Source organism: Heterocephalus glaber, unplaced genomic scaffold (genome assembly GCF_053883595.1).
Source record: "Heterocephalus glaber isolate CG9 unplaced genomic scaffold, H.glaber_assembly_v1.0 deba00000347, whole genome shotgun sequence".
NCBI classification, from domain to species: domain Eukaryota; kingdom Metazoa; phylum Chordata; class Mammalia; order Rodentia; family Bathyergidae; genus Heterocephalus; species Heterocephalus glaber.
In genome coordinates, this window is record NW_028258143.1 from 51039170 (window position 1) to 51183348 (window position 144179).

Sequence of the window (144179 nt, forward strand, 5' to 3'; positions counted from 1 at the left end):
AGCTTTGCCATTTGGAGTTGTGCTTCATTCCCTCCCTAAGTACCTTCCCAATCCATGAGACTGTGGACTCTAAGAGGTTTTTACTCTCAAAGGCAATTTATTGCTGCTACCTTTTTGTTTTTTCTCCACTTGACCAAAGTTAGATTTGCCTAAAAAGAATCAGTTACTCTTAAAGAGAAATTCCTATGGTTTAGAATTTCTTTCATCTCTTTGACTTGATACATCTAGGATTTTGTTTGGGGTGTGTGTGTGTGTGTGTGTGTGTGTGTGTGTGTGTGTTTTGGTATTTGAGTTTTATGTGTGTATGTGGTTTAATTTTGCCTTGTTTTGTTTATTTTTCCTAAATGACTTGGCCGAACAATGCTTGGGTCGAATAGAGCTGGGTGTGTGGCATCCTGAGCACGGTCAGGCAGTAACATTTTTACAAGCTGCCCTTTCTGTACAGACACCATGGGTTTGGACTTGGGAGAAAAATATATACTCACATGCTTGCACGTGCATGACTGTATACACAGGCAAAACTAATTCAAATATTAAAACAACACACTGAGAAAGATATTTTTACAAACCCAGCAGACTAAAAGAGCCACATCGGTATCGCATGAAGAATTCTCTTAAAAGTTAATCAAAGATATTTATGCATTTATATAAGTATAAGAGGAAATTATAAACCGTTATGAAAAGCATTACTAGGGACCGAACTCAGGACTTTGTGCTTTTGAGGCAGGCACTGTGCCACTGAGCTAAACCCTGGGCCCAAGCATTAATATCTTAATGCTACTCCGAACAAGTTTTAAGATTCTCCTTATATTAGGCAATATCCTACATGCTTTACATCAAGACATCCACTTGATCCTTTTGAAACAAGTTAGGAACTATTTTTATCTTGTTTACAGATGAGAACAATGAGCCACAGAGAGGTTATGTGACTCACCCAGGGTTTCACAGCCAAAATAATGGAAAAGGCGCAGCTAGACAATTCACATAAGATAAAGCACAATCTCATATGGAAAAATATTCAAGGCTGCCAGTAATCAAAGAAATGCAAATTAAAACACTAAGTATCATTTCATAGTACACCTTTGGGGAGGTTTAAACTGTTACTCTCAGATATGGTAGCAACAACATCTATCATATGTGAACGTTTATAGTATTTTGCTAATACTTATAAATAATGGTAAAGAGGCTCTTTTAACTCAGTGACCACACTCCTAGAAATGTATTCTTTAAGAGTTATTTAAAAGGACCCACATGATAAAAAATTTGCTACTGTGTTTTATGTTATCAAACACTGAAAGCAATCCAAAGTTCCAAGCATAAGGAATGGGTAAGTAAACATGGTACATCAGTGAAATACAGACCATGTAACTATTGAAACTAGTATTATGACTAATAATGATTATATAAAAAAGTTATAATGTTAAGTCAAGTAGGCCAAATATAAAATATTACCTGATCTATGATTGTAACTATGTAACATATACATATATATACACATATGTTCAAGTACTAGAATGGAACATAAGATGAAAACTTGAGATGTCAGATGGCATAATGCTAAGTCCATTTCTTCCCTACTTTTAATTATCTTTATTTTTGTTTTTTTCCATAAGATGGCAAAATCAGGAGTTGGGAAAAAATAGAAAATGCTGTTTCTGCTTTTTGGTAATCCATAATTTCGCTGAGAATTCATAGAATCACTGACTTTTAGAGCTCAAACAAACTATTAGACTCTTGGTGCAATGTCCCGATTTTACAGATAAATATTCTGAGGCAGAAACAGATTGACTTCCTCAAAGACACATATTTAATTAGGAGCCAAAACTTACAACTCCAACAATGACTCTCAATCATTTAGGGTATATTTCCTGCAGAGGAATTAGGTTGTTAGGACCTATCTTGAAATATACCATATTGATAAAAATGATTATATTCCCTTATCCTACTTTTTTATCTGCTGTATCAACTACCATCTTTCCCCACCCAAAATAAGCTTTATGCCAGAACAAGAACCCTGTCCAATTCTTGACAATATACTACACATCATGCATATTTTTGGCATTTCAAGAAATGTCAAAATATTTATAAAGAAGATGAATATTTCAATAACAATGGGAAAGCTGTTAGTCATTTTCCAGTGATGGAAACAGCAGGAATTCAATTAAGATTTGATATATTGATTAAACTGAATTTCACCTTCAAATTTTTTAATAAAGGTTTTCTAACACCAACTGACTAAAAACTCAATTTCAACTTCTTAAAAACTAGTTACAGGGGTAGAAATGAAGAATATGAGTTAATCTATACATGTTTACACAGCTTTGCAGAGAGAGAGCCTCCTCTACCCACCTGTGACCACAGAAAGAAAAGCATGTCTTCAGGAGAAGTAAGTTCTGTGTAGTAGATGAGGCTCTCTACTCTTCAATTCACTTAGATCATGGCAGATTCTGGTTGGGCTCTCCGGAAGGACTCATAAAAATGAAAAAAATGTGGGAAGAGGCTAAAGAAATTGTGGAAGTTGCAGATTGGCAGAAATACCAAAGTTGCTTCAAGTTGGGGGTGGGTCATGGCAACCAAGCTGATTTATAAGGGGTCTGGAAACGCATTATGTGCTTACTCCTGGGATTCCAACATGCCTGGGCAGGTGGCTTCAGCCCAGTGAGTCTCTGGGCGCATCGACCAAACAGCACCAGCAGGCAAAGTGCTAGTGGTGGCTGCTTCCCCCAGTGCCTGGCCTGTGCCTGGCCTTTGCAGCAGCAGCGCTGGCTTTGGGCACTGGGCAGGAGCATGACTTTCTTACTGGGCTTGGTGAGAGGGCCAGGGCACCACTGAGTGGAGGTTAAGAAGGCTGCTGAGATCCCCTAGGGTTAAGTGAATTGAAAAGAAAAGAAAAATAAGAACTAAAGAGGAAGACTCTTAGGGGAGAAATGGCTTCTACGTGGAAACTGTACTTTCACATTACTAGTTACATATTTAGGTTAAGACCTACTCAGATTTCATAATCTCACTCTGCTTCTCACAACTGTAAGCCAGTTCATAATCCACAGCATTGTTACATTTTCCTTTAAGTCACAACTCCGTGGGTCTCAACCCCGACTCAACCTCAAAATCCTCCACAGAATAACAAACACGAATGCCTAGCCCCATCACCCTAGACAGATGAATTCAGTACAACTTAGGCACCTGTAGGTTTCATAAGTTTCCTTTGTGCTTCTATAAACAACCAAAGTAGAGACCCATTGCTCCAAACGGTGCAGTTAGAGGGTTTTTAGAGCAATTTTAATCTAAATATAAACAGGAGTTATCTGGGGGATCTTATTAAAGTGAAGAACCCGATTTGTTAGGTCCAGTTGGGCCTGAGATGTTGAATTGCTAACAACTTATCCTGTAATGCTGATGCTACAGTCTTCAAACCAATTTTGTTTGTTGGTTTGAGACAGGGTCTCACTATGTAGTTCAAGATGGCCTTGAACTCACTATGTAGCTCAGACTGGCCTTGAACTCATGGTGATCTTCTTGCCTCAGCCTCATGAGTACTAGGATTACCATTAATCCTTTTTTTTTTTTTTTTTTGGCAACAGTGGCTGACCTCAAACTTGTGTGATCTTCCTGCCTCTGCTTTCCAAGTGCTAGAATTACAGACATGTGCCACCATGCCCAGCTTTAATCATTTTGATTGAAGTTTTGTATCTGGTATAAGGGTCCAGCTTCATTCTTTTGCACATGGATATCCAGTTTCCCAATAACCTTTACTGAAAAGATTGTCCTTCCATTGTTGAATGGTTTAGACACTTAACAAAATTAATTGACTATATATGCAAAGATTTATTTCTGGACTCTACAAGGGCTAGCTTTTGAATTTATGTGAGAATCAGGTGAAACTGTGTCAGCAGGTGAGTCAGATCAAGTCCTATGCTTGGATGATCATGTAGGTCAGTGGTGGTGAATCTATGGCACATGTGCCAAAGCTGGCTGTTGGTTATCACTGAAAGCTCTAAAAGGTTGGTCATCACTGATTAGGGGAAGGTAGTGGGGTAAGACTTTGAAGCAACCTGTGGCCTCCTGGGAGTGATCTTGCAGATCTCTTCAATGTAGCCCAGGTTTCATCTCAGTTGTAACAAGTTGGACAGACTGTCCTGACAGTGAAGAGTCCTGCAGGATACTGTGAATGAAAGCCCTAAGTTCCATAGCAGGAGATGACCTGCATGAAGTTATGGGGACCACTATCAAAAGTGACCTGGGATGCTATAGAGTAGGTGGTACAGGAGCTAAACCTTGAGGACTTGTTTCACATGCTTTGTTTGGCTTTTTCTGAGCAGCACCTGATTAAATTTCTTCTTGGAGGGCCCTTAAAAGGGTCTCAAAAAGAAGATACTTGATATGATGGGGTTGGCTAAACTACTGTGGTCAAATGCTAGTAGCCTGATGGAGCCAAAGATTTAAGTAGGAGGTGCTTACCATATCTTGGACAAATGAGCATCCATCCTGAACTGTAGGCATCTACAGAGCAGGGTCAAGTCACATGCATTTCTCCCTTCTGTGTCTAGCAGTTTCTGGCACATGGTAGATGCTTATTAAATGTTTACTGACTTGAATTGAACACAAACCAAGGAAACAGAAATTACTTTCTGAAATAAGAAAACTCAACTGTTTCCAGTTAGGAAGTTTTTATGGCTAATTTAAATTATTTATACTATAGGAAGAGACCATTTCTCCTCTGCTCAAAGGAGACAAAGACTGGATCACTGTTATGGTTTATATCTGGATGTGCCCGCAAAGCCTTGTGGCTTTTGGGAGGTGATAGGATCATGGGGGTGTGATACTCATGAGTGGATTAGTCTACTAATGAGTTTATAACTAGATGTGATTTGGGGAGGTGAAACTCGGTTGGAGGAGGCAGGTCACTGGGGTTGTGGCCTGGCAGGGTCTATCTACCTCCCTCCTCAACTGCTCTCTGCTTCCTGCAAGCCTCCTTTGCCAGACCCCTCTGCCATGCTACCCTGGCTTGGAGTCAGCCAACTGTAGGCGAAACCTCTACAAACTGTGAGATAAAACAAATGTTTCCTCTTTTAAGCTGTAGGTGTGGGTTACTGTGTCCCAGTGACAAGAAAGTGAGACAATCACCACCTGTATTAGTCAGGGTTCACCAGAGAGATAGACACTACACACACACACAGACACACACACACACACACACACAAAGGTTGTGGTTTTTTTGGTACCGGGGATTGAATTCAGGACCTTGCGCTTTCGAGGCAGGCAGTGGAACCACTGAGCTAAATCCCTGGCCCTACACAGGGTTTTATTAGGAAACTGGGTATCCTAGCTCTAGGAGACAGAGAATTGGCCTCTCTCTGGCCATTGTTCTGTCTGAGCCCCCAGCCATGGATGATGCCCGTCCACACTGAAGGCCAATCTGTTCAGCTTACTCCACCAACAATATATCATTCTCCTCTGCCGTAGACCTACCAAAGGACAAGGCTTCACCAGTTTTCTAGGTACCTTTCACCCAGTCGAGCTGCAACCTAAAATTAACCACCCTACCATCCTTGGTACAAAATAATTAACAGTGAAACAAATTTCAGTTGTTAAATACCCATATTCTCCAGGATCATGCCTAGCACTTGATGTGCTTTATATTTTAATTCTTGCAACAATCCATGGGTAAGCATTATTTCATTTTATAACTGAAGACCTTGAGGCTTAGAGATACTAAATGTCTTAAGGTCACACAACCATCAGTTCTGATGCTAGACTTTCTCTCTAAAATGGAATCCATGTTTCTTCTCTGATAACTCTTGGTTTACCTGTTTCCACTTGGGGGCCATTATTCTCATCTTCAGGCATACTTTCCTTTTAGGGTAAACAAAAACATTTTCTTCAGCCTCTAATCATGACCCAAACTATTAATAATCTTTATCTGTTTCTGGTCTTTTCCCAAGTTCTCCATGGTCCCTGAGTTTGGCATCAACTCAACATTTAAAGACTTGTTCAGTGAAATACATACCCCTTCCTACCTGTATACACACACACACACACACACACACACACACACACACACACACACACATTTTTACTTCAACAAAATAAAACCATCTCCCTTTCCATTTTGAGTCAGCACAGAAACTATTTTGCACCATTCTCATATTCACAAAAAGTCAAAATTTTAAAAAGGGGAACAAGCAACCAACACCTGCAGCAAATATTTTCTAGGTCAAGAGCTGAAGCCCTGGCACTGTAGACCTCAAGGTGAGAAGAGGTCAGTAGGCAAAGCAGGACAAGTACCAAGATCCAACAGATCTTGATGTTTAGTCTAACCTCTGTAGTTAGAGCAAAGCAGCTTAAATTGTGGGTGTGTTCTGGTCAATGAATTGTCATTGACTAGGTAGGGACAGAAAGGACAAGTAATTTTATACCTGTTGAATCTAATTAAAATTTTGGGGCTTGTACATCATCTATCTTTATTTTTTGCTATTTAACCCTTCATTCCCCTAGGACAGAGCCTGGTGTTTCACGGGTACTCACTGGTGACAAGACAGTAATAGGGAGAGATTGTTGCGTGCCCCCGTGTGGGGGGGGGGGCGGCAGCAGTGGTAGTCAAGAGACCAGGAAGTAAAATGGCAGGGACTAGAGGATGTCTTTGTTTTAAAATTTTTTCTAGTTACTCATCTTTACAAAAAAAAAAAGTCTGTGACAGACTGGATAATGAAACAAAAAGCAATAACTGGTTGGTCCTTCACCTCAGATAGTTCGACAAAAACTGGTCTAGAGCCAACTACTCATTTAGAATCGGAGAGGAAATGGTGCTGGGCAGAGTTGTTAAGACTTCCTGGCTGTTTATTTAGCAGCCTAGTAAAGATGTAAGTGTAGTAGGGCTCCCAGAATAAGTCACTGGTTATAACTTTGGAAATTCATTGTTTGTAGTTCCCAGTACTCTAATCATGTACTGTGTCAGCCCATACCCTGCCAATTCCATTCATCATTAAGGCAAATGTTTATAGCCCAGATGAGCTGCCACAGACTTACACATAAATGCTTAAGAACCACTGATAGTGTATCTCTCCGAGCAGACTATTCAGCCAGTGACAAAGGAAAAAGAGTCTACTCCATCTTGTGCTATGTGAGCCATGCTGTACTTTGCACTTATGAAAGGTTTAGGTAAATCCCATGCCTGTTGTTTCTTGCCATATATAGGAACAACAACTGATACAAGACTCCATAGTTTTGCCCTCCTCATTTCTGGGAGATTGGATTGACTTATCTAATATGTGAATGTGGGAGATAAAACAGCCCTTCACTCTGTCTCATAGAGGACAGTGCTCTGTAATAGGCTTCACATGAGGTTGACTGGCTATGGATCCTGCTTCTGGGGTCCTATATTAGGAAGGCAACTGTTTCCATGTACCCCAAATTATTTTTTCCAGCATCAGCTTCATTAGTAATTGAGCTGACATTTTATTCTTCATCTGTTGACATCCTAGTGTCTCTTTGGTTTAAAACTTGAGCAGGGAACAGGGATATTATTTTCTGGGCTTCTCTTAAACCTAATCAGATGATGGTGATTCCACATGATAGTCTTGTCTAGTGGGCTATTTTGGTCTTACCATCGGTTTTATTCCCTTACAGTAGGACAGAAAACCTTGAAACGCTTGATGACTCCATTATACCTGATACCTAATATGTTCCCTTCTGCAAAGCAGGAACCAGACTTCCCTCCTTCACACTGGGAAGTGAGGATGACCTTGCTTGGCCAGTAAGTCCTTCGTCCCATATCTCTCTGAGTACATTTCTCCTAAAGCTGGGTTCCATCTTTCCGAGTTTATGACAGATCAATAAACTCATGCCTGTGACACATCATGATGGAAAACAAACACAAAATACAAGGGCTCTGGAATCAGAGGAAGAATCAGATAAAGGCGAGCCTTGGTTCTTCTAAGTATCAAGAACAAAATGTCCTATTAGTCATGTCTGTGGTAGATATGTCCTTCAGATAAGCAGAAAAAAGTCCATGGACTCTGTAGCTTTCCTATTTCCATGCCTCAGCAAGGGCTCTTTCTTAGGCTCTTCGTTCAAGCTCAGGTAGGGGCCATTTAAGCTTATGATTCTCTGAGACTTAGTTATAAGTCACTCTTGCTACAATCTTCCCTGGACTTGCATTTTTCTTTGGGCCACTGGGGCAGTATCTGGCTAATCTGACTGTGAATACTACCTACTCTTCATAAGGCAGTTTGGTGCTCACTTCTGCTGGTAGCCTGTCCTAGTAGGGACTGGCTGTGCCTGACTGAACTTCAGAGGAAGGACTGGCCCTTGATTCCTTGTCACCTGGGCAATATGGCATGCTTCTTCAATTGGGTCTGGTCTATGCTAAGATCTTTTTCTATATCCCCTTGAATATGCTATTTTATTGCCCATATTACTGTATATTACAGATTAAGTCTTTAAGATAATACCTACCTTAGATGTAGTAAAATCTCTGATTTATTGATATTTTCTACTTTCATTTCTTTATCATTCAACTTTCCTAGCCCAAACATCTTTTAATGTAAAACAAAAAACATACATTAATATATAAAAGTATGGACTCTAGCCTTTTTCTTTTTGGAAAGTTACTGACCTCATGACAAACTCATGAATAAATTCCCCAAAGTAGGATAAACCAACAGTAATTTATATTCACATGTAAACATAATTATAGTATATAGTTGCATAACTAGAATCAATGTAAATGTGTCAAAGAAAAGGAAGCATAAAGATTTTTTAAAAACTGATATGAAATAAGAAAATAGTCAACCATGTTTTTACCAAGGATTCATTAACTCAATAGTCTTGGGACCCAGAAAGTGAGGTAACCCAAGCCAAATGTTTCTGATGTTACAGTTCCTCCTGTACTGGGCCAGGCAACTGGCAACAGAACTGGAGTAGAGGTAAGCCCTGCATGTGTTAAGCAGCCTGCCAAACAGTACAGGAAGTAGTTCTTTATTCCTGAGAATTTCCTTGAGCACATGATCAGTGTTGGTGTGCATTTGGAGGAGAAACCACCCTATTAAAATGTATATGTTTAGGTGTGTGTGTTAATTACTGGGGATTGAACCTAGGACTTTGCACATGTGAGGCAAACACTAGCATTCAGACACACCCCAGTCCTTTTAAAATTTTTATTTAGAGACAGGGTTTCTGCTCAGTAGCTCTAGTTGGCTTTGAAATTATGATCCTTTGTCATCATGGCTTTAGATGTCTTTAGAAAGCTATGGGCTGAGGGATAACTGAGTGATAGAGTACTTGCGTAGTGAACATGAGGCCCTGGGTTTGATCTGTACTGAGGTAAGGGAGAGAGTCAAAGCTGTATCCTATAAATATGTACAACTGCTGTGTGTCAGAAATACACACACACACACACACACACACACACATACACATATATATTTTAAGTCAAAGCGAAATTACTATACATCAAAGCTTTGAGGAATGGGAAAAAATGATGAGGAAAATGCCCACTTGCTCACCCAGAGAAAGAGCAGAACCTAATCCCATTTCAGCCTGGGGCTGCTGGGCATCCCACTTCTTCCACTCTGGGTAGCAAACAAATCCCCAAGTTGCTGCTGAGCCAAACTTTAAAGGCCAGTCAGAAAATGAGCAGCACTCCCGAATGGGAAAGCCTAGATCAATGTTTTTTTCTAAAGTAAACAAAAGATCTGCAAAAGTATTTCCTTGCACTATTTGGCAAGAGAAAGAAGCACCTGGAGAGTGAGTTAGGAAGGGAAAGCATATAAGAAATGGAGTAAAACAAGGATGATTATAATGAAGCTTTGTCTCACTAATCTCCAGAGCCCAAGTGTTCTATTAGGAAACAAAGCTGCAAATGAAGAGACACTCAGAGAGACTGGTTGATTAAGAATACATTCATGGGAGGGATGTGTGGATAAATACTTTTCTGGATCTTGAATTTTATCTTTCATTTGGCTTTAAAAAAACCCTTTTAAAATATCTTCTAGAAAGTCAATGTGGAATATGTGCATTAAAATAAACGAAGGCTGGGGAAGAAGTATGAGCAATGAGGGAAGCAATTATCCACGGAGGCAGAAATTCCTTCTTTGCTTCAGTGCAGCATGTGACGCTGGCAATTTCAGCCATTTTCTTTCAGGTGATTGGCAGTGTGAGTTCTGAATGCTGTTTGGGGGGGGGGGCACTGTCTCTGCTCACCTGAGGGAGCGGGGCACAACTGAAGATGTATGGGGAGGGATCATTCTATTGAGCAGGGCAGCCTCTGGAGGAAGACATGGTCCTCTTGGGAGGCAGCAGCCAAGGGAAATGAGGCAGCAATTGCATGGTGTTGCCTATGCTCAGTACACAGCATTAAAAAAAAAAAAATTAAAACTCACTAATGCAATTGACTCAACAATGTCTCATCATTAATTTTTAGGAAGTCATAGTTTTAGTGCCTTTTCCCAATAAAAAGCCTTAAAACTCAGAGGATGACTGACACCTTCCCAATGTTTTTTGAAACAAGTAACACTTGATATTTGAAGGTTAACTGAGGAAAAAAATTAATTTGAGCCTTTTCTGCAGTGAAATAGGAAGTGTCACTAAAAGGAGCAATGGGTTGAGAACACTGCTAGAGAATTTTTAGAAGCATAACAAAATTCCTATTTTTCCTGGACTACAAACCTCATCAGCCCAAGTAAGAGAAATAGTGCTTGGGGCTGGCAGGAGGCAATCAATGGCTCGTTTTATTTGGTAGGTAACATCTGATAAAAAAGCATTTTTTCCCCCACTGCAGCTCAGGCTCTACTTAGTGCCTGCCTGCTGGAGAAAATCAAAGTTAAAGACGCAAAGCCCTGGGATGCCAAGGACACAGTTACCTGGACAGTATTTGTGACTACTTGAAATCAACATGCTCCTGAAATATTGATTCCCGCCCCCCCCTTTATGTAATGTTAAGGGTTATTTATTCATTCACCTGCTTCTAGCTGTTCCTTACTAAAGGTTAAGTGGTTGTGAAATCACAGGCACTGGAGAATCAAAAGCTGTTATTTTAAGCTCTTAGCCAAGTAGTGGTACCTTGGAGCTTGCCTCTGACAAGCTTCACTGGCAGCTGAGGGTGGGCTGTCTTTGACCATCTGGAGGTTTTAATGTGCTCCATCCATCTCAGGCCAACCTGACTTGCCAGAGTTAGGGTCACTGTGCTCTCAGACTCTGGAAGATGAACTCAAGGGAGCTGTGCTCTGAGCCCCCTGGGCCCCCTGCAGGTACATTTGCTTTTTCTGTTCAATGCTATTTTTCTTACCTTCTGTAGGCTCTCACTTGCAGAACTATTATTACTTGCTTGTTACTGCTGACTCATACTCATCGGAAAAAATAATTTTGTCTTCAACACCTCTTCCCTGTCATTTAAGGCATATGTTAATGAAAGACAAATTTTGGCATCTACTCTCTGTAGCTCTGAGGCCACGATATAGATTCATGAAGATGCAACTGTTATTTTACTTCTATTTATATTTATAACTACACCAAAGACATCTTGCAGGTACCTTTGTGCCTCTCAAATCCCAAACCATATTCCAAGAAATGCTCAACATTTCATGCTTGAATTGGCATTAATGTGGCATTAATGCACATACAATGTTTTAAATAAAGATGTTTTCACTCAGGTTTTATTACTGACACCTCCCGACTTCACGTATTTTAAATGATGATAGAACCGAATCCTTTTGAGGACAGTGTAAGGGCTCTCCCCTCACCTTCCAGTGTAGAATGGCCTTTTCTGTGAGGAGTATACAAGCGATGAGTGCTCTGCTAGGAGGGCTGCCAAGTCCAAAGGCGAAGCCTGGGGGGAGGGGGAGGGCAAGAGCAGCACTGAGCATATGCAGAATGCTGAAAAGAACTGATTGAAAGCATTTAGCTTTGTCATTCCTCTCAGTTCCTTTTCCTTCCCTTCTTTTCCAATTTTTAACTGTAGACAAGGGCAACCTACTTATTTCATAAAATGATCTAGAATGAGCCGTGACCTTGAAGGTTGTCTGACCCAAACCCTCATCCGTTGCAATAGCTGTCTGCTTCATTCAGGAGCTCTTTCTTCTCCAACACCTTCCCCAGCAGCACCTGAGCCTATCACTTCCAAGTGCAGTGATGTGAGTAGAGGTTTGGGAATCAGACAATTCTGAGTCCTCATTTTGGCTCTACCACTCAATAGCTCTGACTTCCTGGGCAAGTGACCTAACACCTCAGAATCCAGTCTGATCTGGTAAATGGCTGCATGGCAGCTTGAGGATTAAATGAAGTACAGTGTACAATATAACCAAGACTAAGCACTCACAGACAAGTGGAAAGTTGCTAAGCAGATCAGTAGGAACTAGGACCCATGACTTCCTGTCTGACTCTTAGGCAATACTTTTTCCATAACATCACTCTCATTCTCACAATGTCTCATAAAACCATTGAAAAAGTATTGTTGAGTACTGTGTCTGCTACCTTGTAGATTGTGAATGCTGTTATTAATAACAATACCTCACATATATATTTCGTGCTCTAGAATTTACAATGCACTTTCACAAGTGGGGAAAATAGCTCCAACAACATGCAGTCTACTGATGACTAACAGAGGCAAGAGGGAGGAGCTGCAGCTTTGAAAGAGGTCTATTAACTATGCAAATGTGAAGTTCTCTGCACTTGTGAGGAGCATAATAAACATCAGAACCAATTAGAAGTAACAATGCATGATATATTCAGGTTTCAGAACTCTGATGAGTTGGAAAGCCATAGGAATATAGCATAGAAGGTTTAGGGCAAGATTTTAACTTACCTGAAGTTTACCAATCCAGATGGTTCAGACAGCTTTATGTTTTGCTCTCACAAAGGCAGCTATCTGCAGATGGGTGAATTTTCATGTACAAACTAGAGTACAGCAATGATTTAGAATTACATAATGGTAGAAATCAAGATGTGTTCACAATTTGGAGACAAAGCATATGGAACTGAAACAAGCAAAGCAAGTAAGTTCTCAGAAGTCAGTGTTAACTGGATGTTTCAATGCAGACAAATGTGACATACTAAATGTAAAACTTATAATAATAGAAACTGTTATCTCGACATTCTCACAACTTTCTGAAGCAGTTAGTTCTTCATGTGAGAATTTTTACATTTGGACAATGCTCAAAAGTTAATTTTTAGAAATAGAGAAAAAAATGGAGGTGTATTTTAACATATTTCATTGTTTCCATAATGTTAGAAGATGAAAGAAAATTTTCTGTTAGAAAATGGTCTTGCTGAAATTCAGCTCCCTCATATGATGATGACGACGATGACGACGATGATGATGTGGTGTATGTGTGTGTGACTGAGGACTGAACCCAGGATGTTCTCCCTGAGGTACATGCTCAGTTCTTTTTCCATTGTTTTATTTTGAGACAGGGTCTCCACTAAGTTGCTAAATTGCCCAGGTTAGGCTTGAACTTGCAGTTCTCTTGCCTCAGTCTCCCAGAGTGCTGGGATTACAGTTGTATGCCATCACACCTAGCTAGAAGAAGAATTTCTAAATATCAGACTCTGCCTAACCAAATGATCTAGCTTTATAAATTGGAGGGGGAAATTAGAATTGCACGCAGTTATCAAATATTTTAAGTTAATGCCCAAACATACATTTGCAACACTGCATAATTTCTTAATATTGACATAAATTCTTAATATTCCAGATAGGCCCCTTTCCATTCTCCACACAACCTATGCCTTTTTTGGTTGTTGCTGTTGTTGTTCGGCAGCAGACGCTAAGGATGAGGTTGACACAGGTAGGGCAGGAGACAGAAGGACTGACTGGACAAGAGGATGTGGGAAAAGGAAGGCCCTACTGTACAGCCATGTAGAATAGGAGGTCTACGCTGGACAGAGCCCAAGGCAGCTCAGTTTGTGTCTCACAGTCCAAATTTGGTTGATGTATTTTTGAAGCTTCTAAAGGTTAACTCACATGCTGTAATATAGTATGGAAAGACATGAAGCTGAATTTTACTGTGCCAGTCAAGAGGCTGGCTTGAATCTCCTATTTAGAACTGAGAGAGACAGTACAATTTACATGTGTGAGAATGTGAGAATAATTTTACCTTCTGTTGTTTTTAAAACCACCTTGGGCCATGATTTTTAAGTGGAGACACAAGAAGATCTGCTGGGGTTCCCATAGCAACATTAACTTATCTAAACTGCCCTTGTTGTATGCAATACTTTCATAACGAGTTTGGCTTTTAAATGCACAGTTTAATTATGAAATAAAACTAAGTTAAGCATCTCAAGCAAATTTTGACTTTTACATTTACTGATGTATGCATATTTAAATAGAAACCTTGATAACGGTATTTCTAAGGACTTGCCACCAAGGCAAGTTTATGCAAAATCTTTCTGTGGTCTTCCTTGCTACTGACTCTGATCTTACTCCATTCCATTCTGCAGACAACTCTTCAACAAATCCTCCAAGTACATTCATGAATGTACTTACCATGGTAAGGATGAAACAGAAACCAACCAACCTCAGATGGCTCCAGGTGAAACTAGAAGTCAATATACCTACTACTGTCAGCTGTTAACAAGCTGACTCTCCCTGTCCATGTCTTTTCTGCTATTCCTCATCATAACCTTATCATTAACATCCCATTCCACACAGACTCATCGTCTCACAATATTCTGAGAACAGAAGGTCAAGGGCTAGCCTGCAGCCTACCTCCTTCCAGAAGCCTGATTCTTCCCTATTCTTTTTTCACAGCTGCTCTCTCTCTTTAGAACTATGACTATTGTTATCATCACTGTACAATGTTTTGATGGAGAAAAAGCAGCCTTCCTCCTCCTCTTTTCTGCTAACAGTGACTTGATTTTCCTCTGAGGAACCTTCTTCAACCCATCCTGTCTGGTGACACCATCAATTAAGCTTCCCTGCCTCAACCTGTCAAGTGACGAACCCACGACTTAAGTTGGATTGATTACATCCCTCCAGAAAACTGAATTTCAAGTGATTCAAAAAGGAGAAACAGTTGAAATTAAATTATTCCATTGGTGGTCCTTTCAAGAAAGTTCCCCTTTTTTCCAGAATTCTGTGACTCACAATCAAAGTCCACTAATTAGTAAGTTCCCCATTTGAGTATTTATTCATATGTTATTTTATGTCATGATTTTATGGCTTGCCAGTTTAACTCTACTTATGCTCACTGAAGACAGGACTGGGTCTTCACTGATTGTATTATTCCATGTAATTCAGCACAATGTAAGTACTCGGGAGATTTTGGATAATGAAAGACCAACCTTAGAAACTCCATTTTTTAAAAAAACAAACTGCAGTTTGTAAGCCAAAATATGTCCTTATTGAAGTAATGCAATGGTGTAAGTCAATTTCTAATTGCTACAGGAATTTTCTTGAGTATGACGGTTGTCCTAAAGAGAACTTACAGTTTAAATATCTAATAATAGCCTGAAAGTAATGCTAGCATGGGCCATACTTCCCTAATTTTAGGAAAGAAACTAAAAGTGTATTTCAGATATTAATCCCTGAAATAAAGAAACACATGTTTTGGGGAAAACAGACAAAAAACAATACACTTCAATCTTGGGCTTGTAACTTTCCCTAGAAACAAGGCCTACTGCCTCTCTGCTGTTAGGTGACAATGGCGGAGAGTTCAACTGTTTGTGAAATGCTTTAAAGAAGATGATAAATGTGTATATAAATAAAGATTTTTTTCTACTTCTAAAATGTAGTAGGCTATGGTTTCTCAAAAGTATGTCATTTATATCAGTAATCTAATTGAATGCTTATAAAATTCAAAGAACAAACAAGATGTTTAGATGTAATAAACCCACACAAGCTTGCACATATCAACTTTTGAAGATACAATAAAATGGTACACTTGTTCAGATCAACTTACATGCACTTAAAATGCACAAAGAGCTCACCCAAGATACAATACCAAGAAATACAAATTCTCTTTTCTTCTCATTGTCTTTTGAGAAACAAAAGATTTTCAGGAATCTTTAAAGGGCAGAGTCCTCTGGTTTTATGTCTTAGCATGGTACATATTTCAGTCATGAGAAAGGAGTGGAAAATAGCAATTTGGAACTATTTTGAGTCCAGTGCGATGGTTTTTGGAATTTTCCTTGAACCCACACTCGATGCATTTTCACTTGCTTTTTCCTATTAACCTGTAAGCGACGATCAACCAGATTTTGCTTTTCATCTAATCCGGCCTTGCAGAACATACGGTGGACTTCCCCTTTGAGACAAAAATGGCAGTCAAAGACAGGACATGTGACTGAGGGTGGGGGAGGTAAGGAGCAATGGAATACTGATGGAATGATTAAACATGCAAATTTCATTTATACAAAGAAACAATGCCTAACGCAACTGGGTGAAGGAAACCTCTGAAACCAAGTGTGTTTCTCTCAGACACAAACGTATACCAAGCATAAACAGGCCAACACAGCAGGCATTAGGCAGCTATGCAAAAACTACTGGCCTTTTAAAAGATGCCTCTTTTTTGAGTTTTTGCTGGTTTATGGAGACCCCAAATGGTACATTATAAAAGTGGAAATCTTTGAATGCAGGATTCATTTGGTATTGTCAGAAATACTTTTTTGAAAATGAGAAATTGACTAGAGATAAGTAATTTTCTGTACAGTTAGACGATTCCCTCATTTGGCTATGTTATATTATCAATTTTTTTGTCTAGCAACATCTCCAAAATTTTATTCTGTACTTTCACATGAGTATGAGAGTGGGACAAGTGACTCTTTAAAGCAGTTTTAACTGGAAAAAGATTAAAAGCCAAGAAGGCCATTTTCAAATTTTTATGTAGATTACAAGCACCAAAGTATGAAGACATTTGATGTTTAATCAACTGCTGAAGTCTCATTTTTATAGCTTTTGAGTTTCTCTTCACAAATACTAACCAAAGAGAGTTTTCACAGCTAATGATATCCTTTTATAGATTAGCATACCTTTCGTAAAGAAATATGCTCGGGTACCATCTCCTCGAACATAAAAATTTTCAGATAAACAATGCCCTAAAAAATAATAAGTGAAAAAAACCTTGGTATTCCTTAACAAACAATAAAAATCCAAGCAACTTGACATGAAATATAAACAAGGCATTCTTTAAACACATGAAAATAACCCCAAAGTGAATATACTATTACCCTTTTTGAAACGAAGCTGAGTGTTATCATATCTTCCATAGTCCCGAAAGAGCAGCATTCCCCCGGGCTTCAGCAACTTAGACAGTCGGTTGACAACACCTTGCATCCTTTGAAAACAAAGTAAGATAGCTTCTTTGTGGAGATCTTGTTTGATAGGGCAGATTGAACCTTCTTGGGACACAATAGAAAAGGCTCAATAAGGCCAAAGAAATCTAAACCATAAATGGAAGGGCAACAAAAACAAAAATATTTTGTAAAGAAGGAAAAAAAAAGACATCAACTTGCTAAATGACGACGTTCAGAAGGTTTAGCGTTTCAGGAAATCACCCAAATGATAGGCCTGGGCACTTAACAGAGTTTGAAGTATGGCATCAAAAGCTGAACTACAAAAACGATGTTTCTTGATATTTACAGCAAACCACCATGGTGCTGAGGGAGACTTAAAATAAATGAAGGTGCTTCATGTTCCTTGCAAAACAAAAACTATGTCAGAGGTACCCAAAATGGTACATATCAAATTGGGGATCATCCTTCCTCCAAATTAGCTCATTCTCCCTCTGATTTGTTTAGTTCAAAGATACCCTTATTCACCTCAGGAAGAAGAGATGACTTTTTTCTTCCTCCGTCCTCTCCATGTGGACATCAAATTTTATGTCCTCTCTCTTCTTTTTTTCCTTTTATGCCATCTTTGATATTGTCTCGCTCTTGTGTTTCCCACTGGTACTTTCTTAGTACAAATCCCTAGCTCCCGAGGCCCAGAAACAGAATTGCTTTCCAGCATTCTTTGTTATTCTTCCGCCAGTTCTTCTGGCATATTACCAATGAGTTATTCTGCTTAAAATGATGGTTTTGTCAAATCACCTCCTTGCTCAAAAACTTTCATGACTTCAATCCATAGAGCAAAATTTTATTTAATAGATTTCTTAAGATTACTCCTGACACCACTAAATCCTTCCAATGTCTTTTTCTCTACTTCTCATCCTAAATACCTTTTCTAGCCCAACTGTTAAGTGCTTGGGTCTGGGTAGCCTATGTCTTTGCTTACAGGTTTCCTCTCAAAGAATCTTTTCCCCTGACTTTCTTCCTATTTAAATTTTATTCACATATCAATTCCCAGCTCAATACCAGGAAGCCTTTACTTTCTTCCTTTTACCATTTATTCTTACTTATATGGCTTGCCGTCAAATACAACCTCTTAGAACGGTCTTTGATTTGGTATTTTTGATTACAAGTTCATGGCCTTGTGTGATTAAGGGCCAGAGTAGCAAAGATGTAGTTCTCATATCAATGCTGAGTGACTGGCATTAGCTGCCTACAGAGCTTTAATGAGGAGGGCGCTCGAAGCTCTTTGGGAATGACAGAGTACAAAATTGATTATCAATGTCTGCCACAAGCAGAGAACTGTAAACGGCAGTTCGTGCACTAAGTCCGTGATCTCTTTGTTTTATCCAACCTACTTAAAGCTGCTGACCTTTTCTTATTTTGAAAACCAGGAGTTTAAATTAGATAATGTGTAAATTCCTTCCAATTAAAACACTATTTGGTGGAATAGTGGGGTGGAAGCCATATTATGTCACATTATGAAGGAAGTACAGATAGTGAGAAAATGAAAGCAAAAAAGAAATATGGCAGAGATAGTATGAGTATGTAAAAGGTTCTTTTTGAAAACTGGGACATAAATAAAAGGGAAAAGGGAAAGTATTTTATCCTTGTTTATTACAGATTATAGTCACACTGCTTATATCCTTAGGCTTTGGCAATAAAGAAAACCATATTTAAACCTTAAAATCATTACTTTCAGGACAAATTTTATGTACAGAGCAACATCTCTGTAATTATAAGCTAAACACAAATGAAACCAAAATACAGAAAAATAAAGAGCCAAGTACTTCAAAATGTAGCCAGCTCCCTCTCCAAGTCCCTTCCTCCAACTATCCTTTAATGTCTGGATTTGTGGACAAAGGAAAGGTGCAGGGAGCCGCTTTTCTTGATTGTTCCTGTCCTGTTTCAGAACATAGTTCCAGAGCTGGTAACTGAGACCTGCAGGGTGGACTGGGCTGGGGACAAGGTGGGCAAGATAAGGCTAAAGCTCCTTTTCTTTCTTCTTGGCTGACTGTGCTGTCCTCACCTACCTCTGGATGGAGGCAGATGAAGGGAGAAAGAAGAGATTTTAAAAAGGAGTATTTGTTGACTGTCTACGTTTGGATTTACAGTAAGTACTTTATACTTTATTTCAATGAGAAGAACAGTTAGCTTTTCTTTTATAGCCTCCTACATCTTATTGCCATGTAGGCCGGAACTCCCACAGTCAGGGTCTAAATTCCTTGCCAATTATTTGAATCTAGATTTTCCAAGCTGCCAAAAAGCTACTTTTCTAGAACTTTCCTGGGGGGCAATCCACTACTATAGTCCTAAATGATCCTATAGACACTGCCTTGCCTTTTTACTTATTGTTGGCTGCCTTCTACTCATTCATTTTAATTTAATTTGTTTATTTATTTAGAGATGGGATCTCACTAAGTTGCTCAAGCTGTTCTCAAATTCCTGGGCTCTAGTGATTCTCTTGCCTCCGCCTCCTGAGAGGCTTGAACTACAGGTGCATGACACCACACTCATTATCATTCACCTTATTTTTAGATTATTTCCACATAAGTAAGAAAGTGGTATTAACATGATAAATCTGAATTTATTTCATAATAAACAGAATGAAATACTGTATTATAAAAGCAATCTTCCTAAGACATCTGTTTCCCCTTCTCTTTAACATTCAATTTAAATCATGAGAAAATACGTTATCTAAATTAATTTCAAATAGCCTTTTTGCAGTCTTATTTAGAATTTGTACATTTCCTGTTATGGGTGCCAAATAGGAAATCTTGTTCTTTATCCACCTACACCATCCTTTTAACTATTCATATAAGGAAACAAAATACAAATAGATTAATAGATTAGCAGAAAAGAAACTGAGAGGAAAAAGTAGTTTCATGGTACCTGATATGTTACAAATATAAACTTGTTTTGGATTTATTTGGAAACCTAACGTTCTCCACAGCAAAATGCTAATCTCTGAATAGGATGTAAAAAGAAGGGTCTTGATGACTTCATAATTGCAAAGGAAGAAACACATGGTAACTTAGCTTCTGTGGGAAAGGGTCACACTCAAAAATAAATTATTGATCCAGGTCTGAATCCCCTACAGGGGATTATGAAAACTCAATTTTAAGAAACTTTGTAAAAGCACATACTGACACCATACACAGGCTTTAATACAGAGAAGGTGGCAATATTTTGAGGACGATGACCACTTTAATAGCTTTTAACCACTTTAACATCTGTTTGTTTCCTCTCTAAAGAAAAGCTGCCTTTATAGTTTTTTGTTTGTTTGCTGGTACTGGGAATTGAACTCAGGGCCTTATGTTTGCCAGGCAGGCGCTGTACTGCTGAGCTACACCCCTGGCTGCCTTTACAGTTTTAAAACATTGTGCAAACTTAAATTTTTAAGTCACAAATATTTAGGGGGGTTGGAGGTGTAGCTCAGTGGTACAGTACTTGTCTAGCATGCACAAGGCCCTGGATTTATTCCTTAACACACAAACACACACACACACACACACACACACACACACATCCCATATATATTTTCTGCCAAAAAATGTATACATCAGCAAAACAAAAGCTTGTATAAATATTTTAATACTAAATTTATTAAGACATCCTGAGATTAATACAAGTTACATTTGGCCTCTGCAATTACAAGAGATGCTCAAAGTGGTGGCCATTAGCTTTCAGACATTTATTAGTAAAGCGAACTGCTGTACTACTGTACATTTTTTTGGTGGACTCTGTATACAAGTGATGGCACTAGGCCCACCTTAGATCATAAAGGCACAAGGATAATCTGGTAAATTGCTATAACCCCTAATTTCTTACTGGGCTTCTCTAAAACAAAAATTTTAAAACCCATCAAAACAGACCTATGTGATGTTGAACAGATCCATAGCCCACCTTCATGAACATTCGGGAAGATGCTAAATCAAAGATGTTTGTTTCTGATCACCAAGTACAATTTCCCTCTTGGGAGTCTATTAGGCTGCTATGAATTTGTAATTTTCTTGAAGCACTGTCACTTTTAATAGGTATGTGTCTATGCTCACTTCATTCTGACAGTGACAGAAAGCTCGCTAATGAAGTAGTTTGACCAGTTTCTTTCTTAAAGTCTGAAGAAAAGAAAAACTGCATTTAAAAGGCTGCATATTATACATAATGTAGTTCACTAAATAATAAATTCAAGAATTGTCATTTTTACTTTGATAGCTCTAAAAACCACTACTGATAAAGGAGCTTCACTCATCTGCTTTGCCCTTTCATCTTCATTTACCTGTCAGGATGAATAGAAGAGAGCACAAAGACGAGGAGAACGACATCCAGGATCCCGTCTGGGAAAGGGTATGGTGAACTATCATCACACACATCGTGAACAAAGGCAGAACACTGGGCGGCTCTGTAGGACGATTGTGACTGTCATTATCAAGGAACACAAAGCCAAAAAAAGGAGTTAGCCGAATTCCCAGATTTTTTAACATAAAAAGGTCAAATTTTTTACTTTTCCTCCCAAGAGCCTGTCCTCTAAATCTAAATGTACTTTATTTCCAGTTCATTATTCTTTAGCTTCATTCAGGCTGCCGTAAAAATGAAGTCTAACACTTAGACCCGGTGACAAATATTCTTTACAGTCCCCGTGCAGACTGAGAAGCTGAGTAGGGTAGCTGTGCAAGTCAGAGGCGGGGCCACTGCCTACCCTGCCTGGTTTCAGAGCTGCTGCCGCAGTCCTTGATTCTCCCACTGCTTTCTTCACATCACCTTTGCTTCAAAATACAAATGCCTTACGCTACATAATCAAAATGGTTGCACAACTATGCAAATATATTAAATGAGATGGTATGTGAACTGTTTCAATAAGGCTATAATTTCAAAAATTGCATTAAAGTAACAACACACAATTTATCTACAGAAACATCAGAAGAAAATATATCAACACATTAACATTGATTCACCCTAAGAAGTGTGATTACAGGCCTATTTTTCTTTCTCTTTAGGCTTTTTATTATTTTGAAAAATATATGCAATGAATCACTCTTATTATCAGAAATTAAAATTGTACTTAATTTTTAAAAAGTTTTACTTAATTTATGTATTTACCATACATTTTCCATTTGCTAAAATTGTCTTTTCTGGCAATGCTCACGAGCATTCAAGATTTGTGCAACAAATCCAGGTTTTGCACTGTTTTCCTTATAGTCTAAAACATTTTAAATTTGCATCAAATGTTTTCCCAGATTATTTTTCTGCAGTACTGGGGACTGAACCCAAGGCCTTCACACTGACCTACACCTCCAGCGCTTATGTATTTTTTGAGAAAGGGAACAGCTAAGCCACCAAGTTGCCCAGTGTGGGGCTCAAAGTTGAGATCCTCCTGACTCAGCCTCTCAGAGTGCCAGGATTGCAAGTTGGACACTACCACGCACAGCTTCCCAGATTTGTTTTGTTTTTTGAGATAGGGTCTCGCTACAGAGTCCAGGCTAGCCTTGAATTTACTATGTAGCCCAGGCTGGCCTCAAACTTGTGGTGATCTTCCTGCCTTCAGCCTCCTAAGTGCCTCAGATTTTCTTATTTTGGAAATTTTAATTTAGGGCCGGGGATTTATCTCAGTGGTGCTGCCACCTGCCTCGCAAGCACAAGGTCCCAAGTTCGATCCCCGGTACCAAAAAAAAATTTTTAATTTAATGAGTGTTTACCATGTTCAGACAATGTGTAAGGCTTTAGAGATCCAAATATGAATAAGATCTTCTTATAGGACTTAATTAAAAATTTAATTTTGGGGGGTGGGAGTTTTTTACCCATCTAAAAATCCTAATTTTAACTTAAACAAGCTGTTTGGAGCAAGGGTACCCATGGGCAGGTGTAGAGTCTGAATTTTGTATGTAAGTACCTTCCTCTTCATCCCTGTACAGTGCTGGCCTTTCTAGGTTTACTAATCCCTCGAGAACACTAATATCCAAAACAACTGCTGTTGTTTTAGTGCATCAGTTGCTGCTGATATTCTTAGAAATTGTAAAAGTTCAGTTAAAAATGGCTACCAATAACATTCGATCCAGAAATATTTCAAAATAATCAGTTTAAAAGCAAATGAATTATTTTCATACAGATTCTCTTGAAAGGAAATATGAGGCATACCTTTATAAGCTCCACAGCTCCAGAGGCAAAATCACAACAATAAAGAAAGGATTCTGGAATGTTCCTGTGAAAATGGAAGAAAGATTTAAATCTAGAGTTCAGACTTGTTCAAATTAGAGAAAAAAGGGAACTGTAGATATGAGTTGTTGGTAAGAATTTCTTTGGTAGAATTTTGGACACTGCCTTCTTTTGAGCATTGTTTCCTGGGCTGGTGCATGTGTACTCTTCTGAACCAGTGCTTGTCTCCATCACTTCCTAATTATAGGTGACTCCAGCCCTAATTTTAAGGCCCTCCTTTACTTGGTCCTTTCTGCCTTGTATCACATCACACTCCCACGAGAGAGATCTCCAAGGCCATCCTTCCTCACTACTCCATTGGCCTCCTTTCTTAGAAAGGATCTCTGCCTCCCCCAAGCTGTCCTGCAGCCCTCTTAGCCTAACTAAACTCTACTCTTCTCCGAGGACTCTCTGATCCCTGTGTTCCTTCATTCCTCTTTCTTTCTGTCCAACTCATTTGGTTCTTACGCCTTTCACAGAGGCTCTGCTGCTCTGGTAGGGAAGACACACACACTTACACACTTATGAGGGATCACTATGTTTGTGGTCTAGGCTGGACTTGAACGCCTGAGCTCAAGGAATCCTCCTGTCTTAACCTCCCAAATATCTGGCACTATAGGCATGGACCACTGCACCCAGCCCACATATATTTTTTTATTAGAATACAAAGTAGTAAATAAAATTGTCTAATAAATAGTAAGAGTACAGAACAAATAGATCTGTTTTGGAAACCTGGATTTGACTTTTATTAACTCTGTGAATTTGACTTAACTTCTCTAAGACTCAGTTGCTTTATTTACAATATGTACCTAAATTCAATTTTGTTTTGCAGGGGAGTGTTTATTCATATGAAAATCTTAACTAATTTTAATTAGTTTCTTCCAAAATTAAACATGCTTTGTTTGGTCTTTACTTGGAATTTGGTAACAGTGCTGGTCCCTGGTTATTCATGGGCAGGCACATGCTTTCAGTTCTGTGGTCCGTGTCTTTCCTGATCATTCTCTGTATGCTGCTATCAAGTAACCCTATCATGTCGCACAGAATCATGTCTGAATCACACAAAACGTTCAGGAGTTTAAGTATGGTCCTGGTAGTTTAAGTATGGTCCTGACTCTTGTGGATTTTATGGTCACCTTGAGAACATGCTTAGTTTTATACAACTTTTATAAGGGTGTGGAGAAGGACAGCACCCTAAAAGGTAAGTCCTCAAAGTTTTGAAGGGGAAGATGGGACTGCCAAGTGAGGGGAAGAAGCATAAGGGATTAGAGGTGAGAGTCACGAGCCAGCAGTGAGAAGCAGAGCTGACTCTGAGAGGTCACAGTGGTATGTGGCAGGACATACAGCAGGCCTTGAGGCACAAAATTAGGACCTCTAATTTGAGTCAAGAGGCATTTCAAGCAATGTGGACTTCTAAATAAATATCCAATATAAACACAAATATGATTTAACAAAATCTCACCTAGGATTTTAAAGGCAACTCATTGATGAATACTATGTTCACATATACTTCATTCATTCTGTGGCCAGAGGGACTTGCATTCGATTTAAGACCTGTCTAAACAAGTTACAGTATGAATAGGACTTAGATATGAAAAATTAACCATTAAAAACTTGGACTGCTTGATCTTTTTTCATCAGTCTCATTAAAACCAGTACTTTATACCCCTGCTGTTTCCCATGGTCCACATATAACTGTGACTTGTAATTTGCTGAGTGGCCACATGTGTTTGAAATGTTCTCACTTACCACTCAGGTGTGCAGAGCATTACGTGCATAATGGCTAAGGACAGGGCTCTGCAAACAGACTGCTGAAGGTTTGATTCCTGGCTCTACCATTTAGTTGTGTGACTGAGAGAAAATTACTCTCTCTTGTACTTCTGTTTCCTTGTTTTTAAAATACAGAAATACATAGCACCTAAGGTGGTTGTTAGGACTGAATGAATTCACATAGTAAAGTTTCTAGAAAGTTGCCTGACTCACAGTAAGCACTCAATAAATGTTAGTTCATTTTTATAACTTACTATTCCTATTGAAGGAGATCTGCCTCTGCCTTCCAGCAACTTAAAAACTTACATGTCCTCTAAAAGCCCTGTATGTAACTCAGAATGCTTTTATGGACCCTGCTACATGTAGCTCATTATAAAAAGTTTGCAGTTTACCTCTGGGTAGTTACTGAATACAAACCAGACCATGAGCAGTCTAATAAGGAAAGCATGTGCCATGTTCCATGTGTCCTGCCAGGGTGGCAGAATGACCTCTGAGACAGAGTTCCCACTGCATCAGCAGACCACGTTGAAGTCTTATGACCACCCAATGACTTTCCAGAGCCTTTCTGTAAAATCAGCTGACTGCCTTGGCCCTTTTCCCAGCAAACAGGTGTAAATACCACTACTACCACCACACCACCAAACACTCTCCTGGCAGGGGGTTTGAGAATTAAATGATCCTTGGAGAATGATCTGACCTCTCCATTCCAGAGGCCTAATTATGGTAAAATATTCTGAAAATGTAAAAATATTAATGTTATACTCTCCAAAAGCAATAAAACATAATTTCTTGAGTGGGAAAAAGTCTATTTCTCCATTTGTAAGGCCAATCACTGGTTGCTTTTTAAAGTGAATTAATTATCTTAGGCTATTGGTCTCCTATGATTTCTAAAACATGACAAAAAAAGACACAAGTCAAGAAGAAAGTCAGAAGTGAGAAGCCAAGAGCTTACATTATTAGTTGGAGGGAGAAGTAGAGAAGGAAAAATACAACTAACAAGTGAGCAATCAGAGATTAAACAGCCAATGCAGTTTGATCTGTAACTATCTATGTTATACTGGTCAGCAACCTGGAAAATCAGATTAGGATAAAATATGCTCTCTGCCTCAATGAATATAAGAAGTGGCAAAGAATAAAGAAATGACATGCTAAACAATACCTTGAGATTAGTCACAAAGTAACATGTAACAATTGCCAATGTAGGTATGCATGTATACTAGAAGTTCATTTATCACTGGGGTGAAGGAACCTGGCTATGTGGTATAAGGGAACAGAAAATTTTAGCTCAGAAACTGGGAAAGGGAAAATGAAGATAAAAAACATCGAAAAAGAAAGGCCATTCAGAACTGTAAACCTCATCTGGGCCTGGATACTTTAATTGGTTATTAGAAAATATTACAGAATCATTGCTTGTTACGTTAGGTTTATAAAAGTATCGGAGGATGTTCTGATATTCTGGAGATGATTCCTGTATAATCAAAGATAAAGTGTCACGATGCTGACATTATGTCAAAAAATTGTTGACTCAAGGTGGAGGGCTTATGGAAACTTTTTTTTTTTTCTTTAGACAGGATCTCGCTATGTAGTTCAGACTGTCCTTAAACTCACTATGTAGCCCAGGCTGACCTTGAACTTGTGGTGATTCTCCTGCCTCAGCCTCACAAGTGCTGGGATTACAGGCATGAGCCACCATGCCCAGAAATTTATGGAAATTTATTATTCTATCTTTGTTTTTTCAAATGCATTTACATGAAAAACTTAAAAGATCACATAATTACATTAAAAATTTGCAAAGAGAATGAAAATTCCATCAGTGGCTAGGTTAGGGTAAGGAGAATAATGGGTAATTTTCCCACCACCCCTTTCCTCCAGTGGAAGTGTTCTGCAATGTGCTCATGCTGATTTTATAATGGAAAAATGATGTGAAAGCTATCGTGTAAACTTACAAAAAGAAAAGAATCTGACCTATCAGCATAGGTAAAAGTTGTTTGGAGAGTTTTGTGAGGTGTGTCATTTTCATCATGGAAATTCTAAAACACAGAGGTGAGATGGTGAACAGGAAGTGCCTATCAGGAAAACATCACTTACTTCAACTCTTTTGAGTCTTAGGGTTAATTTCTGCCAATTCTAAACAATTTCAAGCCTAGATACAATGATCTGACACTCAAAGGTCTGTTTTGTTTGTTTTTTTTGAAACAGGGTCTCCCTATGTAGTTCAGGCTGGCCTTGAATTCACTATGGAGCCTAGGCCAGCCTGGGACTGTCAGGCAGCCTCCTGCCTCAGCCTCTCAAGTGGTGGGATTATAGGTGGGTACCACCTTGCCCAGAGGCAAAGGTCTTATACTAGGTGCTACTCCAGAAATGATGACAAAATAAAATGAGGATTAAGATGTAAGCCTTAAACTCAGTTTTCCATGTGTAAAATGATATGTAAGTATGCAGGAGGAACAAACAGCCTCTGAAATTGGGCAACTCACAGCTTAATGAAAGGATGAAATCTCTTATTCTTTTACCCTTAAACACAACCTTAAAAAAGTACTTGAATCTCAAGGTGGGTAACCCATGGCTGTGAAGCACTATCTTCACATGAAATTAGCACTCAGACTGAGATGCTTCTTTTGAAATGTGCTTTAGTCATTGTTTATATGGGAATTAAAAACCCTACTGGCATATACATGATAACGCATTTCCAAAATTTCTCAACATCCCTTCAATATGTACAACTATGTAGGAGACAACACTGAAACTTACTGCAAGGTGTTCAAAATTGGAAAAACACTATTTCCAGCACCACAGCCAACCTAAAACCAAGAGATTAAACAAATATCATGAATGCATTAAATTTTCCTCACAATGTCAAATTTTCTATTTTAAAAAAACCACCTTACTGTATCTCTAGGTATGGTAGAGCTTTCTAATTCAAAAGCAATGAGATGGGCCAGGGATTTAGCTTAGCAGTTCCACTGCCTGCCTCACAAGCACAAGGTCCCGAGTTCAATCCCCAGTGCCAAAAAAAAAAAAAAAAAGCAATGAGATAAATCACAAGAATAACACTGCAAGATCTGACTATGGAAACATTTAAAATTTGTACACACCAAAACTCCAAATAAACCAAATTAAAAAGTGTCCAACACACTGGGAAAAAATATTTGTGATAAATATGATAAAGGGTAGGAGTCAATTAAAAACAACAAGCAAAGGAAAAAAATGGACAGAATTACAAAAGAAGTACAAATGGCTCCTAAATATTCGAGAATGATGGGACCTATTTAGTAATCAAAGAAATGCAAATTAAAACAAGGTTCAATATTTTTCTAACAAAGTGGAAAACTCTAAAATACTTTAAGAATTTTCCAACCAATAAGAGTATGATGCAACAGAAATATACACACATATATTGGCACAACTTCCTAGAAAGCAATTTGGCAATGTTTTAAGGGTATTAAAATTTTTCATAAATTATAAACTAATAAATATAACCTGACAATAAAAGAAAATGCAGCTATACTCAAAGGTATTCGTGGCTGAAAACTTGGAAACAATTCAAATGCCCAGTAGTATGGAAATAGATCATGAAATTATAGTATTCCAGTATGGTAAAATATTTTACAGTCATTTACAGGGAATTTTTAAAGAGAGGGAAAATTACCTATGATATGTTAAAAAGAAAGAAAATCCCCAAATAAATCTACAATATAAATACAATATAAACAAAAGGAGAAAAAAGTAAAATGTTAACAGTGGTTAAATCCTTTGTGGAATTGTGGATAATTTCTCATATCTGCTTTTTTGTAAATTCCTTGTAAGCAACATACATTAGCTTTGTAACCAGAAAGACAGAGTTTAGTTTCAAAAATAGAAAACCAAGTTCTCTATATTAGATTATAGCAAATTAATTATATATCTCACTTATTGCTATTTCACCTAAAAAGTGATAATAACAGAGAGAGTAAAAATTTAGACCAAAACTTCATCAGTACTCAAAACTGTCCTCAAGGTAGAAATGAAAAGAGGCAAATTAAAAGAAAAAGAGCAACAAAATGAAAGCCATAAAGTTAAAACTTGGCCTGATTAAAGATCCAAGACCCTTAAATATTATTTATGTGTAAAAATATACTGTGCATATATACTTAATCAGATTTGATCATTTTTTACCTAAGCAATGGACCATTAGCAAAATAAAGTGGAATATAGACTAAATTTTTGTTGCTTCCTGCCTTCGTTCCTTGGGTACAGTACCTCTAGTATTCTGAAAGTGGCATCGCTCCCAGGAAACAGTTCAGTCTTGGGGGGTCCTTTTCTGTCCTCTTCAGAGTCTAGGCTGGGACGATCAGATTCTCTTTTGCTTTGATCATCTGATGAACCAGAACTTTTCTCATAATAGTTTTTTTCTTCTGGCATTTTTGAGAAACAGTTTGCAGCATCAGTTTCTACAAGATCCCATAATGGTTCTCCCATCTTCTCTTCGGTTTCTTTATCAACGGGAAGAATTTCAGGAAATTCCCTCAACAACCAATTACGATTCTTGAAAAACTTACTCTTATGAATCTTGTAAAATGTGTCCCAGTATTTACTAGCTTCACTTTCATATTTAACTAAAATAAAGAGAAAAAAATTATTTTACTATGAATTCTATTTACTATTAGATACTATTTTGATAACTAAATTTAATTATTTTAAATGTATTAATACATTATCAACAATTATATTTAATATTAACTTCATTATTATTATAGTAATTTAAAAATTTTTATTTATCTGATAAAAGGTTCAAACTACAAAGGTTTAATTTCCTTGAAAATGTCTCTGTTGCTGGAAGTTGTAGTACATGCCTGTAATCTCAACACTTATGGGAGGCTGAGGCATGAGGATCACTGCAAGTTCCAGGCCCGCCTAGGCTGCATAGTAAGTTCAAGGCCAGCCTGGACTACCCTGTCTCAAAAAAAAAAGTGTCTATGTGTGGGATGTGTAGTCCTATCACCATAAATCTGCCTTTATCTTATAGATTGGCCAATCAATTTTTGTGAGGAATATAATCACTGTGAACAACTTTCTACAGTTTAAATCTTGGAATCTTAGCAGTTACATTTTCCTCAATAATTTGTGTGGCTTTTTATTATCTCACAGAAAGTATACCTCTTTTTTTAAGTCTCTGCAAATACAGTTGAGATATGACAAATGTGCAAACTGCTGATCAGGAAGGAAATTGCAGAATTAGAAATGACAATTTTAGAGCTAGAAGATTCACTGAAAATAGTCTACTTCAAATCCCTTGTTTTACATTTGAGGAACCTGAACCCATTTGTTTCTGGATCTAGAGCCCCAATCACAATGGAACCAGATGATGTCTCCTGACTCTTGAAGCACTGGGGTCACAAAACTATTCTTCCCCAACTTCCAAAGGCGTTTCTTACTACTGATTTCTCCTAATATGAAACCTTAAAGAGAATTACTGATGCTTTCTTAAAACAGTCAAGCACTTTGTGATGTCATCTCTGGGCCAAGGCCAGGGTTAGGTTATTTGTCTCAAAGCTTCAGTCAGTTCTCAGCCTTCTGCCTCTTCCTATCTGTACTTTACAATAATAAAATAATTCACTCTCCTTCATTCATCCAATATTCATTGACTCCTATTATGTAAAAGGCTAATCCCTAGACCTAATCTATGGATCAAGAATTACTTTCACTCAGGGCAGGGGATTTAGCTCAGTGGTTCTGGCGCCTGCCTCGCAAGCTCAAGGGCCGGAGTTCGATGCCTGGTACCAAAAAAAAATTACTTTCACTCAGTGTAGACCCATGGCATTTTAAAGTACTTTAAAGAATGCAAAAGCTTTCTAATGGATATACAATAATTTCCAAGATTTAGCGTTGGAATGGGGAAGGGAAGTATAGAACAGCATATATATTATGAAACTTTTCGTTAAGGAGGAGAGGAGGAAAAAATAGGAGCGTGTACACATAGAAACACTTACGTATGTGTGTGTATAACCACATTGTAGAAAACACCTCTTACAGGACAATCTCCTAATTAGTAACACCGCCTCTCAGGAGGGGGATGGAACAGCTGGGGACCACAGTTTGAAGGAGTGTTGTTGTTTTGGTTTTTTTTTTGGTACCGGGGATCGAACTTGGGTCCTTGCACTTGCGCAGCAGGCGGCGAAACCACTGAGCTAAATCCCCGGCCCATGAAGGAATGTTTTCATTTGAACTATGATCCATGTGAATGTACTACCTTTTCCAAGACTAAATTAAACCAAAAACAAAAAGGACTCATTTCTTTGAAAATTTTACAGACGCCTCTACCCTCAGAACAAGCAGTTGCCTGCAATCACGTTCATCTTTGTTATAGAGCCCTGTCCTGAAGCCCTTATAGCTTTCCCTTCCTTCTTCCCATTTTCATCCTTATAGCCTTGTACCATAGATCTCCATCCACGTAGCCAGAAGACCTTCTTCCCATCAAAGCTGAACTGTATCTGGCAGCAGGTCTGCTATAAAGACAGAAACGCCCATCTGTATTTAAAGTCTGAGAAATGAAAGTGGGTATATATAAGAAAAGAATTATGTGATGTTAAGTCCAAAACATGTTCTGTACTAATAGAAGGAAGTCTATTCCTGGTTTACTTAAAAATGTATATTTATTTTGAAAATAGTTCTACCTTTACTTTTAATAATTTTATTATACCATATATTAAAAAAAAAACAACATTCTGAAATTAGGACAACATCTGAAATCAGGAGAAATCAGAAAGCTGCCAAATTCTCTAAGGGCCTTCTTGAACAGTCTTTTCTTCCTTTACGTTAAAACTTCTCTTTGTAACTCACTCCAGGCAGGTAAAAGATTTTAGGCCTAATAAAAAGTAGCCAGAAGACCTACATTTAAAGCTAAGAAGACCTAATGCAGTCAAATCTTTAATATTTGGGTTTCTAACAGTAAGGTGCTTGTGAAGTGAATTTGAGCCTAATAACTAGTAAGTAGAATTTAATACTATACCTGATTAATTTGTGGGTATAGTCCCTTAACAATTAATCAAGGGTGCTGTAGGGACTGCAAGGGAGTAACATGCTTTTTAAAATGTGCATAGCAGCTCTACACATAAAAGAAAAAAGTGGCCAGGTGTGGTGGCACACACCTGCAATCCCTGCACTCAGGCGGTTGAGCCAGGAGGATTATAAAGAGTTCAAGGGCAGCCTGGGCTACACAGTGAGTTCAAGACCAGCCTGAACTACTTAGTGAGACCCTGTCTCAAGATACCAAAAAAAAAAAAGAAGGAAAAAAGTAGCAAATAACTCAAATCCCCAAAGACATGAAAATGAGCAAGCAAACTATGCACGCTGAAACAAGTAAACATATATCAATTTAAAAATAAAGGGTAATATTAAGAGAAAACATTCACACAACATTAAAGACACTAATGACACCTCTAACATTTCTACTCCTTTATAAAAATCACAGAAAATCTGGAGGAATGGTAACAAATAATGATTATTTGGTAGTTCTTTCCTGTCTCTACACAAAAATAAAGAATCTTGGCTGAATTCTTCATCTTGCCTACAGAATTTCCTTACTTGATGAGGAGATTGAATTAGAATTATCTCTACAGTCTGTCTAAGCTCTAAAAATTCTATGCATTTTCCTATTATACCCCATGAGTCTGTAGAGTCAAACAATATCAGTTCTGCAAACTATACAATCTTGGGTCAGATTTCTGTTTTAAACATGAGCCCATACTACTGTTCTGACTTTCATAATTTATAAAGAAAGTTAATCTATAGTGATGTAACTGCAATCTGGATCAGATAACAAATATATCAAGCATCTAAATTCAGCTCTAGATAATGCAACCTTTATTGAACAAGGACTTGATTACTTTTAGATGACAATAGTCAAGTTATGCTAATATATACTTTCAAGCCATTTTCAAGTAATTCTCATTCAAAAATGAAGAGGAAAAAAAAAAATCAAACAATTACATAATATGCCAACACCAGCAGCAATAAAAATAATAACAACAATAACATATTGAATATTTATTATGGGTTAAGCATTATGTCAAATGCTTGACTTGGATTTTTTTTTCCCATTCAATGTTACTAATATCACTCAGAAAATGTTACTTCAATTTACAGACAAAAAAAATTCAAGGTGAGAAAGGTTAACGCTTTCCCCAAAGTCACCCTGTTAGAAAGAACAGAATCAGAACCTAGACCAAGTCTGTCACACTCTAAAGTCTGTGCTCTCAACCATTTCACGACACCATTTTCCTACACAAGGTCAACATGAACCCCCACCACAATCTCTCTGAAAGTAACTTATTTTTCTGATTCTTACTTTCCTCTCAGTTATAAAGCATCAAGGTGAAATTGAAACCTCAATGTGACTTATAGTCAGTGTAAGTAAATTGTAAAACTAATGCTGATTGGAGTTAACTTTCATTAGAATAGTTCAGAAACACAGAATTAATTAAATCCTGTTCTTTGAATCATATAAAACATAAACCATTCAAGATTATGTGATGAAATTATGATGTGTGATAGAATTAAAATGCTCTATAAGACAGATGAGCTCGTGGGTCAAAAATGAAACAGAGAAGGAGCTGCACCAATGGGCTAGAATGTGTGTGGCCTTTTAAAGCGGTGGTTTCACCAGTATCTCCAATCAATGCTGGCCATTTCACAGATCCCAGTACTGTGTGACAGCTTCTGAGGCCCCACAGAAGCTTAATTAAACTCATAATGATGAGCAGGAAACAACAAACACCCTCAGTGTGTGATTTAATGTCCTGAACTGCATGAATATCTGTGATCACAGGGGATATGGAGGAATTACTCCCTGCCCTGGAGTGAAAAAAAAGAGTCCCAACCTGTTGTCAACTCACTACAAGTTCAGGTCAATAATGATTAAAAAGGTATAGTATGGAAGAATCTGCACTGTCTTGATCTTGTCTGACTGCCTAACAGGTATATGAATCATTAATTTTTCTTAGAGGAATTTTTTTTCCTTCCAAAGTTGCCAATTCAGAAACAACTGCTCTATGCCAATGGCAGTAAAAGGGATGTAGTGATCTGTTTAACCATAGCCAGATGAAGCAACTTCTCAATTATTCACTTATTAAATTTAATAATGCTGAGAGAAAGGAACATGGCACACTAACTCTACTTAAATATTCATAATTCACTCTGAATCACCCTGAGTATCATAACTAAAAAAGTGAATTAAACCATTTATGTATCTGGCATATATGATATAATTATGAATTAGGAAAATTTATTCTAAGTTGCCATGTAACAAAAAGCAATTTGAAGTTATTTTTGCACATCAATTACGCAAATACCTGAGCTTTCAAAGTTGGAAATTTCCACGTCACTGATGAAGTTCACTGTCTAATAAAAGAAAACTCTTAAAATTACAACATTAAAAGTATATTGCTAAAGCATTGCATGAACATTAAAGCAGCCAAAGCTATCTTATAAATGAGTACCCTGTATTTATCAGTACAAAATTTTAATCTATTTTTTTCCACATAGAACGTTCTCCTAAGTGGTAAGACATTCATTCACAAGGTAAAGTACAGTGAGACTTATTATTTTGCTTGACATAGATAACTTACCTTAGGTAGGCTGTTATTTACAAGGATATTTTTAAATGGAAATAGCTCCTTTTGTTGTTAAGTTTTTAAAAACCATTACATTTGCTATACAACTGGCTGAGATACAACACACTGGAGATCTTTTTAGGGAATTATAAAATATAATCATGTTAACTCAGAAACTGCCAAATGTATCTTTCTCATTTCTGAATTAACCTGCTTTTAAAAGAAATATGAGCTATAATAAAATTGAAAAGTAATTATGAAAAGGAAATGTGAAATTAAAAATCATTAATCTGGGCAATCTAATTGAAAGAAATATTGCCAACGAGAGCCTGGATGCTATACATTTTAATCACAGAAATGAGATGTCAGCCCTGCTGCAGCAAAAGACTTAGTTGTGATGTGTAAGTTCTCATTTTCAGATTCTGAGAGTGTTTCCTAACTTGGTTCTCATCAATAGCTAAGACAACAGGTAAATAATGGGAGAGGAGAGTGACAAGAGAGAGAGAGCTACGAAGAGACCAAAAGCAACGTGTTGGAGTTGGCTGGCACAGGAGAGCAACCTGTATTTCCTCCCAGTGACATTAATGGAGATAAGGTCAATGAACATTGCACCTGCTATATAATGATCTGCATATGGAATACTTTGTGATGAGAGAAAGGACTCTCCTAGCTAAGAAAAGATGGTGGTTAACAGAGTGCTGGCAGAAGAGCCAGGTCAAGACCTCCTTTGGGTTCTCACAAGGAGTAGAAGCAGAGCTTTTAAATGACCTATTTACCTTGACTCCTATTCATCAGAAGCCTCACCCTGGGCTTCTGCAGACTGGTAAGTCTACAATCCTTGCAGAAACTGTACTGAGTGGCTCTCATTGTAACGTCCTGTCCCTTAACACAGTTCTTCAGAACACAAATTTTCTTCCTTTGCCACCCTGCTGGCAACCTTGTTTTAAGTGCGACAAAGTGGTCACTTCATAGTGTGTTCCCCCTCCTGCAGTGGCCCTCTGACACACATGAAGTCCACTGTACTGAGTAGTGTTACAGGGATACAGAGGGGCTCCAGCAGAAACCTCTGCCTCTCTGAGTCATTTTGAAATGGAATCTTTTGTTCTGTGTCTTTACAGCAGCCAGAAATGTTCCTCAGAAAAAGACTGGACTTACTAGTAAGCAAATCAAATGCCTCAGAGTGATACCATCAGCCCTCTCCTGCTTGCCTTTCCTGCTTTTATAGACAGGCCAGTCACCACCTTTCTATTTTGGTCACACTATGGTTCTGTGGGAACTGTCATTTTCTTTTTCTGCGGTTTCCGAGGCCCTAAAATAACCTTCTCATTAGCTTCACTCAAGTTCATTGTTAACATAAATAGGATAAAATAGGCAGTCACGTACAGAGCACTTTCAGAGAACATTATCAGCTCTGCTCATCTACAAGTATTTATGCTCTGAACAGAAATATTCAAAAGAGGGTGAAAAAAATCCCTGGTTTTTCATATTATTAGGAAATACACTGTCTATAATTTTAACTTCCTGGAAATGAATTAAAATGACTGATAACTTTTAATTCAGTTCAGGCTTGACTTTCTTTGTCACATCCAGGTGGCCACTAGCAGAAGCTTGAGTAATGTGGAAAATATGTCTGTGCAGCTGCTGGCAAAGAAGCAAAGTTACACTTCCTCAGAAACTGTGTGACAGAGTTCTTGCAAAGGAATGCAATGTTGGCTGATTTGTAGGCAGTACTGCCACTGGTATGCAACCTCAAATCCAACCCTAACACTTGCTGGCCTTTTCCACTCTGGGATTGCATGGCCGGAGCCTGTAAAAACAGAAAGGTCCCACTGTGGAGCAGGTGCCCTTCTCCCCTGTCCATCCCCCAGGACACACTAATGCTTAGGCTGAGGAAGGAGAACCGAGTCTAAGGAACTTCGATGCTCGAGGATTATGAGGTTATCAAGATAACAGAGCGTGGGTCAGCACTGCTCCCTTCACTAGGTAAGGGCCACTAATGAGGGTTTTCTTACTAGTTCAGGCTTCCCTAATGTCTCTGCTTCAAACTTCAGTCTCCATTGTAAGCTAATATCACTAGAAAAACAGTGAACTACTAGTGCATTAGTCATTTTCACTTTGCTTGGCTTACACAGAGGAATGCAAACATTTTTCCCTGGGGAGTTTTAGGATAGTTGATCAATGTAGGAATAAATATGTAAACAAATACCAGTAAGTATTTTAGTTTCTGTGAGACCATAGAGTCTGTTGCAACTGCTCAATTCTGTGTTCCAATAAAACTTTATTTATAAAAACAGACACCAGAGGGTGGGGGATTTAGCTCAGTGGTTCCTCAGCCTGCCTTGCAAGTGCAAGGTCCCGAGTTTGATCCCTGGTACCAAACAAACAAACAAACAAACAAAAAACAAACAAAAAAAACAGGAAGCAGGCTAGATCTCGCCATAGGCTCTAGTTTACTGGCTTGTTTTACTCACAGGTTACAGTGATGTTGCTATAAGGATAACAGAAAAAAGATAATGAACAGTACAAAGGTATTGCGGCAATCTAATCCATGGCATTAAAAGCTGGAATAGAGGTTTTTTTATGAGGTGTGAGGGGTTTGAGGAGTGCTGTAATCAGAAATGAGCATAACGAAGCTCCTAGGTTATTACTGGTAATATTCTGTTTCTCAATGTGGGTGCTATTCACACAGATGTATTCAATTTGTGAAAATTCACTGAACTTTGTTAGGATTCATTTTTGAATTGTATAAATTTGTCTACTTGGTCCTTCAATAAATTAATTTTTAAAAATAAAGAAAAAGAAACAGTATGTTCTGAACATGAAGTTGTTTTAAGAAAAGTAAAGTGAGGGCTGAGGATTTAGCTCAGTGGTTCCGCTGCCTGCCTTGCAAGCACAAGGATCCGAGTTCAATCCCTGGTACCAAAAAAAAAAAAGAAAAGTAAAGTGGTAAATCTCATATAGGAGCTAGCACAGTGCCTTTGGGTTCCTACATATGTACAGAGAAGGACATGGGCTTCTTTCTCTCATTTCTTTTTTTTTAGGGGATGTATGTATGTTTTTTTTATATTGCAGCAAAAACACATACTATAAAATTTAACATTTTAAGCATTTTTAAGCTTATAGTTCAGTAGTGTTTTCACATAGTTGTGAGACAGCTCCAGAATGCTTCCATCTTGACAAACTGTAACTTGAAACCCACTAAATAACTCCTTCTCCCCCTGCCCCTTAGTCCTTGGCAACCACTGTTCTACTGTTTCTGTGAATTTCACTACATTAGGTATCATATAAGTGGTATCACACAGTAGTATTTGTTCTGTGATTGCCTTATTTCACTTAGCATGATGTCCTCATCTATGTTGTAATATGTGACAGGACTTTTTTCCTTTTTAAGTGGGAATAATATTCCATTTTATGTATATACCACATGCTGTTTATCCATTAATCCAGTGATGGACATTTAGATTGCTTCTGTTGCTTATCATGAATAGTGCTGTTATGAACATGGAAATGTAAATATCTCTTTGCAATCTTGCTTTCAACTTTTTGGATATAACACAGAAGTGAATTGCTAGATCACACTGAAGTTCTAATTTTAATTTTTTGAGGAATCTCTGTACTGTTTTCCACAGTGGGCACACCAATTTAAAATCTCAGCAAGAGTACACAAGGGCTTACTCCTATGTCTCTACATCCTTGTCATTTTCTGGTTTTCTGACAGTAGCACAGGCCAATTTTTTCAAAACAATGTTGGCAAGGGCTTACCTGAATCAAAGTATAAATAAAAGGTCTCTAAGAAAAGTGCTTTCAATCCTTATTAAAACTTTATCCTAAAAGACTAGCGACATTTTATATGACTTTATCTTCTTCATTCAAAGTTTATAAGTTTGCTCAAAGTTTCTAGCAAGTGAAATACACAATAGCATTCTGAAAGCAGTATAGCAAGAGGAAAATTTTAAAGTTACATTTTCGTATCTTGCTTAAAATGCTGCCCATATGTGTATCTCCCAGAATAAGCAATATGACTACTAAAAGACCAATTATAGGGTGAATACATAATTTATTTCATTAATTTTGGTTCCACTATACTAGAAGAACTGGGAATTCGACCAAAGGGAATGAGTGGATTGATTGGCTTAGTCAGAAGTTAAGAACTCTCAAAAGCAATGAGACAGAAGAAAAGGTGATGAGGGTGTGACTTGAACCAGCAGAAGATAAAATAGAGAAGCTGGGCTCCACGAGGCCCTATCATCGGCTACCTTGCTCTTCCTGAATGACTCGCACAGCTGAGTTTTCCTCTACTTTTTTTCTGGCAGCTGCTTCTTCTTCTTTAGACCACTGCATGTGATCCCTGTTAAAAAAATAAATAAAAAGATTATAAAGCATGCCTTATAACTGAAGGCAAAAAAAAGATGGCTAGGGACTCTCTTTCATCCTAGATTAGACAAATGCAAGTGATACAAACCAATGGCATGTTAAGTGAATAGTTTTGTGTCATATGTAACTTCTACAGTTCTTCGGTTGAACTCCGGTTGTGTTGCAAGCCCCACCTACCTTTGGGAACGGCTGCTGAAGTAACATCCCCAGAATACTCTGAGGCATGATTATCTGGGAGCTGGTATGGTTTGCCATTTTTTACTCTACAGCTAAATTTATTTGCCTTTTAATTAATTTACAAACAAGGCATTCTTTAACAATATTTTAATGCTCCTTTTATAAAACTTGCATTCTAATACTCCACTGTCAGAGACATGAAAGTTTTCAAATATTTTGTATTTACCCTGCAATTTTAATTTTTAAAGTATCTTTAGATTTGTTATTAGCTACTTTAATTTCTGAAAAGAGATTCGCTTATGTTTAAATGATAGAGTACATACAGAAGGATGACTTTTCTACAATGTGGCTCTTTCTATAAGTATTTTTAGTTTTAGAATTTATCCTTCCTATATGAGAATATACTACTCTGTGTTGCAACAATGTCTTTATTGTTGTCTAGCATACATGAGCCTTATCATTGAAAAAAATCCGTATCACTAAAAAAAAGATCTCCTTAGGATGGAGGCAACAATCTATATACAAAAAAGGTGATTTTCATTTTGGTTTTGTTTTTACAAGGTTTCCATTGCCTTTTTTGTACACATGAGTAAAACAACATCCTGAATTTTCTGAATTTCCATTTTTTGAAACAAAAAAATCCCGAACCCCCTACATTCAAGTTCCATAAAGCCTACTGGTAACTATTAGAAAACATCTTAACACAGTTATCATATGACATTTGTAGTCACGTGATGTATCAGTCATATGACTGATGAGACTAGATAAGATAAAAAATTTTTGGATTTTCATGTCAGTCATCATTACGGTTACTGACCAATATTAAACAAGCAGGGCCTGGGATTTAGCTCAGTGGTGCTGCACCTGCCTTGCAAGTTCGAGGTCCTGAGTTCGATCCCCCATACCCAAAAAAAAAAAAATTAACCAAGCAGTTGGCATGATCATAATTACTACCATTGACTATTTATTACATGTCAGACATTGTGCTAAACACATTTCATACAGTTTTCTTTTTTTTGGTACCGGGGATCAAACTTGGGTCCTTCCACTTGCGCAGCAGGTGGCGAAACATACATTTTTCTTTTATTTAATCCTTTCAGAAATCTTGTGAAGATGTTCCAGTCATGCTTATTTTGCATATGAGGAAACAGAAGTTTAGTAATTCACTCAAGGTCCTATAGTTGAAGGTGGCAGAGCAGAATTCAAACCCAAATTTATCTCATCAGAATCCATCTCATCAGTCACTAGTCTATTATTATCTAGCAACACAGTGGGGTAGAGATGTAAGACTTACTCCTTGCCCATCCAAGGCATATGTTCTTCTAATGCAGGCAGATAAACAGAAAGTAAATGATAAAACAGTGCACATGCACTGTTAGAACCTGACGAGTGGGACTGTTGCCAATTAACACTTGGGCTCAGGTTGGGGAAAGGTGGTGGGGCAATTACTGTTGTCCTTAAGAGACTGGCAATTAGGACAGCGTATACAGGAAACAATGAAGAAGTCTATTTTGATTGGTTCTCTTGGGGAACTGCAGATGAGGCTGGGATTTGGGTAACAGTCAGATTTCAGAGGATTTTAAATAGCTTAAAAGAGATGACAAAGCAAGGAGGGACTAGAGGGAGATGGATTAGAATGTTGTGGTAGTCTGGGAGTAATGAGTCACAGGACTAAGGTGGTGGTAATAGAAAGCAGAAAGGAACAGTTGGGGGAGACACTGAAAAAAATTGTAGTTATGACTTGGAGATAACTAGATATTGGAAAAGAAAGTGAGAGCTGCCAATGAGTCCCAAGGTTTTATCACTGAGCATAGAGGAAAGTGGGGTAGCAATGACAGAATAAGGAGCTGCTTTGGGTGGAATGATGAGAACTTCGGTTCTATTTTAAGTTATGTTTATGCAATCAAATGTAAGAGGGTATATTCCAGTGACCTAGTTACATAATACACTACTGAAAGGTGAGGAACTATTTTCATTTTTAAAGGATTAAGATTGGTACACTGGCTCTCCAGGAAAAGCAAATGGAGAATGTAAAAATCAGAGTTCAACAGATAAAAATCTAACCAGTAGTATTTTTTAAAAACTGCAATCACTTAGAACCCAAATAATCATTAAGCAGCTTTGTCACTTGCTTTAATGAATTAAATTAGAATAAATTTTTGTTTTGACTTACTTTAATATATGTAAGTAAAACCATATGAACTGGGGCTGGCAACTACATATTGTGTATGTACATGACAGAAAATCAGGGAAACAATGAGAGTATATGTGGTCTTCAGCTTTAAACATTTCTTTTAAATTGTTAGTTTAACTTATCACTTCCTAAGGATTTAATAGATTTGGTTATTTCTTAAATTGCCCTGACTTCCTTAAACAATTTGTTACTTCATTTTCCTAACTGTGAAGTGAAGGAAATATTACACCCTAAGCTCCTGCAGAACAGATTTTCCCACTGTACAGTTACAGAATCCCCACAGAAACCTATAAAATGTTCCTCCTATATTTATGGGAACTTCCTACAGACCGGCTGTTTTATGGCAATTCTTTACATTAGAAGAGTCTGATTCATATAAACTGAAACCCCACCGCCAGCAGTAAGAATTATTCAAGTTTTTAATAATAAATATAACAATAGAATTTAAGCACAGAGGCAACTAACTAATAAGCAAACTGAAAATAATCAGATATTTAACAACAACAAAAACCAAAGGAAAAAATAGTTCACACTGTTGGGCCTATGAATTGCACTTCTTGGAATCTATTGTGAAAAAGTAACTCAAAGGAATAATGAAGTTCTGTACCGAAAAATATTTGTACAAAGATAATCATTAGTACACTAAATATAAAAACAGAAAATTGGAAATAAACTCAGTGATGGGGAATGAAAACATCATAGTAACTCAAAGGAATATTATGGAGCCATTTAAAGTAGTAAATATGACTACTATGTAGCAATGTGAAAAAGTATTTATGAAATAACATGGTTATACACATGTACAACTCACAAGGAATGTAAACAGTATGTATTATACTCGTGTACTAATAAACTAAAATAAAAAAAAAATAACATGAGGTTAAAAAAGCAGATTACCAAAATGTATATGTATTATAATTACAATTGTTTGAAATTATTATATACATTGAATAAAGGCTCTAAATGGTGAAATAATTATTAAAATAGGATTAAAAGAGAACTGTCTTGGATGTGAGGGCGGTCTGGCTGTGACGTCTGTCACCCCATTGATCGCCAGGGTTGATACGGCTGATCTAGCTGGCGAGGCGGGTGTCCCCTCCCTCCCTCCCGGTTCCATGTGCGTCCCTCCCGAAGCTGCGCCCTCGGTCGAAGAGGACGACCACCCCCAGTAGAGGACCGTTTCCTCGGTCAAGGGTATACGAGTAGCTGCGCTCCCCTGCTAGAACCTCCAAACAAGCTCTCAATAGAGAGCTGGCTTAAAATTACCTTAACATTGTAAAGATCCTTCAACTAGAGATAATTTTTAAAATAAATTTTATTTTATCCCATTCCCCCAGCAAGCCTCCTCCCCTCTCTATGTGTAAAAGCTTTGTTTCCATTTTTACCTTGTTTTCACTTTTTTCTTGTCCCTCCTCCCTTCTTTCCCTTCCCATTTAGAGATCATTTTTTTAAAAATTTATTTATATAAAACTGTACTTTAAGTCATGTAACAGTGCTCATTAAAACTTATCCTTCCTGAGGGAAAACCCAGAAACCCCTGGTTTGTTTTTTTGTTGTTGTTTTGGTGGTACTGGAAATTGAACCCAGAGCCTTCACACTGAGCTACAACCCTGGGCCTTTTTTAATTTTTCATTTTGAGACAGGCTCTCACTAAGTCACTGAGTTGCCCAGGCTGGGCTCAAAATTGTAATCCTCCAGCCTCAACTTCCCAGGGTGTTAAGTTTACAGGTGCAGGCCATCACAACTAGCTGCAGCAATCCCTTTTTATTTTTTGGACAAATTTATTACTGCAATTTATTATATCCTACTTGAAAAAAATGTATGGTCCTCCTGGTCTTCAGTAGGGGGGCATTTATCGCAGTGTATTTTATTTATGATGAATGTTGAAAAATTACTATCAAAAATGTCTTAGCAGTATGAGCATAAAAAGCAAGTTTTATATGGTAAAACACCTAATGTGTATGCACATAATAATGATGCTCAATATCAAAGAAAAACAGACAATATATGTACTTGATATAACTAGCAAGCATTTTGGGACACATGAAGATATCTTTTTAGGACATGAAAATCTTAACATCTGTTGATCTACAAGTTGTTTGAAAACAACCTAAAACACATATACAGCAACCTTTTAAAATATACATCATAATAAGAAAAAAAATAATCTATCTTTCATTACAAAGAAAAGGGAGAATATACAGTAAGAATACATATAGAATCCATCTGGAATTATTCAACAATAATACAAAACAATATACAAGAATTTATTTTAGTACCCCATCACCCATTAGTAAATAGAACATAATAAAACAAAAATCCCAAGAAATAAGAATAAAAAAATATTCATGGAGCACTCAACCAACTGGCAAATGAAGAATATATTTTAATTCGCCCATGGATCCAAAATGGTACAAAACATATCATTGCATAATTTGATTAAAAGATGCAATTAAATTCCCACACTACTGCTCACATCAAAATACAGAATTAAGTCAGCTCAAAATTTCTTCTTTTATTTTTTTTGGTACCGGGGATTGGATTCTGGACCTTGTGCTTACGAAGCAGGCAGTGGCACCACTGAGCTACATCCCTGGCTCTCAAAATTTATTCTTAATAGTAAACCGTACAGGGCCGGGGATGTAGCTCAGTGGCACCACACCTGTTTGGCAAGTGCAAGGTCCTAAATTCGATTCCTGGTACCAAAAAAAAAGACAGTAAACCATACAAATACATAATCCAGAGGTCAACTTTAAGAGTGAGTTCCTCATGAAAACACTATTCTATACTTTAGGATACTTCATTCTTGTAGTGAATTTTTTTAGGGAATTCTGAAGAAATAATTCAAATTGAGTTTTCGTATTACTTGTACAGATTTTCACTACATGAAGAATTTTCACAGAATTCTGAAAATATACTTGAGTATGCTGTATATTTACAGAGATTTGATGCAATATACATATTGCATGTAGTCCAAATGCAGATTTGTGAACATCCCATCTATTCTTGGTTTCACACTATACTGTGTTCTTTGTAAGCATAAATGAAACCAAAATGACTAGAGTTGTTCCCATGAAATATATATTAATAAAAGCCACCTGCACTATTCAGTTCAGGTTAGCACACAAGGTCATGTAGAAACAAAGGTTTCCCACACTCTGTTCTTATGCTTACTCTCAATGTCAGTTCTTTCATGCTTTCTGAGGTTTTGTGGCATCATGGAATGCTTTCTCTTAGTGCTTCTTTAACAGAATTACTCCCAGGGGCAGTTCTTGCATGTATTTTAAGGTAATTGGAAGTATTGAAGAGTTTACCACATTGCTTACATACACAGGGCTTCTATCCTATGTGAATTCTTGGATGGATTGAGTATGCTGGGGAAAATGAAACTTTTCCTACATTGCTTATATATGTTCAGATACTTTTCACTGACTTCTTTCATGTAATGATAGCTGTTTACGGATATTCCATATTGCTCAGAAACAGAAATTCTGTCTACTGTGAGTCCTCTCATGTCAATGTGAGTCACATCATACATTCAGTTATTGTGCAGTGTCATTTTTTATGTTTGAGGTGATTCTTGACATGACTGAAGGCATTTTCACATTGTTCACATACACAAGTTTTCTTCTCAGTGGGACTTCCTTCATGTTTATCCCTGTGTCCTAAATGTTTTCCCACACTGAATATACATACATAGGATTCCTATCCAGTATGAATTTTTTACTGTCTGTGAAATGAACTCATTTCATTGAAAGTTTTCCCACATTGTTTACATACATAGGGTCTCTCTCCACTGAGTTCTTTCATGATTTTTACAAATACTGTGTCTACTGAATGTTTTTCCATATTGCTTCCCATAGGGTTTCTCCCCAGTGTGAGTTTTTCTATGTACTTGAAAACTATGTGTGGTGAAAACGTTGCTTACATACACTGGTTTTCTGTGAGTTTTCATGTATTTGATAATGTCCATGCACAATGAATGCTTTCCCACATTGCTTACACACATAGGGTTTCTTCCCAGTGAGTTCTTTTATGTACATTAAGAGAACTGTTATATGCGAAAGCTTTCCCACATAGCTTACAAACATAGGGTTTCTCCCCAGTGTGAGTTCTTTCATGTCTTTTGCAGTGAATGTGTGTGCCAAAAGTTTTCCCACATTGCTTACATACATAGGGTTTCTCCCCACTGTGAATTCTTTCATGTGTTTTGCAGTAACTGTGTCTACCAAAAGCTTTCCCACATTGCTTACATACATAGGGTTTCTCCCCAGTGTGAATTCTTTCATGTGTTTTCCAGTTACTCTGTCTGCTAAAAGTTTTCCCACACTGCTTACATACATAGGGTTTCTCCCCAGTGTGAACTCTTTCATGTATTTGACAACTACCACGTGTCATAAAAGCTTTCCCACATTGTTTACATACATAAGGTTTCTCCCCAGTGTGAGTTCTTTCATGTATTTTACATTGATTGTGTGTAATAAATGTTTTCCCACATTGCTTACATACATAGGGTTTCTCCCCAGTGTGAATTCTTTCATGCATTTGACAATTAAATTGTGTGCTAAAAGCTTTCCCACACTGCTTACACACATAGGGTTTCTCACCACGGTGAATTCTTTCATGCATTTGACAATCAGCGTGTCTGCTAAAAGCTTTCCCACATTGCTTACACACATAGGGTTTCTCTCCAGTGTGAGTTCTCTGATGTCTATGAAGTGAACGGTTTGTACTGAAGGCTTTCCCACATTGTTTACATACATAGTGTTTCTCTTCAGTGTGAGTTCTTTGATGTCTACAAAATGAAGTGGTATTGGTGAAGGTTCTGCCACACTGTATACATTTAAAAGGTTTTCCTCCACTGTGAGCACTTTCCTGTATTTGAATGTAGTGCTGAGAATTATAAGCTTTTCCACATGGTGTGCCTACATAGGAATTCACTGCACTCTGATTTCTTTCATGGATTTGAACATAATTGTGTGTACTGAAGGCTTTTACATCTTGCTTACATACAAGGGGCTTGTCCGCTATGTGAGTTCCTTCACTGCAATCAGGGTAGGCTTTCCCACGTTGCTTCTGTTCATAGAGTTTCTCTCCAGGGTTTGTACTTGCCTGCTTCTGAAAGGACTGGAGATCATTGCAGGTTTTCCCATGTTCTTTACATGTAGAAAGGCTCTCTTCAAATCCCAGACACTCAGATAACTTGAGTGCAGTGTGAGCTATGATGGGCCCACTAAGTGATGAATCACCAATCAGGGCCTGGCTGCAAGCAAGGTTTTCAGTTTGTTTAGTACCAAGTGGCTTCATGTTCACATTAGGACCTGGAGTGCACAAAAACATGACTCCATGTTTAAGCCACAATTTTAATTGACAGCATTTCTCTACCTCTTTACTTCTCGAATTGCTCCTCCAACATCTGAACTCATCTTCATTTTGCCCGTCATCCCAGTTTCTTTCTATAGCAGTCACATTCTTAAAGGTTTCCCACATCACATCTCTGTGGAGCTGCTTCTGGGATGGATCCAGCAAAGCCCACTCTTCCACAGTGAAGTTCACAGCCACATCCTCAAAGGTCACTGTCTCCATTTCGTGGCTTGAAGGTGTTCCAGGGTCCTTCCCATGCAGCTCGCAGGATGTAAAAGTCCTAAAGTAAGATGGTTTAGCCAGCTGGGGTGATTACCACAAATGTACTCTGGATCGGGACTTTGGTGCCAGGACACAGGAAGTTGCAGCAATCCTTATAATAAAAAAGGAAATTATGTTTTCTTAGAAAAAGAAAAAAAGTACAAAAGAGAGAATTGAATAGAAAATGCAAAATATACCAAACACTTTTCATAAAAGTTTGAATTTAAAAAAAAGTATACTCAAAAATAAAAGAATTTTTGAGTAAGACAAATATTTACAATATGACTGGCAGACTCAATCTTACAGTTTTGTAGCAGTCATCACGCCTATGAACTCAGTTCACATACATATTTACATGTATCTATATCTCTCTCTCCTTTATATCTATAGTGCAAATGAATCATGACTCATTAACCTTAAGTTCATAGAAATGGCAGTCTGAATAACTGTGGGTTGGGTTTGGTTTGGAAAAGTTAAAACACTCACACATACAATTGTTTAGCTTGAGTTCTAAAGTTTTTGAAAATGCCACCTATAGAAAATTCTGCTAAATGTGGGGTTGCTTCATATTCTAATCAGATGTAATCAAACCACCCAGAGTAAATATATGGATAGACTGTCTTCCTGTCTTTATTATTTACTGTGTATGTAAAAATCTCACTATAGAACTTCACTCATTTATTCATTTTTGTGATACTGGGCCTCATGCATGCTATGCAAGTGCTCTACCACTGAGCTACATACTCAGCCCAGAATACAATTTGAAAATAAATTTGACAAATATATTAGGTAGCTAGGGAATTAAAAATAAAGCATTTATTCTTAGGTTAAAGAGAGTTTATTAGTTTCAGCATAAAATTACATACTATATTTCAATAATTCTTAATTCTGTAAGTCATTTATTACATATTTATATATTAGATACACATATGTATTTTTCTATATAGCCATAAAATCATCATCATAATTATGATTTAAAACTGCTGTACATGATTTGATTTTGGCCACAATGGAGTATGTGACTAGCCTCCTACTATATACAAATTATAAAATGATATAAATATAGAAGTAACTGTTTTTAAGCATTGGACAATACTTTTGATAGGGCATGATTATGCTCCTTAAGGGAAGAGAAACATAAAAGGTGAGTCCCCACAGCCGCCAGATCATTCTGTCCAGGGACAAATTTCTAGATAGCAGTGCAGAGAAGTGGGACCCAAGCAGAGTGGTTATCCACTGAATGGCAGTTTCATGAGTGGGAAGGCAGAGGTCAGAGTTCACAGTTGCTGAGGTGGGGAGGTTTGTGCAGCAGAACACTGAAGAGGGTGCTGGACAGAGGGTGGGGTCCCTGAAGGCTGCAGGAGAGCTCCTCCCAGGGCTGATAGCTGGCTGCTCATCCACAGGGTGAGATTCCAGAGAACCTAGTGGAGCGATTCTGGGGATGAGAGTGGAGGAAAGAGACCTAACTAGAGATAGGCAGTAAGTGCTTGGAGCCACTGGAGTTCCAGTTACACCACAGAGGATCGATCCCTCCGAGTGCCTCAGGTATTCAGTTAAAACCCTAGAAATAGTATGCCACAGGAAAAAGAACCACATTAGATTCAGCACAGTATCAAAACAGTCCCACCCTCATAATACCTAAAATTAACACTGACTCAAGCAAGATCTGCCAGTAAATGAACCACTTGTCAGAAAAAAACTCAACATATTTTTTTCTTTGCTTTGCTTTTTTTTTTTGGTACCGGGGATTGAACTTGGGTCCTTGCGCTTGCAAGACAGGCGGCATAACCACTGAGCTAAATCCCCAGCCCTTTTCTTTTTATTTTAAAAAATATCTTTAAAGTAAAATAATCCAGACTCTACATAAGATATAATTCATAATATCCACCGTAGAGTAAAAAATTATTAGGCATGAATCAAGAGAAAAGGCAGTCAATAAATATAGACTTTGGAAAAACCAAATACCGGAATTAGTATACAAGGACTTTAAAAGCAGTGGAAATTGAGACCCTAATTCAAAATACTAAGCTGGGCATGGTGGTACATGCCTGAAATCCCAGCACTCAGGAGGCTGTGGCAGAAGGATTGCCTCAAGTTCAAGGCCCAGTTGGGCTACACAGTGAGTTCAAGGCCAGCTTGAACTGCATAGTGAGACCCTGTCTCAAAAAAAACCAACCAACCAACCAAACAAAAAACAAAATAATAATTAAAAAAAGAAGAAGGGCTGGGGATATTGCTCAGTATGAAGGCCCTAGGTTCAATCCCCACTAGTGAAAAAAAATGTCCAATGATTTAAAGGGAAAAAAAGAGACAGAATAAATGAATATATGGGGGAAATGTCAGCAAAGAAATGGAAGCCCCCCCTTTTTTTTTAAGAAAAGGAAATTCTGCAATGAGCCCAATATAATATCTGGGAAAAAAATTCATTGGGTAGATTTAACAGTTAATGAATACTGCAGGAAAGTGTCAGTAAACTTAAAGACATGTATAGAAGATATTCAAAATGAAGAAAAGAGAAAAAAAGTTAGCCCTGTGGGATAACACTGCTACAGTTTGGGTTCATGTGTTGGAGGCTTGGTCTTCAGTGTGGCAGCATTGGGAGGTGGTGGGCCCTTGTGGGAGGTCCTCAGGTCACTGCCCTCAGAAGGGCTTAAGGCAGTTCTTAGGGGCCCCGAGTTCTGAGAGTGGGCCTGACCTGACCCATCTCTGGCCGTGTGATATCTCCCTCTCCGCACACTCCTTTCATTGCTATGAGGCCAAGCTGAGGCCAGGACCATGCCCTTGAGCCTCCAGAACTGTGAGCTAAATGAACTTCTTTTCTTTACAGTTACCCAGCCTCAGATATTTCATTATAGTAATAAAATATGGACTACTACAAATATCAATTTGTCTAGAAAGCACATACACTGAAGCTCCTGGAAAAGGAAAGAGGGAGGGAAAAAGAGAGGAAGGGATGAGGGGAGGAAAAAGGGAGGAAGGGGGGAGGGGAAAATATGGACGAGAATGGATAAGAAAAAACAGGAAGAAGTACTGGCTACAATTTTTCCAATTTCACTGATAAAGCAATAAAAGTTAATTTTATAAAGGACTGACCTTTGGCTGCAGGTGTACTTCAGGGGTACAGCATTTGCCTAGCATGATCAAGACTCAAGACTGTAAAAACAATTAACTAATTAATTGAAAAAATACATAAAATATCAATTCTTGGAGACACATTTTTTACATATTCTACATTACAAAATGATTCTGCTTCATACTGACATATGATAATTGATGAGGAAAAGTACTCATGTGATATGAATTGTGAACTAAACTTCTTGCTATTTTTACTTGAAAGAATAACTGTAGATAAAACTATAGTGATTCAGACTTGGGTATTTGGCATATTATTTTCTCAAAAGTAAACAAAATGAGCCTATCACTTCAAGAAAATCAAATGACAGTATTTGTTGCCAAAGCTATATCTGGAGCTTTCAAGCAAAAATTAGAATTTTGGAAAACCTATGTCTACCACCGTGATTTTGATAAGCTTCCTGATACTTACAGATTTTTCCTAATGAGCCTGATGGTGATATTAACAAATGTGATTTTTAAATATTGTATAATGAAATGTGTCAACATTTGGAAGATCTATATAAAACTGAGAACCAATCTTTCTCAAACTACCCATGTATGATGTTCTGAAATGATGCACGGGTAAAGGATACATCCATAGTTCAAGGTATACTAATGGATTATAACAGAATATGAAAAGCTCTTTCATATGGTTTCCTAGTCCATATTGCAACCAAGAAACTGTGACTACTGAGATTTAACGTAATATCAAGAGAAAAAAATTCCACAATAATCTGAAAAGGCTTCTCTCCTTTATAAGCACATCTGTGTTAGGCCAAATTTCCTTCATATAATTCAACCTAAAAAAAATTACAAAAATTGAATGCAGAAGCAAATATGAGAATCCAGCTTTATCCATTAAGTCAGACGTTAAAGAGACCTGCAAACACTCAAAATAATGCCACTCTTTGTTCTGCATTTTTGGGAACATACAGATATTTTCATTAAAATATGTTGTTTAAAATATAATAGGCTAGGGGCTAGGGATTTAGCTCAGTGGTTCCACTGCCTGCCCTGCAAGTGCAAGGACCGGAGTTCGATCCCCAGTATCAAAAAAAAAAAAAAAAAAAAAGAGGCTTATTGTTTTAATGTCTCAGTTTTAATTTCTAATATGGAAAACATCAATAGGCATAATCCATAAAAATAAAAGGTTTTGGGGGCCCCTCAATGATTTAAGGTGTAAAGCGGTCCTGAGACCAAAATGTTTCAAACTACTGCCCTAGAAAAATCTCTAAAAACTACTGCAGAGATGTACAGCTAAACAGTAAAGAAAATATAATATTTAAAAAGTATTCAATTTATCTAAAAGAATGCAGGTAAAAGGAACAGAGGGAAAACAAGAGGAGAGAGAGCAGAGAAGAGGAGAGGAGAGGAGAGAGAGAGGAGAGAGAGGAGAGAGGAGAGGAGAGCAGAGGGGAGGGCAGGTGAGGGGAGGGGAAGGGAGAAACAATTTAGGTGTCATCCTGAAATTTTCTCCTTTTTTCCTCCTTCCCACCTATCGCTCTCTCTCCTTCCCTTTCTTGCATTAATAGATCTAAAAATGTACCTTGTAGAGTTTTAATCTGTATTTCTTTTACTGTTTTACATATTTCCTCTATGGTCACATGTACTCTCTCGGTTCAATTTTCTATCTGTCCATTGCCTATTTATCAATATAGCAAAAAGCTTCAAAGCTTTTTCTACCAATATAATAAATAGTCTATATATTTAATCTTAATGTATGGCAGTGGAAAATCATTAAAAAATCTCTCTCTGCTTTTGTATTAGTCAAATAAGAGTAATATTAAAACAGTGTACAAACTAAGTATTCTGAAATTATAATTATCCTATTTCATCAAATCTAAAATGCCATTATTTTCTGTACCAGTAAGAGAGAAAAAAAATTCCACTTATAATTACAATTTTAAGATACTATCAATTGTAAGAAGTGTCACAATTCCAGAGATTTTAATTGGTAAATAAATGTGAGTCTTGGAATGGATGGAATATAACTGTTACATCATGTAGCTAATAACTGGACTAATTTCCAGTCAATCTCCTTTTCTCCTTTTCTCCTAGTGTATTTCTAACTCCTGGCTACCTAATTCTCTGTTTTGGCCATAACGAATATTTCAGCTGATTACTGTTACTAGTAAATTAGTTTTTTACTTAGGAATTAATAACAAAAGACACAAACACAGAAAGAACCGATGCCTTCCTACATTTGGATTCAATGGAATGGCTGTCACAGCTGCCAAAGAAACCAATGGCCATTTCCCTTGTTAAACATTTATTGGGAAAGTATATTATATTATCAGGCACTTAACTGTGAATTGGGGACATAAAGATAGAGAAAATTTGATAGAACTCTAATAGTTGTGGCATTCTAGTCAGTACTAAAGAATACACAAATTATCATTTGGTAGAGAGCAATGTAGGAACAAGTAAGAGGGGAATTTTTTTCTTTCTTTCTTTTTTTTTTTTTTTGCGGTACCAGGGAATCAAACTCAGGACCTTGTGCTTGTAAAGCAGGCACGGTGCCACTGAGCTAAATCCCTGGCCCCAAGGGGGGCATTTTTTAAAATTAAAATTCAAACAAGACCAATGAATGTAAAATAGTTACCCTATCTCTTATCATCATTCCTATCCATGAGACAGGCACCGTTACCAGGATAATGTGGATCTTTACAGAATTCTCTCTCTGTATAGACAAAGGTATGTATATATAAGATGCATGTGCCTCAAGAATTTCTTCATAAAATGAAGCCATCCTGGAGATGCATCTTTGCAACTTGCTCTTTTTGTTTAATGACCTATCATAGTCATCATTTCATATCAGTATACAAAGATCTCTTATTTTTACTAATTGCTACATTATTTTCCAATGTACGAACAGTATCATATTTTTAACAGCTTTTGAGACAGTTAAAATACAGTGAACTGCACATATTTAAGGTGTACAATTTGATTACGTTCTGATACATACAGGCACTTGTGAAACTATCACCATAATCAGGATAATGAGCATATCTGTCACCTTCAAAGGTTTTCTTGTGCTCCTTTGTGATTCCTCCCTCCCACTTCTTCCCTTCTCTCATCAGCTCCCCAAACCCACCTGCAATCACTGATCTGCAGTATGTCTCTAAAAATTAACTTGCATGTTCTAGACTAGCATAAGGAATATGCACAACAGTCATCCTTACCTGTGGTGATATGTTCTAAGGCCCCCAGTGGATGCCTGAAACTGTGGATGGTGCGTATTCTAATATATATCTCTTTGTGTCCCTATATACATACCTATGATAAAGTTTATACATTAAGCATAGCAACAGATCAACAACAGCTAATAATAAAACAACTGTGTTTAAAATATATGAATTATTGATGTCTGGAATTTTCCATTCAATATTTTTGGACAGCCTGGGGAAGTAGCTCCACAATAGAATGTTTGCCTAATGTGCAAGGCATTGGGTTTGATCCCCAACAACACAGGGAAGATCTATATCTATATCATCTATCTCTATCTCAATCTATCTATCTATCTTAGATAGATAGATAGATAGATAAATTTTTTGACCACAGTTGATGATGGGTACCTGAAACTGTGGATAAAGGGAGATTACTCTTTATTTCTAGCTCCTTCCGTTCAGCATAATAATTCTGAAACTCATCTCTCTTGTTCAGTACACCAATAGTAGGTACAGGTTTAATTTTTAAAGAAACTGCTAAGCTGTATTCCAAAGTGGTTATCACATGTTTTATCTCCACCTGCAGTGCCTGAGAGTTCCAGTTTCTCCACACCGTGGACAACACTTGGTATGCTCAGGATTTTGAATTTTAGCTATTCTAATTAGTGCGAATTGATGCATTTTTCTAATGACTAAAGATGCTGAGTATCTTTTCATGTGCTTATTTACCATCTGTGTATCTTCTTTGGTGAAGTGTCTGCTAAAATCTTTTGTTCATTTTTATTGGGTTGTTTTCTTACTGAATTTTAAGAACTTTAAAAAAATATAGTCTGATTATGAATTTTTTATCAGCAAAAAGAAACCATGGATACATATGACAACATGGATAAATCTCAAAATACTTATGCTGAGTCAAAAAGTCCACACAAAAAGAGAACACCAATTGTATGATTCCCTTTATATTATATTTTGGAAAATGTAAACTAATCTACAAGGCATTTTATGTTCTTCTCTTTCCTTTCTTCTTCCTTTTCTCTTATTTTGTACATATGATTTCCTTGACATTCTGCTTTTTCCAGAGGCCTTTTTATCTTTCCCTGTAAGTTCCATTTCAAAGGCTTGGCATTATATATATTTTATTTTTCTGCAGCTTGAAAGGGTGATAGGGATTACTGAAGGACTTCACTATTTACTAGGTAGTAGATAGCCTTAACATCTGAGCGTGCTTTTGGTTTTCTTTTGTCAAATAATCCTTTACTGAAATATTTTTCCTTGTAGTTCTTAACTAGCCAGGCATTCTACTGTACCACTGTTGATGTTATTGTAAAGTTGTGAGGGAAGCATATTCAACACTATAGTCCTAAACTAGGCAGTCACTAGAATCTTTTAAATAGTCTCTGTCTCTCTCTTTCTCTGGGGGGTTCCTTGATGACTTTGATGATCAGGGTAGTGGAAGAACGTACCACTTCCATCTGGACCTGCCCATCCTGAAGTTTCACTGTAATCCTTAAGAGCTTCCCAGCCTCCACTTGCCTTCGTGATGTCACCATGGACTATTTTTTTTTTCTGTAAGGCTAAAGGGATGGTCTGGGGAGCCTGGGCAGATGAGACCTCCCCACAGGTTCACCTCAGGGATCCCACATTGAGCTCCTTGGGCTGAGGCAGCTGGTGTCAACTGTAGTAGATAAAAAACAACTGAAGAAAGTTGCATCTTGGCCTTCCCCAAACTGAAAGCCAAAAAACTAAGTATGTCTTTTTTTTTAAGGTTAAGTCTGTGCTAGGTTTCACTTCCCTTGTTAGGATATGTCCTATTTCTAGGTATGAACATTTATTTTCAAAAGTTCAGTTTCAACCTTTGCCATAGCTACTTAGTGATTATTAAGAAGCCTTGCAACTGGACACGGGACCTTCTTCGCCTAGCACCCAAGGGATGAGGTAGAGTTAGGAAACACAACAAGCCACACGAGTTTAAAATCTCTTTTGGTGGTTATTAGTTTTCCAGGTTTATGGCTTTTTGTTGTTGTTGCTGGGTGCTAATGGCATAGTTTTGCTTGTTTTTATTTACTCATTCATTTTTAGATTCATCCTATCTTCTTTACCTGGAAAACTTCAGCTTATCTGTGAAACAGGTAGAAGCAATTATCATTTCCTAGCCCTCTCTTGGGTATCCACAGAACCTAGCCCAATGTTGAGCATGTATCAATGTACAAAAAAGGTTGGGGACAAAGGATATCACCCTATAAGCCATAATAATTAGGTATCCTGAACAACAAAGACAAATTAATTCTCCTAAATACTTCTTTCATTACATCACTCATCCAGTTTCAAAATATGAAACTCTTTCTGGTAAACAGATCTATCTATGAGGCAATCAAAACATACAGTGAACGTTTCAATTTTTAAAAAATTTATAGTAAAGGGCCTACTGCCATTAATCCTCCTCAAAATATTCCCCCTCACTTGAAACATACTTATCCTATCATTCTTGGCAATATGTCTTTTACTGCAGTAAGTTGTTTACAAAATTTTTTAAACATTCACTTATGTGCTTTAGAATAATACCTCATGTACTTATCCTAAATCCAGATGTTCACTGTACTGACTGTCTAAAACAAATCATCTACACTATTTAAGTACTCCTTGTCTTACAAAGCTCAGGTTAAATTCTACCTGCTCTTCCACCCTCACCTTGGGAATCTCTTCCTATTGGGAATTTCTATTGTCTTCCCTGTCTTTATCACTTATTTTGATCTTGTGTACTTGCCTATGCCATTTATTTATTCACAAGTATATATCACAATTCTCCATTTAACAATATAATAAGGGTGATGCCTGTTAGTGAGCACTCAATATTATGAAGAGCTTTACCTGTATTATCTGTTATTACTCCCAAGAACCCCAGAAGGAATTTGCTCACGTTCACAAGGCTGGACAGGGATAGACACAGAATTTTAATTCAGATTTCTTGGATTCTTAACTCCATGTTTAACCACTATAATAATTTTCAGTTTCGTTTTAAACTTCTAATTAGGAACTGGATCTTATATTTCCATATTGATTCACTTACTCAAACATATTTATTTAGTATTGATTACATAAGGAATGAAATGAAAGACATAAGCTAAGTTCTTCTCTGTAGAATAAGACTAATAATGAAGACAAAACAGATATAAATAACTAAAGTACACACTGGAAAATGGTAATACGAAGATAGCTAATTGTGATATAGTACTGTATGTTGTTTACTATGTACAGACACTTTGCATTATGATCACTTAATGCTCAATTTACCCCATAAAGTTGGAATTACTACTATTATCCTTTTTGACAGATGAGAAAACTGTGTCTCAGAGGGATTAAGCAACTTCCCAAACCTGTGCTCCCAACATCTACACTCTGATGCCACAAATGTCATGATGGAGGAAGCCAAAGAAAACATTTATTGATTAAATTCTTTATTGTTTTAAAGTACTAAGTGTAAAACATGGGAAGAGGGATAGATGATAAATACAATGATTATAAAAAGAAATAGAATAAAAAATCTTGGCATTGGAACCCTATTATATGCTGGACAGCCTATTTTTTAAATATCTTATATAATAGAAGTCATGTGGCAACATTCAGGTCTTACCTTGGGTTTTCAGAGAATGGCTTAGCTCAGTGTTTTTTTAAACTAAAGGTCATATCCCCTTAGTGAGTCATGAAATCAGTTTAGGTAGTCTAAACAACACTGAAAAACAGAAAGAAAAAGAATAGAACAAATGGAAAACATGGGTGAATATTTCACATGGTAAAAACTGTACAGGAAAATTTTGTTCCTGTTTTATATATGTGTATATATTACTGTTCCATGAAGTCAGCTGTACTTACTGTCGATTAAATCAGAAACACTGCTAAATGAGGGATAATATTTCCAAGTAACTGTATAAGTTGCTCAACACAGACTTCTGGGCCATGCCTCAAAAGGCATTTTGAAGCCGGGCATGGTGCTGCACACCCGTAATCCCAGCACAGGGGAGGCTGAGGGAGCAGGATCACTGCGAGTAGAAGACCAGCCTGTGCTACATAGTGAGTGCAAGTCCAGCCTGAACTACATAGACAGATTCTGTCTCAAAAAAAAAAGCATTTTGTGTGATTCCATTTATATTCAATATATCGAGAATAGTGAAATCTACAGAGACAGAACACAGATTAGTGGTTGCTAAAGGATGGGGGACTTTATCAATAATAATTGGTTTTACTTTGTTTTTTTGAGACAGGGTCTTGCTATGCAGTTCAGGCTGGCGTTGAGCTCACTGTGTAGCCCAGGCCATCCTCGAACTCAGTGATTCTCTTGCCTCAGCCTCCTGAATGCTGGGATGACAGGCATGTGCCACCATGTCCGGTTAGCGATCTCAGTTTGTAGTGATGGAAATGTTTTATAAATTAGACAGAGGTAAAAAAAAAAAGTAAAAAAGTAAATGTAGAGCCAGGGATTTAGCTCAGTGGCACCCTGCCTGCCTTGCAAGTGCAAGGTCCTGAGTTCTATCCCTGTACCAAGAAAAAAAAAAAAAAAAGGCGGGGGGGGAAATGTAGTTAATACTATGGAATTGTTCACTCTAAAATGGTTAATTTTATGTTATGTGAATTTCACTTAACTACAGTATTAAAAAATAAGAGTCTAGGTAGATGTAAGTGCTGGTAAGCAATATACATATCCAGAATCTGAAAGGGAAATCTTTTTAGAACAGTACTGGAAACTGAATAAAAGGAATATTTAAAAATTTTAAAGAGGTCCTTATAGAATTAAACATCCTTACTAAGTAGAGGCTAAGAGGAAACATAAACTGTAGATAATTTCTTTTGCAATAAATAATGAACCAGGGTCTCTGCCCTAGCTACATCTCCACCCCTCTTTAATTATTTTTCATTTTGAGACAGTATCTCACTAAGTTCCTGAGGCTGGGCTGAAACTTGTGACCCTCCTGCCTCAGCCTTCCAGAGTGCTGGGATTACAGGTGTATGCCACCATGTCTAGTGTACCACAGATAATTCTCAGTAACACCGGTGAGAAAGCAATTGACATGTACTTCTCTACAAATGTCTTTTTAAAACCCCATTTCAGCAAGAGGGGAAATATTATTCTTAAGTATAAAGAAAAGATGGAAGAAAATGAGTACTTTTAGAACTTTGGACTTGAAGGAAGGAAAGAACAAACTTATAAATCTTTGTAACAAATTTTCTCCTTAAGAAAAAAAAAACGAGGGGGAGGAATAAAAGGAAAAAAATCAGGACATATGAGCATTTAAATGATGTGAAGCAACCACTTTGATATCTCCTTGGAGGAAACTATTTTTATTGTTATTATTACAGCAGAGATGTGCCCAGGAAGAGGGGTCACTAGCGGTATTCCAGTGGTCCCAATGCAGGCTGGAAAACCCCCTGGGGAGCAGGCAATGGAGGAGGATGGCTATCTAGATAGATCAAGATTTTTTAGGCTAGGGATTTAGCTCAGTGGTTTCACCGCCTGCTGCACAAGCGCAAGGACCCAAGTTTGATCCCCGGTACCAAAAAAAAAAGATTTTTCAGCCTGTAATGAGTAGGGCCCTAAAGGTCCTCTGGGCTACTCGAGTAAGTGAGGAGACAAGGGAGAGGAAAAGGAAGTAGATTGATGTCCCAGTTCTCTACATCTGCCATGATTCAGGGCAGGTTTGCTCTTACCTTTTAAATATTGAGATCTCATGTTAAAACTTTACGTGAAAAAAGTTCTGCTGCTAAAGCAAAGTCTGAAAGCCACTGGATTATATCAAGAGTTCCTAAACCTGGCTGCTCAAGAGAATTACCTAAAGCTTTTCAAATTAAAAATCCCCAGGCCATATCTCTAGAGCTAGTGAACAGTAATTCCCCACAGGGTTCCCCTGCAGCCTGCCCAAGGCTACTCCTGGGTGTTTAAGGAGCAGTGGACCAAAGAGCCCTTGCTTTCCTGACAGTCTATGACAAGCTGGCACTTCTATCAGTAAGTAAGAATCTCAGGCAAAAGAGCAGTGAGAGCAGATGGAAAAAGTACATAGCTAAATCACTAGGGTTAATGAATTAAAAACGAGGAACTTGCCCAGGACCAGAAGTTTCTCTGGAGAGTTCACTGCTTGGCAAAGGGCCCATTTTCTCTCACAGCTTGCAGTAACTGTCTAAATTGGTGATTGTAGTCAAAATGGCTTACTTTTTGGTTTTTAATTTCAAAAAAGTATAATGTGGGCCGGGGATTTAGCTCAGTGGTTCTGCTGCCTGCCTCACAAGCAAAAGATCCTGAGTTCGATCCCCGGTACCAAAAAAAAAACAAAACGAAAAACAACAACAAAAAAGTATAATGTGAGCCACACATGTAAGTAATTTAAACTTTTCTAGTAGTCACACATGAAGTAAAATTCATTTTAATAATGTATTTTATTTAGCTTGATATATCCAAAATTTCACTATTTTAAGACGAAATTCAATACAAGAACTAATGAAATATTTTCTTATTTTTTTTTGGTACTGTCTTCAAAATCTTTAGGCACATCTTCATTTAGACTAACCACATTTTAAGTGTTCCAAAACCACATGTGGTTGGTTGCTGTAAAGTGTAGAACTAATTAATAAAAGATCAATGTATTTCCTTTTAAAAATGATATTCTGTTGCAGTAAAAACAAACATAAAAAAAACCCATCACTTTCCCAACCCTGTTCCAAAGGCTCCTTTTGGTAACAATTTGGGCTGTAGATATCACATCAAACTTTACATCTTCAGCTCTGACACCTTGAATATCTGTCTCCTGGACATTTTTACCTGAATGTCTTGCCCTCAAAGCCTATTCAAAATGTCTACAACTAAATCCATCATCTTTTTTCCAAAATTAAAAAAAAAAAATTACCTCTTTATTTTTCTTTTTCTGATTTTTATCAGTGACCTCAGTTGAAAACTTCAGTTACCCACTGATTTTTTTTTTTTTTTTTTTTTTTTGGTATCGGGGATCAAACTCACATCCTCATGCTTGCAGGTCAGGCAGCGGCACCACCGAGCTAAATCCCTGCCCCCGTTACCCACTGATTTTTATCAGTGATCTCTGTTGAAATCTTCAGAATCAAACTCTTTTATTCTACACAAGCAGCAAGTTCTATTTATTCTTTGTTCACAATCTCTCACTGGCCTCCTCCTGCTTCTAGTTATCCCTGCTGACCTGTCCAGTACACTGTCACCAAACACACTTACTGGACTATGTGGAATGTCATTTCTCCACAGGGGCTCTGAAGGGCCTGGCACTAAGAATTCAGGACCACGCACAATTTTGCTCCTATCTCCACATCTGACCTATATCATTCCAACCTTATCTTTCACCAATCTCTATAAAAGTCTTTTCTTAAAAAGGCAAACTCTCCTGTTTTTTATGTAGATAAAAAATATGGTACAAAATGAAAATAATACCACTGGTGATATTTAATAAACTTACATAAAATCAGATCCAAAAAGGAAACTTACCACATGTTGTGTTCAAAAATTTTGGCTGGGTCAGTTAAAATTCTTGATCCCAGGGGTGCCACGGGGTGGCTACCACTTTGGCATCTGTGTGGCACCTTCCTTAGCCTTACATTGCAAATATAACTTCTCCAAATCACACTCATCCTAAGCAGTACCTGTAAAATCAAAATGATTAGTCAATATAAATTAAAGTGTAGTATTTAATAGTCAAAATTGGTTTCAAAAAGTTTACAACACAGGGCTGGGGATTTAGCTCAGTGGTTCTGGCGCCTGCCTCACAAGCACAAGGTCCCGGGTTCGATCTCCGGTACCAAAAAAAAAGGTTTACAATACAAGAAAGAAGATGAAAACTAAATCTTTTTAAATGAAAGATCGGCATGAAAGCCAGATGTGGCAGCACATAAATGTAATCTCAGCACTCTAGGAGGCTGAGTCAGGAGGATTGCAAGTTTGGGTCTCGCTTGAATAACTTAACGACTTAGTTACACCCTATCTCAAAATAAGAAAAGGGCTGGGGATGTAGTTTAATATAAAGGCCCTGTATTAAAAAAAAAAAAAGATGGGCATGATATCATGATAGCTTCTCTCCTGAAGTACAGGCCAGGCCAAATGAGGGAAAGGCAGTTTGGGTGAGCAACACTGGCTGGCATTCTTTATAAATTACAGCTTTGACCAACTTTGCTTTGTTGGGTATTTGTTTAATTTTTAGCACACGGCCAAATCATGTAAGCCTACAATCTGAATTTTGTGTATTAAAGACAATTTTTTTTTTGGCACCGGTGATAGAACTCAGGACCTTGCGCTTGCAAGGCAGGTGGCAGAACCACTGAGCTAAATCCCCGGCCCTAAAGACAATTTTTTTTTTAAAAAGTTATTTTATTATTCTGTTTTGGGAATTCTAGGCAATGTATTTCTAGGGAATATTTCATGCCCACCAGACCAAAAATCCAAGTATAGTAGCAGAATAAGAAAACAAACCTTAAACTCATTTTTCATGCTGAATATGAAAATTAAACAAATAAATCCTATATTGAGACAGGATCTTAGTAATTTTTACTATTATCAATTATATATTTACATATATTATACAATTATATATTTACATATATATATATACTCAGTAACATGATTGCAAAATATTCCCCTGTACATAATTCATACTTTAACCTGAACTTAAGAGATCTGCCAGATTAGTCCAAATCAATCCCTATTTGCAAAGAGTAACTTAAACATTTAAAGACTAGTCATTTTAATTATGTACTGATAAGTGTGTCATTTAAAAATTTTACATAAAAGTATTAAAAAGAAGTTCTAAAGATAAGAATCCATTGTAATAATGCTTGGCATTTCAAGTTGTTCATTACAACATTCAGCCGAATGCTGTAAGCTGTCAGAAACAGCTGCTAAAAGTTATGTGTACATACATGTATTAGGGCTATCTGAGGTGCTATTAGGCATACAAATGAAATGCACTATTGTATACCCTTTATCATCTTGCCAAAAAGGAATGGGCTTTAACACTGAATTCCAAAAGAACCTCAGAATGTCCAAAACATCTCACTGCGTTTTTAAATATAAAAATCAAGATTTTTCCTTTAGAAATAAAGGAAGGGAGCTGAGTGATGTACATCAAAGGACTGCCATGGTTCCATTCAAATGTGACTAGCAGTGATGGGAAATGAAGCATTCAATAGCTAGCACAGATGCTCCTATTTCTTGTGTTTTCCCTTCTTCAGTAAAGGCAAGCTCTTTGGTAGAGCAAATGAAATGAAATGCCCCACCTACCACTACCCTTACCCTGATGTGCCTTTGTTCTTTTTGCTTGCCAGTATTCCACGTATGACTAACAAAACCCTACCTGCAAAATTATTTTTAGATTTCTTTCTGCACTGAATATTATTCATAAAATGTTCTGTATGCTGAAGAGTAGAAACTGATTACACCCAGAAAGAGGAAATTCAAGCTTGAAAGTGTAAAATAATGTAAACGTTTCCCACCCAGCAAAGCCAAATTGAAATAAAATGTCAATTCTTCAAATAACCATGTGATACTTATCTCTATCTATCCATATATAGAAAAGGAAAAGAGAGAAAAAAAGATAAGAGTTTTTCTCACTATAAATGACCAAGAATCTCTGTGGACTGTCAGAGACAAAAATATATAACCAGACTGAATATTAGGACAGTCAGGAAAATGTCAGAGAAGTGTGTGTCTTCAGACTGTCAGCATCAGAGACAGCACTGTGTGGCCAGGGCCCAACATGTAGCAGTTTCCTTAATTAAGCAGCTGTTTCTGTAATTAAACATTTATCATGTGTAACAGTCACTGTTATGCCTTGTGTCTAGATGTCCCCCAAAGCCTCATGCAGTCATAGGTGGGGCTATTTCAGAGGTGGCTGAATCTGGAATGGTGCAATGCTAGGATTAAGGATGCTAGGATTAATGGTGGGTGATTACTAAATCAGTCCACTGATTTGTTTGGCACTGCCCTAATCCCAGTAGCCTGGATACAATATAAGTGCCAGAAACAGTGTCTTGTCTCTTGCTTGCTTTGCTACCTTCTGCCCGCCATGAACTGTTTCTCCTCTGCAATGTCTGTCAGCCATGCCATCCTGCTTTGGATCCAGCCAATTATGGACTAAAACCTCTATAAACTGTGAGCTAAATAAAGCTTTTGCCCTTTAACTTTGGGCATCGGGTATTTTGTCTCAGCAATGAGAGAGAAGAAACTGGGATAGTCCCCCACAGTGGTTTGTTGCTATTCATCTTTTTTTAACTAGATGAAGATAAATAAATTTATATAACAGAATATATAATAGATAGGATTAAAAAACCAAATACCAAGATTGAGGCAGGAGATTAGGTCATGGCCAGCCAGCTGGGCAAGTGGGCCTGACCTGTCACAGAAATCCAAGACATATACACAGAAAAAGAGTTCCAAGTCCTGTACCTGGGACCAAATGAAAATTTCTATCTTCAGTTCTTCTGGCATGAAATCAAGCAGGCTGTTGATAGAGCAGCCTAGATCTGACTTCAGAACAGGGGATACAAAAGACAGTGGCCATTAACCTCACTGCCACTGTGAGTCCTTTTTCAGTGGCCTGCAAGTATGCAGAGCACACTTTTTCCCTAACCTTTAGTAATGTAAAAACCTCACTGTATTCTGTGTGTTTCTGTCCAATTCTTTGTTCAAGACAACAAGAAAGAACCTGGAAAGACTCTCTAGAAGGATTCCAAAACTCCCCAAAACCCTGGTAGCAAGATGCCTTATTTACTTACTTACTTATTTATTTATTTCAGTACTGGAGATCAAACCCAGTGCTTCTTAAATTCTAAACAAGCACTCTACCAATACCAATCTTACACCATTTTAAGAGAGAAGAAAGAACACTTTTCATCTTGTTTTATGAGGCCAGCATACCTGGAATAAGTAGTATATTCGTGAGAAATAAAAGTTTGAATATTGGCTACTTTCTTTACACTGCAGTTTTTCCATAGACCTGGTGCTTCCCATTACAATTTTAAGTTATCAAATGTTTGTCGGGAATAAAACATGAGAATTACTAAAAGGAGAAAATATGTAAGTGTTTCTTAGGCATGTCTTGGTGTATTTTTGCTAAGGCTGATACTGTAACATACTGCATAGCAATGTTTCAGTTAAAGACAACCACATACACAACAGTAATATTATAGTGGAATAGAAGAATTCCTGTGTGTGGTATTTTTACCATACTCGTTCTATGTTTAGATACATAAATACTTAGGATTATATTACAACTGTCCGTGGTATCAGTATAGTAGTGTGCTGGACAGGTTCATAGCCTAGGACTAATGAGTTATAAAATTTAGGTATATAGTATGCTACACCACCTAGATTTGTGTAAGTACATTCTGTGATGCTCCCACAGTGACAAAGCTGTCTAACAATACATTTTTCAAAACATACCTTCATTGTTAAGTGACACATAACTGTATTTATAGTGCATTACTTTAGAGCAGAAAAATATGAAGAACACAAAAAAATTCCCACAAATTCTGGTGAGCTGTTTGAGTTTTTATGTATTGTTGAAAGCATATGCAATTATGGTCCTAACCATTTAGCTCAAACTAATTCTCCCAATCAAATTCTAGTAGATATAATCAAATGGTGGTTCTTTTACTTCTTTTGCCTACAGGTTCCCACTCTGAGCTCACCAATCTATGGTGGTTTTTCCTTTTGAATCCTATAAAGACTCAAACAAAAAAGAATGACAATGACTTTAGGCCCATGGCCCTTTCACATCTCAATGCCGAGAATAGTCGATTGGCTGAAGCAGTCATTAAGGAACAAACCAGGAAAGGAACTGAGGTTCACACAGTATCAAACTGACAGTGTCATTATCAATAGAATTTAGTATGCTACCAAGTGTATAAAGGTACTCTGTAAAGAGTTGATAGACTTCCTGCCAGCCCTGTGCCTGTGCCCTGCCAGCCCTGCCATTCCTGTGCCTATTTTAGAACACAAGGAAAAAACCAAATGTATAAAATGACTTGGATTCAGTATACAGCATGATAAGTCAAGGAGAATATGGTTTTAATACTTACCAGTTTTCAAGGCCAACCACCACCACCACATGGAACTCAGCAGCAGAGAATAAGTCCTAATCAGAAAGGCAACTTGTGGGGAACAGACCTCTGCCCCAATTCCAGCTTTTAGCAGTATGTTTTGCCTTCTACCAAAATGGAGCCCTTTTTACACATCCTCCTGACCCCACTAATAGATTATGACATATTCTACTGGGAAAGGTAAGCTGTATGACACATACATGGAGAAATGCTTCTTAAATAACTACACAGTTTATTTTTACAGTATTTTCAAGTACTTTTTTTAACAAATGGAGCATTTTAATTAAAAGAAATACTCCATTGTATACTTTTGAAAAAATATTTTAGGAAGTGCCAATTCCAATTTATTTTTCATGTAAACTTCAATTTTTAAAAAGTTAAGAATTTACTATTTGTGAAGTCCTGTTCCCTGATATCCTTGTGCAGGTGGTCCCAGAACCTCCATGGATACCAAAATCCAGAAATGTTCAAGACCTTTATATAAAATGGAGCAGTACTTCCATTACATACATCCTCCTCTTATTTTAAATTATCTCTAGCTAACTTACAATACCTAACACAATGTAAATGCTATGTAAAAATAGTTGTGGTACTATTTTAGAAAAAAATCTATAAAGGATAAAGTAAATGCACATGCTTAAGATCACCCAACTGAAATCGGATGAGGGTTTAATTGAATTCAAGTAGTCTACTTGGAAAGTCCGTGTTCCCCTCCCCACCCTTCTGCTTCCTTTCTTTCTTTGTTGCTGTTAAACACCTTTGCTATTCACATACATATAATCAACCCATTTGTCAACTACTTTTGTATACCACATATACAAGACCAATCCACAGTAGTGATTCTTCAGTTTTGACCAGAGTTACTAAAGTAATGCAACTGACTTAAGGAGGCCCTAAATTCCTTCTTTCTCTTTTCTCCCAGCTGCTTATTTTCTTGGGGCGTAATCAAACAGCAAACAATACCACTGGGAGGCACTGGGCCCAGATTAGGAGAGCACAGTCATTTTCTTCCCAGTACTCTAATCTCAAAATACTGGTAAAGGGCTCTTGCATCACCTAGATAATGAAACATTTTTAACACCCAGGTCTTTTCATTAGGCTGCTTTTACACAGCTATGGAGTAGAGGTAAAGAAGGGCTTCTTGTTTTCCTTGCTTTTTAAGTTCTATCCTAAGACTGCTTTCTGCCGTTTCAATACTTCTACAGGAGCACCAAAGAACTAGAGCAAGCAGTACTGCTGTTTGTGCAAATTTATAATGATTATCCTTGGAGCATTTAGTTGGCTCTGGGCATAAACTATTTGAAAGACTCCCCAAGAATGATTCCCAGTTGCCTCAGCTCACTGAAGCTCCAGGGAAAGAAAGCACTGTTAATCATTTGCTAAATGTCTGCCCACCATGTAAAAGTTAACTCCCCCTTCAATGTTTCCTGGATTCAGAAAATCTTTTAAATAAATAAATTAGTGAGATACTTATGTCTTTAGCTTTGTAACTGTTAAGCTTTTCTTCTCAGCTGGGAAGCTGGTAGAAAGGTTTCATTCAGAGGAGCAAACATCATCTAGATGAAGCTGCACTGAACATTACCTGAGGGGCTTGCATTAATGAGAACAAATTAAAGTGCCATTGTTGTAGTGTTTTGGAGAGTGAAAGCCGACAGGTAAGAAACTCTTAAGTATCAACTACACTGCGGTGAAAACTGAAGCTTCAATTAACCCTGGCAGTTTCTGAGAACTCTGGGGGTGACCATCTGTGAGGTAAACAGTGCAGGCAACTCACATCTTGTAGTAATCTTTCTTTGGATGAGTATAATTTCTGGGTATAAATAAGGTTATTAGCAAGAGCAGAACAACAACAATAATTACAGTAAGGATTTACAGAGCCCTTTGATCACACTATGACGTCAGTCACTCCACAGCTTCAAAATGGAAATCTCATGTTCAATGTTTGCTCTCCAGGACAATCCTGAAAGAGCACCATGTGCTCGCTCACACAAAAAGGAGTCTGTGGGACTCAGAAGTTATTTCTTTAAAAGGATTTCATGTAAGCCCATCCTAAAACCAAATACTATTTTCATCACTCTGGAAGTTGTCTCAACACACATTGCACTGGACCAGAGTGAAATCGGTTTAAACTCATCCTACTGGCATTTCACATATGCCAGTGTAATAATAACTTTTGGAGGTGTTGACCAAATTTGGTGGGCTGATAAAGGGTACTATGTGTTGTCAGTCCTCAAAAGTATTGTGAAAAGCTCACATAGGTGTGATAAATAGAGTTCTGCCCTTCCAGAGACTTCTGCTTTTCTATACATTGCACAGATTCTATCTCTAGGTCCCCTGGGTGGCAGGAGATGCTTGTACTCATGCTTGAACCAATGTATCAGTTAAGCTGCCCTGGCTGAGAATGGACTATTATAAAAATTCTTGTGATAGATAGATGTTAGATATAAAAAAATTCAAACTATTCATTAGCTAATAGAAGTATCCAAATAAATGAATTTTCATAATCTTAAATGAATACAACTCAGGTAGGAAGTGGTTATAATACTGTGTAAATTCTATTTTAGAGAACTGTATTTAGTTATAACTTGAAAAAAATAACGGCTAATTGCACTATGAAATATCAGGTAAATTTTTTGAAAATTTAATTTTATTGGTACATTTTAGGTATACAATATAATGACATTCATCATTGGAAATTTGCACCTTTACATAATCTCTCTTGGTTCTTATTTTTTCCCCCTTCCCCTGCTCTCCCTTTTACTATCACAACACAGGCAATACTGCACTGTCAAAAAAGGGTTCAGAAAAGGAAAAGAAAATTCATAGGAAGGGTACAATTTCCAAGTAAGAACAGACAAGCTGAAAATTTTTGCCAGGCGTGGTAGCATATACCTGTAACCTTAGCACTCGGGAGGCTGAGATAGGAGGGTTACCATGAGTTCAAGTCCAGCCTGAGCTACATAATGAGTTCAAGCCTGGCCCGATCTCTACAGTGAAATCCTGGCTCAAAAATAAATAAAATTTAAAAAACACTTCTAAGAGGGCATTATAGAATTGAACAGAATTATGGATAGTATGTAGTATGAAAAATGTATAGTAAAAGTCAATATAAAGTGCATTAGCACAGAGAAGAATGAATGACTAAATCACTTGAGGACTTGGGGGTGCTTCCTGCTGAAGGTGCCATCTGTGCTGGGTCAAGAAGAGTGAGTGAGTAGGGGTATTCCAAGGATCTGACAGTGAAAGCCACAGCATTTCAGGCAGAGGACTAGCACAATTAAAGACAAAGAGGTGTGAAAGCATATGGGATATTCAGAGAATTAAAAAGTAATTTGGAAAAAGGTGCTGACCTAAGTAACTCTGGATATGAAAAGAGACTCTAAGACAAAAGGCAATAAGCTCTGTGCTCTAAGCTGACAAAATGATGCTATCAACTTGGAAACCACTATACAAAGTAAACTGAAGTTGAGCAAGTAGTGAATAGATGGTAAATGGTGAACCCAGGTTTCTCATGGTTGAAGTGGGAGGGGGTTACAAACAGGTAGGGTAGAAGGCTATAATGCCGTGGTAAATGATTAAGGTTTCAGTGATCATCATGAGCTGCTATTCAGCTTAATATAAGGCAGATCTTACATATCAAACATCTGTAGATATGTGCATATATGTATGGGTTGGCAAACGCACACCCATTTCCTTACCCTGTCACTTGAGAGAACCTAGAAGTAACCACACCCCAGCAATAACAAGAAAACACAGCACCCAGATCTTAAGTTTCTAATACCATTCTTTAATAACAAGGAAACAGGCTCCTTGGAAAAATGGCTTTTTCTATGAATAAGAAAGAAAATAGAAGATGAAACTGAGCACCTTATAGTACCAGAAAGTTTAAAAAAAACCCAAAAAACCCTACAATGACAAATGATGTCAGCTCAAAAAGCTCCCAATGGCGAAAGCTAGAACATTTTAAACAAAACAAGAAGCAGTTTTGATTTACAATCCAAAGTATAAAACATATATCTAAGTATCCATACTGATTTAAATAACTGAATAAACTAACAAATGAGGGGGCATAAATCTTTCATGCAAAAAAAAAAAATTCCAAATAGTTAACACAGATTCTCCATTTCACAAGACTCCAATGAGTAGGACTCTTCATTATACACAGTGACTTTCTTCTAAAGAACAAGTATGGGAAAGGGAGAAAGAGAGCAACTGTAATAAAGAAACTTGAGAAACACTTCCTCAGCCAGGTGAATAAGGTAAACATCAACAACGACAGGTCATGCTGATAGCATGTACTCTTGATATAAGAATGGCAGTTTACTTCTATGTTCTTCCTTCCCAAGCTCCACAGCCTCAGTCTAATAATGAGAAAAACATCAATAAACTCTAGTCAAGGGACATTCCGTAAAATACTTGACTAGTTTTCCTCAAAACTGTCAAAGTTACTAAAAAACAAGGTGTATCTCAGAAACACTTACAGCCAAGAGAAATCTAACAAGATATGATGACGTATTTTCACAGTTATATTAGTCAATTCAGGCTGCCATAACAAAGTATCATCAACTGGGTGACTTAAAAAATATAAACATTTTTTCATAGGTCTAGAGGCTAGAAGCCCCAGATCAAGGTGCTGGCTGATGTGGCTCCTGGAGAGGAGTGAGTTTCTTTTGGCCTTCTCATTGCATCCTCACTTGGCCTTTCCTTTGGACACTCAAGAGAAAAAGAAAAGGAGTAGGGGGGATCTGAGTCTTTTCCTTTTTTGTACGAACACCAGTTCTATTGAATTTAGGGCCCCATCCTTACGACTTTCCTTAATCTTTATTACCACCATAAAGTCTTCATCTCCAAACGGTCACACTGGGAATTGGGTCTTAAACATATAAATTTTGAGGGGACATAATGTAGTCTGTAACAAAAACCATCTTGGAGCAATGAGCAGGCTGGCTTTAGGATGGCATGGTATAAATTTAGGGTGAAGCCAATTATGCGAAAGGAAAACTGCCAGATAATGAGAAGTTATGAAACATTGTTAAGTAGTGGAATTACACTTCATTTGAACACAGTTGCACCTTTGCTTTGTTGTTGTTATTGAGCCAGTATATTCCCTTAATTGTTTAAGCCAGTCTGAGTTTTCTGTTATCAACAACCAAAAGTAACCTAGCAGATAAAGTAGTTCTCAACTTCCTCTACCACCTGGTCACTCAGAATACGTGGTCAGCAAAATACTTGGTTTGATCAGGATTAGGCCTGTCTAAGCTTGTAGGACAGAAAGTGATGATAATTCAGGATGGTGGAATTGAGGGAGAATTTAAACAACAATCATGAAATATGCCCATGTTGACTGGAAACAAGGAGTGTGGGTGTATCACTGATAGAATGCTTGCCCAGTATGCATAAGGGCCTGGGTTCAATCCCCACCACTGCAAAACCAAAACAAAACAACCAAAAAAAGGGCCGGGGGGGGGGGGGGGAGGTAGGAAGGACTGGGTGGGCTGATGGACTTGATGTGACTTAAATCTGGGTTTAACAGAAACATGGGGAGGGAAAGAGACAGGAGGTACTGATTAGTTACTGGGCCATCTGACTTTGTTAGCCCATGTCTCCTAGTAACAAAAACAGTAACACTGTAAAAATGAGAAGGAAATATTGCTTTGAATCAGAGGTTCTTACAGAGTGGCTGAAGCCACAAGGCCACAAATACGTATAGAAGAGAACATTGTAGCATTGTCAAAAGCTAAAACATGGCCTCCTAGTCAGCACTACATTTGGTCTCCTGAAGTTTTGGGTAACCTCACTCTTCCAGAACAGTGCCTCACTGGGCACATCTCCTAAGGGTTTGGCAAACTAAGGTCCTACAGCAGCTTTAAAATTGTGTTTCTATCATAATAATAATCTAAATATGAAATCAATAGGAGTACACATACAACTGCTACTTGGTTTCACTGTGTTTGCATTTATGATCTTGTTGGCAACAAGCGGCACAGATGTAATATGTAAATGACTCATCTGAGTATACAGCACACTATAAAAACATTCTGCAGTATTTTGAATAGAGAAAAGCAGTAAGGGAATAGAGCAGACACATAGCACACTTCAGCACAGATGGGCTGAAGTCAAAAGAACCTGTGTGGTGATGGTCATTGCCTTGCCTTTAATGAGAATAGCAATTTAGCTTTGGCAAAACATCAGCAGTCAGTTTAACAGCATTTACTAATGCTGCTGGTTTGAGTTGTATTGGTTTTTGTGGTTGTATTTGTACTTACTTTGATTTTTATGGTTAAACAGGAGCTCTATGCACAAAGAGCTTACACCTAGATACGTGTTTATAAGGAACAGAGAAAACACATTTTAAGTCAATCCAGGGGTCTGAGAATTCTTTCCCTTTAAAAACAGTCTATTTCTCAACACTGAGAAATACAGTATTAGAAAAGTCTATGCCAGGGAATTCTATTTTTATTTCTCCTCCATAGCAGAAATACCCCAAATAAGGGCAGAATCTCTTCAGTTCTCTTTGGAAAGCAATTTCAGGTAAAGGTAAAGGGTTTGGGCCAAGTTGAATCCAGGAGCTGCCACACCGTTGTCTTACTCTGATCATCTCTTGCCTGATACTTAACTGCGAATTTCAATTTCCTCAATAAAATGTGCCTAGTAAGATTATTTCAAAATATAGAAACCTTCCAGGAGGTAATATATGTAGCACAGTGCTGGGTTCATGTTACCTGTTCAATGTTAGCTGATATTACCGTTATCATTACTCTGACTCTCTTTACAATTCCCACAGGGCTTTGTGGATACCACAGGATCAAGCCTTCTAGGAAGATGCTTCTTAAACAGCTCTAACTCATCCCAACTTCCCTTGGAGGTGAAAGACTACTTTATCAACAAAGAAGAATGGTAGAGTGGAAAGAGTACTTAACTGGGAACAGGGTAAGTCCTAAAATCGTTCCTACTTCAAGCACCTATTATTCATGATTTTTCTAAGTTATTTACTTTGCCTAAATCTATGGGCTCATGTATAAATGGAAATAATTCTTAAGTCACAAATTTTTTACAAAGAAAATGATAGAACCAGATGTGGTGGCACATGCCTGTAATCCCTGCACTTGGGAGGCTGAGGCAGGAGGATTGCTTCAAGTACAAGATCAGTGTGGGCTACACAGTGAGTTCAAGACCACCCTGAACTACATAGTGAGACCCTGTCTCAAAAAAAACCCAAAACACCAAAACAAAAACATAAGCTACATAATGCTTTGCAAATGCAAAGTAAACTATCATTCAATGAATCCCGTAACATTTTTAAAGGACACCTCTTAAAGGCTGAAAAGGGAAAAATAAACAGTAAAATGAATAAATAATCCTCACTCCTTCCACTGTCTTGTAATCAGGTGTTGAGGTGATCAATTAGGATAAATGAAACTGAAAGTAACACCAAGTCTCATACTTGCTGCAATGGTGCAAGCAGGAAGCAGGAGGAGGTGGCAGTGCCAGCATTCTGTTTCCCCCTAATGAATGGCACTGGGCGAAGATTAAGTGAATGCAGCATAGACGTACAGTCTCACTATCAAGCAGCCAGCAAAATAATGGCACCTACTTATTTATAGACTCCTGGGGTTGAGGGAGGGGAGAGGAAAGAGCTTGGAGTGGACCAGTACAGACACAAAGAGAAAAAGTGTCTCGGTGGATCCCCTACTCCTAGCCCACCCCTATAAGGAGCCCTCTGTGGAGGCCCCTGGGCTAGGAATGGATGGCAGCTCCTATGAACAAAGCTCTCAACCCCTCCCCCACTGCAATGTGCTGCCTGGTGTGGGAGGGCAGCTTCTGCCAGTGAGGCCTTCTAGGCAAAGCCCTGTAATTGCCTATGGTTAACTTGAAAGGTCACATGTAGGATTTCCATCTGGAGCCAGATGCCTCACCAACCAAAGAAAAAAACAATATAATCATTCTTTATTCAGTACATAATAAACCTTATCCTAAGAAACCATATAAGCTTTTGTAAAAACTCAATTCACAATTTAGAACTGTGTGTGTAGCTCAGTTGGTAGAGTGTGCTTGCTTAGGGTAGGTGAGGCGTTAGGTTCAATCCCCAGCACTGTCAGAAAAAAAAGTAAAAAAAGAGAAAAGCCCATGAATAATAATATCACGGCAAGCTGCTTAAGAATAATTGAGAATATTAATTATATTCTAAATCTCCAAGGAACACTTCATGTAGAGAAATCTTAGTAATCTCCAACCTATGAAAGGTCTTATTCCTAAAATCACTTGTAAGACAGTTGTTAGAAGCTCAGAAGCACATTTTCTATAGGAACATTTTAAATGGTAATCAAGATACCAGGCTAGTTCACACATGCTTTTAAAATCCATAATGTGGATGAAAAGAAATGCGTTTATTTCAAAATGGTCTTAGAAAACTGGCAAATTCCATATTCCCAAAGGCCTGAAACACTGCCAATCCATCCTGCCTGGGGCAACTTGAATCTTATTTAATACAAAAACAATCTGATTAAATGATGATTCTTTTAAAACAACAATAACAACAACAAAACATAAAACCTGTCAGCCATCTCACTGCCACCTGACAATATAATGGGAATGCTGATTGACTAAAAACTAGATCTATATTCAAAATAAATGTTGTCACCTCAAATAAGTCATCTTGATATTATTACTTACTGCAATTATAGAGAAACACTTTTGAAATTCCATTTTCAGAAAATGTCCTCATAAAAAAGTGTAAGAGACATTACCAAAAACCCTGGCTGTGGGTCTCGATCTCCTGCAAGCCAGTACGACGTCCACGAGATAGGAAAGAGGGAAATAAAGACCCAGAGACAGAGACTTAAGAGAAACTGAGTCTTGGGCTGATCTAAGCTGCTCTGGGCAGCAAAAACAAAGACCACCAAGGACATCCAGTGTTTGTTCATTACCAGCGTGGGAAGGGGGAGCTGCACAGACCTTGGGACACCTGCTGATAACAAGTATCAGGCAGGCAGGACTGTAGAATGAGGGCACAAGCACATCTTTGCTGAAGAGAATAAACAGTTAATTCAGAGGGGAGGAATTTAGCTGGAGCTGAGTTGACCTTGGGTGGAAATGAACAGCCCAGCTCTGCTATTTCCAATGTAACACAGCCGAAGAATGGAGGGGCAAGAAGCTTGTGCCACGATAGCCTGCTAATACTGGGCAGGGGTGTCTGCTACAGAAAACTATTACTCTTTTTTAGATCCTCAATGGTGGCAAATTCTTTGCTTTAGGATAATACCCTTTGTTTTCAAAATAATTTGTTGTTCTTGTTGCTATAAATGTGTAAGCTCCCAACACAACCATCTTGGAAGATCATATTCATTATGGTAATAGTTTCTGGTATGTTCTGTTTCCTTAAACTGCCTTCAACAGTCATACTTCATAAATCAAGTTCACACAGTACATACTGTAACACCACAAATGATAGTATCCTTACTGCATACTCTGTTTTAAAAAGCCAAACTATATGGAAATATGAACTGAATGTTTTTTAAAAATGTTCTTCTTTTTTCTTTTCAAATAGAAAATATACAGGAGGGCAGAAGCTCTTTCTACAAATACAACAAAAACACCATGAAATATCTAGGAATAAATTTAGCCAAAAATGTACAGGACTGCTATGAAGAAAGCTATACAACTTGACAGAGTAACATGGAAGATGTTTATAATAAACAGGAAGACAGCCCATGCATTTCTGGAGCTGAAAGTTCATTACTATAAAAAATGTTAATTCTCGCCAAAATCTATAAAATTAAAGTAATTCCAATCAAAATTCCAAAAATGGTTTTGGAGAACTTGAACAAATAATTGAAGAATTCATCTGAAAGAATAAACATGCAGAAAGTGCCAGGAAAATACTAGAGGGAAAAAGAATGATGTTGGTTGTGGTAGGTTGGGGAGAGCATATTTGCCCTTCCAGACATTACAACACACTACAAAATAAGTAAATCCTGGCCATGCCTCTAAATACCAAGATATAGTCAAAGCAAATGGAGCAGAATAGAAAGTCCCCAAACTAGTCAAAATATGTATAAAAATTCTATCTGTAATAAAGCTAGTATTCCAAAGGTTTTAGTACTTTAAATAAAGTAAGTGGGTTAGTACTAGACTATTCAAAGAAGTATATTAAGAAAATGGGCTACCATTTGGGAAAAAGTTGTATCGCTATTCCATACCTAACATTAAAACAAATCCCAGGTGAATTAAACTTTTAAATGTAAACAAGTCACATCTTAAAGGACCTAAAAAATTATAGGTGAATTTTCAAAAAATGAAGTAGAAAAGGCTCTCTTAAACATGATACCATAGCCATAAGCTATAAAAAAAGAAAAGAAGACAGATTGCATATACATAAATGTGTGAGAAAATATGCTATAAAAGATGGTGGAAATATCTATAAACTATTATAAAGTGTTATTGTTAGTATATAAGGAATGCTTAGAAAATAAACAGAAATGATCTCAGTAGGAAATATGCTAATGTCATGAATGTCCAATCAAAAAAAGAAATGCTATCAGCCACTAGACAATTGAAAATGTTTACCATACTAATAAATGTCTTTTGGGAATTCTTTTCACAAGTTACAGAAAGCATTCTCAAACTGGCTTCAATACAAAGGAACAATATCTTCATTACTGGGAGTCCAGAAGTTGAGCAAGTTCCAGGTATGGCTTTATTGTGGAACGGACCCCAGTGCCTGCTTATTTCTTGATCTTGCTCTTCACATCATCTTCATCCGAAAACTGGACTTCTTCACCCATTACAAAATGGCTAAAGCAGTTCTAGCCGCGAAACAAACATGGCAACATCCAGAGGAAGAAAAGGGCCAGCTCTTTCTTGTGTCTCTTTTTAGGAATGAGGAAACTGTCTCACAAGTTTCCCAGTGGCCTTTCTTTTAGATTTCACTGGCCAGAATTGGGCCACAAACTGTTTCTAACCCAATCTATGGTGACAAAAAGGGTTGCTATAATTACCTTGAAGTAGAGGTTCTCAAAGTGTGGTTTGTGGATCCCTGGGGACCCCCAAACCCTTCTAAGAGGTCTTTAGAAGTTCAAAATTATTTTCATCACAATATCAACATGTTACTTGCCTTTTTTTACTGCCTTGACATTTGCATTGATGGCACATGGGTGATGTGGATAAAAGTGCTATCACCATAGCCTAAGTCAGAGCAGTGGCACAAACTGTACTGCAGTCACTATCTGCTTCACTAACCATGCACTCTGAGGGTGGTGGTAGTTAGGAGCAAGTTTTACTTAAGTATTTTTTAAATGAAGCAATAAAAATCATTTATAAGGAGCACCACTTTTTCTTTGGCATTTTCTCAAAAACAAAGGAAGCCTGTCAGGAAGGCAACTGACACTCTTTGTTGTCTTTGATAAAATTCAAGCTTTTAAGCAAAAATTAGAATTCTGGAAAAACCTGCGTCCACCACTGTGAGCTTAACAGTTTTCTAATAATTACATTCTGTTCTGCTGAGAATAAGATACTTTTGATAAGGCATTATGAAATGTGTCAACTAATATTTTCCAGATGACCAAGATACTATGTTACAAAATCATGCTGGGGGTGGGGGTGGGGTGGGGTGGGGTGTCTGTGTAAGATTCACTCAAAGTGCAAGACAGACCAGTGAATTTCAATGTAGCAGAATACGAAGGGTTCACTGATAACGGTTTCAAATTTTAGACTGCAGTTAACCTTTAAGAAATTAACACTTAATGGAATTTGATATAGAATCAAAGTACAATATCCACACTCATCTGAAGAAACTATTAAAGCATTCCTCCCCTTTCTAGCTACTTATATATGTGTGATATCAGATTTCTTCCTATGTATCAACCAGAACATTCTCAGAACAAACAATGCAGAAGAGATAAAAGAATCCAGTTATCTCTTAGGCTAGACATTAAGGAGATTTGCAAAAATATAAAACAATTACACTTTTCTTACAAAAAAAGTTTTTTTAAGACAGGTCTCACGATGTAGTTCAGGCTGGCCTTGAGCTCACTATGTAGCCCAGGTTGGCCTCTAACTCATGGCAATCTTCTTGCCTTAGCCTCCCCAGTGCTGGGATTATAAAGGTGTGCCACCACACCCGGGTAAATTTTTTCTTTGGGAGATTATTTTATATAAATATATATATTATTATGCAATGGGCTTATTATTGTTATTTTTAAATGATTTAGTTAATATAAAATTTTAATTTCTAGTACTAAATAGCCATAAGTATGACTGATATAAGCAAAAGCTTTTTGGAGTGTGTATAACTTTTTAGTGTCAGGGTTCCTGAGACCAAAAAGCTTGAGAACTACTGCTTACATTAAATTTTTTTTTTTGTACCACGGATTGCACTCGGGACTTTGCGCTTGCAAGACAGGCGCTGGAACCACTGAGCTAAATCCCCGGCCCACTGCTTAGATTAATTTTATGGAATGACATGGTTAATGGAAAGTCTACCATTAAAAAAAAAGCAGTAATTTTCTCACTATCATTTGGCAAGTATGAAACACTGATCAGGGGTGTGTATTGAGGGGAGACTATATTGAGAAACTTTACTGATATGAACATTTTTTTGATATGAACATTTTAAAATAATTGTGATGGAAATTCCATTTTTAGAAATATATTCTAAGAATATAATCAGAAAATATACTAAGGATGTGTCACAGCATTATTTATCCATTATATGAAAATCTATATTCTAAATAGTCATCTTTAGAAATTGATGAAATTATTATATATCTACCCATGGCAAGGAAAATTACCCACCTAGAAGGTTGTTAAAAACATAAATTTATTAATATGGAAAGAAGTCCATGATTCAATAAGTGGGAAAAAAGGTACAAAGTAGTATCTATGCCAATAGTGTGGCACATGCCTATAATCTCAGCACTCAGGAAGCTGAGGCAGGAGGAATGCTGTGAATTCGAGGCCAGCTTGGGCTACATAGTGAGTTCAAGGCCAGCCTGAAATACATGGTGAGATCTTGTCTCAACAAACAAACAATAATAACAGCATTCTATATAGTCTCATTTTTAAAAATTAACATACATTTTAAAAATCTGGAAGAATTTCAAAAGAAGCCATGATTTAGTAAGTGGGAAAAAAGCGAGGTACAACACAGTATCTATATGGTCTCATATTTATATATACATACATATGTATATCAAGAAATGTAAACATGCATACAAATGTCTGGAAGAATTTATAGTAGTTATCTCTGAAGCCTCACAGGTGATCATTGTATTTTTTTCTTAATGGATCTTAAAATGTTTTTTCTCTTTCTAAGTAAACTCAAATTACCTTTATATTCAGAAAATATAAAATTATTTTAAAAATCACTAAGTATACAGATTCTATGTAATACTGATTATTCTATAATAATATTGAAGATTATATAATATATAACATTGATCACTAAGTATATAGATTCTATATAATAATCCATGGTAGGGAAAGAAGGGAAAAAAATCTGGTATGGGCAGTAACACTAGAAAGGCTTAAAATCCTTTTCTGTTGGTCACCTATTTACATGGAGTAAAACATGTTGCTGACTGTGCATTTAGCCTGGTTAGTAGGACACAGACTATACCTGATTGAGGATCCCTATACCTAGGCCCAAAGAACTTCAGAGAAAGGTGGTTTAAAAACTGGATGCACCAAAGGATTGTGGATGCTGGTGAAGGTGGGGCAAAAGATCCTGAGTAAAAACAATTAGGAAAAAAACAGCAGGAGGTGGGAAACCAACAAATAACTCAGGCTAGAATGACAAATTCCAGTTATCTGGAAACTTCCTGTTCACCAATGATGACAAATATTGTTACCTTGCCTTTTTGTTTTTCTTTCAAAATTGCTTTTAATTGTACACATTTATGGGCATACCATATCAAATCAGGATACTGGCATTTCCATCTCAAACACTGATCATTTTTGTGTGTGTTGAGAACTTTTGAATGCCACTCTTCTAGTTCTTTATAAAATATATAATAAGTTATAACTATAGTCACTGCAGTGTGCTGTAGAGCAGTAGCACTTGTTCCTTTTTAGCACCCAGTATTGGATCTCAATTCTTCCTCACTCCCTTCCTAACTTCTAATGACTACTATTCTAACTTGCCACTTTGGCATTATGGCCGCTCTCTTCACTTGGTAACTGTATTTCTGAGGTGTCACGATATTTTCATTTATAGTTCTTGTTCATCATCAGACAGCAAACAGATGGCGTCAGCCAGGTCTGCCCAGCCTCGAACTGAGCGGAAGCCAGCTCCTAGGAAAGCTCGTGCACCCTCTGCTGGTCAGGTCCCGACCAGGCCCACAGAATCCGTAAGTGAGGGAGGAAGGCAGGACAAGCATCTCTCTCCTCACCATTTTAATGACGCAGGGACTGAGATTCAAATACACAGGAGTTGCATGGTCACAGAGCTACAAGAGCCCACTCTCCAAGCAGACTTCCAGATTCCAAAGTCTGGGCTGTACTCTGCACACTGTTCTACTGGAGCTACTGATCGATAAAAGAGTTTTCTGAAGAAGTGCTATGTACTTTTGGTGGGGAGGGGTTTTCAATGTGAGTAGTGTTTTGCCCAAAAAGAACATTAGTTTAATAAGGGAAGTGGACATCTCAATAAGGCATCTACTGAAGACCAAAAAAGTTAACTTCAAAATTTCTATGTGTGGCATATCTATGCCAACAAAAGTAGATCCTGTCAGGCCCTGTACAGCATTCACTGTCACTACTGCATATGAAGAATGAAATTAGGTTAACAATTCTCAAGTTATGGTCCTACTTTCTCTTGAATCTTTACAATCTTGATTATTTCTCTCATGAACAGAACATTATGGATACTGTTTTGTTGGGAGTGTTCTATCAGTTGCTTTCTCATCGATGGGACAAAATGCCTAACAGTCGCATCACAATTTAAAGGAGAAGTTGATTTTGGCTCACAGTTTCATTGAGTTAAGCCATAGTAGGCCTGGTAGAAGGCAGAAAGAGCACGGCAGAAGGTCCTGGTGAGGAAAGCTGCCACATCACAGTGGCCAGGAAGCAGACAGAGTAGGGAGGAGCCAGGGACAAGAATACACCCTTCCAAGCCTCAACTCCAGTGACCTGCCTCTTTCAGCCAGGTCCCACCTGCAAACAGCACAGTCAGCTATGAACTCATCAATGGATTAATCCACTAATGAGTATAGTGCCCCATATCCAATCACCTTCCAAAAGCCCCAACTCTGAACATGAGACTTTTGGGTGATATTTTAGATCCAAACCATAACAAGGACCAACCTAAAAATCAGTATGATAAAGGAGAAGAGCGATGTAGTGAAATTCAACTACAACCACAGCGATCCCCAAAACCAAAGAGCAAAGTCTTTGATGCATATTAACTCATTTAGTCCTCCCAAGAATCCATTTAACAGAAAGGCAACTGAAGTAGAGAGTGATTAAATAATTCTAGTTATTTAGGGTTACTGAGGTTTACATAGCTAGTAAGTAGTGAGTCTGAGATCTGAACCAAAGCAGATTGATGCCTAAATACATTTTCATAACCACTACACTGTGCTGCCTCTACAGAAATGTCTACCATATGCATGTTGCATTTTAAGGATAAACTTTTAATTTCATTGAAAACCCTAGAGTTCCTATATATCTGATATAGCTTCCCTACTATTAAAATTTTATATTACTGTAGTATACATGCTACAATGAACAACTCAATAGTATATTATTATAAACTTAAATCCAAATTTCTTTCATTTTTACCTAATATCCTTTTTCTTTTCCAGAATTGCATCCAGGATATCACAGCTAGTTATCATGACTTCTGAGGCTCTTCTAGTTTCTGACAATGTCTCAGACTTTTCTTGTTTGAAGACCTTGACCGTTTTCAGGAAAACTGGTGAGAGATTTTATAACTGTCTCAATATTTATCAGATGTGTTTCTCCCAATTAGATTAAAGTTATGGGTATTTAGGTATGCGTGTGTGTGCATGCACATGTGCATACAGTGTTGAGGATCAAACCCAGGCCCTCATTCATGCTAAGCAAGCACTCTACCAATGAGCTATACTCCCAGCCCCAAGAGTTTTAAGGAGGAAAGTCACAGAGGTAGAATGCTGTTCATATCACATCACAGTTAGGGTACATGCTACCAACATGACTTATCACTGTTGACATGAACCTTGATCATGTGGCTGAGGCAGTATTTGACAGGTTTCTCTAAAATAAAGTTATCCCCTCTGCCATCCTTTCTACATTGTACTCTTTGGAAGGAACTACTATGCAAGGCCCACATGTAAGAAGAGAGGAATTATGCTCCATGGCTTTAAGGGCAGAATATCTATAAAAATATTTGGAATTCTTTTGCATGAGATATTTTTCTTCATTAATTTATTTATTCACTGTTTCATTTGTATCAGTATGGACCATAGATTATTTTTAAAGTTTGAGTTATAATAATGCTTTATTATATTTTGTTGCTCAAAGTGTTCAACTTTGCAAACCAAGAGCTCTTTCAGTTGGCTCCTATATCCTTTTGACAGACTTCTTCAATATGTTTTTGTTTTTAGCACTTTGCTACTTTCTAGCATTAAAAGATGCTGCAGGCTCACCTTGTTTATTCCCTGATCCAGTCCTAGAACCAACCCTTTCTCCAGGCTTTGTTCCTCTTACAAGATAATAGTCTGGGCACTGGATGTGCTCCTTACTATTAGGTTGTCTTTGCTCCTGGGCCCTCTCAACTCATCAAACAAGGAAATTCATATGTGCATAATAAACCAGCTATATGTACATTTATATCTATAAATGTTTCTATATGTACCCATCTGTATCTAAATTAAATGAGCAATCATGCTAATATCTCTAACTCTAATCTGCTATGACAGGGATATGCTAGCTTCCATTCTTGCCTTCAACTCCAACAGTAAGAAAACTGGCTCTCATCACCACCATGAAGTTATTAATTGTTTAATTCCAGTGCATGGGTATAATAGTTTCAGAACTGTAAACCCTCACTTCTGTGGGAAACTTCATCAATTAGAGCACAGCATTATGTACAGTTCCTATTGTCTTTAGTCTTACAAAGATACATCAGCAATTTTTCCCTGGCCCCTATCAGGGCAAACATTAGTAAACACAATTAGATTCTTTTGTTACAGTCTGCATTATTCCATCCTAGAATCCCCATTCCCCTAAATTAATTTTTAAAATTGTGCACACACTAAGATTCATTCTGGGGGGCTTGGTATATAGCTCAATGGTAGAGTGCTTGCCTAGCGTGCACAAGGCAATGGGTTCAATCCCTACTACAGAAAAAATTAAGAAAATGATTCATTCTGGGGCTGAGGGTTAGCTCAGTGGTAGTCTGTATGGTTAGCATGTGCAAGCTTGTGGATTCAGTCCCTAGCATCCCCCCCATTCAGTCTGTGGTACAGAGCTCTGTGGGTTTTAACAAATGCATAGTATCCCAAGTATCCACCACTAGAAAATCATACAAAATGCTTTCATCACCCTAAAAAAATCTCTAGTGCAACCTATCCTCTCCCCACTCTAACCTCCATTTTTGATTCATTTTCCTAACAGAGAATGTACTTAATGTCGCTTCTCATTCTTTCCCCTTACATCATGTTCATATTTGTAAACATATGTGATCTCACTTCAATTCTAAATGTTTCCACTTAGAGAATTGAATGAAACTGAGTAAGTGGCTTGGTCAAGATCTCAGTAAGTGCTAGTGCTGCCACTAGAACTTGTTCCTTTTGACTCCTGGTATGATGCTCTTTCTATGGCAAGATCCTTCCTTTTCTGCAGTGAGTGAGATGGTTGTGCAGTGAGATAAGAAGAAGAAAAAGTAAAAGTGGTGAAAGTAGTCATTTAAACCATACTTTATATTAACAAAAGCTTTTATACTAAAACCAGGAAATTCTAGTTCTGGAAATTTGGTGAACTCGACACTTCAAAAACCCTTCTGCTATTCAACACTCCCAAAATGCTGGATAAGTAAAAAATTTAAAACATCTCACATACATCACTGAGGCAGCAAGAAAGAAAGAGAAATCGTTAGAAACCAAAGGCTACCAAAATTCCAGCCTACGATGTATAAACAACAAAACATGTCACAAAAATTCACCTAAATAAACTCATTTGGTTTAACATTAGGAAATATGCTCATGTTATTCACTGGATTATCAGAAAAAAAATCACATGATCACCACAGAAGATACAGAGGCAGCATCTGATAAAATTCAACAACCATTCATGACTAAAAATCAATAGAACTTTTAGCAAAGTGGAACTGAAGTTGAAGAAAATTTCATTTACTTGATAAAAGAAAGCTTTCAAAAACCTACAATGCCATCCTTAGGTGAAATATTAGAATTATTCCCTTTATAAACATGAATAAGACAAGGAAGTTCATTATCAATGTTTCTACTCAATACTGCACTGGCCAGTATAGTAAGAAAGGAAAAGGAGGGAATAAAAAGGTAAAAAGGGCGATAAGGAAGTACAGTAGCAAAACTATCACGATTTGCTCAAGACATGAATATATACATAGAAAAATATCCTAAACCTTACAAATGATTATTACTAATAACAAGGTTGCTAAGAGACCAATATACAGAAACATAATTCTATTTTTATATACTAACAAAAATAGAGCTTAAAAACCTATCTAAAAATACACCACTTACAGGTGGGAGAGGGGGCTTATCCCTGTAATTCCAGCACTCTGGGATGTGAGGTAGGAGGGTGGCAAGCCTGGACTGGGCAACTTAGCAAGACCCTATCTCAAAAAAAAAAAAGGCTAGGGATGTAGCTCAATGGTAGAGCACTTGCACTTGCTCAACATACATCAGGCCCTTTGTTCAATCCACAGGACTGCAAGAAAAAAAAGTATGTTCATTTTATGTTGCTGTGTAACAACCACGAGCTTAGTACATAGTTTAAACCAACACTCATTTATTATCTCAAAATTCTGGTACTGAATTCTTTTTTTTTTTTTTTTTTTTGGTACCGGGGATCAAACTCGGGTCCTTGCACTTGTGCAACAGGCGGCGAAACCACTGAGCTAAATCCCCGACCCATGGTACTGAATTCTTGACACAACATGGCCTGGCTCTCTGCTCAGCATCTCACCAGGCTGAAATCATATCAGCCAGGGCTCAATCTCACCTGAGGCTCAGGGTCCTTTTACACCCCCAGGGTTGTTAAAAGAATTCAGCTCCTGGCCACTGTAGGACTGCGACCCTCAGCTCCTAAAAGTTGCCTATTGTTCCATGCTATATGGTCCTTTTCAGAACATGACAATTTGCTTCTTCAACAGAATGTTAGCAGGGCATGATGGTGCATGGTTGTAATCCCAGCACTTGAGAAGTTGAGGATTGCCACAAGTTTGAGGCCAGCCTGGGCTAGATAGTGAGTTCAAGGGCAGCCTGAACTATATGATGAGACCTTGTCTCAAAAAAACAACAACAACAAAAAAAGTGTTTCTGACATCTGCTAAAACAGGACCTTATATAAAAATAACCTAATCAAGGAAGCAACAATCCATCCAGCATAGTCACAGGTCCCATCCATACTCGGGGACTATATGGAAGGTGTACAGTGATGGAAAGGTAGCGGGAATCTTGGAGATGACTGTGTAATTCAGCATACCACAAAAAATTCGTGCAGGTAAGAATCTAGGCATTGGACTCGGATTAGACTCGGACTTGTGATCTTCCTGCCTCAGCCTCTTGGGTAGGTGGGATTACAGGTGTCCACCACATGCATAGCTCAGAAAATGAATACACTCTGTGACGTGTAGTAAAAGACAAGTATAATAATGTTCATAATGACACTTCTGAACTTTTGAGAGGAAAGAAAAAAAAAATGCCCAGCCAGTAGAAAATAAACTGTAGTAAATTCATACAATCACATACTCTACACTAGTAAGTCAGTTAACTAACCACAGCAACATTATTAAGTATAATATTGAGGGAAAGCTGTAGATGAGCATGTAAATATAGTATAATTTTACATATTTGATGTTCAACAGCATTCAGATATTTTTATTTTGAGACAGGGTCTCGCCACATAGTTCAGGCTGGACTTGAGCTCACTGTATAGCCCAGGCTGGCCTCGAACCTGCAGCAATCCTCTTGCCTCAGCCTCCCAAGTACTGGGATTACAGGCATGTATGACCATGCCCAGTTATATATTTTATTTTTATAAAGAAGAAAGAGACCAAGCATGGTGGGGCACGCCTATAATTCCAGTGTTCAGGTGGGTGAGGCAGAAGAATTGCTCCAAGTTTGAGGCCACCCTGGGCTATATAATGAGTTCAAGGCCAGCCTGAATTACAGCCCAAGACCCTGTCTCAAAAAGAAGTGGGCAGGGAACACAGGGCCCATAAGAGATGTGATATGACTTGTATCTAAATGTCCCCCCAAACCTTTATGCGGTCATAGGTGGAGCTTTTCAGAGGTAACTGGATCTAGAGTGTATGATGCTAGGATTAAGGATGTGACACTGGGATTGATTTATGGTGCAATGCTAGGATTAAAGGTGCCCCACCCTGGGTTTGAGTAAGGACAGGTAGCCTAGATAGAATATAAGGGACCAAAAGAAGGCTGTTGCTGCTGCTGCCTGTCACTTGCTGCTTGCTGATTTTCCTGCCTTCTGCATGCCATGGACTGTTTCTCCTCTGTGATGCCCCTCCCAATATGTCTATCTTGTTCCCTGATATATCCTATGACAAAATAGTTGCCAGCGCACTATGGATAAAAATAATTATGTGTTGTATTGGTTCAAATTTGTCTCTGAACAAATGTTCAAGTTTAATAACCTGATCATTTTATACATTTATTGAGTTATACTATGCTTCTTTAAGCAAAGCATATGAACGAGCAAAGCATTGTATTAACTTCTGAATTCGTATTCTTCCTTGTTTTAAAATACAATGGCTAAGAGGGTTAGTAATCTGCAAACTTATAGACACAAAGAATAGGCAGGAGGAAAGCTAATGTTTTGTTTTACTCCTAAAAGAAAAAGAAGTCATTCCCAATCATAGTCTCTATGTTCATGCTATTTTACCTTCAACAAATTGAAAATATCTACATTATAGATGGAACCCTGAGGGGTTTAAACTTTTTGAAAGTTATTTCTTCTTATCAATATTGTAGTTTCCTACTGATTTAAAGAATAAAGGGAGACTAAATGTGTATCTATGTAAAAGTATTTAGCTCCTGACACATTTGATCCTAACCAAAAGGCTGAGAAGCGATTAGCTACTGATAATAGGTTCTATATGTTGTTTTTACAGGTCATTCATTCTTTCAACAAACACATACATTAACCACATTTCAGGCAGTGTGCTAAAGAGGGAGAATGATATTAAGTCTCAGTATCTGACTGGGTTAATTGGGGAGACAGAAAAAGGACAGTTCTAATATAGTGTCATAACAATCTGCACAATAACCTAGAGGCACATGCAAGGCTACTAAACTGAAGGTGGGAAGAAAAGGGTCCAAGTACAACTTTGACAACTGGAAGAGTCTTCTAATAATGGATGAGAGGAGAAGGGAGTTCCAGACAAAGAAAATCTCAAGTATAAAGGGCATACTGGCCAAGAAAGAACGTGAATGTCAGAACCACAAGGGCAAATATGAGGGATAGCCAGGGAGAGGAAGCTGAAAATATGACCAAGATGAAGATAATGGAGTGCTCTGCATACTACACTAAGAGGTTCCAATCTTAGATTCCAGTCTATCTATAAAGTATCTATGTGGACCCTTAGGGATTTGTACCTGTATCCTCAAGACTAAGAGATTTCACTGGGAGAACCTTTTATTTTCAATTTGACAAAATTCTAAAAAAGGAATTTTAACAAAAGGATACTCTGGATCATCTGGATGACCACCTTTCAGTGAGCACTGCCATAAGACTTCAGTTTGCACATTTGTACTTAGAAGTGGACTGTGTATGCAACAAGTTGTACCATTAGTCATTGGTGCAAAATGAGAACAAAAGGACGTCTACTGCATGCATATTGTGTTGTCAAGTGAAGATCCAAGGAAATCATGTGGTTTAAGTAAAGACAAGGGGCATAGGGCAATACCGACAGTCCTTCTGTAAGGAAGGTACCCACTGAGGACAGAATAGGTTCACTTTTGGAATTCTTTAGGTCCAGCCAAACAGTCTCATTGGTCACAATGAATAAGTATTCATTTGAATTTACTGGTTTTATAGCTTTGCTCCATTTAACGTCTATATTTTGAGTATTGTAGTTGTACAAAACATATAGTTTTTATCTAGTTTTGTGTTTGCACATATTTAATATATTAAAGCATTTTAACAATGGAAAATCCTGAGTATTGATTTTGATTTGAGAAATTCTGCTATGAGTGGTCATGAGCCACTGAAAGACTGTAATATGACGTTAATAGCTTTGTGATTTAGAAAAATCACTATTTTTCTACCCAAGAGTAGTTACAAATCTACTTAATAATGTGATAGAAAAGGTAAGGTCTGAGATTACTCAGATGAAAAGATGGTAAGTGTTAGAAGGACTTGACTGTAGGTGGAAGTCATGTAGAATGACTTCCCTTGGTGATCTGATCCTGAGATAGTGACCACAGGAAGACAAACAAGTAGGGGAGCAAAAGGGAAGGAGAAAAGAGAGAGACGATGAGTTAGATTTAGCAATTATCTGAATTTCATTTCATCCAAAGAAATTCCAGTTATCTTTTCAAAGTTCCGGTTTTCTTAGTGACAGCTGCATTAATCAATTACCCAATTAACCATTGTAGCACTCTCTAAAAATATACAAAGCACTCCACTATATGCTGTAAATAAGTCATGAAAAATCAGCAAAAGTCAGGCAGACCCTAAGTGAAATGCAGCAAAATGAAAAAAGAGACATGGCCATTTTTTACTAAACACCTACACTGTGACCCAGCACACTCACCCAGTACTGTGCTTTTTGGGCTGCCTGTTACATGCGATCACTTATTTTCCTTGAGGATCTAAAAACAAAAGGCAGCTGGTCAAATCACGTGGGAGATCCACAGCCACTACCCTCAAGGAACTTAAAGCAATGGAACCTAAGGTTATTGAAATTTTAGTGTATTAGGAGCTTTGAACATACAGGCAGGGCCAGTTAACAAAGTATGTTGTCTTTTACTTAGAGAAATCAACGTGGAATATCTTAGTCCAATAAAAATGTAAGGACTTCATGTTTTATTCCTTATAAGAAAAACGTAGTAATTACCGCCAAACCAGCCACTGTCCCCGCAGGCCACACAAAGGTGGGCCTCTGGGAAAAAGTAATTCAATCCCAGTTCAGCGGGAAAGCCAGCATCTTCTACCAGTAAACATAATACGTACTGTACAAAGCACAGTATTTATACACCCAAAATGTTTAACAGTCAACTTCATCCACAGCGTCCACAGCTAAAGGGAAAGCCACGGGGCGTACCTTAGGAAGGTAGCACTCGACACAGCGGCCTTCCCGACAACTGGCGAGCGGCGGAGGTTGACACGCGTTACGGTAGCAAGGCGGGAAAGGACGCAAACCCGAAAGCAGGCACTCGGAGGAAGTGGGACCAGGAGGCGGCAGTATAGCGCCCCCGGGGTTCGCAGCGAACGCCTCGTGTACACCCGGAAAGGGGTAGCAGCCCAAGGCGCACCCGAAGGGCGGAGCCGGGGGGGGCGGGTTGAGGCGGGGCGGGCCAGGACCTCGCGCCCCGCGGCCTGATGGGAATTGTAGTCTGAGAAGCCAGAGGGCACTAGGAACTACATTTCCCGTTGAGTGGGTGGCTACGGCAGGCCACGAGGTACAGCGACAGCGCCCTGTCTGCTGTTGGAGAGCTCCTGAGGACCTGGCCAGGAAGGGGTTGTTTGTTCTTTCCTTCTTCCCTGCGCTTAGGGAGTGCTGGCTCGGCTTTCCCTCGCCCTGCCCTTTCCCCGGCTCCTGTATCAGCTTTTCTTTGAAATTCAGAGGTGGCGGGTACTGCTTCGTGCGGGAGTGAGGGGAGCGTCGCTCTTCAGCCCAGCCAACCCTCCGATTGCCTGCGCCTCCATGGGCCCGAACCGGAAGCCCAACGTGTGCAACCAGCTGAGTCGCCGGGCGCTGGGCTTCTTCGCGCGCGACGCAGGCGTGGTGCAGAGGACAAACCTAGGCATCCTGCGGGTGCTGGTGTGCCAGGTGACCTGCTGCAGGCCGGGGACGGGACAAAAACAGCGGGACGCCTGGGTTGGGATGTAGGATTAACACGCTAGGACTCCCTTTGAGAGAGAGTCACAGGCGATGGGGAGGGGATTAGCAAATGGTGCTAATAGGGCCACCAGATGGTTTTAGTTTTAAGCTTCTTATGCCTTTCTGCAGTCTTTTTAAAAGTTGGGCAACAATTGATCCAAAACTTGCGGGCAGAGTGAGGAAGACATAAAATAATGTTTAAAAATAACGTATATGAAATTACTTTGAAAATGATAAATTTAACCATCCAGCGTAAAGTGGATGCATAGTACAGGGTTATGAGTTCTTTCCTAAACCAAAATTCCTTGTGTCTTTCAGGAAAGTACTAAATTTAAAAATGTTTGGACAACTCATTCCAAATCACCTATAGCCTACGAGAGAGGAAGAATATATTTTGACAATTATCGGTGTTGTGTCAGCAGGTAACTTTTTAGTGATAATTTTTATTGTCACTTGCCGGACTGTTAATCTTATCTGTAATTTTTAAGAGCCACGTGACTACATTAGTACTTAGTGAAATAGGACAGTGAACAAAATGGATCTAAAACAAGACTAAGTGGTGAAATGCATGTAATTTTAAAATCTTGTTAAATCTAAAGTTGTAGATTGGACTTTGGAAAATATTTCAAAGAGAAAAGAAATAGGCAAAATGATAGATTGCTCAGAGAACTGTTTAGTTTTTTATGATACTTAAAAGATAACAGAAGGCCAGGGATTTAGCTTAGTGATTCTGGCGCCTGTCTTGAAACTGCAAGGTCCTGAGTTCGATACCCAGTACCAAAAAAAAAAAAGACAACAGAGTCAAATAAACTGGTTAACAAATAATTATATGTTTTGGAGAAGGATTTTGTTTTTGAAGTACTAGCTTTTTTTGAGGTATGGTCTCACTGAGTAGTTCAGGCGGGCCTTGAACCCACTCTATAGCTCAGGCTGGGATCAAACTTGTGGTGATCCTCCAGCCTCATTCTCCCTAGTGCTGAAATTACAGGTGTGCACCACCACGCCTGATTACTTGCCTTTTTTAAAGAGAATTTTTCAAGCAAAAGCATATTGATAGATCCAGGATGTCTTAAGTCTGCCTCATCCCCAACCATTCAACAGTGAGACTGAAGGAAAAGCCATGGTAAACCCCCACAATACCAATTATTTAGATTCAAAAACTATCAAAATTTGCTACACTTGTTTTATCACATTCCCTCACTTCAGTTTATGTCTCTAAAAATTATGGGAATTTTCTTCATAAGAACTTTATTAGGATAGACATATACTATACCATTTACTCATTTAATATCAATAATGCTTACATTCCCATCACCATGGTTAATTTTACAGCATTTTCATTGTTCCCAATCATAATCCCAAAAGATACATCCTTAATGCTATAATCCTGAGTGTTGAAATCATAAAAGATTAAATACACAATCCTAAAATATTAAATATAAAGTATTAAAATCTCAAGTATTGTCTTTTTTTTGGTGTGTGGATAGATTTATTACTACAAATCATTACATATAATGTGACAATGTATGGTCCTGGTGTTCTCAGACAAGAGGGAACTCAAAACACTGGCATGTTTCTTCTTATATGATAACTAAAAAGGACATATCATCAAAATAAAAGTTATAAAAATATATGCAAGAAAAGTACACTTAATACAAGGAGAAATATACCATAAATTATAAGCACATGTAATGACTTTGGATATCAAAGTAAAAACTTAGAACTCATGTGATCTACTGTATTTTAATGTTGAAATCTTTACAGGTATTAACTTGGAACACGAAAAAGAAAATATCTGTTACTCTACACCTTGTTTGAAATGGTTAAGAAACTATTTCTAAGAACATGTAGAAAAATCTTGTTTGAAGAACATATGATGCAAAAGATAAAATACATGTTTTAACTGTCATTTGTTTTACATAAAAGATGGGATAGAAAGTATTGTAATCTTGGAAGCCAAAGTCTCAAAAGATAATTCCCATTTTTAAAAAGACATATAAGAGAGCTAGAAAGCCAAACTCTGAGGAAGGGATTAGTGCATTTTTGGTTGTACACAAGATCATTTATTTCATGGATGGTGCTGGGACCCAGGAACAGAGTATTCCCGATTCCTCCCCTGTCAATTCCTCCCATTGCTGTCATTCATGTTACTTATCTTTCTGTTCTAATCACTGAATACCATGTTGCTGTTTTTATTTTGAGCAAGCTTTTTTAAATCAATAAAGATTTAAAAAACAAGAAATTTTGTTTTACCTTCTTTAACCCTTTTCCATTCTTTGTGTAGAACTGATTTTCTGACATATCATTTTCTTCTCTTGGAAAAATTTTTAATATTTCTTGCAAGGCAGGTCTGTGTCCAGCATATTCCCTCAGCTTTATTTGTCTGAGAAATTTATATTTTTTCCTTCACTTTTGAAAGATAGTGTTTCTGGGTACTGAAATTCTAAGTTGGTGGAGTTGTTTCTTTTATTTGAATGCTTTAGATATTTCACTCCATTCTCTGCTTGCTTGTATGATCTCTGAAAAGAGGCCTGATGTAATTCTTATTCTTGTTCCTCTAATGGATAAGGTGATTTTTTTTCCTTCTTCAGCTTCTTTTAAGATTTTTCTCTTCATTTTTGACTTTCTCTTGTTTAAATATGATATAACTAGGCCAGTCAGGGCCCTAGTATTCTCAGCTGTACTGCACCCAAGGTACAGCCCCATTTCACCATTGGAGCCTGGGTAGAAAAAGTGAGCCCCTTGTTTCTCTACTGCACTCACCCAGGGCTCAGCTTCAGCACCCCACAACTAGAAGCTAGATAAGCCTGCAGTCCCTCTCTCCCTCAAAGTTAGCCCTCTAAACGAAACAGCCAGGAGAGGGAGCCTTGTGCTCTGGCTACAACAGATGAGTAGAGTTTCCATTTTGCGGAGCTGGGAGTGTAGAGGAAGGAAGCATGCCATGGGTTAAACAGCACAGGCTTGCTATTCCTATTGAGCTCTACTAGATTTTTCTTGAATAAATGTGTCTTCATACGATATATGTCCCCAGTGGTTGTCCTTTTATAATTTTTTACCAGTTTTGCTGAAGAGTGTCCACAAAGCCTGTCATGCTGGAAGTAGAAATCTGGATGTTTTCTTACATGATCATAATGTTATCACACCTGCTACCGTTTAATTTCAAGTTCATAACTTCCCCAATTTTGAAGTACTTGATTTAATTTAGAACCATATTTTGAAATGAGACTAAGTGGCATTGATTAATGTTCTAATGGTAAATAATGTTGGAGTTCTGTAACATGCCACCCAACATGTTTTACCCCCAGGTTAGAACTGATGAGTCTGCTTTCATTCTTGTGAAATTCTGTGCAGTTTAAAGCTTTCAATCAGAATATCAAAGGTGAATAAAATGTCACCTTGAAAACTTTCTCTTTTAACAATAGTTTAATTTTAAAGTGTCTCAGTTAAATGAAAACGTCTATGATCATCTCTCAGTAACAGAGAAGTACAGTACAGTCAGGCACAGTGGCACATGCCTGTAGTCCCAGTCCCCAAGGAGGCTGCAGCAGGAAAAATCATACAGATCAACCTGGGCAACATAGCAAGACCTTGTCTCAAAAATAAATAAGAAAGGGGCTGGGGATTTAACTCAGTGGTTTCGCTGGCTGCTGCGCAAGCACAAGGACCTGAGTTCGATCCCCGGTACCAAAAAAATAAATTAAATAAATAAATAAATAAATAAGACTGTCCCATCAAAGGTACAGTGTTCAGCATTGGTAGACATATAAGCATTTTCAGTCTTTCTAAAAGGTGATTTAGGAGTAAAAAAAAATTACAGATTATTTCCTTTATCGATGAATTTGTATTCTAAAACAATGGAACCATTTTTATCTACAAATTTTCATTTTAAATTTTCATTCCAAATATTGTTCATAAACAGTTTTTGAAATCAGTGGAAATGAACAGAGCTATCCATGATAAATGTTCAGAGATAAAGAAATATGAACCAATTTGGGAAAACAATGTATAGGCAGCTAATGAATGTAAAGAAAAACTAGAGGAAAATGAACCAAGATGTTAATAATTTTTGATGACTTTTATAGTATTATAAACTTTTAATCTTATTATATTTTCAGATTTTTTTCTATATGTATATATTACAAATTCTGTGACCAGAAAAAAAGATAATGTGCATAAGAAGAGGAAAGCAAATACCAAATTATATTTTGGTTTTCCAAATCTCTGTATGAAAAGGTATCTCAAACTTGAGCAACGACTGCTTCTGTTATCAATAATAATAATAATTTATTTTTTTTCTCTTTTACAGTGTTGCATCAGAGCCAAGAAAACTTTATGAGATGCCAAAATGTCCCAAGTCAGAAAAAATAGAGGATGCTTTATTATGGGAATGTCCAGTGGTGAGATTTGTTTTTAAAGCATTTTTAGCCTAGAAGAACTAGTTATTGTTAATATATAAAATATTGAAACTTCAGGATTATAGTAATTCCTGAATCTTTAGAGCAATCAAAAAGAATATATCCTTGATTATCGTTTGTCCTTATCTTAAAAATCATTAATATTATTAATAGTTTTAAAATTAGATACAATCTCTTTAAATCTTGAAAATTAGGAAACAGACTGATTAAAATTTTTATAGCAATATAAGCTAGTTTATAATTAACTTATATTGTCTTTAAGAAATTATTCCACTTACTATACTGAAATAATAAAGTAGAGCTACAGTTAAGTAGATCATTGAAAATGAATTAACAAGTTTCCTCGATGAAAATTTTAAGATAAAAATAAAATATATAATAACAAGATACACTCATTCCATCAGACCAACATTGCCCTGGTAGTATTTTTCAGACCACTGTTTCTGTGGGATTTTAAAGTTAAGTAAGTGCCAGAGGAGTTGAGAGAAATTAGACTGTGGAAAAATAAGTTTGGAACATTCTGAGTATAAAAGATTAAACAAGTTTGTTTATAAAATTACTTATCAGAACCTTTAATATTAATAGTAATGTATGTAATGATTATGAATCATTTTCCCAAACTCTTTTGATAGAATTTCCTTTTTGAGGACTAAATAACTTTTCCATGTCATCACTGTTCTAAGGAATGTCCTTAAGAACTACTAAGAAATTAAGCAGGTCTTTAAATTTGGTTGGTTTGTTCTTTAGGAAAAACAGAACCCCGAGTAGATAACCAATATTTAGCCTAAAATAATGCTTGAAGGATAAGAGGCTATATTCTGAATTTTCTGTTAAAATGCATTTTTTGGTTTTTTTGTTTTTGTTTTTGATTAGGCTGATTATACAGTGTAGTTTTATGGAACTGCTGGTTTCTTTTTCATTGGATACTTAATCTCTGTTCATAGAAATCTTTTTAAATGTTAGGAAGCTTGGAATTTCCATTTTCTTCTTCAACTTCATATTTGAAAGGTATAAATAACTGTTGTGCTGCCAGCAATTTAAAGCTTTTTAATCCAATTTCATGGGGGTTGGGGGTGGGGTTGAAAAATGACAAATTTCTTACTTGAGAATTTTGAATACACCACTGCAAAACAGAAAATTTTAGAGCAATCTTGTCATATCAAAGCAATTCTGCAAAAATAAAATTTGTAGTAAACTAATTCTATTCACACTTCTTTAACATTTAAACACTGTGTTCTCATTTGCAGTGAAGCAAGATTTTCCATTAAGAAAAATTTTAAGAAGCATATTGTATTGTTGTTAATATACCAATGTGAAACTACTTTTAAGTTAATACTTTTTTTTGAGACAATATGTGAAATATTGTGAATATGTCAAAGACAACTTTTAGTTTAGGAATAATTCAATTCTGTTATATAAGCTGTTTCAAATGCTTTTTTAATAAGCAAGTTATAAATGGTATATTTTTTAAAACTTTTAAATCTCCATGAAATATACTTACATAAGACATTGTAAAATAAAAGTATTTATATTTTTGTGAATTAGTGTAAGACTTCTGGTAGAAAAGTTAAAAATATCTCCAAGAAGCAAACAAAAAGCAAACTTCTTTCTTTCTCTAAGAGAAGACGCATCTTTAGGAGCATCTGTAACGTAACTGTGCCCTCATTCCTTTCTATTCACTTTTTGGTCTAAGCAAATACTAAATTAATTTCAACTTCTCAATCTTTTTTTGGTGACTATTTATTTTTTGGGGGGTTTTGTTTATTATTGGTTGAGATAGGGTCTCACTGGGTACCCTAAGCTAACCTCAAACTCACTATCTGTCCCAGGCTGACCTCAAACTCATGATCCTCCTGCATCAGCCTCCTGAATGCCGGGATTCCAGGTGTGCACTGCCACACCAAGCTCATCAATTTCTCTATTCTTAACTTTGTGGTTACAACTGCCTTCTAATTCCACAATTCAAAGCAGACTCTTTCGCTTCTCTTCCTCTTCCTGTATTATACTTCCACCTTGTGGTAGCCCCTTGGTGACAGGAGTGCCCACACCTGTCACCTCCCTCTCCTGGGCTACTCGTGGTAACAGGTCATCTTTACAACCAGGTTCATCTTCCGCTCTTTGGCAGTCTTCATTCTGGATTGTAGCTTCACATTTGGGATTGGAATAGAAGCACACTGAACAATGGGATAATTTGCATTTTGCCACATTGACTTCCATGTACAGGAAAACAAGTCCTGTAGTAAAGAAAAAAGGGGATAATGTGAATGTCTGTTCTATCATATGACTTTTTCTTTATGTAAGAGGCCTTGAACCCAGGGCTGTCAGTCACCCTGAGCTACATCCCAAGTCCAATTTTTATTTTGAGACAGTGTCTTGCTAAGTTCCCCACACTGGACTTAAACTTGCAATCCTGCCTCAGCAGCCTCCCAAGAGTGCTGGTTAATAGATATGCTGTTACATGTGATTTTTAAGAGCTGTTGTTATCACAGCAGCAACATCTGTACTCCTACTTCTGTTATTATTGGCTAACATTTGTTGAATATGTAGTAAATAAGTTATTTCAGGCACTGTTTTAAATGCTTTATGTGAATAAATTCAGTAAGATAATGATGAAAATAATACCCCAGACTCTTTCCTTATTTTAATTCTCTATTTGTGTGTTTAAATTTCTTCTTTTGTGAGCCAGGTGTAGGTGCATGGCTATAATTTAGCACTTAGGAGACTGAGGCAAAAAGATCACTGTGAGTTCAAGGGCAGCTTGGGCTACATAGTAAATATTACAAGGCCAGCCTGAACTACATAGCAAGACCTTGTCTTAAAAAACTAAAAAAAAAAAACGAAGCTTTCTTCTTTTGTTTACTTATTTGGCTATCTTTAAGTAAACTTACAATTATCTTTGGACATTGATTACTGCATATTGTTCATGGCCAAATGTTTCATTTTTACACCTCGTTTTTTTTTAGGGAGATGTACTTTCCAATCCATCAGATTATAAATCCTCACTCATAGCCCTGACTGCTCATAATTGGCTACTTCGTATATCAGCGACTACAGGAAAAATTCTTGAAAAAATATATCTCGCCTCTTATTGCAAATTCAGGTATCAACTGTGGATTTACTATTTAAGATTTTGTTATAAAACTTTAAGGCTTGTAGACCAGGAAATTTTAAACCCCCTGACCCAATTTTCCAGTGCTTAGCCTGATCTTAATTTTTCCTTCCTTGTGACTATATTTGAATATTTGAGGACTGAGACTTTGTCTTTTTGCTTTGATACCTAATAAGTATCTGACCTATATATAATAATTGACATACATTGAAAAAAATTTTTTAATATCCTGTATTACCCTTCTACAAATAGTATTTTCTTTTTTTGGTACTAGGGATTGAACTAAAAGACCTTGCACTTGCCAGGTAGGTGCAGAGCCACTGAGCTAAATCCCTGGCCCTACAAATAGTATTTTCTATGTAGGGTGAACCTTATGGTAGGATTTCCTGTAGGCTAGTCTGTTTTAGTTAAATTATCTGCCTACTAGAATTCAAGAACTATTTTAATAACTATTGGTTTTATCAGTTAGACATACATTTTTGGAGTGAATATGTGTATACAATTTGTGAAAATAATATTTTAATATTTTTATAACTTTCATTTTAAAGTGGAAATTTTTTTTCCTAAATTTTGAGTAGTCTTAGATCAAAAACAATTTTATCTATCAACATTCTAGAAGAATTGAAATTACTTAATTAATTTATCAATTTATTTTTTAAAAATAGATCACTTTTATAATGTCTTGATTTTAAGAGGAAATTGACCCAAATCATTATACTTCTCCACTTTATTTTAAAAGGTACCTGAGTTGGGACACTCCTCAAGAAGTTATCACAATCAAGTCAGCTCAGAACAAATGCTCAGTACTGGCGCATCAGGTAGACATATTTATCTTTTATTTTATTGGGGGGGCGGGTACCGGAGATCGAACTCAGGACCTTGTGCTTGCAAGTGCAGCACCACTGAGCTAAAACCCTGGCCCAAGTAGACATCTTTCAACATTCAGTAAACCAAGAATTTGCTTCTTTAGGAACTGGTCAGTAAATTTGTTATGAAGGAACTGATCATCTTTGATTTCTGAAGCATGCTATTATGATTGGTAGGTAAATTATTAAAATGGATTCTCCACCCTCCCCCCAAAATATTATAACAAGTATTTGTTTCCTCTTGGCAGAATCTCATCTTTACTGTGAACTATAGCTTTTTCTCATTAGTGTTCTTGATTATAAAACAGCTAAAGGCTATTCTGAGTGCTTTCATGAATTAACTCATTTAATCTTCAGCATAAACCTTTGAGTACATACCATTGTCCCATTTCACAGCTAGCAAGTCTGCAACTGCAAGAGATTAAATAACTTACCCAAAGTCACAGTTCTGATAAGTGGTAGAATTTAGACTCAGGACAGTCTAGCTCTAGAGTTCCTATTCTTACACGTTTATACTAGGCTGCCCCTTCTTGAAAATCCTGTAACTGACTGGCCGGTAAAGTTCATATAAAACTCCAGGATAACTTTTGAATAAATTGAGTAGTTCCTTTGATTTTACCTTATTTAAATAATCACATTCAGCATTCTCTTGTCAACCTTCCATGTCCGGCTGTTTGCACTTACTTTTTATGATGGTTGTCAGTAAATATTTTTCTGCTCTTTTCCTATATTCTGCCTAGTCACATTATTCATGCTACCCCCCCCATTAAGTTTATTGGTACATTTTAGGTATAAAATACAGTTACATTCATCATTAGGATCTTGTACCATTACATGAGTCTCTTGGTTCTTATTTTTTTCCCCTTCCCCTGCCCTCCCTTCACCCCTTCCACCCTTCCTCATTTGCAAAGACTTTGTTTCCATTTTTCCCCTTTCTTAAATTTTTTCTTTTCCCTTCTTTCCTTTCCCCCACCCCTCCCACCTCCTCTGCCCCCTTAGACCTTTTCTTCCTATTACACAATATCAATTATACATTTTTTAAATTACAATATCAAGATCTAGGAGACATTACCACAGATTTTACAGAATTTAAAAGGATATAGAAAGCATATTACAAAAATTTTTTTGAAATAAATTTGACAACTTTTAAGAAGTACCTTGGAAGACAAATTAATGAAACTAACTCTGGATGAAATATAAAATTTGAATAGCACCTATTAAAGAAAGTATATTCCTAGCTTGAAAACCTACCTATATGACAACAACAGGTTCATATACATTTTAACTGATAAATTGTATCAAACATTTAAAGCAGAAAAAAGAAGGAACAGTTCTCCCCTCATTTTAGGAAATCAACATTGTGCTAATACTAAAACTAGATAAAGATAGTAGAAGAAAAAAGTTGGAACACAGAAGTTTATTTAAGAAAACAAACTATTAGAAGTCAGATCTGGCAGTAGGTAGAAAGTGGTTTTATTATAGGGATGGCAGTGTTGGTTCAGCATTGGAAGATCCACCCCCAGAAGTCATGATTTTAACAGAGGAAAGGAAAAAGCCATATGATCCTGTCACTAGTTAGAGAAAAAATATTGTACTAAATTCTACAGCTGTTCATGGTAAAAGCTATCAGGAGACTAGAAGTAGAACAGAAACTTCTCAACAGATTAAAGACATGTACTCCATACTTCCAGCAAAAACGCCTTATATGAATGGAGAAGATACAATGCTTTCTCCCTAAGGTGGGGAACAAGGGCAGATATGCCTACTCTTCATCTATCCATTAAACTTTGTTTTGGTACCGAGAATCGAACTCAGGTCCTTCCGCTTGGGAGGCAGGTAGCAGAACCACTGAGCTAAATCCCTGGCCTTATCCATTAAACTTTGAAACATAGGCCCAAACCAAAATAGTCTGGCAATAAAATGATACAATTAGGATAGGATTGGCAAGGTAAAAGTAAAATCTTTATATGTAGATGAAATGATCATCTTCAGAGAAAATACTAAGAAATCTCTAGGAGCCCCTAGAACTTGTATTAGAATTTATCAGGATTAGAAAACACAAGGTATATATAAAAATTCAGGTCTGTGTATACAGGACTATAAATGAAGAATTGGATATTGAAATTTAAAAGTTATGTAGGAGTACAAAGGACCTAGAAAAGTAAAAAGAAAAAGAAAAAAAAAGTGTTGGAAAACACTTAGTGCCTAATTTTAAGACTTCCTTTAAAGCTACAGTAATCAAGGCAGTGTTGGTGTAAGGAAAGATACATAGATCATTGGAATAAAACAGAGAATCTAGAAATAGAACCACACATAGTCCACTGAGTTTTGAAAGATTATTTAACATTAACATTTTATAGAACATAAACTCAATTCAAGAGCATAGGAAAAGATAGTGTTTTCAGCAAATGGTACTAGAACACCTGGAATCTGTATATAAAAAATTAACCTCAACCCTTTATTGCCATACCTAAAAGTAACTTGAAAGGATCCATGAACCTAAATATGAAAGACTAAAACTTTAAGAAGAAATTATAAGAGAAAATGTATATGAATTTAGGGTAGGCAAGAATTTCCTAGGATATAAAAAACATGGCGTATAAAAGAAAAAAATTGATAAATGAGATTCCATCAAAATTTAGAACTTTAAATGACATCATTAAAATGAAAAGTAGTCCTTGAACAGACCATATTTATAATGCATATAACCTATGACCAGAATATATGAAGAACTCTTAGAGCTCAGTAATAGACAACCCAATGAAAAACTAGACACAAGAAGCTGATAAATAGCCAGTACAGCACAAGGAAAGGTGTGCAACACTAGAATCAGGCACATACTAATCAGTACAATAACAAGATTGAATTATACACTCATTAGGAAGGTGAAGTTAAAAGTTTTAAAAGAACAAATGTCAGCTTAGGTGTGAACCAGTTAGAACTTTCTAAGACTGCTAATGTGAATGTAAAATGCTAAAACTATTTTGGAAAACAATATAGAAATTTCTTGTATTACTGTTAAGAACCAACAGTCCCATTCTTAAGTTTTTACTTAAGAGGAATGAAAACACATGTTCACAATAGATTTGTACATACAAGTTGAGTATCCCTTATCTGAAATTCTTGGGACCAGATGTTTCAGATTTTCATTTGAAATCCACTTGATCTGCAAAGAGGATAGCTACTCCTGCCTTTTTTTTTTTTTTTCAGGTTCCTATCACATGGAATATTGTTTTCCACCCTTTAACTTTCAGTCTATGAGTTTCTTTTTGAATTAAATGTGTTTCTTGTATGCAGCATGTTGTTGGATCTTGTTTCTCGACCCATTCTGCCAGTCTATTTCTTTGTTTTGTTTTGTTTTGTTTTTTTGGTACCGGGGATCAAATTCAGGACCTTGCGCTTGCAAGGCAGGTGCCAGAACCACTGAGCTAAATCCCTGGCCCCAGTCTATTTCTTTTGATTGGTGAATTGAGACCATTAACATTGATGGTTATAACTCATACATATTGACTTACCATTGTCATGACTTTTTCTGTTTGTTGGATTCACCCCTTTGCATTTAATTTCCTGTCGCGCCTGACGGATTCATTCTGCTGGGCTTCCTGGGGTTGTGATCCTCATTGTCTTTTCCTAGGATATTGTCTAAAATGTTTTGGAGTGCTGGTTTGGTATTCATGAAGTTCCTAAGGTGCTCTTTGTCATGAAACTATCTTATTTCTCCATCAATTTTGAAAGATAATTTTTCAGGGTACATCAATCTGGGTTGGAGGCTGTTTTCTTTTAGGGCTTGAAATACATTACTCCAAGCTCTTCTTGCCTTGAGGGTTTGCATTGAGAAGTCTGCTGTGATTCTGATGGGCTTTCCTTTGTATGTGATTTGTTTCTTTTCTCTAACTGCTTGTAGAACTTTGTTCTTCTGTTGGGTTTCTGGAATCTTAACAATTATATGCCTATGTGTAGATTTTTTTTTTTTTTGATCAAGGCTAGTTGAAGTCCTATGTTTCTCCCTTATCTGTATGTCAAGATGTTTTCTTCTGCTTGGGAAGTTTTCTGCCATCATTTCTGTGAACAGTTTTTTAATGTCATCTGCACTCTTTCCTGTTTCTTCATTGACTCTGATAAGTCTTATGTTATTCTTCTTTGCATCATCTAGCAGCTGCTGGATTGATTTCTCATGGTCCCTTACAATTTTAAAGCAATTTTTGTTTTCCTGGTCACGAATTAGAGTCTTATCTTCTATATCTGAAATTCTTTCTTCACATTGCCTCATTCTGCTGCATAGACTTTCAGTGGAGTTTTTAATCTCCTGGAAATCTGTTTGCATCTGTTTTATGGATTCCATTTGTTTCCTATGTTGGGATTCCATCACGTTCCTCAGCTCCTCTCTAGATTTATTAATCATGTGTTGCACTATGAGCACAGTCTTTGCTGTTATCTGAGAAATTATTTCTGATTTCATTTTTCCAGATCCTCTTTTGTTGCCATTTCAGGGGGTCCAAGTGGTTGAATATCGATGTTCCACCTCGTTTCCCTTTCGGGTTGCTGTAGGTGATTTGGATGTCTGGTTTCGAGACTTGTTTATGTGTCTTCTCATTTCGACGGGGTGGGGGTGGGGGTGGGGGTGGGTTGCTGCTGGCGCCCATGGGGCTCACCTCTTGTGTGCCGGGGCGGGGTGGTATGGCAGCCCGGAAGCCTCCTCTTGTGCACTGGGAGTGGCTTACCTCCTGTGTGCTGTCGGGGGTCCAGTCCCTTTTGTTTTGAGGTATTCATGCCTTTTATTGGAATCTGCTCACCCATTTCTTGATTTATTGAGTATGCCAATCTAAGATAAAGATCACTGTCTCTCATAAATACTTTTCTCTTTATGCTCTCACTATGTTGTCATCTTTGCTTTGGTAAAGAAAAACTCAAGGCAGTAACAAAGTAGCAAAACATTTTATAAGAATTCTACAAATATCTTGTCTAATGTGCCCTTTTAAGAATTTAAATTCCTGAAGAGCAAGTAAGTCTAATTTTACATAGAACACATCTACTAAGGTTTTTCATTCACCATCTTCTGATGATGTTAATGTCTTTTCAGTAGTTTTTTAATTTTATATTGTTTTGTCAAATCTTTAGCCAACAACTAATAGCTCTTGTCAGGATCTATAAATAATATCTTTCCTTTCAGTTTTAGGAACTTGGAAGGAGTCTGATTTATACCTTAAAGATCTTTTGTTAAAAGATCTCTTTCAAAGGGAGAATCCTAAGGATTTTAAACATTACAGTCTATTTTTTTTGTTTGTGGCTTGTTTTTTTTCTAACTTAACGGCAGGTTTTATTGGTGATCTTGGTGTCCCAGGCAGACCCCTTTACCTACCACAAATTTAAGAAATTCTGTTGAAGCCTCTGCTGAGAAAATACAGCAGATTATTTTAAATTTCATGATGGGAATAAATTGATTAGAACTTGTTCTTCAAAGTAAGGGAGCTTTTCTCTTCAAGCAGAGAAATTGCTTAAGATTTTACTATTGATTTTTTTTCTCATTTCACGCAGATATATTAGTGCCAACATTACTTTCAGTGATAATGACCATGACAACTACATGTGTTTTGATTAGCCTCTATTATTAGAACTCCAATTTACAATATAAATACACAGTATTTTATTGCTAAAAAATGCTTACTGTTCTCTTGTAAACATTTCTTTGTTTTTGTTCTTTTTGTTTTGTTTTTTTAAATTTTATTAGTACATTTTAGGTATACAACATAATGACATTCATCATTGGAAATTTGCACCTTTACGTAATCTATCTTGGTTCTTATTTTTTCCCCATTCCCTTGCCCTCCCTTCAACCCCTCCATCCCTCCCTATTTACAAAGACTTTGTTTCCAATTTTTCTTTTTCTCATATTCATTCCATTCCCTTCTCGCTATGTGGTTCAGGTTGGCCTTGAACTCATTATGTAGCCTAGGCAGGTCTCGCACTTGAGGCAATCTTTCTGCCTTAGCCTCCTGAGTGCTAGGATTGACAGGTGCGCACCACTGTGCCCAGGTACGTTTCTTGTAGACTTTTGTGTGCATGTGTATGTGTGTATATCTAAATACTGTAGCTGATTTAATGAGCATATTTTAAATATGTTTGCCTTCCTTTTTAGGTGACTTTTAAAAAACAAATTTTTTATTACAGTAGAAGAGACATTGCCATACTCCCCTTCTTACTTTGGACACACTGAACTCATCATTCTTTTTGGTACCGGGATCGAACTCGGGTCCTTGCGCTTGTGCTCCAGGCGGAGAAACCACTGAGCTAAATCCCCGGCCAAGCTAAATCCCCGGCCTTTAGGTGACTTTTTAATCTCAGTCAACAGATGTTTTCAGTTTGTGAAAACCTCTGTATAACCACATCCCAGGACAGATGATGCTTTCAAGTCATAAAAATAGTGTTTCTAAAGTACTTTGGAGAGCTGCCTGTAATATTGCTCTTTCTTTTTAGGCAGGCATTCAGCAGACTGTTTTGTTATACCTTGCAGTGTTCCAAGCTCTACCTTTTTCACTTGTAGGGATTGTAGAGATCAACAAAAGGGTAAGGACTTATTTCTTACTCAATTGCATTAATTTTATTGACAATAAGATTGCTGTCATTTAATTATTTATTAGATGTTTTGATTGGAAATGTTCCCACGACTTGGTTTGTTTCATATCAAAATACATGAAAACATCTGACTTGAGAGGAAAGCCCCTTATCCCTTCTTTTTCCTGCATGTTTTTATGCCTCTCAGATGGATAACGTTGGAAACCTGTGGTCATTAATAAACTACTTTTTTATAAAATTGTGAAATGAATAAGTTAGTTTTTTTCAAGGAAAATATTTCCAAAGCTTATTAAAATGATCATTAAGCTGCAAAACATGTCTCATTTTAATGGCAAGTTATAGGTTAAAATTTGCTTTATGGTATATAAACAAGGCTAATAATTGTGTAAATTTTCTCCATCATTCAGTTTTGGATTTTATTGTTGTTGGTGGTTTCCTTGATTTGTGGAGTAGTTACATGGGCGAAAAGAGGTGACAGATTTCATAAGAGTCAGTGGGGCTGAGGATATAGCTCAATGTGGTACAATGCTTGTCTAGAATGTGCAAGGTCCAGGTTTTAATCTTGAGCACCAAAAAAAGAATCAATAGTCTTCTACTTTCTTACAGGCAAATGTTTATTTATTGGACTCTTCTTTAAACACTTAAAGTGTTTTAGATGACAAGATCTCAAGGTTCTACTGATACTCACTAGTAAATAAGATGAATGAATTTAAACATTTTAATATTATATAAGTGTGATACACTAAATAATGTTAGTTATATATTTATTTTGTAGCAAGCACTTTGAGTATTTTACAATGTAATAATTAAGAAGGTAAGCAGATACTCAAATTCTGAAAATATTAAGTGAAAGAGCTAGAATCTGAACCTAGATTCCACCCAAAAGTGTAAATCAAATTTTAAAGTAGTTTGGCTACTTTATTATAGCATTCATTGTTCTGAAATGTTTGAATTACACAACTCTTCCTTTCAAAATGGGAAACAAGGATCAGTGAATTAAAAAATCATGAGCTAGTCAACGTCAAAGCCAACTGTAATTATCTTTCAAAGAGATGGCAAAAAAGCACAACTTATAATTTAATCGTTCTCTTTGTGCTTGTGGATTAGATAATTGTGAATATACATTACAGTCTACAGTAAGAATGAACACTTAACAAAGTCATAAATTGTTCCTGTTTATTCTTATGTATCCGCAATAACCATCTGAAGGATTTGGTTTTGATTATAGTTGGTATGATTGGGATTGAAGCACATTTTTCACTTACTATGCATAATAAAACTACCCAGGAGCCCAGTTCCTGGGTAGTATTGTGGACTTAGGACATTTACTGAGATTGTAAATCTTCAGTCAGCTTTCTTGAATAGAAATAGAAACAAATTTTCATTTCATATCCACTTTGTCTTTCATCGTTATAAATATTTGCCTGTATTGACTTTTGTTACTTATTCATATAGGCATAGAATAATGTTATTTATCTAAGCTATATGTAGAATCATGCATTCAGTGCATAGAACAGAAACTTTAAAGAACAATGAGCTAAAACCTTACTCAAGGCCAGCAAGGCTAAATGTCTCTGTAGATGTTTGATCTTCAGCATGTTTTATTTGTATATGGCTAAAAAAAAGCAATATTTATTAGAAATTAAAGAACAAGATGATAATAAAAATCTGGAGATGTCTGTCTTATAATTACTTGCCTAGATCCAATCTTTTCACCTCTAAATAGCTAAAGTTTATCTCTTTATAGAGAACATTTTAGTAAATATAAAGAATAGGTCTCTGCCAGGATATGCATGGTAAGTTAAAAATTCATTTAGAATTACATGGCCTTACTATATACCAATATCCTTGAGGAATAAGATGTGTTAATAGATTCTTTTTTTTTGAGACAGGGACTCGCTTTGTAGTTCAATCTGGCCTTAAACTCACTGTGTAGCCCAGACTGACCTTGAACTCATGGTGATCCTTCTACCTCAGTCTCCCGAGTGCACCACCACACCCAGGTGTTAATAGATTTTTATAAAGCTATGAAGCAAATAAATGCTGATGTATCATTCTGAGGGTTTTGTGCTACACTTTTATCAGTGCTCCAGTCTGAAAATCTACTGGCTTACTGCTCACCCCTACTAACACCCTAGTCTCAAGTTGCTAAATTGTAGTTAAGTTTTAACACTAGGCACCAAGGTTGAAATGATGACCTGAATTTTAAGCAACAGTAAAAACCACTGTGAACACTCAGAGGATTGACCTTCTGGTCTTTTCTCAGGTGATATCTGCCTTTCCCCCCAGATTTTCGGGAATGTTACTGATGCTACTCTGTCTCATGGAATACTGATTGTGATGTACAGCTCAGGACTGGTCAGACTCTACAGCTTCCAAGCCATCACTGAACAGGTAGAGAACCTGAAATTTGCTAAACTATGAATTTTGGACTGTTCTTTTTTTTTAATGAAATGTTTTTAGAGTAAAGTGTATGTGTAGTTAGCAACTGCATAAAACTATAGAAATCCTGAAAGACAAAGTAATCTTTAAAAGACGGGTGGGGAAGATAAACAGAAAGACCCTTGATTAAAGACATTTTCTCTGTTATACACATGTGAATTATTTTTTTCTTTCCAGATAGCAAATAAACAGGTGCTAAAGCCACCATTTTTGTTTTGTTTTGTTTTTAGTTCATGCAACAGAAACTTGACTTAGGGTGTGCATGCAGATGGGGTGGGACTACTGGAACTGTAGGAGAGGCTCCCTTTGGCATCCCTTGTAATATTAAAATCACAGGTATGGCTACTATATAGTACTTTTTCACCTTAAATAAGTGGTCATATAAGTAGTTACTAATTATAATCATCCAAATGTTTTTCTCCTTAGTTATAAACTGATTCATCTTGCTTCTATACAGCAAATGTATATTCCTTGTTATTGAATAAATGTCAACAAAATTCTGTTGGGTTGTTGCTTGAGCCAAAGGCCTGGGGATGCTGAGCCTTGCTTGACCAGAGACCTTTGGAAACACTGTGTTTTTTTGAGCTTTTATATTCTTATCTGAAAATGAGTTGCAACAAATAGTGCCATCCTAGCTCCCTTATAATTTAACATTTTATATTTTGTGAAACATTTAACAATTTGTGAAGGGTATTTTCCAAGGAAAATGTTATTATTATGCCATCTGAACACAGATAGGACTAGATACAGTGGGGACTTCCCAGAATGCTTACAGATTGACAAAACACAAAAAAGAAAATTCTATAAATATGGTAAATATGTTCTTTATTTAATTAGCTTATTAAATTAAGCAATTTATTCAAAAAAAATCAAACCACCATCTAAAATCACCAGTATATATTAAACCATGTGTATCCAGGGTGCATCTCAGGTATTCAAGAATAGTTTAAGGATTGGAAATAGACACAAAATCACATGAGTTAATTAAAAGGGAAAATATACTTTATTATCCTAATACCTTTTTTACTTAGTTCATTAAGAATCATTCCTTAGCACCTTGAGGATATTTCCTTCTATTTGCAACAAGCAAGCAACATGCTTTTAGGTGAAACTCCAAAGGTTTTAATATAGGCAGTCCTTGGTGTTCCTTGGCTTAACTCCAATCTCTGCCTTTCTATTCATGTGGACTTTTTCCTTCCATTTCATCAAGTCTTTCTCCTTATAAGAATACAGTACCGGTTGTTGAATTTAGAGCTTAGCTTTATCCAGTACTATTTCATCTCAATTTGATTGTTATCTGTCAAGACCTAATACCAAATAAAGTCACAATCACAGGTCCTAGAGTCAGGACTTCAGCATTTCTCTTGAGTTGGGGGACACAGTTCAACCCATAACAGTGACCAAAGTCTAGTTGCATCATTATAGTTACATATCCTTACTTTTTGGCTCTCCCAGTGAACAACTGGAAGATACAAAATTCACCACTTCATTTTGATATTTTTTAACTTTACTGTTCTTTTTTACTTTATATTTATTTCCTTTAACTCACAGCAAATTTTCTTTTTGTTGTTGTTGTTGTTTTGTTGTTTATGGTGCTGGGACTTGAACCCAGGGCCTTGCACATGCTAGGCAAGCCTTCTACCACTCAGCCACACCCCAGCTCCATGCTGGATTTCTTGATTCCAATTAAAATTTATCCTATAATAATACACAATAATCCTGCACCATCAGTACCAGTGCTGCTTTACTAAAAATTAAAGCATGGACTGAAGGCTCCCTTTTTCCCTCAGTATACAGCCCAATCATTGTATACATACAGAGTAATGTATTTAAAAGTAATTTGAGGCCATTTTTCTATAGGATTAGATTACCAGTTTGATATATGTGAGTTCATTTGTTTGGTTTCCTTTTTCCTTGTTGATATTTATTTATTTATTTATTTTGCTGTACTGGAGATTGAACATAGAGCCCTGCACATACTAGACAAATGCTCTACCACTAAGCTAAATTCCCAGCCCTTGATTTTATTCTTACAGTTACAAAATGTGTATATAGTTGAAGGGTCAAAACTACATGAAAAGATACACTCAGAAACTTTGTTTCCAAGCTTTCCTCTTCCATCCTATTATTACTTTCCTCCCCCATCTCACATCTGTCTTCAAAACTAGATTACTTTTTGTTTGTTTCAGGTTTATTCTTCTGTTTTATTTCTTTCTGCAAAAATAAGCAAATATATATTATATATATTTACTTTAAATATCGCCTTCCTTCCTACACTGAGAAATGGCATATACTCTGTTCTGTACCTTGTATTTTTGCTTAACACATATCTAGGTTTTTAAACCTTTATATGAATAAGTATGCCTTACATTTTAAAATTACAGAAAATTCTTATTTCCCTCTTATCATTTTTTTAAAGTTTTTGTTTCTTTTTGGTTTTTTGAGACAAGGTCTCACTTTGTAGTGCAGGCAGGCCTTGAACCCACTATGTAGCCCAGGCTGGCCTCAAACTCGTGGCAATGTTCCTACCTCTGTCTCCTGAGTGCTGGGATTATAAACGTATACAACCATGCCCCTCTCCTCTCTTTTAAACAGTCATTTTGTACACTTTGTGTTAAAGGTCTCCTTTGAAGTATTATTTGTTGACCTTTCACAGACTCAAAGTATTTTATTAATTGGTCATTTTATTTGTAGTGCCTCTTTCCACAGTCTAGACAGTAGGAGCCCCTTTTCCTGGCTCCTTTCTGGCTGACGTTCTTGTAAACGCCTTGCTTTCTAGAAACAAGATGGTGTAGACCTGTCCAAAACTTTTCTTACCACATGGCATGAAATTGCCTCTTCTGTGAGAACTTGTAGGCTTTTTTGAGAATACCAGTACAAATCAAAATTTGGGCTCTTGAAGGTTTACCAAAGCCAGTCAAAGTTGTGAACAGAGACTTGCTAATACATGTATTTGCATTGATTTTTTTGTTTAGAATTTTTTCATATTCTCTAAAACATAGCTAATTAAATTTTAATCCCAAATTAAAACTGTAATTATATTTTTCCCATTTTATGATTCTTGTTCTTATCCACCATCACTTGGTAGCCAGTATACTATCACATATGAAATTTATGATTTACTGGCTTGTGATTTTACACTTTTTTTATATTGGAGTACTCCTATTTTTCTTATTACTGGAAATGACCTTTATATATCGATGATATTACCCTTTTCTTAAAAGATTAAAAAACATGATGATAAAAGTAGTATAATTCTTATAAAGAGGCCTAACAAAACACACACTTCTCTGTATAATATGTGACTCTTAAAAGAATAATCTTCCTAATATAAGCCCCTTAACTAGTATGACAAGATTACTCTGAAAAATTAGTAGTGGCCTCATCAAACAATTAAATTCTCAAGTTAGAGAGGTAAACAGTCATAAGTTAGCCATTTGCCCAGGTAGACCATGTAGTGTTTCCATAGGTTGCCCAAAAGGAGTTCTGGTTTTCTAAAGCTGTGGTACCTTTCTTTCACTTACGCATTTAAGAGTAGATTACACTCTTTAAAATTGTGATCAAAGAGTAAGACTAAAAAGCACCAACAGAATTCTCTTTTATGGTGTCTCCAAAAGAGACTGACTGAGTCTATCTGAACCACCTTAAAGTTAACTTGTCTGATGACAATAGTAGCAGTAGTGACTGCCCTTTAATAAAGTCTTCATTGTGGGCAGACCCTACCCTAAGTGGTTACATTCATTATGACTAATGTTGCATTTATACTGGAAATCTTATGCAAGACAAATCTTGTAAAGTTTGTTTCATATACTTGTTAGCTTTGGATATGGAAGATCTTCTCATATTGAAGGAATTATTAGACTTAATTACCTGCTAGGGTTGTTATGGGAGTTGGAAATAGTAACTAGCTCAGAATCTTACACATAACAGGTAGTCAGCAAATGGCAGCTTTTATTAAGTATACCCTGTCCTCTTTTTTTTTCCCCCCACCATAAGCATCTTCAGTTCATCTTTTATCCCTGTTCATCTGCAGACTTACACATGCCCCAGAATACAGATGTCTAGAAAGTTTGCTCATGGCCTAATATTTGTTTCCTACTAGCTTTCTCTTTTTCTTAGCAGTAAACTTCTTCCTGATTGCATTTGTTTCTTTCAACTTAGTAATTTTTCATAGTGGAAGTTCGTGGATGATGCATGCTAAGAAAGGTTGAATTCAGTTAATGAATGGCCCAAGGCCACCAGAACAGAGAAGCTAATAAATGCCCTTTGCTCATCTCTATAGACTCGCCACCATTGCTCTTTGAGGTGTCATCTCTGGAAAATGCTTTTCAGATTGGAGGCCATCCTTGGCACTACATCATCACACCCAATAAGAAGAAACAGAAAGGAGTTTTCCATATTTGTGCCCTGAAGGATAATTCCTTGGTAAATCATTAGTGATCAATATTTTTGGTAGTAGATTTGTACCAGAAATTCTCTGTTCTCTACTCCTCTAACAGTAATACATTCCTAAGAATTACTTTTTTATTCATTTGTTTTAATAATTTGCAAAAATATAGAGAAATACTTCTGTGTATCACACGGAACTTAAAACTGTTAACATTTGAAAATTCTTAGGGCACCAGTAAATTTTTCCCCCTTATTAATCTCTAAAGGATCCCATATAAAACATCTCTCAAGCTCCACAGTGGAAATTATTCATGGAATATATTCAGGTTGCCTCTGAAATCACTGTGTAATGTGTTGTTGGTTCTACTTGTGCATGGTTTGTTGCTATGTGCTTTCCAGAGCACTTTGGAGGTCATAGTGTAGGTATTGAAACACTAAGAGTTTTCCAGAATATTCTTAAACTACAATTGTTTATTAAAAAAATATGGTGTGTTACAGTAAAAGATACACAAAATAAGAACCAAGAGAGACTATGTAAAGGTGCAAATTTCCAATGATGAGTGTCATTATATTGTATACCTAAAATGTACCAATGATTAGAATGAATAATCAATAATGCAAAATAGGAAGAAAAGGTCCGAAGGGGTAGAGGTAGTGGGAGGGGCAGGGGAAAGGAAAGAAGGGAAAGGAAAAATGATGAGAAATGGAAAAAATGGAAATAAAGTCTTTGTAAATAGGGAAGGGTGGGCTAGGAATGGGGAAAAAAATAAGAACCAAGATGCATCATGTAAAGGTACAATTCCCAATGAGAAATGTAATTGTGTTGTATACCTACAATGTACCAATAAAATAATTTAATAAATAAATAAATAAATAAATAAGTAAAAGATACATTGCCCATAATCCACCTCAAAATGCTCCCCCTTGCTTCGAGCACAATCATCCCATCCTTGTTTCTACTTTCTGAAGCAGTCATGGAAGTCCTCTTTTGTTAGTCTTTTTATGAGGTGTGATAAAAAATGCAATGAATGCTGCTGCTGAGTGCTATCCAACAGAAAGGCAAGCTTAAAAAAAATTACAGTGTGGCATCATCTGCTTTATTCACCAAATCTGACACTGTGCAACTGCTAGCTCTTCCTCAAAGTCAGAATGACCATGAAAAGTAAACATTCTGAATGAATGCAGGGCATCGAGGTAGCCACAGCAGTACAACTAAAGAGACTCATGAAAAAGGTCTTCCAGAACTGCTTCAGAAAGTGGCAAGAACAGTGGGTTAAGTGTGTTTGATGTAGGGGGGAATATTTGGAAGGAGATTAATGACAGTGTATCTTTTACTGTAGTAAATTTTTAAAAATTTAAGCACTTACCATATTTTCAATCATATCTTATATTTATGGCAGAAAAATGGTACCTGATAAAACCATAGCTATTCCTGCCTCTTGAATTCATATTTCTTTTAAACATGCTGTAGACATTGATTTGCCATTTAATAAACATCTATCCAGAGCCCGCCATGTACCAGACATAGCTGGGGATACATTTTCATCCTTAAAGCTCCTTATACTCTCAGAAGAAAGCAAACAAGGGGTTCCATTTTTGTTTTATCTTCCTGATTTAATTTAGTGTTGTTTTGTTTTGGTTTTGCACCAAAGTCTTACAATGTATAATTCAGGCTGGCCTTGAACTCACTATTTAGCCCAGGCTGACCTCAAACTCAGGGTGATCCCCCTACCTCAGCCTCCTGGGTACTGGGATCACAGGCATGTGCCATCACACTTGGCAAACGTTGCTTTTTGTAAGGCTGACTCATGTATTCCACATTGATCTCTTCCAGGACCAAGTGCAGTCAGTCACTGTTGGCTCCCTTGGCTTTTAGAGTCACAGGTTACCTTTTGCCATGTTGAAGGTTAGCAATTTTGTCTTTTTCTTTTGATGTCATGGCCATTGGGCATACTACGCCTGGTGCATTCTACATTGAGAACATTGTTTCCTTCTAGCTTCTCATTTATTTATCACTTGTTTCAGCTTCTGTTTGACCCAGTCTGTTGACAGCCTCTTTATAATTTTTTGTGTAGGGCCCTCTGAAGTCTGTTTCTTGAATTGATTGTTCACCTCCCAATCAGGATGTCCTCCAGCCACCAGGAACTGCGAATCTCTTTTTCACTTAATGATGAAAAAGCATCCAGTCAAACCCTACAGAATTTACATTCTAGACATTTAGCACACACTCTTCTTATATAAGAACTGATAACACATGTTCTTTCATATATATCCATATGTATACACACACTGTATTTGTATGTATATATGCACATAAATAATGGTTTTCAACATCTATGTCAAGCGTACTTATCCATATCATAAATAATTGCCAAGTCCGGAGGTTTTTAATCTCTTTGCTGGAAAGTTTTATTGCAGTGACATTGCCTTAATGATGCCTATGTCTGTTACCTTGCTACCCACCAGAAGAGTAGATAACTCCAAAACATAAGCAGCCAAACTTAAGATGTCAGCTATAGAAAGTGTCCTATAGCTTTCAGTATTACACTGAGCTTTAAATCTAGCACTTGAGAAAATAATTAAAAACTACAGGAGCTGGTAATAAAGCTTCCTACTATTTAACACAGATATTCTTGCATGTTATACTTATATATTTTTAATAAAGAGAACACTTTGGAGCCAGTACCATCACAGACATATTTATTTTAATAGTTGCAACCAAGATGTTTAAATGCATTCATTTTCTTGTGTGTGATATATAATAATATGACCATTTCTATTAGAAATAGGATACTTGTAAAAATTAATGAAAAATTGGAACTCATTCACTAATTTGATTCATAAAATGTGTTAAATTTCAAATTTTTTAAGTGCTTTAGCATACAAAGCACTAATAGCATATCCCTAGCCTACCTCTCCGGCCTCGTGCCTGTATACTGTACTTCTCAATTTAATTTTAGCTGTTACTTATGTTTATGTATATACATGCTATATGGCTTAAACTGTTGTGTTTTTGTTCTGTGATTTCTGTGCTGTTTGTCACTATTTTCTGTTTATCTGTTATGACTCAGGTTAAGCTTTTTTGCTTCTTGAAATTCCGTTCATCTGGATTGGTTTCTTGATAATATCCTGTTCAGGCCCAATCATTTCATTTTTCTACACTGCATTATTATTTTCTGTTTATGTTTCTGTCTCCCCATATGCTATCAACATCTTGATGTTTGATTCATGTCAGGTACAAATGCTTAGTATGGTACCTACAACATTGTACCCTGTCAATATATGCTGATGAAATTAATAAACTCTAGTGTTTCAAAGCTTTTATGAATATCCAATAGGAAAGACTGTATCATTTCATTTTACATTGAAGAAACTAAAGAAATTAAATGACTTAAAGCCAGTGAAGTTCTGTATCCATGCTAGTTTTAGTTTCCAGTGCTCCTGTGTATATATACAGTGGAATATTAGTGTACACATGTGATCACATACAAGGGTTTTTTTCCTTTAATGTCTAAATATACCACAATGAAATAAATTTCATTTCTTTTCTTAAATGCTAAACAGTATTAGACCATTTCCTCAGATATGAAAGCAAGGTTTGTTTGTTTTGTTTTTGTTTTTTCAGACAGGGTCTTGCTATGTTACCCAGGCTGGTCTCCAACTTTAGGGCTCAAGCAATCTTTCTGCCTCAGCTTCCTGAGTAGTTGAGACTTTAGCTATGCGCCACTATGCCTGCCTAGATATGAGAGTTTATAGTATTTTACTTATCTAAGATTACATGACCTATGTCAGAGACTTTAGGCTTGGTCACATGTTTGTTTGTGTTACCCACTGTGCTGATTGACAGGGAATGGTTGGGATGGGAAGGGAAGGAGGAAGTTGTGGGGGAACTACATGTACATAAGTAAGGCAGAGTAATATAATGGAAGGTCCATGGACTTTGGAATCAGATCTTCTTTTAATAGGTTCAAAACATTGGACAAGTGATTTATTCTCTTTGCATATCAGTTTCCTTAGCCATAAATTGAGGTTAATATCTTCTTTGAGAGTGATTAAGAGCAAATGAATTAGTGACCATAAAGGATCAAATATAGTTCATGACACAAAATATGTACCCTCAAATATGGTAACTCCTTATTATTTGTACAGTATGACATATGGTACAGAGTAAGTCTATGAAATTTCCAAATTTAAATGTTTTTACTTTCTCAAGTTTGAGTGTCATAATTGAGCCCTCCAGTACATCCCAGTTCAACTGGTTAATAATTTCTTTTTTCCTGTGCTTTTGTGTTAATGACTCATCACTGGTGTTATATTTGAAAAAAATATTTTCCCCTATTCTTTATCTTAATATTTTTTTTCCAACTTCAGGCAAAAAATGGGATCCAAGAAATGGACTGTTGTTCTTTAGAATCTGACTGGATCTATTTCCATCCTGATGCATCTGGTAGAATAATACATGTTGGCCCAAATCAAATCAAGTGAGTAAGCACTTCAAAGTTAAAAACAGCTTTTGGTAGCATATATTGCCATCTTTATTTTTGCCAGCTAACTATTGAACCAATTATGGAAATAATTAGCTTGTTGTAGGACACTTCCCAGAGACAGGCACCTAGAATATCTGACTTTTATTCATCATACTATTTATACATATGCTATTTGAGTATACTCTTTGATAGATAATATACAAATGAAAGGGAATTATAGACCAGCCCTTCCTCATCGAGTCCCAATTCTCTAGGATTAAAAAGAAAGGAGATGGTTCATCTTTCTCCTGAAGGTCAGCCTTAACACACGAAAGGCAGTGGATTGATTTTTGTTTTACTTTATTTGCTTTCAAAGATTACACATCTCCCACCAGGTGACTTTTTGTCCCTTGAAATGTTTGTCATTTGGTTTCCCTGACATCACAGTTCTTGTTTTCTTCGCACTTCTATCCATCTTTTTAAATAATCTTTCATCCTTTTCTTGCTCTTCATAGACTTTCTAATTGTTGGATATCCTAGAGCTCTAAGTGATCATAAACAGCTTACTGCAGCACACATGCCACCACCACTGTCCTAAGCACTTAAACCTTCTCTCCTCACTCAATATTCTCTGTTTATTCACTTGGTGTCAAAGATCTTTGTATAGCAAAAATTCCAACATTTATGTATTAGCCCAAACCTCATCTTAACTCATGCCAGAAATCTGGAATCGTTCTTGATATCTTACCTTCTTGTGTTTTATCAGTATACATTTTTTTTGGTGACACTGGGAATTGAACCTAGGTCCTTTGCACTGATCTATGTCCCCAGCCACTTTTTTTCATTTTGAGACAGGGTCTCACTCAGTCACTAAGTTGCCCAGGCTAGACTCAGACTTGCAGTCCTCCTGCCTCAGCCTCCCACAGAGCTGGGAGTACAAGCAGGGGCCACCACATCCAGCATCCTCTGCCCCTCACACACAACTATATATCCTGTCAATACACTTTATTTTACTACTAAATATTTAACCCTGACTATTTCTGCCCCTGGCCACTGTCCTTATTTTGGTCAGACTGCCATCATCACTAGCCTAGACCACAGTAATAGCCTACTTACAGGGCTTCCAGAATCCACTCTTGTGCTTACTCTTTTTCTTTTTGGCAGTGAGAATGATTGTTAATAACATGAACAAATGTGAAAACCTAAGCAAATGAATTCTGCTTTAACCTTTTTATGGCTTCTCTTTTGCTCTCAGGATAAAGACCCACAGGGTTAGCAGAGTAGACTGAAAGACCTTCTTCCCTCTTAACTGCAGACAAGATGTCTTTTCAGACAGCTGGGGACCTGGTCCTCTTTGTGGAGTCTGTTTATCCTGCCTGTTCGCCTGCCTAATTTCTACTCATAGTTTATGGTCCAAATTAAAGATCGCTTTTTTAGAGACTTTCTTTAATACTCTTGTTAGATTTACTTGCCTGCCCTGTTTTTATTGTACCCATTGTGTAATCTTGCTCTGTAGCACATAGAGCAATTTTAATTAATTGTCCATAATGATAGGAAGAGTCTGTTTTGCTGATTCCTGTACCCCAAAACTGAGCACAGTACTTGACACAGAATAGATGCTCAGTAAGTGTTTGTTGAATAAGAAGAGCCATGTCTGACTTCTTTATGGTTCTTTTTTGGTACCGGGGATCAAATTCGGGACATTGTGCTTGGGGGTCAGGCGGCAAAACCACTGAGCTAAATCCTGGCCCTTTTTATGCTTCCTAATAATCAGTTTACCTCTCTTCGTCTAAGAAGGATGAAAGTATTTAATGAAATAAGTTTATTAACTTTTACAAAATATCTTAAACTAAGGTTCAGCTTCAGTAAACTATACTTATAATGTTTATTACCACCTAACTTTTTAATATTTATTACCAACCATATTAATCTAAGTTTAAGAAAATAAGTTTCACAAATTATATGTGTCCCTTTGCCAGATTTTAAAAGATAGGCACTTTTAAATATTACAGTGATTAAAATAACTAATTGAGTACTTTAATCTGATGTGTTTGTCTCTGGCAATTCTGAGACATCCACCTATTCCTGGCTACAGTAGCTATTTCACTTTGTCTTGCCTTGCCTGGCCTGGCCTGGCCTGGCCTGGCCGGCCTGGCCGGCCTGCCATCCATCCTTCCTTCCTTCCTGGCCAGGCCTGGCCGGCCTGCCCGGCCTGCCTGCCTGCCTGCCTTCCTTCCTTCCTTCCTTCCTTCCTTCCTTCCTTCCTTCCTTCCTTCCTTCTTTCCTTCTTTCCTTCTTTCCTTCTTTCATTCCTGTCTTTTTTTCTGTACTGGGCATTGAGACAGAGTCTTCCACAGTTGCTCAGGATGGCCTCAAACTTGCAATCCTGCTTCAGCCTCTTGAGTTGCTGAGATTAGAGGTGTACACCACTATGTATAGCTACCCCACCTGTTCTTTTTTGTGTGCATGTGAGACTTTGAGCTTTGAAAAAATTGTGCTTTGGAAGCTTGTTAATGATGTGAACAGATTAGTGTAGGTGGTGAGCAAATTATTTTCTCTTGCTTAATAAAGCTTGATCCTTGAGGACATTTACACTCATACAACCCAAATTTTTAATTTATTATAACTAATAGTAAGAAAAGACAAATGTATTGTCAATGCAGTTTTTAGGTATTACTCTATCACGAAAATCTTAGTTTAGATTTAGTTGCTGCTCCAGTCTCTTGGAGTTAACTCTGCGTGTTGTTTATAGACATCTCATTCTATCTTCAGAAATAAAAATGCAAATATCTGCCATAATGCCATGTTAAAGACTTGTTAAGGGACAAAGTGATAAGGTTCCTCAGAGGAACTTTCTTTTTTCTTTTTTTTGGTACCAGAGATTGAACTCAGGACCTTGTTGCTTGCGAGGCAGGCACAGTGCCACTGAGCTAAATCCCCAGCCCACAGAGCAACTTTCATTAAGCCCATCTGGAAGGTGAAGCCTGAGCAAAGTGCCTCATTCCTGCATTGCCTACTTCGCTACCACTTGTCACAGTTGCTGTTTTTCTGTTTAACAGAATCTCTTGAGTTTTCAGGGGTTTATGGACATTTATTGATCAGGCATTTGTTTTTCAGACTAATCAGAAAATGTTACTATAATTTTCATTGTTTAATTTCAGCAGTTCAGCTTTGGCACTTTGACGGTGTTTTGAGGTCTTAGATTCTTAGAATTCTTTTTTATTCTTTTCAGAATTTTAAAGCTAAATGAAATAGAAAATAATAGTTCTCAGCATCAGATCTCTGAAGATTTTGTAATTTTGGCCAATAGGGAGAACAAGGTAAGTCAGAAATACTTTTTTAAGTCCTTTGTATATAATTTTCTTTATGTATAAGCGTATGATATGCAAATATGTTTACCTTGGAATATGGCTGAAAACAATAGCACAGCCCTATAAAAATCTATTCATTTTGTCTACATGGGTGTACAAATGAGACTTGAAGAAAATTGATAATATTGAGTTTATCTTTTGCTTATTTATTCCTTTCTGGATTTCTCTAAGTTTTTATTGATGAATTTTCAACTTTTGGTTCTAATTATTTGAGCAGGCTTAGGGTTATTTGGGGTATATGTAAAAGCACATATCATACTTTAACTCCAAATGATACTTTTTCTTTAATGTGTAAATTAACATGAAGAAAATGATGAAGGGAATTTCTAAAAGTAGATCCTCTTTTTTTGTTCTATGCTAGTACAGAAATGAGGAAAATAAAACAGAAAACCTATACCTTTTGAATTAGTTAATTAGTTTTTGCTTATTCTGTTATTTTATCTAACTAAACCCCTTACCATAGTAAAGTATTTTTACAAACTGAAGGATCAGAAATCTGATTCAGAATTTTCTTGGTTGAGAAAAGAATTGTGGACGTTGGAAAAAGGCTGGTTAGTTTTACCACATTTATTAATAAAATTTTGTCTTTGCATATGATAGAACTTACATCTTTTTATTTCTCTCCATATAATAGAAAGAAAACTTAATCACTGTTACAGCTTCTGGACGGGTGATAAAAAAAAGTTTTAACCTTCTGGATGACGACCCAGAACAAGAGGTACTACTTTAGCCAAACATAACAAACCAAATCAATGTGTACTTGCACTGTGAATTTCAAATCAATGTGTCCTGGATCCTGTGGTAGATTGGAGGTAATGGATTCCTTGCAGGCTGAAAGGTAGGGTCGAATATGCTATTTGAACCAGTGCAGCCCCCCACCATATTCTCTTTTCTTATTGGAATTGTTCATAAGACTTTGTTTTCAGAAAGGTTCATAAAGCCAAAATAATTTGAAAACATGATTAGCTTAGAGTTTTGTTGATGTATGTATTTTCTTGAGAAATCACTTAATAAAAAATTCTTGAATTATATTCTCATGTTTTTATGGCTTTTACCTTATTTTTTTACTTACTAGACATGGATATGCCTGTTAATGTTCATAGGCCATTGGGGATGAAGGTATAGCAAATCATTTCAGCCTTTGACCTCTACTTGACATTGCCAGTCACTGAGCTAATCCAATTTTATCCCTTTCCTTTAAAAGGCACTGGAAATATTCTGAAAGCAACACTGATCATGCCTCAAATACATAACCATTACATAAGTTCTAAATCCACTTAAACCATGTAACTTTATTGTTTATGTGGTCATATTTGTGTGTAAACTTTAAAGCAGCTTTCTAAATTGATATGGCCCAGTGTGTGTAAAAAGGAAAAAAATTATTCTTTTGGTTCATATAAACCTATCAAGAACAAAGTAGAAAGTTCCTTTTTCTGTATATAAAAGCATATTCAAGCCAGACATGGTGGCACATGCCTGTAATCCCAGCACTTGGGAGGCTGAGGCAGGAGGATTGCCACAAGTTCAAGCCCTGCCTGGGCTACATAATGAGTTTAATGCTAACCAGAACTATGGTGAGACCCTGTTTTAAAAAACAAAACAAAACAAAACAAAAATCATAATTTTTTTAAAAAGCATATTCAAGCAAGATATACTAAAATTACCAAAATGGAGCATGAATAAGTAGTAAGGGACAGGTGGCAAGAAAAAGAGAGATGTTCTATATCATGAGATTAGGAAATTAAGCCTTTTACAAAAGTCTATAAAGGAAAAATTGAAAATGATCCTTACTAAAAGCTATAAAATCATTGACTCTCAGCAAGAAGTCAACCTTTGAAATTTGACCATGGTAGGATCATGGCAGAAAAGTAGGTAAAAATGAACCATAAGTAATAAATCTATGTACACTTTTATGCCAGAAGGTGGTAAAGCAAGAAATATAAATGGATTAAAGAACAGCTTGACCAAACTTGCCTGTCTTGAAGGATGATACGAGGCACTACATAAGGGGTGCCTTCCTGTGCTTCATCCCTGACTGGCAGGCACTGATCTGTTTCCTCTGTGAGGCTGCGGGAGTCCCAGGGCTTTTTCCTGGGGACGAAGTTCTGAGTTTTGTCTTTCTTTATCATAGCTAAGCCCTCTTGACCCATTCCTGTTCTGTGTATTGGATTTAAGTTCCTAATATTCCTCCTCAGGTATAAACAGTCATTTTGATTTCTTCAGGGAACCAGAAAAGATTTTTTTTTTAAAAAAGGATACAAATAGAGTCATAAACAGTACATGGTGGGTTCTTCTTGAAAAGACTTTTTCTGGTGTTTAAGAGCTTTTAGAGCTCAGAGAGGTTTCAGATATGAGCTTCCTATCTGAGAACTCATGAACACCTGTCAGAGGCAGCAGTTGAATACTCTTGAATTGGAAAGGCTCTGGCTTTCTGTCATTTTAGAGGATTATACATTATGGAGAGTTATACTTTGACATCTACATAGATTTGGACCTGCTTGTTGAAATCTGTAAGATATTAACTCTTAGAAATCGGGGGGCCTGTGTTTCTGTAGTAATAGAACAGTTAAATTATAAATGTAGGAGTATTCCTAACTGAATAACTGGATATGGCCTCTTTTCCTCTGGCTTATCCATCTATCCTCAAGACTTTCAAAATTGTGGACTATGAAGATGAATTAGATTTGCTCTCTGTGGTAGCTGTTACTCAAATAGATGCTGAAGGAAAAGCTCACCTGGATTTCCACTGTAATGAATATGGAACATTACTTAAAAGCATTCCACTAGTGGAGTCTTGGGATGTGGTGAGTAGAATCCATGGGTTACAGGGCTGGGGTTGCAGTTCAGTGTAAAGTGCTTCCCTAGCATGTATGAAACCATGGGTTCCATTCCCAGTACTTTTTGTTGTTGTTGTTGTTTTGGGTTTTTTTGGTACTGGGGATCAAACTCGGGACCTTGCACTTGTGAGGCTGGTGGTGGAACCACTGAGCCAAATCCCCAGCCCATCCCCAGTACTCTAAAGGAGTGGGGGTACAAAGTAGTAAGAGTTTTCTTTGTGGGTTCCATTTATTGGAACAGATATTACTATGCTCACATGAATCTAAACTCACCTGTGCTGGTGATCATGTGAAAGAAGTTATTGTCCAGTACATAGGACAAAGTTAGTACGTCCCTGATTCCCCTCTGCCTTCTTATCAGTAAGCTCAAAGATGAAACTTAATGTGTATTTCCTTACTGTTGTCTTTGATTTTTCTCTCCAAATATGTTTGATAACATTTTAAAAAATGAAAGTATAAAAAAAGAAAGTATAATGTAATGAATCCCCATATTTATTTAATAAAGATCATATCTAAGCAAATTGGGTTTCCAAGCACTCATGGAAATATTTGTCTGCTCTTCTAAGTATTATATAATATAAAAGTTCTAAGGAACAGCAGACATTCTACCCAGGCCTTGTTTCAATGGAGAAGCTGAGAAGTATAACGATTCATATATGGTCACACTGTAAGACAGATGGTAGCCATGCTGACAATAGACTCTAGATATTTAGACCCCTAAGTCCAGGGTTGTTTTCATTTTTTATATTTTATACAATGCTTTTTAAAATTAGCAATCTGTATATCCACAAATCAGGAAAAATAAGCCTATTTCTGGCAACTCTTTTGTCTCTATGTGTAGATTTGAAGATTCCTAGCATAGGTGCTGTGGCATTTTAGTGACACAAGAGTGAGCAGTGAATATGGTTCTGTGAAAATGAGATTCTGTATACTGTGTTTTTGTTACAGACATACAGCCATGAGGTCTACTTTGACAGAGACTTGGTGCTACACATAGAACAGAAACCCAACAGGGTCTTTAGCTGCTATGTTTACCAGATGGTATGTGACCCTGGAGAAGAAGAAGAAGAAGAAGAAGTAGAAGAAGAAGAAATCCTAAACACAAATTGTTAAAAAGAGTGAGATAATTGTAGCCTATGAGACTTTTGGCCAAACACATTAGAAACTGTCCAGTCCTCTTTTATTATCTGAATGGCACATTCTACAGTTTGTGGGTTTTTTTCAGAAAAGGTCTTGTATTAACTTCAGATGACTAACATTAAACTCTTGCCATAAAATTTGGTGAAGTTTTTTAGAATGCTTCCCAAGAGGTCTAGCATTTTGAAACTTCTAGCTAGGTGCTAACGCAAATATAAAATGCTGAGTAAGAGAGGAGTATGGGTTAATACCACATGTTACAGAGACAGGTATTGCTGTGGAGAGGTTTAACATGATTTTTAAAGGATAGTATGAAATTTTGATTGATAAGGCTAGGAGAGAGAGACCAGATAAAAATAAAGATGGGAAAAATACAGAAAGAAATCCTATATCCTCCATATCAAACTTTGGTAAGATGAATAATGTGAAAGCCTACTTTTGAGCATTAAAAGTGTGACATCATAGGTTTTTTTTTAATTGAATGTATGTATATGTTTTATATTTGTGTATAATATCAAGAATTGGTTCTAGTTCCCAAATTACCTTTTCTTCTATGGTTCTATTCTCTTGGCTTGACATCCCTGTTAAATATTTTGTGTTTCTATTATAAACTAATATAAAAGACTCTAAGCAATGTCAAAGGAAATTTTTTTCTTATCAGTAGCCTATTTAAATCTAAGAATGTTGCTGTCATTCATCATTCTACTTAATGACTATGACCATTTCGTTTAGACAATATTTTCATAAGTGTACAAGAAAATAAAGGGACCCTGGCCTGTGCCATTTCAGTTCCTCATGGAAGAGTCAGTGAAGTCCCAGGAGGAGTTCTTCTTGGCTTGGGAATTACCTGATTAGCCAGAGAGAGTTTTTGGCTATCTTAATTATGAAGGGAGTATTTTTTTCTTCTGTTAGGACAGATATAAATATGATACTTAAACTCCAATCATCATCCTAAGAATGTTAAATGAAGGCAGCCTAAGTAAGGGAGAAAAATGTTTGTTTATGCTTTGTGTTCAAGACATCCAGTTGCTTGCAATCCACTTGATCAACACATTTCTTTGATGCAGCATCAAAAGACTAAGTAGTTTAAAAAAAAAAAAAAGGAACAGCAGTAAAAATGATTGCTGATGCAAATTTTAGGTTAAATTTAATGGAATTTTAGCTTGGATAATTTACATTGAAGTCCTTCAGTTCAGGCTTGATGCCATGTTAAGAATTTATATGAATTCTGTTCAGTTCTCTATATTTCATACAATGCATTTTTTCATTGTAAATTTTTTGAAAGTTTGCAAATAGATTTCAAGTTTATTATAATCAGTAGGATTAAGGAGAGAAAGATGCTGTATATTCATGGAAGTCAAGGAATCAGTAACAGGGTCTGTAAAATTAAGATAAAAAGAAATCATCTTTTGTGCAATAGAAAAAAAAATATGTAAGTTAAATATCCCTTATCTGAAATCCCTGGGATCAAGAGTACTTTGGATTTAAATTTTTTTCCAGTTTTAGAATATTTGTATGTACATAATGAAATCTTGGGAAACAGGACCCAAATTTAAACATAAAGCTCTTTTATGTCTCATGTACCTTAAATACATACCCTGAAGGTAATTTCATGCACTAGTTTCAGTGAACCCATGTTTTGACTATTGACCCATCACATGAGGTCAAGTATGGAATTTTCCACTTATGGCCATCTTGTCAGTGCTCAGAAAGTTTTAGATTGTAGAATATTTTGGATTTGGGATTTCCATATTAGGAATGCTTAACCTGTACTGATATTTGAGACTGTGGTAAAATATATATGGGCTAAAAATAAGTCTTTCTAAATCTAATTCTATGTGTAATAACCATCTGGAAAAATAGAAGTGATTACCTCATGAACAAGATGATAAAATTATCTTTATATGTTAAATTCCAGTGCTGTCATATCTACTAACTGAAAAATCCATTCTCATTTTATGTGTATTTAATAGTACCATTTACTATCTCTGAAACTTCAAAAGACATGATTATAATTACAGAATAGTTGCATAGTTAGTGTGCTTGATATTGCCTCAAATTTGTTTTGGTTTTTTGTTTTGTTAAGACAGGGTCTCACCATGTAGTTCAGGCTGACCTTGAACTCTCAATGTAGCTCGGGCTGGCTTCACACTCGTGATGCTCTTCCTGCCTCAGCTCCCAAGTACTGGGATTACAAACGTGTCACCATGCCTGGCTGATACTACCCCAAACTTTTCACTGTACTATATCTGCATTGTCCTGCCTAATAAATTTGTATCTTGGCCAGGGATTTAGCTCAGTGGTTTCACCACCTGCTGCACAAGCTCAAGGACCCAAGTTCAATCCCCAGTACCAAAAAAAGATAAATTTGTATCTTGAAAAAAAAAGTAGTTTGGTAAAAGGAGCACAATACCAAAGAATAGAAAGTAACACAGTGTAGGTTTCAGAGCAGGTACAGTACTGTGTAACAGCAGAATGTCTGCTCTTAATTTGAAATATCTTTAGACTTCCATCCTGGCCGAGACTGTTTTTAAGGCAGATATTGAGTTTCTCCTGCTTGAAATCTTCACCACCTTTTGGTAAAATGGTGGAAAGGCACTCAGCACTCAGGAAGGCATTTGAGAAATATCTGAGATCCCTGGATTTTTTTGGCAGGAGCAAGGGTTGAGATACTTCTAGTCTAGATATAAAGTGACTATTAAAAAATTCCTAATGTGTTACCACTGCCAAAATCAAGTAGACCAGGGTCCAGAAGCCACATGGACTAGGCAGCAAATATTTCTAGTGTGAACAATAGTAGAGTTTTGGGCAGAGTAACAGACAGCAGAGCTGTGCCCCAACTAGACAGATAAGCTGCAGCTCCTGTGCCTCATTCCAGCTGATTGTAAGAGTGAATGGGAATGTAGGCTACACGATTGTGGACAGGATGGTTGCTAAAAAGATGCCAAAGACACAAAGGATAACAAAGATTGTGGGAAATTGAGGTACTACAAATAGCAAAAGACAATACTGCACACTCCCCCCAAAGACGTGGTCATCCCAACATTCCAGTGTCAAGTGGTTGTTCATTCTGCCACCTGCCAGACTGGGGTCAGGGGAATGGTGGTTAATACCTTCCTGCCCCACCCTAACCCTTCTCTGCCTGTTTTAGTGACTCTACAACTACTAAAGTATTGCCCACCTACTTACCATGTGCAAGCAACAGGTACAAAGCATTGTGGGTGACATGTTCTCTTCATTATGTTCACTTCACCAAGGGAAACAAGGTAACTTCTCAGCAAATACAGACATTAAGCTGAAAAGAAGTGCATTTCTGCATTTCCCTCCTTGATCTAAGTTTCTGTATTCTCATACTATCCCTGCAGCAAGCTTATTGTTCTTTGATTTTCTACAGTATTTCTCACAACTTGAGAACACAAATCCTGTCACAGTACTTGAGCTAACAAGTAAGGAGATAATATTGTTCTATTTAAGCAAATTAAGGCACTATACATTCTTCAAGTGTTTGATGTCTTATATAGTTGTGTGGTTTTTTTAATGGAAATTTTCAGGGAGGCTGAGGCAGGAAGATCACAAGTTTAGGCCCAGCCTGGACAATTTAGCAACTTAGACCAGGTCTCAAAATAATAGTAATAGGGCAAGGGATTTAGCTCAGTGGTTTTGCCACCTGCTGAGCAAGCACAAGGACCTGAGTTTGATCCCTGGTACCATAAAATAAAATAATAATGATGATGATGATGATGATGATAAATAATAATAAAAAGGGTTGGGGAAATAGCTCACTGCATAGGCCCTGGGTTCAATCCCAGTATGACAAGAAAAAGAAACCTACCAGTCCTTGTGATATATGTAAAAGTAGACATCTCATTTCATATTCAAAATAACCATATGTGATAAAAACTACCATTATCTTCCCCATTTTACAAATGAAGAAAGTGAGACTTATAGAAGTTAATTTTCCATAGTTCCCACAACGGTAAGTGCAGAGACAGGAAACATATAGATTTGGATGACAGACATGCTAGATCTTCTCCAAAGATCTCAAAAAGCAGTTGATGCTATTTTATCTCACATATAGCTTACTGACAGTTATAATGTTGGATACATAGGGAAGTGTTTCATGTCTTTTTTAAAAACTTTGGTGCTGCTGGGGATCAAACCCAGAGCCTTGTGTATGGTAAGCCAGCACTTTTAACCACTAAGCTATATCCCCAGCCCCAGTATGTTATTTTTAATTTTTTAATGATGATGGAATATCCAAGTTTTGGACAAAGTTTGGATAAGAAACAATTCACACATACATAACTTCACAGAAAAGATGGTCCTTCATTCACTAGTTAGAAGTCATTTCGAAATGATACTCATTTTGTTTGTAGTGACAGTAAATACCAGTACTAGCAGTTACTCTTATGTAATTTGGCTTCCATTTCAATAATTGTTATATTCTTTTTCTTACCATGTAAGAAAGTATACATTTGCTGAGTGTTTTCAAATATGTAACCTAAACCTTTCTGAAAATTTAGAACATGCAATTATCCGGAAGATTTTCCACTTCCCCAGCCTGGTCCACCCCTACCACCTCTCAGGTACAACTACTGCTCTGATTCTTTTGTATCCCAGGTTAAATTTGCCTATCATAAAACTTAATAAAATTTCTTTCAACATAATGCTTTTGAGATTTATTCATATTGTATGTGTCAGTGTATTCATTTTTATTGCTAAGTATTCTTTCATATGAACATGTCACCATTTTTCTGTCTTCCTGTTGATGGAGACCTGGGATGTTTTTCTGCCTTTTTTTCCCCTCCTATGAATAAAGCTGCTACAGACATTCTTGTAGAAATGTTTGTGAATGTACTGCATATCTTATTTCTCTTGTATAAATTTCTAGGGATGGAATTTTTTAGTCTTCCAGTAGGTTATGTTTAATTTAATAAGAAACTGCCAAACCTTCTTTCAGAGGATTGTACCATTTTATAAGCCTGCAACAGCATATGAGACTTTGAATTGTTTTATATTTTCTTTATTTATTTTTTGGTACCAGAGATCAAACTCAGGACCTTGCACTTTCGAGGCAGGTGCCGGAACCACTGAGCTATATCCCTGGCCCTGTTTTATATTTTCTTTACATATGTGGTTGTTAGTTTTTCTTATCTTAGCATTTATGGTGGATGTGTAATCACTTCTAGTTGATACTCGGGTTGTTTTTACCAGTGCTCAGCCACCCTCTTGTCAAGTGATCTCTTTACCCTTTTCCACCCCACCCCCACCCCAGGAACTGCCAAAAACATTCTTTGTGATAATAGTTAAGATAACCCAAAACTCGATTTGAATTACCCTTTATCAAACATGGAACACATTGCTCCCCAAGGAACCCTGACTCCTTTAATAGAGACTAATATTAGGGAGTAAATCTGGGTTCTAAGAGCAAATGTTAAGATTGTTTCACACAACTGCCCGAGCTGGACAAAGTGGCATTATAGAAAAGGCTTCATAATCTAATATGAGTAGGAAATGACTTTTTTCTTTGAGGGTTATGAGTTCATGTTACTCTAAATCAGATGACTTTTTTCTCCAATATGAAAGTGTATTAAGCCAGTTGATCCTTCTCCCATTAACTAGTGTTCACACTACATATGCTGTGATACCAAGTACAGTGGACCCTTGACTTACAAATTCGGTTCCCAAGGGCTGGTTGTAACTCAAGTTGGTTTTAAGTTAATACACCTGAGATCTGGATGTTTACCTGGGTATGTGCTGTAGATAACAAGAGGAAGATGAATCTTCCTTTAACCTAATTAACCCAAGTTGTTTTTATGTCAAGCCAGCCATAACTTGACACTGTAGTATTATCAAGTTTCAAAACGGCTCCAAAATTTAAAATATTTTATTTTTCTTTTACTCCTTAATTCTTGATTTCAGTGTCCTAGAACTTGTTCCAAAGGGTGCAGGCCCACTCTCTTTATAGTCACTTGAGCCCTATGTAGGGTGAAGATGGGGGATGGGCTTCTCAGTCTCCTTTCCAGGCCACTAAAAAAATACCATGCACAAGGCACTAGGATCTCAGAATCAACAACAGAAATGAGAGGGAGGTTTCAATTAATAAAAGCCTTTAAGATTTGTCTGATGTTGTCCTTTAATTCCTTGTCGTCATTGACAATAGTGTCATTCCTTATTTGAAGCAACTGAGTTCATAAAGATTTTAGATAAATATTAAGGAGAGAATGGCTGGATCATATATTAGGTGAATTTTTAATATTGTTCTTCCAGGGCCGGGGATTTAGCTCAGTGGCACTGTGCCTGCCTTGCAAGTGCAAAGTCCTGAGTTCAATTCCCAGTACCCCCAAAAAATGATTCTTCCAAAAGCTGTACTATTTTATATTCCCATCATCATATGTAAGAATCCCAGTTTCTCTGTGTCCTTTCCAGCATTTGCTCTTCATGTGTTTGTCATTTGGGTATCTTTCTGATGACATAGCTAAATCTTTAGCACTTTTAAAAATTGACCTTGTTTTCTTCTTAATAAGTTGTAAGCCTTCTTTATATATTCTAGATATAAGTCTTTTACCAGATATGGACTTGCAGCCACTTCCAATCTGTGACCTATCTTTCATTCTTTTAAACACTGTCTTTTGAAGAGAAGTAGTTCTGAGTGCTGATGAAATTAAACATACCATTTTTTATGGATCACACTTTTGGCATTGTATCTAAGAAAGTTTTGCCTAATGAAGTAGTTCTCAACTGAGTGTGATTTTGCATGAAAGGGAGAATCTGGCAATGCTTAGAGACATTTTTTATTGTCACAACTGTGGTACTAGTGGTACCTAGTGAGTAGAAAACAAGGATGCTGCTAAACATCCTGCAATCCTCACATGAACTACAAGCCCAAAATGCCACTAGTGCTACAATGAGATATTCTGGGCTGATGCAAAGTCACAAAGACTGTGTTTCCTCTCAGAACTGTTTTAGTTTTAGATTTACTATGGTCCAATTTTAAATGTTTTATTTGGTGCAAGGTATGAATTCAGCTCTTTCTTGCATATGGATATGCAGTGCATAGGGGAATAGCATTCGTTCACTGTTAGGTATGATACCAGCTGCAGGTTTTTCATACATGTGCTTTATCAATTTGAGAAGGTTCCCTTGTACCTAGTTTTCTTTTTATTTGGGTATAGATGTTGGAGTATGTCAAATGCTTTTTTTGGCATCTATTGTGATCATAAACTTTTTGTTCCCGTCTGTTTATATGGCTAGTTACATTGAGTATTTTGAATGTTAAACTAACCTTGAATTCTTTGTAGAAACCACTTGAGAATTCTAGATTTCTAAATTTAATTTAAAGTGAGACAGTTGCAAGCTGGGCGTGTTGGCACACACCTGTAATCCCAGCACTTGGAAGGCTGAGGTAGGAGGATTGCCATGAGTTTGAGGCCAGCCTGAACTACATAGCAAGACTGTCTCAAAAAAAAAAACAAGAGTGAGACAGTCCCTGCTGCAGTTCAATTTTTTCCACATTGTGTCATTTTCACAATAACAAATTCATAAAATTTACCATCACAGTTGTACTGTGGTACACATTAATAGTTTGAAGTTTGTTACATTTGAATGACTTTCTGCTTTTAGAAGTAATTTTCACATTTTTCTTCTTTTGCCAGTGGTTTCATTCTCAGAAAATTCATTACATTAGTTACCAAAGTTTTACTGCAGACGTCTACATTTGTGTGTAGATTGAAACATTATATTACAAACCACATGATCACCACAAAAGAATCACTTTCTGTGAGGAAACCAGTTGGGTGGGAGTGGAGGTGGAGAGTGAAATCCTAAGCACATTGTTTGTGAGCATCACATACAGCTAGCTAATCAGGACTCTGACTGCCAGGAGGGACCTGGATCAACAAACTGCACAGTTTCTGTGTTCAATTGCAGGCAGTCCTGAAGCATTCAGGAAATGTAACTGCTTCAAGTTAACTCTATTTGGAGTTGGTATTACCAAAATGTTCACATTTGTTTGTTCAGTTGGCAGCTACATCCTGACAGCACACTTTGTTTCACCCTAGGTATCTCCCTGGACTTCAGCATCTTCCAGATTGTCTCCTGCACCTTGGGTGGATCTGGGGAGTGCCCCTGCACATCCATCACTCCTGTGTGAGGCCACATGCAATCTTTTCCTTCCTTGTGTTGTTGTTTGTTTGTTTGTTTTTGTGGGAGGGGGGCAGGTGTTTGTTTGTGGGTTGGCTTGGTTTGGTTTGATTTTTTGAGACGGTCTCGCTGTGTAGTCCAGGCTGGCCTCAAACTCACAATGAGCCTCCTGCCTCAGCCTCCTGAGTGCTGGGATTACAACTGTATACCACCACACCCAGCTTAGTTCCTGAACTTTTTGAGAGTTTACTAATTAACTTTGATAGCTTTTTTAAAGAATGATTTTTCATTTGATACCTTCACTCCTTTTAATAACACTATTTTTATCTCCCATAGCATTTCTGCACATTTATAGGAGGCAGGTTGGACAACACACCCTAGAGCCAGAAGGCAAGAATTTTAACATGCTCAAAGTATTTTTTGTAGGAATTTCAGATTTATTCCGTGATTTTTTATTAATACATGTTTGTGATATATAGCGTTTACATTCCTCTTGGGGAGTTGGTACATGCACGTAACACATCCCAAGTCCTTTTTTCATCATCTTTCCCTTCCTTCCCTTCTCCCTTCATCCATCTCTTGAGTCCCTTCCCCTTTGAGAAAGATCTGTCCCCCTACTTTCTATTATCTATCTTTTAGTTTGCTTTTTTTTTTTTTTTGGTACTGGGGATCGAACTCGTGACCTTGCGCTTATGAGGCAGGCAGCTAAATCCTCGGCCCCTGTTTTGCTCTTTATATGAGAAAATTAAAGTATTTTCATCAGGACTTATAACCTTGGAGAATATCCAGGTATGTTTCCAGCCTCTCCCTGCTTATCTCAATCCAGGAGGTTCATACACTAAATAAAATACATCTAAAGTAGAAAAGTCAATTATTACATGCCATGGTCCCAGGAAATACTTTGAACTCATTTTAGTTTAATGTACTTTTAAACCATGCATCACTGTGGAAATGATAAAACTTATAGGTAACTAAATTCATAAAAACATCAGTGAAACTGGGAATGGTTGCATGGGCTTATATTCCCAGTATTCTTGGAAGCTAAGGCAGGAGATTTGAAAGTTTGAGCCCAACTTGGCTAACTTATCAGGGCCCTGGCTCAAAATGAAAAATTTAAAAGGGCTGGGGATGTAGCTCAGTGTAAAGGCACTGGGTTCAATCCATATTACAAAAAAAATCAATCATTGAAAGTATTCATATTCAGGGCACTGACTGCCTAAGTACCATCCATCCGTAAATCAGTCTGTCAAGTGAAATCTATAGAAGAAAATAAATTATTTACTAATATAAGTTTTGTGCCTCAAATAAGTACTTTTTATTTTCTTTTAGAAAGACATCTGCTCAAATAAAGAGTCATTTCTGAATCCTATTTTTAACACCTTTTTCTTCACAACTTTTCAGGTTGGTTTTATCTGTAAAAGCAACAAGATTGGTTAAAGAATGCAAAAAGAATTACAGTTTAAGAGCCAAGTGTGCTGGTGGATGCCTGTAATCCCAGCACTTGGGAAGCCGAGGCAGAAGGATCACTGTGAGTTTGAGGCCAGCCTGAACTGCATACCAAGACCCTGTCTCAAAAAAAGAATTGCAGTTTAAGTCACTAACACTTAATTTTGCAATGTCAAATCTATAACCCCCCTTTTTTTGCTGTAGAGAGCAAAACTAGTAAATTATTTCCCAGCTTCAACCTTTGCCTCATATAAAATCTCACTGTTTAATATCTGGTAAAAGATGTGCTAGCTGACAGTCTAGACTGGACTTGACGACCTTGAGCTCACTCCTGCAGCCACCACAACATCCCAAATGCCTCATTCCCAGAGTTGTCTTGGTTTGTGCTACCAGCTACACTCCTAAACTCCATAGGGAGGAAGCAGCAGAACTCAGGGCAACATGAGAGGCTGTCAGGCAAGACATGGGCTGTACGAAGTTCCTAGAGTTCACGTGGAACAGTCTTGGAACAGTGGCTAGAACAAGAGAGGAGTGAGGCCAAGAGGATCTGAGTTAACACGGGCTGGTCGCTAAAGGAGTAATTGAAAACCTTCGGAGGGATTCTCGCTGAGATTTCCTCCTGATTGAACTCGGGTCTTTGCGCTTGCGTAGCAGGCGGCGAAACCACTGCGCTAAATCCCCGGCCCCTCCTCCTACGTGACTTTGAGTTCTAGTCTGCTTTAGAAGTGCCACTTCTGGGGTGCGGGGGTGTAGCTCAATAGTAGAACACCCACCTAACATGCACAAGGCCCATGGTTCATTCCTCAGCAATGGAAAAAATAGCTGAAAATTATAGCTGGTATGGTTTATGCCAAAAAGATGGCAGAGAACAATAATTGGCAAAATTCAAACCGAAAGAAAAAAGCCTTGACTTATGTCAAAGATAATTAAATGAAAACACTCATGTTTTAATTTGGGCATAAACTGTTTGCAGGTTATCTTTATATGGTTTCTTTTTACCTATGTGTGTATGCGTGTGGGCACATGCAAGTGCTATGTACACTCACCTAGAGATTGTGCACTCTGACCACACGTTCTCCCGCTGAGCTACAGTAGTAGCCTCTTAACTGACTTTAAATTAATGTACCACCCTTCTTTAATAATGTCAGGTAATAGAGCATCTTTATGCTTTCTAAAAGATTAAGCCTTACTACCTTCTTGTGACAGCTTTACTGATCTCTAACTCCTTAAAATTAACCATTTCAAAGTGTACACTTTGTTTTTAATATATTCATAAATGTCTGAACATCATTATCACTATCTAATTCCAGAACATTATCACCCCCCCAAAAAAATTCTGTATATATTAGTTGCCCTCCCAAACCCTGCCAACCACTAATCTTCTTTCTCTATGGATTTGCCTCACAATATTTTATATAAATGAAATCACACAACATATGATGCCTTCTTTCTAGCTACTTAGCCAAAGGTTTTCAAAGTTTCATTCATGTTCTAGCATGCATTAGTATTTCATTTCTAAGGCCAAATAATATTTCATTGTATGAATGTGCTACATTTTGTTTATCTATACATCTGTTGATGGATGGTAGATTGTTTTCACCTTTTAGCTATTATCTATAATGCTGTATAAACACTTGTGTACAAGTTTGTGTGGACCTATCTTTTCAATTCTGGGTAAATTCCTAGGAATAGAATTACTGGATCAGATGGTAACTCTATGTTTATCTTTGTGAACTGCAGTACTTTTTCATAGCAATGGCACCATTATACATTCCCACTATATATAAGAGAATTTAATTATTCAACATCTTGCCATGGTTTGAAAGGGTTCCTCAAAGGTTCATATGTTAAAGGAGGCCATGATGTTCTGCCTTGCCGCAGGTCCAAAAGCAAACAACCATAGACTGGAACCATGAACCAAAATTAACCTTTCCTCTTTATAAGTTCCTTATCTCAGGTGTTTTGTCACAATGACAGGAAGCTGAATTATGTATCAATAGTTGTTATTTCCCTTTTTTAAAATTATAGCTATTCCAGTTGATATGAAGTAATACCCCATTCTGGTTTTGATTTGTATTTTCCTGGGGACTAATGATATTGAATATCTTTTTATGTGCTTGTTGGCCACTTGTATATCTTTGGAGAAATATCTATTCAAATCCTCTGACTATTTTAATAGGATTGTCTTTTTATTGTTAATTTATCTGGTTTTTATATATTCTGGATACAAATTCCTTATAAGATATGTGATTTGTGAATATTTTTCTCTCATTCTGTGGGTTGTCTTTTTTTTTTAGATTAATTTTATTGGTACATTTTAAGTATACAATGATATTCATCATTGGAAATTTGCACATTTACATAATCTCTCTTGGTTCTTATTTTTCCCCCTTCCCCTGCCCTCCCTTCAACCCCTCCATCCCTCCCTATTTACAAAAACTTTGTTTCCATTTTTTCATTTTCTCGTATTGATTCCATTCCCTTCTTTCCTTTCCCCTACCCCTCCCACTTCCCCTTCCTCTTTGCCCCTTTTCTTCCTCTTTCACGTTATCTACTATACCTTTTAGTCCTTATTTACACTTTCAGTTTCTTGCACTAGAGAAACTATTCAGTATATACACATGTGTGTCCTGTTTATTTCACTCAAGAGTATCACCTCTATGTGCATCCATTTAGCTATAAATGTCTCTACTTTCTCATTTTTTTTTTTTTTTTGGTACCGGAGATCGAACTTAGGTCCTTGCGCTTGCGCAGCAGGCGCCAAAACCACTGAGTTAAATGCCCAGCGCATACTTTCTCATTTTTTATGGCTGAGTAGTACTCCATTTTATTAAAAAACTACATCTTCTTTATCCAGTCTCCAGTTGATGGGCAATTCGGCTGCTTCCAAGTTTTAGCTATTACAAATTGTGCTGCTATGAACATGGGTACACATATATCACTGTGGTATGATTCTTTTAATTCTTTGGGGAAGATACCCAGCAGGGGAATAGCTGGGTCAAATGGGACTTCCAGTCCTAGTTCTTTGAGGTATCTCCATACTGATTTCCACAGTGGTTGCCCCAGTCTACACTCCCACCAGCACTGGAGCAGGGATCCTCTTTCCCAACGGCCCTGCCAGCATTTGTCATTGGTTGATTTAATGATAGCAGCCCTTCTTTCTGCAGTGAGGTGGAATCTCAGCATTGTTTTCATTTGCATCTCTCGAATGACCAGTGGTGTTGAACATTTTTTCATGTGTTGAACATTTTTTCATATGTTTATTTGCTATTTCTACTTCTTTGTCTGAAAAATGTCTGTTCATTTCAGATGGGTGGTTTCTTTAAATTTGGAAGGTCTGATTTTTTTTAAGTTCTTTATATATTCTAGATAGGAGTCCTTTGTCTGAAGAACAGCAGGTGAAAATTGTTTCCCACATTGTGGGTTGTCTCTTCACACTGTTGGTGGTTTCTCTTGCTGTGCAGAAGCTTTTTAAAAAGAGATCCCACTTGTTGATTGTTTGTGCTAGTTCACAGGCAACTGAGGTTTTGTTCATAAAATCTTTTCCTACACCAATGTCTTCAAGAGTTCTACCTAACCTCTGTTCCAGCCAGTTCAGCATTTCTGTTTTAATATTTAGATCTTTAATCCACTTTGATTTTAGTTTAGTGCATGGTTAGAGATATAAGTCTAGTTTTAATCTTTGGCAAGTTGAAACCCAATTTTTCCAACACCATTCATTTAAGAGGCTATCTTTCCTCCAGTGAGGGTGCTTGGCTCCTTTGTCAAAGATGAGGTGGCTGAGTGTGTCTAGAGTTGTTTCTGCATCTTCTAATCTGTTCCACTGGTCCTCAGGTCTGTTTCTTTGCCAGTACCATGCTGTTTTTATCACAGTGGCTTTGTAGTATAGTTTCAGGTTGGGGATTGTGATATCCCCTGCCATATCTATGTTGCCTAGAATTGCTTTTGCTATTCTGGGTCTCTTCTTGTTCCAAATGAATTTTTGGATTGTCTTCTCAAGGCCAGTGAAGGATGCTCCTGGGATTTCAATTGGGATTGCATTGAATCTATATAGCAGTTTTGGAAGTATGGCCATTTTCACTATATTGATTCTTCCTACCCAGAAGAGGGGATGTCTTTCCATTTTCTGATACCATCTTCAATCTCTCTTTTCAGAGTGGTATAGTTTTCAGAGAAGAGGTCTTTGATTTCTTTTGGTGGGTTGATTACTAGGTATTTCAGTGTCTTGGATGCTATTGTGAAAGGCATTGTTTTGCCCTATTTCTGTCTCAGTGACTCTGTTGTTCATGTAGAGGAAAGCTATTGATTTTTGTGTGTTGACGTTGTATCCACCTACTCTACTAAATTTGGTTATTAAGTCTAGAGGACTTTTGGTGTTGTTCTTGGGGTCTTCTACATAGAGCATCATGTCATCTCCAAATAATGACAGTTTGACTTCATTTCCTATCTTTATTCCTTTTATTACCTTCTCTTGTCTAATCCTCGTGGCTAATGTTTCCAAAACTATATTGAACAGGAGTGGTGACAGTGGACATCCTTGTCTTGTTCCTGATTTTAGTGTGAAGGATTTCAGTTTTTGACCATTTAGTATGATATTGGCTGTTGGTTTTTCATAGATGGCTTCTATCAGATTGAGATAGAGACCATCTATTCCAGTTTTTTGTAGGGTTTTTATCATAAATGCGAGTTGGATTTTGTCAAATGCTTTTTCTGCATCTATTGAGATGATCATATGGTTTTTGTCCTTGGCTCTATTGATATAGTGTATTACATTGATTGATTTGCATATGTTGAACCATCCCTGCATCCCTGGGATGAATCCCACCTGATCGGGGTGTATGATCTTCTTGATGATCTTCTGCATTCTATTTGCCAGTATCTTAGTAAGGATGTTTGCATCTATGTTCATGAGTGAGATTGGCCTATAGTTCTCTTTTTCGGTTGGGTCTTTCTCTGCTTTGGGGATCAAGGTGATTCTTGCTTCCAGGAATGAATTTGGGAGTATTGCTTCCCTTTCAATTTCATTGAAGAGTTTAAAGAGTAGTGGCAGTAGTTCCTCTCTAAATGTCTTGTAGAATTCAGTGGATAAGCCATCAGGACCCGGGCTTTACTTAGTTGGTAAGTTTTTAATTACATTTTCAATTTCACTGATTGATATTGGGTTGTTTAGAATTTTTAGGTCTTTTTTGTTCAACTTTGGCAATTCATACGTATCTAGGAATCTGTCCATTTCTTCTGTGTTTTCCATCTTATTGGCATATAGTTTCTTGAAGTAGGTATTGATGATCCTCTGGGTTTTTTCTGGGTCTGTTGTAATTTTACCATTTTCATTCCTACTTGCATGGATTTGGGCCTTTTCTTTCCTTTTTCTGATAAGGTTGGCTAAGGGTTTGTCAATTTTATTTATTCTTTTGAAGAACCAACTCTTGGCTTCATTGATTTTTTGTATTGTTCTCTTAGTCTCCATTGCATTGATCTCTGCTCTGATCTTTATAATTTCCTCCCATGTATGAGCTTAGGTTTGTCCTACTCTTCTTTTTCTAGAGGCTTGAGGTTCAGCATCAGGTTGTTTAATTGGGCTCACTCTGTTTTCCTAATATGTATATTCACTCCTATAAATTTCCCTTGTAAGACTGCTTTCATTGTGTCCCATAGATTCTGATATGTTGTATTGTCATTGTCATTTAATTGAAGGAACTGTCTGATTTCTTCTTTAATTTCCTCTGTGACCCATTGGTTATTCAGAAGTGTGTTGTTCAATTTCCATGTGTTTATGAAATTTTTGCAGTTTCTTTTGCTATTGATTTCCAATTTCATTGCACTATGGTCTGATAATATATAGGGGATAACTTCAATTCCTTTGCACTTACTTAAACATGTTCAATGAGTGAGTATGTGGTCTATTTTGGAAAACAACCCATGTGCAGCTGAAAAGAATGTGTATTCTGATTTTTGTGGGGTAGAACACTGTAAACATCTGTTCAGTTCATTTGTTCAAGAGTTTGAGGTCTAGTATTTCATTACTTATTTTTTGTCTAGTTGATTTATTTGTGACGTGGGGTATTGAGGTCCCCCAGTACTATTATATTAGTGCATATATGACTTTTCATCTCCATTAGTATTTGTTTTATATAGTTGGGCGCCCTAGTGTTTGGTGCATATATATTTATGATTGTCATCTCTTCCTCTTGGATTGTTCCCTTTACAAGGATGTAGTGTCCTTCTTTGTCTCTCTTAATCAATGTTGGTTTGAATTCCACTTGATCTTCAAAGAGGATAGCTACTCCTTTTTTTCAGGTTCCTGTCACATGGAGTATTTTTTTCCACCTTTAACTTTCAGTCTATGAGTTTCTTTTTGAATTAAGTGTGTTTGTTGTATGCAGCAAAGTGTTGGATCTTGGTTCTTGACCCATTCTGCCAGTCTATTTCTTTTGATTGTTGAATTGAGACCATTAACATTGATGGTTATAACTGAAACATATTGACTTGTCATTGCCATGACTTTTTCTTTTTGTTGGGTTCTCCCCCTTTACATTTAATTTCTTGTCATGCCAGAGGGGTTCATTCTGTTTTGCTTCCTGGGGTTGTGATCCTCAATGTCTGTTCCTAGGCTATTGTGTAAAATTCTTTGGAGTGCTGGTTTGGTATTCACGAAGTTCCTAAGGTGCTCTTTGTCATGAAAGTATCTTATTTCTCCAACAATTTTGAAAGATAGTTTTGCAGGGTACATCAATCTGGGTTGGAGGCTGTTTTCCTTTAGGGTTTGGAATACATCACTCCAAGCTCTTCTTGCCTTGAGGGTTTGTGTTGAGAAGTCTGCTGTGATTCTGATGGCCTTTCCTTTGTATGTGATTTGTTTCTTTTCTCTAATTGCTTGTAGAACTTTGTTCTTCTGTTGGGTTTCTGGAATCTTAACAATTATATGCCCATGTGTAGATTTTTTTTGATCAAGGCTAGTTGCAGTCCTATATGCCTCACTTATCTGTATGTCAAATTGTTTTCCCCTGCTTGGTAAGTTTTCTGCCATCACTTCTGTGAACAGTTTTTTAATGTCATCTGCACTCTCTCATGTTTCTTCATTGACTCCAATCAGTCTTATGTTATTCTTCTTTGCATCATCTAGCAGCTGCTGGATTGATTTCTCATGGCCCCTTACTATTTTAAAGCAATTTTTGTTTTCCTGGTCACTAATTGCAATCTTATCTTCTATATCTGAAATTCTGTCCTCACCTTGGCTCATTCTGCTGCGTAAACTTTCAATGGAGTTTTTAATCTCCTGGAAATCTGTTTGCATCTGTTTTATGGATTCTATTTGTTTCCTATGTTGGGATTCCATCATGTTCCTCAGCTCCTCTATTTTTTTTAATCTGTGTCCTCTCTAGATTTATTAATCATCTCTTGCACTATGGGCACAATCTCTGCTGTTATGTAGGAAATTATTTCTGATTTTGTTTTTTCCAGATCTTTTTTTGCTAGTTCAGGGAGTCCAGGTGGTTGAGTATCAGATTGTTCATTTCATTTCTCTTTGGGGTTGCTTTAGGTGATCTGGAAGCCTGGTTTTGAGACTTGTTTATGTGTCTTCTCATTTCAACGGGGGTGGAATGGAGGGGGATGTGTTCTGCTGGCACCCATGCAGCTCACCTCCCGGTGCTGGGGACGGTGGCATGGCGGCCTGGAAGGTTCACCTCCTCTGCGCTGGGGGCAGCACTGCTCCTCAGCACTCAGGCAGGTTGTCTTTTTCTTGATGGTACTTTTGAAACACAAGAGATTTTCATTTGATGAAGTCCAATTTTTTCTTTTGTTGTTTTTGCTCTTTGTATCGTATCTAAGAAAACATTGCCTAATCTAAACTCACAAAGATTTACTCCTGTGTTTTCTTCTAAGAGTTTTCAGATAGCATGTACATTTACATTGATTATTGTAATCTATAATCTTAGAATGAAGAGAGTTTAATGTTAACACTGTTGACTTTCTTACTTTCTCTTTCTATTACCCAAGAAACAAATGGCAGTTTGCTTCTTTTATTCACAAACATGAAACTAGTAACACCCTGTGAAGGGCAAGAATGAGAGCTATGAGGGAACATTGCTGGGAAGCCATTTTGAAGAAGGAGTTGGTGATTGAAACAAGTCCCAGCGATGGGCCTCATGTAGTACTGGAGGAACAAGATTTCATCCACTCCTAAGGGGAGGTATGGGAGACACACAGAAGTACTGCCAACTTACCAGTCCAGGTTCACAGAGGGGACTACTATCCCCTAACTCTTTTTTTTTTTTTTGGTACTGGTGATCGAACTTGGGACCTTGGTCTTGTGAGGCAGGTGGTGGAACCACTGAGCTAAATTCCTGGCCCCCTGTTCCCTAATTCTTAAGTTCATTTCCCCAAAGTTCAGGTCAGTATTATTTCTACATGTTCCTATAATGAGTGAATACACTTTCCATAATCCTGTGAAATAATATCTATTATTTTATAAAAGTTGACACTAATAGATAATTGCACAAGTGATTGTTGTAAACTTGTATGAGTTTCTGAGAAATTATTAACTTTTTCTGTTTTAGAACCTATCTTAGAATTATAGCAAAGTGCTGTGATAAATACCTGTTATCCATTTTGAACTTACTAGATTAGCTGGAAGTATCTAAGAATGCTTTGAGTCATCAGAGAGTAATAACTGTCAAGACATATTTAGACATAATAACCTTGTGGCTATTTCATGAGTTTGATCACTGAATCATTAGGTACTCTATGTGCAAAGAACAGCATTGTTAATTATGCTTTTGGTATATGTGCTGCCGAAGCGAGCACTGTTAATTATGCTTTTAATGACATAAGAATAAAGTAAATGAATTTTAGTAACTACTGATGCCTGTATATTAGGCAAAGAGGTACAACTAGAAAGTAAAATTTCCATGTCACTGAATGCTATGATTACATAAAGATTGATAGAACAATACTATTTTTGTGTAGTCTGATATGAATCTAAAATTCTGTTGAGGCAGAAATCCTATATTCATGTGGATTCATAAGCACACAGTCTCTGACAGTCATTCTAGTAATGTCATTTGGGGTGTAGCATTACAATTATTGTGTTTTTATTACCTATGGCACATACTCATCTTTGAAGTTTCTAAAAATATGTTGGTGATTCAAGGAGAATCCATAGATTTATCAGGAGGAAAGGAGTTGGCACAAAGTTCTTTTTTAACAGAACTTCCCAGACACATGAAGGAACTATGAGACACTCACTCTGCAGAGTAGGGCAACATCCCTAATGCAGCAGATAGCCATGGTGTTGAGACAGCTGGAAAGGCCCCACTTGGAGCAGAACTATATCTAGGAGTGACTGAGAACCAGAAACCTGGGAAGCCCAGTCCCCTGGAGCTCCTTAGTCTCATGATCCTCATCACAAAAGAAGAAACTTTGTTTAAAATGGCTTCTGACAGTGTCTTTCCCTAGGTTGGGTCTTGTATTTTAAGAAAGGGATCTAGAGCCCTTCAGAGATCAATATGAATTACTGTGATCTAGTAATTCACTTAAATCTGCAGTAGCTGGGTACCTTACAGTTCTACTGCAGTTACTAAATTCAAAAAGTTCAATAGTGAATAATAAATCTTTTTATCCCCTTTTTGGGCCTGTTTCTAGGCTCTTTGTCTGATCCTTATCTCTTACATTTAGAGTTGTAGTCCACCTGAAATTGATTTTTGTTTATGTGTAAAATGGGGCCTAACTCCCACACCCACTTAATTAAAATTCAATTGATCTACTACCATGAGTGCCACATTTGCATAACACCTTTGTCATAAACAGGTGCCTACATAGTCTATTCTGTTCTGCTGCCCTGCTTGTCAATATTTTTACCAATATCATTCTGTCTCATTTAGTATGGATTTATAACACATCTTAATACTAATAAGGTGTTCCTGCCACTTTTTTTTTTTGGTACTGGGGATTGAACTTGGGACCCTGAGCTTACAAGGGGGCACCACTAAGCTAAATCCCCAGCCCCTGCCACTTTCTTCTTTCTCAGTAGTCTCATGACTGTTCTTAACCTTGACATATACATTTTAGAGTCCACTTGTCAATTCCACAATAATTAATTCGCTGCAAGTTTGATTTGGATTGAATCTACTATATTGATAAGCTTAGGGAGAAATGACATTTCTACTATTTTAATATATGTGCTGCTGAAGCGAGCACCATTTCTACTATTTTAAATCTTCTAATACATTAACATCCTTCTATTGATTTAGTGGATATTCAATATCTCTAAGCATATCTTCAGATTTTCTGTACAGTGGCATCATTTTTTTTAGATTTATTACTAGGTATTTGATATGTTTTAATGCTATTATGCTTTAAAAAGAATCTTTTTAAAATTTTATTTTAAAATAATTTGATACCCAACTCTGAATGGAAAAAAATCAGTTATATTACCTTATTTATTCTTTTCTTTTTTGGGGGGGGGGTACTGGGGACCTTGCATTTGCCAGGCAGGCACTGTGCTGTTGAGCTACATCCCCAGCCCTAGCTTATCTATTCTTAATTCTATGATTTATTTTTCTTGTCTTACTGTATTGTCTGGCACTCCAGTTTCTAATTTCAGAATAAACATTTGAATATTTTACCATAAAGTACAATATTTCCTATAGTGTTTTGAAATAGATACAATACTCTTAACAAATTAAAGCTTCCTTTGTAGTTTACTAAGATTTTTTTATACTTTATGTAGAATTTTATCTATTTCTACTTCTGAGATAACCATGATTTTTCTCTTTTCTTCTGCCAATGTGGTAAGTTACATTGGTTGATTTTTATGTAATAATTGTATATTCTTGAAGTAACCCCAGCTTGATTATAATCTGTCCTTTTATATTTTGTTGGATTGTTTCCTATTATCTTGTTAGTAAAGACTTACTTCCAACAGGATATGTTAATTTGCAGTAGTTAAATGTTTTTGCTGTAACAAGTAGAAAATAAAATGGATAATTGCAAAATTATATTTGTAAAAATATTAGAGAATTGAGGAACAAGGAGGAATAGGTGAACTGAAATTTGAGAGCAGTAAGAATGCATCCTAGGTGAGCTAATTTTTCTTGTTTTCTTTTCCTGTGGGATTGACATAGGCAGAAAGAGTACTAGAAGAAAGAGATGCCAGCAGGATTTTTAACAGTTACACAG

General features: G+C 37.0%; 3 protein-coding genes across 15 annotated transcripts; 1 reads left to right on the forward strand and 2 right to left on the reverse strand.

The window, feature by feature from the left end:
• Nucleotides 1–240: 240 nt before the first annotated feature.
• On the reverse strand, nucleotides 241–61100 carry Mettl8 (methyltransferase 8, tRNA N3-cytidine). Of its 6 annotated transcripts, none has more exons than XM_021238537.2 (10): nucleotides 60955–61043; nucleotides 57091–57189; nucleotides 39065–39156; nucleotides 29458–29813; nucleotides 27970–28019; nucleotides 23395–23458; nucleotides 21539–21678; nucleotides 17161–17267; nucleotides 16963–17028; nucleotides 241–16238 (listed from the first exon to the last, which is right to left on the reverse strand). In XM_021238537.2, exons 3-10 carry the CDS (start codon nucleotides 39147–39149, stop codon nucleotides 16051–16053), a joined length of 1056 nt encoding a protein of 351 aa, XP_021094196.2. In that variant the 5' UTR covers nucleotides 39150–39156; nucleotides 57091–57189; nucleotides 60955–61043; the 3' UTR covers nucleotides 241–16050. The 6 variants fall into 6 exon arrangements, with proteins under 6 accessions (XP_021094196.2, XP_021094199.2, XP_087056438.1 ...); XM_021238540.2 differs by lacking the exon at nucleotides 57091–57189 and adding an exon at nucleotides 50272–50331 and having other exon boundaries at nucleotides 60955–61022; XM_087200312.1 differs by lacking the exon at nucleotides 60955–61043 and adding an exon at nucleotides 50272–50331 and having other exon boundaries at nucleotides 57091–57149.
• LOC147829957 (uncharacterized) lies at nucleotides 43963–61092 on the reverse strand. 3 transcript variants are annotated; one of them, XM_087200270.1, is made up of 3 exons: nucleotides 60955–61071; nucleotides 50272–50331; nucleotides 43963–47290 (listed from the first exon to the last, which is right to left on the reverse strand). In XM_087200270.1, exon 3 carries the CDS (start codon nucleotides 47137–47139, stop codon nucleotides 45553–45555), a length of 1587 nt encoding a protein of 528 aa, XP_087056396.1. In that variant the 5' UTR covers nucleotides 47140–47290; nucleotides 50272–50331; nucleotides 60955–61071; the 3' UTR covers nucleotides 43963–45552. The 3 variants fall into 3 exon arrangements, with proteins under 3 accessions (XP_087056396.1, XP_087056404.1, XP_087056407.1); XM_087200278.1 differs by lacking the exon at nucleotides 60955–61071 and adding an exon at nucleotides 57091–57174; XM_087200281.1 differs by lacking the exon at nucleotides 50272–50331 and having other exon boundaries at nucleotides 60955–61092.
• Nucleotides 61101–89364: 28264 nt separating the features above from the next.
• Nucleotides 89365–128095, forward strand: Dcaf17 (DDB1 and CUL4 associated factor 17). 6 transcript variants are annotated; one of them, XM_087200294.1, is made up of 14 exons: nucleotides 89365–89445; nucleotides 90127–90230; nucleotides 94115–94205; nucleotides 97187–97323; nucleotides 98072–98150; nucleotides 104673–104762; nucleotides 107061–107165; nucleotides 107444–107549; nucleotides 111496–111638; nucleotides 115974–116083; nucleotides 119301–119388; nucleotides 120074–120157; nucleotides 122088–122243; nucleotides 123225–128095. In XM_087200294.1, exons 3-14 carry the CDS (start codon nucleotides 94146–94148, stop codon nucleotides 123387–123389), a joined length of 1323 nt encoding a protein of 440 aa, XP_087056420.1. In that variant the 5' UTR covers nucleotides 89365–89445; nucleotides 90127–90230; nucleotides 94115–94145; the 3' UTR covers nucleotides 123390–128095. The 6 variants fall into 6 exon arrangements, 5 of the variants coding, with proteins under 5 accessions (XP_087056420.1, XP_004857722.2, XP_012932441.2 ...); XM_004857665.3 differs by having other exon boundaries at nucleotides 89394–89757; XR_015447013.1 differs by lacking the exon at nucleotides 107444–107549 and having other exon boundaries at nucleotides 89423–89757; nucleotides 123225–127158.
• Nucleotides 128096–144179: the final 16084 nt, after the last annotated feature.

Excerpts from the sequence above, each read along its gene's own strand:
- LOC147829957 (XM_087200281.1), bottom strand. The coding sequence starts at position 47,139 with ATGGAGACAGTGACCTTTGAGGATGTGGCTGTGAACTTCACTGTGGAA.
- Mettl8 (XM_004857661.3), bottom strand. The coding sequence starts at position 61,097 with ATGAGTGTGATTTGGAGAAGTTATATTTGCAATGTAAGGCTAAGGAAG. Across the intron at positions 28,020-29,457 it reads CCACTTTCAGAATACTAGAG|GTTGGCTGTGGTGCTGGAAA; the intron begins GTACTGTACCCA and ends TCTTGGTTTTAG. Across the intron at positions 23,459-27,969 it reads CCAATTTTGAACACCTTGCA|GAACATTCCAGAATCCTTTC; the intron begins GTAAGTTTCAGT and ends CCATTTTCACAG.
- Dcaf17 (XM_004857665.3), top strand. The coding sequence starts at position 89,632 with ATGGGCCCGAACCGGAAGCCCAACGTGTGCAACCAGCTGAGTCGCCGG. Across the intron at positions 107,550-111,495 it reads TTGTAATATTAAAATCACAG|ACTCGCCACCATTGCTCTTT; the intron begins GTATGGCTACTA and ends TCATCTCTATAG. Across the intron at positions 120,158-122,087 it reads ATGACGACCCAGAACAAGAG|ACTTTCAAAATTGTGGACTA; the intron begins GTACTACTTTAG and ends TCTATCCTCAAG.